Source organism: Urocitellus parryii, chromosome 6, assembly GCF_045843805.1.
Source record: "Urocitellus parryii isolate mUroPar1 chromosome 6, mUroPar1.hap1, whole genome shotgun sequence".
In the NCBI taxonomy this organism is placed as follows: Eukaryota; Metazoa; Chordata; class Mammalia; order Rodentia; family Sciuridae; genus Urocitellus; species Urocitellus parryii.
In genome coordinates, this window is record NC_135536.1 from 80,355,147 (window position 1) to 80,499,325 (window position 144,179).

The 144,179-nt window shown below is 34.5% G+C and overlaps 9 protein-coding genes across 9 annotated transcripts; 5 read left to right on the top strand and 4 right to left on the bottom strand.

Annotated features, from left to right (window-relative positions):
* The first annotated feature begins 4,578 nt into the window (after positions 1-4,578).
* LOC144255444 (olfactory receptor 11H6-like) lies at positions 4,579-9,045 on the top strand. The gene is made up of 2 exons (XM_077800137.1): positions 4,579-4,760; positions 8,106-9,045. The coding sequence occupies exons 1-2, from the start codon at positions 4,579-4,581 to the stop codon at positions 9,043-9,045; spliced, it is 1,122 nt and encodes a 373-aa protein (XP_077656263.1).
* A 10,987-nt stretch (positions 9,046-20,032) lies between these two features.
* On the top strand, positions 20,033-22,719 carry LOC144255445 (olfactory receptor 11G2-like). Its single transcript, XM_077800138.1, has 2 exons — positions 20,033-20,064; positions 21,783-22,719. Exons 1-2 carry the CDS (start codon positions 20,033-20,035, stop codon positions 22,717-22,719), a joined length of 969 nt encoding a protein of 322 aa, XP_077656264.1.
* Positions 22,720-38,690: 15,971 nt separating this feature from the next.
* Positions 38,691-39,629, top strand: LOC113177052 (olfactory receptor 4K3-like). The gene has a single exon (XM_026381586.2). The coding sequence runs from the start codon at positions 38,691-38,693 to the stop codon at positions 39,627-39,629; it is 939 nt and encodes a 312-aa protein (XP_026237371.1).
* A 6,854-nt stretch (positions 39,630-46,483) lies between these two features.
* Positions 46,484-47,419, top strand: LOC113177049 (olfactory receptor 4F4-like). The gene has a single exon (XM_026381583.2). It carries the CDS (start codon positions 46,487-46,489, stop codon positions 47,417-47,419), a length of 933 nt encoding a protein of 310 aa, XP_026237368.2. The 5' UTR covers positions 46,484-46,486.
* Positions 47,420-59,222: 11,803 nt separating this feature from the next.
* Positions 59,223-60,194, top strand: LOC113177048 (olfactory receptor 4F4-like). The gene has a single exon (XM_026381582.2). It carries the CDS (start codon positions 59,226-59,228, stop codon positions 60,192-60,194), a length of 969 nt encoding a protein of 322 aa, XP_026237367.2. The 5' UTR covers positions 59,223-59,225.
* Positions 60,195-64,960: 4,766 nt separating this feature from the next.
* LOC113177047 (olfactory receptor 4F15-like) lies at positions 64,961-75,099 on the bottom strand. The gene is made up of 2 exons (XM_026381581.2): positions 74,181-75,099; positions 64,961-65,028 (listed from the first exon to the last, which is right to left on the bottom strand). The coding sequence occupies exons 1-2, from the start codon at positions 75,097-75,099 to the stop codon at positions 64,961-64,963; spliced, it is 987 nt and encodes a 328-aa protein (XP_026237366.2).
* A 5,394-nt stretch (positions 75,100-80,493) lies between these two features.
* Positions 80,494-86,069, bottom strand: LOC113177055 (olfactory receptor 4F21-like). The gene is made up of 2 exons (XM_077800140.1): positions 85,154-86,069; positions 80,494-80,528 (listed from the first exon to the last, which is right to left on the bottom strand). Exons 1-2 carry the CDS (start codon positions 86,067-86,069, stop codon positions 80,494-80,496), a joined length of 951 nt encoding a protein of 316 aa, XP_077656266.1.
* Positions 86,070-102,912: 16,843 nt separating this feature from the next.
* On the bottom strand, positions 102,913-103,848 carry LOC113177046 (olfactory receptor 4F21-like). The gene has a single exon (XM_026381580.2). The coding sequence runs from the start codon at positions 103,846-103,848 to the stop codon at positions 102,913-102,915; it is 936 nt and encodes a 311-aa protein (XP_026237365.2).
* Positions 103,849-128,497: 24,649 nt separating this feature from the next.
* Positions 128,498-129,433, bottom strand: LOC113177044 (olfactory receptor 4F21-like). Its single transcript, XM_026381579.2, has one exon. It carries the CDS (start codon positions 129,431-129,433, stop codon positions 128,498-128,500), a length of 936 nt encoding a protein of 311 aa, XP_026237364.2.
* Between the last annotated feature and the right edge of the window lie 14,746 nt (positions 129,434-144,179).

The following is a 144,179-nucleotide window of genomic DNA, read 5'->3' on the forward strand; positions in this document are numbered from 1 at the left end:
ATCTACTTTCACAACTACTCCTGCAAATCTAAATCTAAATTAAATACAAAAAAGGGCTGGGGCTGTGGATCAGTGGTTAAGTGTCCCTGAGTTCAATTCCTGATACCAAAAGAAAAAAAAAACATTAAAAAATCTATATACTTTGCATCTACCATAGCTCAATAGGATAATGACCACTGGTTTCTCAGAAAAATTATTAGGAGATTTGTGGCCCATTGTCTACTCCAAATTGCTTCCTTTTTTTACTGATTATTTGGTCCAATGAGAATGTCTAAGACATCCAAAATACTTTCCTTTTTTTCTGATTATTGGATTCAGTGAGAATTACAACATTAAAGTAGTTGATCAATATGCTTTCAAAATATCAAAATGTTTCAATATTTCTGTAGAACATATCATGATTAATGTGAAATTTTTATGATATTTGAGCTATATCTAATATAATTATACATGTAATATAATTTTTAATATTATATTTTGTTAATGATTAGAATAAAAGATTTCTTAACTTGTACTTTCAAGTTTAGAAATACAAATGTATGGATGTCTCCATGAGAAAATCACAAGATATTTTACTACTCATTTTAATTTATCCTCACAAGAAAGCTCTCTTTGTATACCAAATAATAAATTAAAATACCAAAAAGAATTATTTGGAAAAGGAAAACACCAATGTTCCTAATACTTGGTTCCACATAAGTGATGCAGATGATGATTGTGATTATTTTCTAAATGATGAATGCCATGACTATTCAGATTAGAAAACAAAACTTCTAAGGTTTTGTTTTTTGTTTTTTGTTTTCTAGTTTTTTTTTTCAGTTTTTACCTCCTCACATCTTTTATGACTGTGTTATTCAGGTTATGTTCAAAGTAACACAGTGCATAGTATCTCAGTCTATTCAAAGGAGTAACAAAATTTAAAGTTAAAAACTTACTGGTAAAAGTAAGTAGATAGTCATATTGAGAACACTTAAATAATGTTATAGTATTTTAAAAGCACCATTACACTTTGTATCACTTTAATATGAAGGTAACACATTGCTAATCATCAGAAAGATGCAAATCTAAATGACAAAAAGATATCACCTCACTCCTGTTAAAATAACTATTATCAAAAAGAAAAGAAAGATAAACTGGTGGAGAAGATATGGAGAAATCATTGTAAACTGTTGGTGGAGATGTAAGTTAGTATAGCCATTATGAAAAACAGTATGATGGTGCCTCAAAAATTAAAAATGGAACTGTCACATCATTCAGTAAACCTAATAACTGGTATATATTTAAAAAAAAGGAAATGAGTATGTTAAGGGGTGTCTATACACACACACACACACACACACACACACACAAACGCTGCTTTCATACACACACACACACACATATTTATAGCAGCACTACTCACAATAGCCAAGAGATAAAATCAACTTGTGTCTATCAAACATAAATGTATAAAGAAAATGTGTTACATATACACAATGGAATATCTTCCAGTTATAAAAATAGAAAAGATATTTTGTTGTTCACAGCAACTTGGATAAACCTAGAGGATACTGTGTTTTGTCAAATAAGCCAGGTATAGAAAGATTAATACTGCATGATCTTACTCATATGCAGAATCTAAAAACATTGGTCTCATACAAATAGTAGAATTTTGGTTACCAGAGGCTGGGGAAGTTGGGTGAAAAAAAGGGGTTTAAAAGATACTGGTAAAAAGACACAAAATTATAGGAGGTTTCAATTTGAGATCAATTGGCCAATATTTCTGAAGAATATGTATGGAAATATCTTCAAAATATACTAGCAAATTGAGTTCAACTACACCTGGTTACCTAAAATCTATCCCTGAGATATAATGATGGCTCTGAATGTGCAAATTAACCAATGAACTACAACACATTAACAAAATAACAGATAAAAATCATATTGCCATCTCAATAGGAAAATGCAAATCAGAAACATATCAGATATTGTCTCAACTGAGATATTGTCTTACTCAAATTAGAATTTCTATAAGCACAAAGATAAAAAACAATGCTGGTGAGAATGCAGAGAAAGGGGAATTCTCATATGTTATTGCTGAGACTAAAAATAAGTATAGCTATTCTGGAGATCAGTACAGAAATTTCTCAAGAAACAAGATAGATAATTTGATACAGCAATTCCACTACTGGGTATATATCCAATAGAAAGAAAAACAGTAGGGGCTGGGGATGTGGCTCAAGTGGTAGCGCGCTCACCTGGCATGCATGCAGCCCGGGTTCCATCCTAAGCACCACATACAAACAAAAATGTTGTGTCCGCCAAAAACTAAAAAATAAATATTAAAAAATTCTCTCTCTCTCTCTCTCTCTCTCTCTCTCTCTCTCTCTCTCTCTCTCTCTCTCTCTAAAAAAAAAAAGAAAGAAAATCAGTATCTTGAAGACATGTCTCTATTTCCATGTTTATTGCAGTACTATTCACTTTATCCAATAAATGTTGTCAGTTAGGGATCCATCAATAGATGAATGGACTTCAAAATGTGGTATTTATACAAAATGAATTATTATTCAACTCTAAGAAAGAATAAAGACATTCTGTTATGTGAATTAAGTTATGCACAGAAAGACAGGCTCTGCATATTATCACTTATATGTAGAAACTTAAAAAAACATAATCCCCTAAATGCAGAGAGTAGAACAGTGATTACCTGAGACTGGGAAGAATATTGGGGAGAAGGGGATGGAGCTTGGATGATTAATGGGTACAGGAGTGTGATTAGATAGTAGAAATAACTTCTAATCTCCTATAGCAAGGTATGGTAAATGGTTGACAATAATTAGATTCATATTTCAAAATAACTGAGATTTTGAAAGAAATAATAAATGTTTAAGATGATGAGTGAGCTAGTAATTGTGATCCCATAATTACATATAGTAATCAATATCACACTACACTGTATAAATATGTAAAAGTCTTATGTATTATTGACATATAAAATACATTTTGAAAAAAAGTGGAATTTTTTTTTGAGGGAGAGAGAGAGAATATTTTTTAATATTTACTTTTTAGTTTTCGGTGGACACAACATCTTTATCTTATTTCTATGTGGTGCTGAGAATCGAACCCAGAGCCCTGCACATACCAGACAAACGCGCTACCCCTTGAGCCACATCCCCAGGCCCAAAAAAGTGGAATTTTAAAAATTGTCCTCCACTTGATTGACCAACAAGTTACATTCACTTTACAAAGTCTGCAGGTCATGGAAATATAATCTTTCTATTTTTTTGTACCTTTATTTTATTTGTTTATTTTTATGTGGTGCTGAGGATTGAACCCAGCTCTTTAAGGGTAGTGAATCACTTGGAATAGAAACACTGATTGTAATTGTGATCATTTTTATTTCTCTTTAATTTAATTAAAAGCATTTCTGTTGTATGTGTTTTACTACGGAAGTATGATTTTGCCAATTGTTTTTGAAAATGCAAGCATTTAACAAATTCAGAAATTGCCTTTTATTTCTGGTTCATTCTGAATTTTATCTGAATTAATTTTTATTTAATGCTACTTCTATATCTATTAAAATCTTCCTATATTTTTCTAGTAATAAATAACCAAAATTATAGTCATATATGCTATTGAAAATGGTAAAATGTTGGATAATGTAAAAAATAAAGAAATAAATCCTATTTGATCATATTCTACTATTTAGAGATATTCTACAAGAGATATGAGTTAATGTATTTAGAACCATTTTAACTCTGGTAATCATAGCTAATAAACAATTAAGGAATTATTAAATAAACTGCTATAAATCTGTAGGAGAGTAGTGCTATACTACAGAGCCATTAAAATGCAAATACTCCCTGACCCAACTTTGACATCATATGAAAGTACACATACTGTGACTCTGTTTATCTCTTGCAGTACTCAATTAATTACATTAAATATTCAACATTTTATAATAAAACAGGCTTTTGTTGGATAATTTTACCCAATTGTAGAGTTATATAAGAGCGCTGAGCAAATTTTGAAATAGGCTAGAGTAAGCTATGTTGAGTAGACTTGGCATATTGTGCTTTTTTTACTTTGTTTTCAACTTATAGTGGGCTTATCAGGGTATAACCTCATCATAAGTTGAAGAATTATCTGTATATTAACTATATATTTAGATGCTTGGGAAATTTTCACAAATGTATTTGTCATTAAAAAAACAGCTAATGAAAGCATGTCTCAAAGAGACAGTGCTTTGAGACATGTAGTGGTGTGTATACAAGGTAATTAACACCAAATGACATAGAAATGAGTCTTTAATAAGGTTGAGTAATACACTGGAATGTAACCTCTTTCTGATAACCTGCAACTTGCGGACATTTTTCCAAGCTGGGAAACAAATCTCACTGCTGGAGTCACAATTTTCCCTTTTTCACCAGAAAAAGAATGCTTTCCTTCTACTAAAACCAAACTTACACCCAGCTAAATAATTTATTTGATTCTATTTCTTTTCATAAGCTATGTGAAAAATTCTTGAAAAAGAATAAGAAGTTAGTAAAGATATTTGATATATTTCAGCATGGTGAGGAAAGTGCTGAACATAACACCATGCTCCATAAAAATACTGTTGTAAGTTCCCTCTCTACAGAGCCACTCCCCAGAGATGACCAGTTCATATTTTACTGGTTCATTTCATTCTGCCTAGACAATGGGAGATCATCATTCTTTTTTCAATTGTCAAGTTGCCTGTTGTCTTTTCAACTGACATTAGCAGACCCAAACACCTCATACTTAATTTATTAATCTCATAATGTTCTCCAAAAAGCCTCTACAGCAGTTCATGGGTTCTCACAGCAATGCTTGAAGCATGACTTTATTTCTCTGAGATCTGAGATAAGAATTTGAACTCTGAAGTGGAAGATGGCATTCAATCATACATGTGTCTATGATTCCCATCTTGTCTTTTCAGGTAAGGTATAATCCACTGGATTTCAGCCCTTCTTCCACTCTACTCTAGTTTTATATTCTACCACATAGTATGTGAATTATAAGATCATCACTTCTTCCACATAAAAGCCATGGTTTTATCTCAGAGTTAAATTTGCTGAAGCTCTTCTCACATCACCTTTTGTATTCTACTATATATGTCAGAGTTTGTACCCTAAATATGGAAAGGCTCCTAAAATGAGTGTGGACATATCTTCCTTTACTAAAATATAAAACAACATTGCATGAATCCCTTGACTTTCTGATAATTTTAGGGACTAATAGACAAGGACATTTTATTCACATTTTGATTGAAAATTTAGAGGAACAGCCTTTGTGAACATAATGAATTCTACATATATTTGTAAATCATACATATTTGATTTCAGTATCTATCTTACTTTTTATCTCAACTGTAAAATTAAGGAAGAACAACATCATATAGAATAGAGTTGAGATTTTATGAAGGACAATGTTATTACAGAACGTGGTTTGAGATTTTTTTTTTTTGGTGAATTCTTTCAGATGATCAGTAGCTTTTTCTGCATTGAGATACTGATTGATATTAGTCCAATCTTTTAACATATTCTTTGTCTTTTAATTATACTTTATAGAAACAGATTCCATGCAGATGCTGTTTGAAATCTGGAGACAACAGAGTCACAGTTGAACGAAATATAAAACAAAAAAAATATGGAATGGTACAAACAAAACTATACATGACCCTTAGAGAAAGACCAATAAAGCAAATAGAAATATGTGGGCACAAGGATAGAGACAGATCTTCAAACATATAAAAAGAAGTGGAGTTAATGAAAATTCAAAATCATCAGCAAATAGAATATTGAAATGTCGAGGGCTTGATTGACTGGTATTGAATTGCAGTCTGTTCTTCACTCATGGAGAGCATCAGTCTGCATTATAAATGGTTGCTTTGAAAACTGGATAAAATAATTAGTTCAGGAAAATTATTTCCACATACAAAAAGGGCTGGGGATGTGGCTTAGTGATTAAATGCTTGTGGGTTTGATTCCTGATATGAAAAAAAATTGCTTTTCAAATTACAGAACTATTAAAAAAAACTTTTAAAAAAATCTACATTTCTGAGTTCCAGGGTTGGAATTAATAGACACATGGTGAATATTTTAAGAATGAGTCAATTTATTTTCATTTAACTTCCATGTCTCTATGCTATGGTAAAACTAAAATGAAGCAATATGATACAACTAGAATAATATTATTATTTTATTGGTTGGTTAATTTTTTGTATGTTAAAGACTTAACATTCTGAAATATTGAATGGGGAATTTAAATTGGCATATGCTTATCTCCAAAAGATTACCTTTCTAAAATTGCTATTTGCATATGAAACCCATTCATAATACTGCTCAAATAGGGAATGTCAATAAAAAATAATAAAGGAGAAATGAAAACAAGCAAAGGACTACATGAGACTCTTATCCAAGATACTGCTTGCTATGATGACTAGGAAGAGCATTTAATTATTCTTTAGAGGGTAAGATTTTTCTAGGAATGTTGTTATCCAATATTTGATTTTAGGACATGCTTATAAGTTAAAAACTCTCAAGGACACCACAGAACTTGCATTTATGTGAGTTATTGCCAATAATATTTATTATTTGGAAATTAAACCTTGGGAATATTTGCTTATAAATTAATTTTAAAATAGCAGCAGTAATTAATTAGGCATATATATAGACAAATGATGACTATTTTATGTAAAAGTGACTTCATCCAAATTACTGAGAAGAGTTTCAATTTACAACTTTTTTGCCAATATCATTACTGTTTGTCTTAATACAGTAAAGATTTTTGTATCATATCTACTTCTCTGGTTGGTCTCTTGTGATATCATGTATCGTATAGCCTTGAAAACTCCAATTTAATAATAAAGAAAAAATGCAAAATGGAAAACCAAATATTATCTTAACATTATTATAAAAATAATTTTGATGTAAAATAATAATAATTTTGATCTATTTTCCCTGAAGACTCTCAAAGTCCACTAACCATTCCTGGACCACACTTTGAAAACTAATTTTCTCTACTATCAGCATTGATTATTTACATTTTGCTATACAAACCAGATGACAGTTGATCACTCACCCTCCATTCCAATTACAAAGTATTCAAGAGGCTGACAAAATATGATATATCTCATATATTCATATAAATTTTATTTAGAGGATTAAATTATGATGATGATGATATTATAAAGAATTCTAATTATTATTTGGAGAACAAATTAAGATAAATATTAGCAAATAATATTTATGATTAGACCTGAAATGACATTGTGGGATTTCCCACTCTTTGAACTACAAATAGCAGACATGCCCATTATTCTGGAAGAAATTTTTAGACTGAAATTTGTTTATCCATTCCTTCTTATTATCTTTGCAATGTATAAAGTTATGTGTTACCATAACCATATTTGTTAAAAATAATATTTTTACTTATTATATAAAATAGTTTAAGAAAATATATTTTTACCAATGAGATGAATGTCAAAATTCTATTAATCATTCAATATTTTTCACCTCAATTATTAATTAAATTGTGGTCTGAAATGTACAGAGAATGAAAATCTTTAACCTAACACAACAAAGCTAAAATGAATTATCCTATGCATACATTTTAATTCTATAGATACACTGAGATATTATCCTCAAATCAGTATGGGAACAAGTATTCCTCTCACAAATAGAGCAAAGAATATTGAACATCAATCAATGTAATATCTTTGTATGTGACAAAAACTGATTTATCTCTTTAGTATATTTATTTTCCCCTTTCATTCACCACTTGACCTAAAATTGTATCTACTGTTTTGTATTGTTTTGTTTTGGTCAAATCCAACATATGGGTGGTAAACTTCCTTTGACTTCAGACCCTCTCTTCCTCTTTTCAAATTGGGTTTGGTGTGTCTAGGGTAGGACTGTGAGTATCTGAAAATCATGTAAATATCTCTGCATGAATAACCTGTTATTTTTGAAAGGAATACCAATGTGACCCCACTCAAGGAATCTGTCTTAAAAAGTCACCTTATATAAGATCACTTCTCACATGAAATCTTTTATCTTTGCAGCTTTAGGAACAAATAAAAACTTGATTGTAAATAATTGCTCCAGCTCTGTGAGTAAATTCATCCTCTTGGGCTTCCCTTACACCTGGAAGATTCAGATCCTCCTTTTTTCAATCTTTTCTGGAACATACATCTCAACCCTAATTGGAAACCTGTGCATTATCTGTGCTGTATGGTGGGACTATCGACTACAAACGCCAATGTACATCCTGCTGGCCAACTTTTCCTTCCTGGAGATCTGCTTTATTAACTCTACTGTCCCCAATATGCTAGCCAATTTTCTCTCTGAGAGCCATGACATTTCTTTCTCTGGATGCTTCCTCCAGTTCTATTTCTTCTTCTCCATGGGCACCACTGAGACTTTCTTCTTGTCTGTCATGGCCTTTGACAGGTACCTTGCAATATGCAAACCCCTGCACTATTCCACCATCATAACTGTTCAAAACTGCTTCAGAATGGGAGCTGGCTGCTGGGTGTGTGGCTTCTTGTACTTCGTCTTGCCTGTTCACCTAGTTTCTCAGCTCCCATTTTGTTGTGCAAATAAAATTGATCACTTTCTATGTGACCCAGGACCACTTATAAAGCTGTCCTGTGAACCAGCTCCTGGAACTGAAATTATCTGTGCCATCTATAACTCAGTCCTCATTTTCTCCACCTTCCTCTTCATTACCAGTTCCTACACTTTGGTGATCAGAGCTGTACTCAGGGTCCCTTCAGCAGAAGGCCAGAAAAAGGCTTTCTCCACATGTGGCTCCCATCTGGCTGTAGTATCCCTCTTCTATGGCTCCCTCATGGTTGTTTATGTGAGCCCCACAGCAGGAAATCCAGCAGGGATGCAGAAAATTGTGACTTTGTTCTACTCCATGTTAACTCCACTCTTCAACCCCTTGATCTATAGTTTACGAAATAAAGAGATAAAAGAGGCTCTGAGAAAACTGTTCAGAATTGTGAAATTTCCACAGAGTCATGGCAAAGGTTGTTGAAGAAGCTATGTACCCAAATAAATAATTAGCACTTTGATTTTTTGTTTGTATTTACAGAACTAGAAAAATATCTTTATTGGGAGTGGGAACATAATCAAGTTCAAAAACCTGTTTATAAAGTTAACTATATTCATTTGTGCAATTTATTAGATAAAAAATTAATAATAAAGTTCTTCCAAGTAAAAGACTATAGTCAATGGAAAATGATAACTTATCTTGCTGGTTTTCAGAGTTAATACTAGTTAATATTTTTCTCTCAAAAATTTCAGTGTTCTCAGATACACACATGAACACATGTAGACAATCTTCCTACATTTACATTTCTTCCTAAAACTTTTTCCTGACGTGAAATTAATATATTATAAATTTGCATAGAAATTCTGGGGTAGTGTTTTTATTACAGAAGTTGTTGGATTTGCCTTCTTCCAATCTTCTGAAGAACACTAGTGACTCAAACTTTTAGCAGGAATTTTCCTCATGCTGCAAACCAACCCTTTTTGTAATTGAATAACATTCAATTCAAAGACAATGTAACCACTTTTCTTTTCCCCTCACCTTTGATGGACATTTAATGAGTCTGCTTCAGTGATGTCATAAATAATGCATGAACAAGTTTTGTTTGTGAATAGGAACATATGTTTTCACTTCCTTAGAACATGTATTTTGGAATGAAATAACTAGATTATATGTTAATTTTCTATGCAGCATTTTGAGGAATTGTCTGACCATTCTCAGAAAGACCATGACCAATTATTCTCAAAACTCAATGTTCACAATGTACAGGAATTTCTGTTTCCCTGTATTTTTGCCAACACTAGTTTTCTTCTGTCTTTTTAACTTTTGCCATCTCAGTCAGTGCAGAGTGACATTTTATTGCGATTTTCATGGACATTTCCCTAATGACTGATGTGCTGATCCCCATTTTACGTATTTCTTGCAAACTGAAGAGTCCTCTTTGAAGAAGTATTTTAAACTTCTGAGCCTCTTTCAATTTATTCATCTTCTCATCATTGCAATTGTGATATATCCACCTTCATAAGATGATGTATATCTTGTCATAATTTTAGTAATGCATAACTTGAAAATTTTTCTCCCAAACTGGGGGCTATCTTTATGTTCTAAATTATGTATTTTGAAGCTTTGTATTTTGTTGTAGTTCGAATAATCTGCTTAACTTTTATTTTTTCAGATGTAATTTTGGTGTTACATTTAATAAAACAAGGTCTAACACAAGGTAACAGTGCTTCAATGAACATCGGCATGCAGATATTTTTTTAACACACTGACTTTATTTCATTTGGACATATAACCAGGAATGCGATTACTGAACAATATGGTGCTTGTATTTTCAACTTTTTTTCAGGAATTTCCAACTCATTTTCTAAAGTAGTTGTAATAATTTGCATCTCCATCAAAAATTTACAATGGTTCTCTTTGACACATCCTCAACAGCACTAGATAACTTTAGTCTTCTTTTATTTACTGGAGCAAGAAAATATTTTATTGTGGTTTTATTTACATTTTCCTTATGATTAGTAATGTTGAACCTTTGTATGTCTTTTCTTTACTGAGAAATGTCTATTTAGATCAATTGCCTAGTTGTCTAAATTTTTTTTAATTGGTGATTCTAAGGATTAAATTCAGGAACATCAAACTACAGATACTACAGAGCTACAATATGTATCCCCATTTTGTGTGTGTGTGTGTGTGTAACACAGTCTCACTAAGTTGTCCAGGCTGTTCTTCAACTTCTGATTCTCATTATCCTGACTCTTCTTTCAAGTTGCTGAGATAACAGGCATGCCCCAAGGTTGCTGGCATATACTGCCCATTCAAAGTCAACTTATTTGTTTTGTTTCATTATTTTCTGTTGAGTTTTTGAGTTCTTATGTATTATGGATATGAATCCTCATAGTCAGATGCATAGTTTACAAATAATATTTCCCATTCTGTATGTTGTCTCTTTATTTTTCAACTATCTGTCATACAAACTCTGACAAAAAATTTCATCAAAATTTCAAATTGGCAAATAATTAATAAAATCTCCAAATGGGGCTAAAAGTGTAGATTCATAAAAGAGAACAATATAACCATTATCAAGAGCCCATTAAATTCAGGGCCTACTAAGAAACTCAGAGACTAAATGCAACCACCTTGCTTTACTGATTATGAAACAGATCAAGAGGGAAAAAGAAGCCACATTTTAAGCAAAGTTCATTCTCAGTCCTATTCTTCTCTTTACTTTAATCCATATAAAGTAGAGAATTCATGGCTTTCAATCTTATCTCTCTTTCCTGTGTGATTAGTCATTGTATTTACTGAATGTTCTGATGCAACACACACACACACACACACACACACACACACACACACACTGAGTCATCTTCTGCTGCACAGTAATAGTCTGCCCATGTTATCTGTATTAATTGATTACTGTGAGATCCAGAGCTGAGTTTCTGCACAGGGGCCATCCTCCACCATCACCAGGTAATTGTTGTTCTGCATGAGTATAAAGACAGCTGCAATGCAGACAACATCTAATTGCAGGGATTGTTCAAAAAGGCTTATTCACACAATGCATTTGTAGAAAGACAAGTGGGACATAACAGGGGAATTAAGGCAGAAGTCAAGACACTTAAATGTGGAAGAATTGTCACTTGTACTCATGCACCTTTCTTGCTCAATCTATGATAAGTGGTCCTTTTAGAATGTGTCAGGGCCACTAAGACCCAGAACATTCCTCCTTGCCTTTGCCACTCAAGGGACTTGCAAGCCTCCCCTGGGACAGTAAGTTCCAGTTGCAGCAGGCTATGGGCAGAGACAGTCATATCAGTAAACTTCATCTTTTTCAGAAAGGCTTTCCTGGAAAGTGAGGAGAATGGAAGTCTGCTCACAGGTGGGTGGATGTTCAAGAGGAAAAAGAGCAGCAGTAGGTGGACTCCAGCCTCACCTCACACTGGCCAGCTTGGGTCTGCTGTACCATGCTCCTTCTGCATCAGTGTGAAGAAGTTCACCTCTGTATCCTACAGCACCCTGAGCTCTGTGGAATCCAGTCATCTGTAATCCAAACAACAAAGAAGTGGAGACAACCATGAGGGCTCTCTGAAGAGATCTGGGGAATTCTTAGGGGGAAATGTAGGATCTCTTTTTAAGATGAACTTCCTGGATCCATAGAGAGTAAGGCAAGAAACACAAAGCCAGATTATAATAACCAAATATTCAATAATATTTTAACATAGTATCAGCAAAATAATTAGATGGGTTGAATTTTTCTATAAATGTTGATTAAACTCAATGACTCGCCTTCAAAAGGTATGTAGAAGTTCATTTTATCAAGAAGTTATCACATGGTTCCTAATAAACATGTATAATTTTCCATATCTTTTGAAAAAGGAGAAAAAGTTGCCTTTAAGTCCACAATACCACATCTTACTTGCATCTTTCTACCCTCAAATACCTGGATTTCAGAGAACTTTGTTATTCCAAAGCTGTTTACACATTCCAGAAACACAATGAATTGTTCCTTAAGGTAAATGGAGTATAACATGTCATCTATAATATTTGATGTTGCACATTATTGATTTCTGGAGAATTAATGTTAACAGCATTTGAATACTATTGCACTACTAATTCTACTTAATAAAACACAATTCTCTGAAGTTTCTCTTCTGTGAATATGCACAGACTTATTCCCAACTATGCATTTATTCCTCTGTCTATACCACATTTGTATATGAGAGAAAATATAGCAACTACAGAAAATTGTGTTTTATCTTTTTAACAAGTCTTATGATATCCATGGTTACCATGGTGAAAGCCAGTGACATTTTTTACAAATAGACAATTTACAATCCTAAAATTGAATGGAACCACTAAAAGAACACTGGAGTGAGGGAGTCAATATGTATTTTTTGGTAGATTATTTTCTTTTCTTATGCTTGTCTTTTGATCCTACTTGCAAGAATAGTGACTCAGGATACCTTAAAATTTCAAGAAAATGTCAGTTAGTGGCAGCAACTTTCGACTAGAGAGGACATATGAATATAATCCTATGTATCCAAAGAGGGAACAAAAATCGTCTGAATAACACAAAAAGTAAATGTTGTACTTTCACCTCAATGAATAGCAAATGTAAGAACTAAAATCTCTGGACAATTCCCTTAATGTTGATCTTGTTATCTTACAATGAATTTCTGATGAATTGTACATTCATTGGAGATTATTTTCTGATGATCCATTGAGGAAAAAGTAAAGGAATGGTCTGATTAAAACTGAAAACCGAAAAAGAAGTGTTTTTGTTTTTGTTTTTGTTTTTGTTTTTTTTTTTGTGGTGGTGGTCGAGGGAAATACTGGAGACTGATTTAGAGCAAATTAAATTCTGTGCTTCTATTTTTATGTCAAAATGAGTCCTCATGTATGCTTAAAAAGAACAATAAAAAAGAAAGAAAATAGTAAACAAATTTTTATGAGCAAAAGCAATAAATGAAATGAAAGAAGCATAAGAGAAAAACACATACTTTTTTATTCATAAATGAAAACACCTGAACACTTCTACCACCAACCCCCTCCCCAGACAAAAGACAATTGTCTTAAAAAATAGTTGTTATGACAATTTTTTTAATTCTCTGTAAATATCACACTATCAAAATATAGGTTAAAATATGGCACTTGGAGAAATTCCTAACCAAGGTCAGAGTTCTGTCTAATACTTCCAGAATAGAGACCTCTCCCCACTGTCAGAGGAGAGAGCACAATAACAGTTTGTACATTGAACACAGAAAATATACATGTGATGCTGAATTTGCACGGAAGAATCCAACTCAATGATGAAAATCTTCATTCAGTATTGTTTGATATATTGTCTAAATTTCCACTAGTTTGTTATTATTTTGTAAGAAAAACATTTTTTAAAAACACACATAAACTAAGTATATACAAAAATAGAAATGGTAACATATTTGTTTGTGTTCAGTCATGAGAGAAGGAAGTTAAAGATCAATACATGAAAAACTATAAAGCAGTGTATAAGGAAATGGAAAAAAAACACGAGTAATTTGAAGTTATCCTATATTCATAATTGGAAAAAATCATATTGTTAAAATATCACACTACCTCCCACCCAAATCTACAGATTCAATAAAATCCCATTCAGAGTTCCAGTGACATTTTTTACAGATAGACAACTTACAATCCTAAAATTAAATGGAACCACTAAAAGACTGAATAAATAAAGCAAACCTGAAAATGAGCAAAGGTGGAAGCATCGCATTTTGTGATTCCAAATTATATTCCAAAGCATTAGAAATCTAAACAGCACAGTACTGACATAAAAACAGGCCCATAAACAAATAAAATAAGAATGGAGAGCCCAGATATAAGCTCATGAGTGTACAGTCAACTCATCTTAGACAAGAGCACAAGAATACACGATGAAGAAAGTATTCTATTTCAATAAATGGTGTTGGGACATAGAAATTCACATGCAAAAAAGTTGAAAATGAAATTTTTTCTTACACTATACCCCAAAGTCAACCAAAATGCATTAAATACTAATAACAACAGAAATAAAAAATCACCTATGAGTAAATAAAGTTCCTTGACATTATTCTTGTCAATATATTTATGGCTATGAACCAAAACACAGACAAAAAAGCATTGAAATAAACTATTGAGACTATATATTATTAAGCAGCTTATTCACAATGAATCAAGAAACAATATGAAAAGATAAGCTATATAATTCAAGAAAATATTTTCAAACCTTGCATCTGATAAGTTGTTAATATCTAAAGTATGTACTGAACACAAGCAACTATATGTGAAAAACAGAAAACATGTAACCCAATTAAAAGCTATGAAAAGAATTGAATAGATATTTTTTGAAAAAATATAGACAAATGGCCAACAGGTATATGAAAAGATGCTTAACAATACTAACCATCAGGCAAAGACAAATCAAAACTACAGTGAAACTTCATTTTACATCTCTTAGAAGGATTTTTACAAAAATATTAAAAATAATAAAAAATTGTTGACCAGATTAAATAGAAAGGAGACTCTTTTTAACAAAATTGGTGGGAATGTAAATTGGTACATTTAGTGCATAAAACAGAACTTTAAATTGAATTGAACATTTAAATTGAATAACAATATTTCCAGCCATACCAGCCTATATACACAAAGCACATGACATTAGTATTCAAAGAGATAACTGCATTCCCATGTTCAGTGCAACACTGATCCCAATGGTTAATAGTAGTCAATTTATGGAAATAATCTAAGTGTCCTTGAAAAGATGAGTGAATAAAAGAATACTATACATATTAAACAGAGGCATTGTAAGATATATGTGTAATTATCTGTTATGGTTTGGACATAAGGTGTCTCCCTAAAGCTCCTTTGTGAGATAATGCAAGAAGATTCAGAAATGATTGGGTTGTGAGAGTCTTAACCCAATCAGTGAATTAATCCCCTGATAGAGTCTAACTGCATGGCAACTGAAGTGGTAGGGTATGGCTGGAGGAGGTGGGAATTAGGATGTGGCTTTGGGGTATTTATTTGTCTCACAAGTGGAGATCTCTCTCTTTCTCTCTCTGTTTCCTTATCACCATGTGAGCTGTTTCCCTCTGCCACACTCTTCCTCTATGATGTTCTGCCTCATCTCCAGCCTTGAAGAATGGAGCCGGCCTTCTATGGACTAAGATCTCTGAAATTGTGAGCCCTTAAATAAATTTTCTTCCCTTCAAATTGTTCTAGTCAGATGTTTTAGTCACAGCAGCAAAAAAAAAAAGCTGACTAAAACTTGGTTATATGTTAAAATTATTGCCAAAAAGCTTTGAAAACTGTACAACTTAAAGACGGGAATTAATTAATATTATTAACTTTTACTGTACCAAAAGTTTTGTAGTTATTTTGTAGTTCATTCTTACAGCATTCCTATAGATTGAGTATTCTTTTTTTTTTTTTGTCAGATGAGGAAATAGAAACAGAAATAGATTAAAATCAAAGTCACAGTTCAAAAAGTAGGAGCGATATTTCGGACCAGATCTTAACAATTAAAAAGCAAATGACTGTTTAATTAGGTATCCTAAATATAGCATTAAATAATATAATTTCCATAATTATTAAATAGTAATAGTTTTAAAAACTGATAAAAATCACGATGAGAGCAGGGGATGTAGGTCAGTTGGTATAGTGCTTGCTTGCATTTAGAAGGCCCTGAGTTCAATCCCTAGCACCAGACACACACACACACACACACACACACACACACACACACACAAACAAACAAAATATCAGGATGATTTCTTAATGCTAAATTGTTCCCTTGCAACTATATATTAATGTTGTAGCAATTGCCATTGAAATTCTGCTTTTGTTATTATCTATCTTCTATGTCACTTATTCCAAAACGTGAGGAAAGAGCTACTAAAAATTTATTCTGGAAAGGTTTGCAATGATAGAAAATTCAATTCAAAAACAAATATCAGATATTTCACATATCTCAGGGGCATAGGCAGATCTGGTATGGTATCAGGATATCATCTTTAAATCAGGTAATTCTCTTTATAGATTATATGCTTACTTGTAATTTGAGACTCATCATATACGTCCCCCTTTCCACAGCAAATGTATGCTTTGTCAAATTGCTTTAGGAATGATTCTTTCTTTCTGTGCTTAATATATACTTCTGAGTGTTCAGAGTAAGTTAAGGGGACAGTTTGAGAGGCAGTACTGTTTTTCATTCCTCACCTGCTTGCCTTTGTACACCCTGGGAAGTTCAGAGTATGAAAAGGAGATGAAAGCTGATTTAAAAATAATGAAGAATTGTCAAGGAAGAGATTTAACAAAGAGGGAAGGAGAGTGGGCAATAATCTCTTCAATCTCCAGATTTAGAATTCTCAGTTTACTAAAGGACCAATATCATTGTTACATTTGGAAGTGATTTCTCATCACTGAAGTTTTAACTTCTTATACACTCAGCATTAATACTCAAAGATAATACTTCCTACTTATTTCTGCAGGTTATAAAAACATAATCTTTCTCTATGAAGGACAGTGAATCACTTGGAACAGAAACACTGATTATCAAAGTGATCATTGTTATTTGTCTTTGTATAATTGAAATGGGATTTTTTGTGTATTTTACTATTAAAGTATGATTTTGCCAATTATTTTAGAAAATACAATCTTGTAACAAATTCAGGAATCACCTTTTATTTCTGTTTAATTCTGTGTTTTATCAAAATTAATTTTATCTAATGCTACTTCTATATCTATTAAAATCTCCCTATATTTTTCTAATAATAAGTGACCCCAAGTTATATTCATATATGCTAATGAAAAATGGTGTGATGCTGGATAATTTAAAATAAAGGAATAAATCTCACTTGATCATATTCTATCATTTAGTGATATTCTACTATAGATCTTAGTTAATGTATTTAGAACCATTTTAGCTAACAGCTAAACAATTAGGGAATTATTAAATAAATAATTATATATCTGTACAAAGATAGTGCTATACTAGAGAGCCATTAAAATACAGATAATCCCTTATGGATGGTTCAATTTAATGATGTTTCAACTTTTCCATGGTATGAAAATATATACATACAGCTACTCTGTTTATCTCTTGCAGTACTCAATGAATTACATTAAACATTCAACATTTTGTAACGATATGGGCATTTATTGAATGATTTTACCCAACTGTAGAATAAAAGTAGAGTAGTGTAAGCAATTTGGGTAGGTTAGGCATATTGTATATATTTTTTAACTTTGTTTTTATCATATAAGTTGGATTATCAGGGTATAACCTTAGCATAAGTTGAAGAGCTAACTGTATATTAACAACATATTTAGATTCTTGAAAAATTTTCATAAATGTCTTATTTTAAAAAACAACCAATGAAATTGTCTCTCAAAATGACAAGGTGTAATGGAGTGGTGATTTACACCAAATTACACAGAAATGCGTCTTTCATAAGGTGAGTATACTGCAACATGACTTCTGTGTTAACTTACACCCTGTAGACATTTTTCCAAGCTTTGACCAAATTCTCCCAGCTAGAGCCACAATTTTCCCTTTATCATCAGAAAGAAGAGTATTTTTTTCCTACTTAGAAACACCAAGTGAAAAATCCTTGAAAATGAATAAGAGGTAAGTAAAGATGTTCAATACATTTCAGCATAATTAATAAAGTGCTGAAAATGACACTATGCTCCTTAAAAATATTGTTATAAGTTCCTTCTCTACAGACCCCCTCCCTAGAGATGGCCAGCACAAAGGCTCCTTATTTCACTAGTTCATTTCTTTCTGCCTAGACAATGAGAAATCACGATTCTCTTTCCAAATGTCAAGTTGCCTGTTGTCTTTTCAACTTACATTAGTAGACACAAATGCCTCATACTTAATTTATTAATCTCATAATGTTCTTCCTCCAAAAAGATTCACGAGTTCCCACAGTAATGCCTGAAACATCACTTCATTTCTCTGAGATCTGAGACCGGAATTTGAATTCTGATGTGGAAGATGGCATTCAATCAAACAGGTGTCTATGATTCCCATCTTATTTCTTCAGGTAATGATCAATGATCCACCAGATTTCAGCCCTTCTTCCACTCTGCTCTAGTTTTATATTCTGTCACACAGTATGTGAATTAAAAAAGCACTGCTTCTTCAGAATCAAAGCCAAGGTTTTATCTGAGAGCTAAATTTGCTGGAGTTCTTGTCACATTACCTTTTGTGTTCTACTCCATATAGTAGAGTTTGTACCCTAACTATGAAGGATTCTTAAAACAAGTGTGGACATATATTCCTTTACTAAAATTTTAAGCAACATATTGCATGGACCCTGTGACTTTCTGATTATTTTAGAGACTACCAGGCAAGGAAATTTTATTCACATTTTGATTGCAAATTTAGAGGAATAGCCTTTGTGAACATAACAAAATTTTACGTATTTTTGTAAATGATATATATATATATTTGATTTAAATATCTATCTTACTATCTTATCTCAACTGTAAAATTAATGAAAAACAACATCATATAGAATAGAGGTGAGATTTTATGAAGAACAATGTTATTACAGAATTTGGTTTGAGTTTCTTAATAAAATCTATCAGATGATCAGTGGCTCTTTCTGCATGAGACATTCATTGATGTTAGTCCATTCTTCTATCATATTCTTTATCTTTTAATTATAGTTTGTAGAAACAGACACTAGGCAGATGCTGTTTGCAATCTGGAGACAATACAGTCACAGTTGAATAAAATATAAAACAAAAAATTATTGAAGGCTTCAAACACATATACACAAGACCCTTAGAGAAAGAAGACCAATGAAGCAAATGGAAATTTGTGGGCACAAGGATAGAGATAGATACAGAAACACAGAGAAAGAAGTAGAGTGAATGAAAATTCAAAATCATCAGCAAAGGTGGTATTGAAATGTTGAGGGCTTACTGGACTGGCATTGAATTGCAGTGTGTTCTTCACTCATCAAAAGCATCAGCTTGTATTATATAGGATTACTTTAAATTTGGATAAAATAACCAGTTTAGAAAAATTCTTTCCACATATAAAACAGGCTGTGCATGTAGCTCAGTGGTTAAATGTTCCTGACTTCAAGACCTGGTACCAAAAACAAAACAAAATATTGTTTTTCTAATTTTAGACCTATTTAAAAAAAACTTTAAAAAATATATATCTTTGAATTCCCAAGATTAGAATTCATAAACACATGGTGAATATTTTAAGAATGAGTCAATTTACTTTCAACTTAGCTTCCATGTCTGTATGATATGCTAAAACCCCCCAAAGGCAAAATGATACAAATAGAATAGCTTTATTATTTTGTTGCCTGGTTAGTGTTTTGAAAGTTAAGGTTTTAACATTCTAAAATATTGAATGGGGAATTTAAATTGGCATATGCTTTTTGCCCTAATGTTTACTTTTCCAAAATAAAATTATTATTTGCATATGAAACCCTTTAATAATACTATTCAAATAAAGTAATTTCAATAAAACATACCAGAAGAATAATGAATACATGCCAAGGACTACATGAGACTCTTATCCAACATATATTCTTTTGCTATGAATGACTAAGAAAGGCATTTAATTATTCTTTGAAGGATAGTTTTATTGAGAATAGTTATCAAATACTTGGTATCAGGACCTCTTTAAAATCTTCCATACTATAATGGACCCCACATAACTTTTATTTATGTAAATTATAGCCAATAATATTTATTATTTAGGAATTAAACCTGAAAAAATATTTGTTTATAAATTAATTTTAAATAGTAGCACTAAGTAATTAAACATATGTAAAGTAATTATGCATGTGAGGTCTATGTAAAAATAACTTCATCAAATTTACTAAGAAGAGTTGCAATTTACAACTTTTTGCCAATATCATTACTATTTGTCTTAATACAATAAAAATTATTGAATCCTACCTATTTCTCTGGTTGATATACTGTGATACTACATACCACAAAGCCTTGAAAACTCCAATGTAATAATAAATAAAAAAGAAAAATGAAAAACCAAATGTTGTCTTAACATTATTATGAAATTAGTTTTGAAATATTTTTCCCTCAAAGACCACCAATCATTCCTGGACCACCATGGCTCTCTAATATCAAGTAATAATGATTGATTATTTACCTCTTTCCATACCAAAGCCACAAGAGAGTTGATCACTCACCCTTCATTCCAATTACAAAGTATTGAAGAGGTTGACTACATATATCTCATATATTTATATTAATTTTATTTAAAGGGTTCGTTGATGATGATGGTATTACAAATCATCCCAATTATTACATTGGATAACAAATTGAGATAAAATATTAGCAAATAATATTTATGGTTAGATCTGAAATGAAAATTATGGGATATCATCCACCTTGAATGCTCATTTTTCAGAATAAATTTTCAGACTCAAATTCTTTTAACCAGATTGTTCTAATTATCCTGCCATATTTCAAGTAATATGCTATAATAACCATATTTCTTTAACAAATAGTATTTTTATTTATAATGCATAGTATTTCAAAAGAATACCTTTTTACTAATGAGATGAATTTATGTGTGGAAACTCCTATTAAGCATTCAAACTTTTTCATCTCAATATTTACTTAAATTGCAGTCTCAAATGTACGAAGAAAGAAATAACTTAACCTAACACAACAAAGCTAAAATGAATTATCCTACATGTATATTTTAATTCTATTACTCATCAAGATGCTCTCCTTAAATCAGTATGAAATCTTGTATTACTCTCACAAATAGAGCAAAGAATATTGAACACAATCAATGTAATATCTTTGTATGTCACAAATAATGACTTATCTCTTTATTTATTGTCTCCTTTCATTCACCACATGACTTAATATTGAATATGTTGTTTTGTTTCATTTCATTAGTTTTCTTTTGTTTTTGTCAAAACCAAAACATAGGTGGTAAACTTCCTTTGGCTCCAGACTCTCTCTTCCTCTTTTCAAATTGTGTTGGTGTGTCTAGGGTAGGACTATGAGTATCTGAAAATCATGTAAATATCTCTGCATGAATAATCTGTTATTTTTGAAAGAATACCAATGTGACCCCACTCAAGGAATCTGTCTTAAAAAGTCACCTTATATAAGATCACTTCTCACATGAAATCTTTTATCTTTGCAGCTTTAGGAACAAATAAAAATTTGAATGTAAATAATTGCTCCAGCTCTGTGAGTAAATTCATCCTCTTGGGCTTCCCTTACACCTGGAAGATTCAGATCCTCCTTTTTTCAATCTTTTCTGGAACATACATCTTAACCCTAATTGGAAACCTGAGCATTATCTGTGCTGTATGGTGGGACTATCGACTACAAACGCCAATGTACATCCTGCTGGCCAACTTTTCCTTCCTGGAGATCTGTTATATCAACTCTACTGTCCCCAATATGCTAGCCAATTTTCTCTCTGAGAGCCATGACATTTCTTTCTCTGGATGCTTCCTCCAGTTCTACTTCTTCTTTTCCATGGGCACCACTGAGACTTTCTTCTTGTCTGTCATGGCCTTTGACAGGTACCTTGCAATATGCAAACCCCTGCACTACCCTACAATCATGACTGTTCAAAACTCCTTCAGAATAGGAGCCGGCTGCTGGGTATGTGGCTTCTTGTGTTTCCTCTTGCCTGTTTACCTAGTTTCTCAGCTCCCGTTTTGTTGTGCAAATAAAATTGATCACTTTCTATGTGACCCAGGACCACTTATAAAGCTGTCCTGTGAACCAGCTCCTGGAACTGAAATTATCTGTGCCATCTATAACTCAGTCCTCATTTTCTCCACCTTCCTCTATATTGCCAGTTCCTACACCTTGGTGATCAGAGCTGTACTCAGGGTCCCTTCAGCAGAAGGTCAGAAAAAGGCTTTCTCCACATGTGGCTCCCATCTGGCTGTAGTATCCCTCTTCTATGGCTCCATCATGGTTGTGTATGTGAGCCCCACAGCAGGAAATCCAGCAGGGTTGCAGAAAATTGTGACTTTGTTCTATTCCATGTTAACTCCACTTTTCAACCCCTTGATCTACAGTTTACGGAATAAGGACATGAAGGAGGCCCTCAGAAAACTGTTCAGCACTGTGATGTTTCCTAACAGCCATGGCAAAGGTTACTGAAGAAGCTGTGTGCACAGATAAATAATTAACACTTTGATTTTTGTTGTATTTATGGAAGTAGAAAAATTTCTTATAGAGGATGAGAAATATTCAAGTTTAATATAATGTTTATAAAGTTACTTATATTCATTTGTGCAATTTATTAGATAAAAAATTAATAATAAAGTTCTTCCAAATAAAAGATTAATATTCAAAGCAAAATGATAGCTTATCTGGCTTGCTTTCAGAGTTATTTTCATAGTTCATATTTTTCTCTCAGAAATTTCATAGTTCTCAGATGCACATATACACATGTAGTAGAAAATCTATCCTACATTTACAGTTCTTCCTAAAACTTTATCTTGGGTGGAAATTAATATATGATAAATTTGCATAGCAATTCTAGGGTCATGTTTTTTTAGCAGAAGTTGGGTTTGCCTTTTGCCAACATTCTGAAGAACACTTGTGATTCAAACTTTAAGCAAGAACTTTCCTCATGCTGTAAACCAAGCCTTTCTGAAATTGAAAAACATTCAATTCAATAACTATGCAACCACTTTTCTTTTCCCTTCACCTTTTGTTAGACATTTAATGATTCTGCTTCATTAATATCATGAATAATGGATGAACAGGTTTTCTGAACATGAACATATGTGTTCACTTCCCTAGAATGTATATTTAGGAATAAAATAACTAGATTATATGTTAATTTTCTATGCAGCATTTTGAGGAATTTTCAAACTGTTCTCAGAAAAACTATGCCCTATTATTCTCAAAACGCAATGTTCACAATGTACAGGAATTTCTGTTTCCCTGTGTCTTTGACAACACTAGTTATCTTCTGTATTTTTAACTTTTGCCATCTCAGTCCCTGCCAAATGGACTTTCCTTGTGGTTTTTATTGGCTTTTCCCTAAGTCCTGATGTGCTGATCACCATTTTAAGTACTTCTTGCAAACTGAAAAGTAGAAATTTTCTGAGCCTGTTTCATTTAGTTATCATCTTCTCATCATTGCAATTATGATAAATCCACTTTCATAAATGATGTATGTTTTGTCACATTTTTTTACTAATGCACAATTTGAAAAATTTTCTCCCAAACTGGGAGCTATCTTTATATTCTAAATTATGTATTTTGAAGCTTTGAATTTTGTTGAAGTTCGTCTAATCTACTTACTTTTGTTTGTCAGATGTACTTTTGGTATTACATTTAATAAAACAAGGTCTAACACTAGGTAATAGTGCTTCCGTGAACATGGGTGTGCAGATGTTTCTTCGACAAACTTGGTTTTTTTTTCTTCGACACACTGATTTCATGTTATTTGAACATGTAACAAGGAGTGGGATTACTGAAAAATATGGTACTTGAATTTTTAAGTCTTTTTTTCAGAAATTTTTACCTTATTTTCTAAAATAGTTGTAGTAATTTGCATCTCCACCAAAAGTTTGCAGTGGTTCTCTTTGGCCCAATATTACAGCACTAGTTAATTTTAGTCTTTTTAATAATAGCTCTATTTACTGAAGCAAGATAATATTTTATTGTGGTTTGATTTGCATTTTCTTTGATTAGTGATATTGAATATTTTTTCATATACCTTTTGACTATTTGTATGTCTTTTCTTTTTCTTTTTTTTTTTTTTAGAAAATGTCTATTCAGATAAATTTCCTACTTGTCTAAAAACTAATTTGTGTGTGTGTGTGTGTGTGTGTGTGTGTGTGTGTGTGTGATGCTGGGGATTAAATTCAGTAACACTCTACTGCATACACTAGAGAGCTACAATACCTGTCCCATTTTTTTTTTATGTGTGTGTATGTAACAGAGTCTCACTAAGTTGTTCAGGTTGTTCTTCAACTTCTGATTCTCATTGTCCTGACTCTTCTTCTAAGTTGCTGAGATTACAGGCATGCCCCAAGGTTGCTGGCATACACTGCCTATTGCAAAGTCAACTTATTTGTTTTATTTTATTTCTTTTTCTGTTTAGTTTTTGAGTTCCTTATGTATTACAGATATGAATCCTCATTGTCAGATGCATAGTTTATAAATAATGTTTCCCATTCTGTATGTTTTCTCTTTACTTTTCAACTAGCTGTCATACAAACTCTGACATTTATGTTTGTCAAAATTACAATCAAATTGGCAAATAACTAATAAAATCTCCAAATGTGGGTAAAAGTGTAGATCCATAAATGAGAACAATAATCATTATCAAGAGGCCCATTTTGGGGTCTACTAAGGAACTCAGAGACCAAGTGAAACCACCTAGCTTTACTGCTTATTAACAGATCAAGAAGGAAATATGAGTCAACTTTTGTAAGCAAAATTGATTCTCAGTCCTAGTCCTGCTTATTCTTCTCTTAACCTTAATCCTTATACAGCGGATAGCTTTCAATCTTATTTCTCTTTCCTGTGTAATTAGTCATTGTACTTACTGAGTATGCTAATGCATCTCTCTCTCTCTCTCTCTCTCTCTCTCTCTCTCTCTCTCTCACACACACACACACACACACACACACACACAAAAACACACACACACTTAGTCATCCTCTGCTGCACAGTAGTAGTCTGCCCATGTTGTCTGTATTAATTGATTACAGTGAGATCCAGAGCTGAGTTTCGGCACAGGGGCCATCCTCCACCATCATCAGGTAATTGTTGTTCTGCATGAGTATGAAGACAGCTGCAATGCAGACAACATCTAATTGCAGGGATTGTTCAAAAAGGCTTATTCACACAATGCATTTGTAGAAAGACAAGTGGGATATAATAGGGGAATTAAGGAAGAACTCAAGACACTTAAGTGTGGGAAGAATTGTCACTTGTACTCATGCACCTTTCTTGCTCAATCTATGATAAGTGGACCCTTTAGAATGTGTCAGGGCCACTAAGACCCAGAACATTCCTCCTTGCCTTTGCCACTCAAGAGACTTGCAAGCCTCCCCTGGGACAGTAAATTCCAGCTGCAGCAGGCTATAGACAGAGACAGTCATATCAGCAAACTTCATCTTTTTCAGAAAGGCTTTCCTGAAAAGTGAGGAGAATGGAAGTCTGTTCACAGGTGGGTGGATGTTCAAGAGGAAAAAGAGCAGCAGTAGGTGGACTCCAGCCTCACCTCACACTGGCCAGCTTGGGTCTGCTGTACCATGCTCCTTCTGCATCAGTGTGAAGAAGTTCACCTCTGTATCCTACAGCACCCTGAGCTCTGTGGAATCCAGTCATCTGTAATCCAAACAACAAAGAAGTGGAGACAACCATGAGGGCTCTCTGAAGAGATCTGGGGAATTCTTAGGGGGAAATGTAGGATCTCTTTTTAAGATGAACTTCCTAGATCCATGTAGAGCATGTAGAGTAAGCAAGAAACACAAAGCCAGATTATAATAACCAAATATTCAATATTTTAACATAGTATCAGCAAAATAATTGGATGGGTTGAATTTTTCTATAAATGTTGATTAAACTCAATGACTCACCTTCAACAGGTATGTAGAAGTTCATTTTATCAAGAAGTTATCACATGGTTCCTAATAAACATGTATGATTTTTCATGTCACTTGAAAAGGAGAAAAAATGCCTTTAAGTCCATTAGTATCAACTCTTACTCCCATCTTTCTACCCTCAAATATTTTGATTTCAAAGAACTTTGTCCCTATTCCAAAGCTAAGATTGCACATTCCAGAAATACATTGAATTTTTGCTTAAGGTAATTGGACTATAATATGTTATCATCTATAATAAATTATATCACACAAGTTGTTGATTTCTAGGGAACTTATGTAACAACATTTGAATACCATTGCACTAGTAATTTTACTTAATAAATCACAATTCTCTGATGTTCCTCTTGTTGTAAAAATGCACAGACTTATTTTCAACTATGCATTTATTTCCTCTGTCTGTATCACATTTGTATATGAGAAAAATATAGAAACTACATCAAACTGTTTTGTATTTTTGGCAAGTCTTATTATAAGCATAGTAGAAATCTGGTGAGGAGAGGAAGGTAGATACATATTTAGGATACATTATTTTATCCTCTTCTGTGTGTCCTTTGATCTTAACCACATGAGTAGAATTTAATGGTCCAGGAGACATTGAAATATGAAGAAAAAAAATCAGTGGCAGCAACTTGTGGCTAGAAAGAACACGGGAATATAACCTTGTTCATCCAATCAGGTAAGACAAATTATCTCAATAACATAAAAATCAAATACTTTCACTTCAATGAATAGCCAATCTACAAACTAAAATCTTTGGACAGTCTCAATGTTGGTCATGTTATCTCAAAGTGCGCTTTTGAGAAATAGCAAATTCCTGAGAGACTACTTTCTGATGATTCACTGAGGGAAAATAAAGAAATTGTTGTGATCACCTTAAAGCTGATTTTTGTGCAGGCTGAGAGATAGGGGTTAACTTTCATTCTGTGACATATGGATTTCCTGTCTTCCCAGAACCATTTGATGGATGGTATGAGGTAACTGTTTTTATGTGGGTTTTTCTGTGTATTCTATTTTGTTCCATTGGTCTTCTTTCCTATTTTGTTGCCAATACCATGGTGGTTTGGTTACCGTAGCTCTGTTGTATAGTTTAAGGTCTGGTATTGTGATGCCTCCTTCTCAATTTTTCTCAGTAAAGATTTATTCAGCTATTCTAAGTCTCTTATTTTTTCCAAATGAACTTCATGACAGCTTTTTCTATTTCTATGAAGAACATCATTGGAATTGTTTATGGTAATATCAATGAATCTGTATAGTTTTATTCATAGTATGGCCATTTGACAATATTGATTCTGCTAATCCAAAAACATGGAAGGTCTTTCTATCTTCAAAGGTCTTCCTCAATTTTTTTCTTTTGTGTTCTTAGTTTATATTTTAGAGATTCTTCATCTCTTTCTTTTAATTGATTCCTAAGTATTTGACTTTTTTTTTGAGACTATTGTGAATGGATAGTTTTCCTAACATCTCTTTCAGCTGGTTCATCATTGTTATATAGAAATACAGTTGACTTATGAGTGTTAATTTTGCATACTGCTACCTTTCTGAATTCATTTATGAACTAACTGGTGTCTTTTTTGGTTCAAATACATAGGACTTAGACCATAAATCCTGCACATACTAGAAGAAAATATAGGCCTAACACTTTACTATATTGGCTCAGGAACAGACTTCCTTAACAAGCACAAGAAGTAAAATTTAAAAAATCAATAAATTGGATGACATCAAACCATAAAGATTCTTACAGCAAAGAAAACATTCAAGAGTGTGAAGAGAGAACCTTCAGAATGGGAGAAAATCTTTGCCACATGTAATTCAGATAGGACATTAATTTTCAATATATAAAAATAACTCAAAAAGCTTAACACCAAAAACACAAATAACCCAATCAATAAATGGGCAAAAATAACTGAACAGATACTTTTCAAATGAAGAAATATGAATTGTCAACAAACATATGAAAAATGCTCTATATCTCTAGCAATTAAAGAAATGCAAATTAAAACTACATTGAGATTTCATCTCACTCTAGCCAGAATGACAAGTATCAAGATTATAAGTAACAACACATGTTAAGAAGGATGTGGGGAAAAGGGATCACTCATATGTTTTGATGGGATTGCAAATTGGTGTAACATATGTGGAAAACAGCATAGAGACTCCTCAAAAAACTAGTAATGGAAGCCCCATTTCACCCAGTTTTCGTACTCCTTGATATATATCCAAAGGCTTTATATCATCACTATTGTGATGCAGCCATATCAATATATATAGCAGCATAATTCATAATAGCTAAACTAAGGAACCAACCTAGATGCCCATCAACAAATGAAGGGATAAAGGGAATATGGTACATATACAGCCATAAAGAAGAAGACCTTTATAACATTTGTCAGTAAATGGATGGAACTGGAGACCAAAATGTTAAATGAAATAAGCCAATCCATAAAAATCAAAAGTTTTTGCTGATATGTGGGAGCTAAACCACAATAAAGGGAGAAAGGGAAAAAGGGAAATTCAGTAGATTAGACAAAGAGGCAAAAAGAAGGAATAAGAAAGGCTTTAGAATAATTTTCTTACATACACATAGGAAAACACCTAAGTGAATCCCACATTTTGCCCACCTAAAAGAATGGGGTCTGAGTTAGAATAAGATATATTCTATGCTTGTATAATTTTATCCAAATGGATTCTACTGTCATACATATCTAAAAGAACCAATAAAAAAAGAAGGAGTTCTGAATTTAAAAAGAAAATAAAGTTTTCCCCTTTTTATGGGGAAGAATACGGGGGACTAAATTATATTGTATGTTTTTATGGTTATATCAAAGTGAATCCTAATACTATGTATAACTAAAAAGAATCAATAAAGATTTTAAAAAGAAAGAAAAAGCAAACATAATTTTATGAGCAAGATCAGTAACTGAAGGGAAAGCAGTATAAGAGGAAAGCACATACTTTTTTTTTTTTAATCCATACATGCAAATACCTCAGCACCACCACCAGTACCCTCCCAGACAAAAGACAAATGTCTTTATAACCTGTGATAGCAGACTTTCTGGATTCTCCACAACTATCACAGAATAACAAGATAGAAGCCATGGCACTTGGAGAACTCCCTTGTGCACAACCAAGAGCAGAGTTCTGTTTAACACTCCCAGAATGGAGACGTCTCCCCACTGCCAGAGGAGAAGACACAATGACAGTTTGTACATAGACTGCACAAAATATACACCTGTGTGATAATGCTGAATTTGCACAGAAGTATCCCACTTAATGATCAAAATCTTCCAGCAATATTGTTTGCTACATGACCTGAAGTTCTACTGTTTGTTATTCCATTGTAATAAAAACAGATCTTTTTAGAGCATACTATTAGTTAAGGATATAAACATAGAAATGGTAACATATTTGTTTTCAGTCATGAGGGATTTTATCAACTCTTTTCTTCTTTGAAAATCAGCTGAGATCAAAGCCCTAGGGAAATGGCATCCCAGTAGATATGGAGAAGAGGAATAGATACAGAAAAGGACAAGGAAAATAGGTGGGAGACACATACATTATAAACATTCATATTTTTCCCAGACATTTTTTTTCATTTTTGTCATATTTATTTGATCATTTGTTATACATCACAACAGAGTATATTTCAATGTATTATGCATACATGGAACATAACTCATTCTAATTAAGATCCCATTCATTTTTTTAAAAACATTTAAATTTGTTCTAATTAGTTGTACATTACAGTAGAATATATTTATGCACTTTGATACATATTATACATAAATAGATTATAATTTCCCATTTTTCTGATTGTACATGTTGCAGAATCACATTGGTCAGGCAGTCATATATGTATATAAGGTAATAATGTCTATTTCATTCTACTATCCTTCCTACCCTCATAGCCCCTCCCCTCCCTTCAATCCGTTGTCCATAATCTAAAGTAACTCTATTCTTCCCTACTCCCCACCCCTCACCCCACATTGTGAATTAACATCCACATACAGAATCCCATTCTGGTGATTGTACATGATGTGGTGTTACACTGGTCATCTATTCATACAGAAACATATGAATGTTATGAAAAAACATAGGAAAGTTACCTCCAATTCATTCTACTGTCTTTCCTATTCCCATCACCCCTACCTTCCCTTTATTCCCCTTTGTCTAATCCAATGAATTTCTGATCTCCTCCATCCCTTATTATGTATTAGAATCTGCATATCAGAAAAACATTGGGCCTTTGGTTTTGCAATTGGCTTATTTCACTTACCATGATATTTTCCAGATCCATCGATTTAATGACAAATGGTATCATTTCATTCTTCTCTAAGACTGAGTAATATTCCTTTGTGTATATATACCCCATTTTCTTTATCCATTCATCTGTTGAAGGACATCTAGGTTAGATCCATACCTTAGCTATTATAACTTGGGCTGCTATAAACATTGATGTGGTTGCATCAGTGCATGCTGCTTTTAAGTCCTTTGAGTATATGCTGGGTTGTGGCATAGCTGGGTCAACTGATGGTTCCATTCCAATTTTTTCAAGGAGTCGCCATTCTGCTTTCCATAGTAGTTGTACCAATTTGCAGTCTCACCAGTAATGTACCTTTCCCCACATATCCTTGCCAACATTTATTTTTATTTGTATTCTTGATAATTGCCATTCTGACTGAAGTGAGATGAAATCTCAATGTAGTTTTTTAAAATTTAGTTTGTTATATATGACAGGAGAATGCATTTGAATTCACAGTATACATATAGAGCACATTTTTTCCTGTCTCTGGTTGTACACAAAGTAGAGTCACACCATTCATGTTTCCCAGACATATCTTCATTGTACTGTAATGAAATAAGAATAACAGTTGCAACAGGGGAGAGAATGACTTTGAAGAAAGCTTCATTAGCGTAACTAGACAGTAAGTTTTAACTATATGACATTCAACCTGGAAAAAAATGGGGGATCATATCAGTCCAGAATCACAGGCACAGATACCCAATGCTGCCATGTTCTAAAAGAAACCAATTATTTGATTTAATGATTCACATCAAAGCCTTGTAAGTGTTCACAATACAACATTTATAGTGGAAAACACTTGAAAAATTAAAATGGCCACACAAACTGTGATTTATCAACATCTAGATTACTCTGAGGAACAAAAAGCAATCATCTAGATGTAGGGCATTCAGAATGACTGAGTGAAAAGCTTGGAAAAATACTTCCCCAGAAAAACAGCAATAAAACTGGACACAATTTTTAGATATGCACACAGAAAACAACATTTAATGCCCCTGGAAATGACAAGACATAGAACAAATTAAGAAACAATTGTTAAGGAAAATAGACAAGATCTAAGTAAAAATAGGAATATATATATATATATATATATATATATATATATATATATATATGTGTGTGTGTGTGTGTGTGTGTGTGTGTGTGTGTGTGTGTGTTTTAATAGAGGCTAGTATTTCTCCAGCTGTGTGTTATTCAATTTCTTTCCACCACAGGAAGGTTGGCCTTGGAAATGGATGTCTCCCCTTCTCCCTCTCAGCTCCAACATTTCAACCCATACTCTTTTCTAGGTGGGGCCAAGGCAGGGTGTGATAAATGGTGGCTTCCTTCTCCCCTCATTGCTTTGGTGCCATATTGTGGAGATCCACCCAAGTGAGCATGGCAGAGAGGAAATTCCAGAAGCTCCCTGGTTCTGTGAGCTGCCTTTATATGGAGAAAGACATGGAAAACCCAAGTCCAGGTATTATGAAAAGATTGAGATCACAACAGAAACATTATTAACAGTTTTCTTAAAAAAGAAAGAAAGAAATCCAGCCATCTGGTGTAGTACTATATACTAATAATTTATAAAATGTTGGTGGAATATAAAATATCTAGAAAGACAGAGAGAATATAAAAATAAAGGGACAAAACCAGTAAAGATGGGCTGAGGATGTGGCTCAAGTGGTAGCGTGCTCGCATAGCATGCTTGAGGCCCTGGGTTCGATTCTCAGCACCATGTAAAAACTAAAATAAAGATATTGTGTCCACCTAAAACTAATAAATAAATAAATAAATATTTAAAAACCCACTAAAGATACTGTATTAGAATATTTAAAACTACCTACAAGAAAAATTTCAGGACCTGAGAGCTTCACTAGAGATTCCTATCACACATTACAAGAAGAACAATACTAATTTTTCACAAACTCTTCCAAGATAACTCATTCGATGATATCAAATTTACTCTGATAACAAAGTAGGAAAAGACAACAAAACGTTAGAAAACTATAACCTAATAAACATCATGGATGTAGGCCCAACTGTAAACTATCTAACAGAAGCATAGGTTAAGTATAAAGACACAAATAAGCTTAAAAAAAACAAGTCAAAGGACTGACACTACCTGATTTCAAGACTTAACTGGAATGGTGCTGTAATCAAGATGAGGCTTTGGAAAAAGAACAGACATATAGGTTAATGGAGCAGAACAGAGACCATAAACAGATCCACAAATATAATTGATCTTTTATAAAAGAGCAAAGACAATGCAAAGGAGAAAATTCAATCTTTCCTATAAATGGGGCTGGAACAACTAGACCATGCACAAAATAGACACAACATGCATGCACACAGACAATACACCTTAACTCAAAATTAACTCAGAAAACTTAAAGAGACATAAGGTAAATGACAACTTGAAATTCTTTATGATGACACAGGAGTAAATCTAGATGACATTAGGTATGGAAATGTCTTGTTAGAGTCAGTCACAATTTGTGAAATATAAAATTTGCAAACTGAATTCTATTAAAATTAATATACTCTTCTTTTTGAGGCAATGTGAAAAGAATGAGAAGACAGGTCAAACTGGCAGAGAGTATTTGCAAAAGAAACATCTAATAAAGGATTGTCATCCATAATGCACCAAGAACATTTAAAAGTCAACAAAAAGAGAAATAATTTAAGTATTGCCCAAAATATAAACAGAAATGTCATATGACAACATGCAAAAAGTGTAAATAGGTGTACAGAAGAGGTTCAACTTCAGATCAATAGAGAACTGGGAAATAAAACAACAAAAAGATACTACTATGTAACTATTAGCAGAGTCAAAATCAAAGCACTGAAACATGGATATTTACAAGAGCTTTCTTCACGTTTTCTGTAAAATGGAGGAACTACAATGGACTTCAGTTTATGAATGGATAATAAACTATTACAGAAAATTAAATATTAGTCAGTCAAAAATACAAAAAACACCACTAGAAGGCACAGAGGAACCAAAAATGCACATTAATAAGCAAAAACCCTAATCTGAAAAGCTTATGTAGAGTTTGAGTTTCTGAAATTCTGAAAAAGACAAACATTGAGACAGTTTAAAGTGTCTTCCAGGAGGTTTTAGGAAAGGAGGAAAGAAGGAATGAGCAGAACACAGACAATTTCTAATGCAGTAGAACTACTTGGTAGTGTACTATAATGGTGTGGATAGATGTGATTATTTGTCCAAACCCATGGAGTGCACAACACCCAAAGTGAACTGTAATCTAAACTATAGACTTGAAGTGATGATGTGTTAAGGTGTGTTCATCTATGTTCAAACTTCACCTGGAGGTTTGGATGTTGAAAGTGGAGAAACTGAATAATTGTGTGTGTGTTATGCATGACAATTTGAAATTTCTAGTCATTTTCTGAGAACCTGAAATTGCTCTAAAAATAGTCCTAAAATTTTTGAATGAAAGGATAGAAATATATACACAATGCTGATACAAACCAAAAGAAAACATTAGTAACTCTTTTTTTTAAATACATGACAACAGTGGAATGAATTACAATTCTTATTATTCATTAGTAACTCTTTTAATAAAAAGCAAAATATGATTCAAAATACTACCAGAGATAAAGAAGAGCATTTTGTAATGAGGAAGGGGTTAATTGATCAGGAAGATATAATGATTTTATTGATGTATATCCTCAATAAGAGAATTTTAAAAATAAAGACTGAGAGAATTGCAACAAGAATTACACAAAAATTATAAGCAGACTTTATATCTCTTTCTCAGTTATTGATAGTAGACAAAAATTCAGACATAAGCAAGACCTGAATAACAATATCAAACAATGTGATGTAATTAATACCTATAGAGTGCTTAGACACAAAATATCAGCATGCTACTTTTTTTAAAATACACACAAAATATTTGCCAAGTTGACTCATATTCAGGATCATAAGCTAAATCATAATGAATTTAAAAGTATTTAAGTCATACAAATTTTCTATAAATGCACATTCTAGATTTATCTAGCAAAATTTCCTGCAACAAATGAACTGGCCACTCAATGTGGCATTGAGATAGGATGCAATACTGCTCAGCAATGAAAAAGAATACAGAATTGGTTCAACAAAGTCATGCATTTGAAACTAAAAACATGAAAAGAAATCAGACCAAAAAGAGATTAAATAAACTGGAGTCTATTCAATTAAAACTCTGGAAAATACAAATAGCAAATACATACAGATTTGTGGTTGTAAATAGAGAAGGGAAGGAGTGATTATCAAGGTACAAGGAAACTTTGAGGATGAGCATACGTTACTTATCCTATGATGATCTATTCATGTCTGTGTTCAGGTGTCAAAACTTATCAAGTCAAACACTTAAATATGGGTAGTTTGTGATGTGCCAATGTACCCAATGATCTCATCTAAGATGTCAAAACAGTAAATGGATTTTAAACTAACATCAATATATTTACAAAAAAATCAAAAGATATCTTAATAATTTAATAGCCAGTGAATAAATGTTCAGGATCTCAATCAATCACAGATATCATGGAAGATAATCAATCAGTTGAAAAAGATTACTTCCTTACTTGGATGACTGTGATGTGTATAAGGACACTCCATCTATATCAGGGATGTGATTTCTCTATAAATCAAGACTACATTAACTGATTACATAGACCAAGCAAGACATGAAAATTGCAGAATACGAATTCTTAGTATTTGTTATCTAATATAATTTTTTAACTAGACTAGGTTTTTATTTGAGGTTTTCTGGACTCCCTGTTTTGATTTCCAAACTATTTAATAGTGGAATCACTCTTAGCCAAGAAGTCCCCAAGAGATGTCCAAAGTAAATTAGTTTTATGATCCTCATTGTGTTCAGATGTAGAATGGGAATTTATACTCAGGGGATCACTTTAGATGGAAAATACATGTCATAGCTTCAGGAGAGCAGGTCCACAGACACAGCCTCATACATCCTGGGCTATCATCTCCTGCACATATCAGAAAAGAATAAGAGGGGATCCAGTCCAAGAAAAAAAAAACTGTGTTTAGTAAGTCAACTAATGTTCTTGATTCTCTTCATGATTTTTATTAAAATATTTCTATATATCTGTTTCACATGTGCCCACTATGCTTTGAGATTAGAAGCTTGTCTAGCTTCTGTTATTTTCAGATCTCAATTCATAATTCTGTATAAATTGAAGGGTTTTTCCTCATCTCCCTTTGTTTCTGGAATTCCTACAGTATCTTAACAACCATGGACCCAATACCATAAGGCACCTCCTCAAAAACCACCTCAGCTCTCTGTTGGGTCTCATAGTTCTCCAATGGTTAAATCATCTGAGAGGTTTCCAGAAATATTTGTATAAATGGTCCTTCCCATTTAAGAGAATAATGTTTTTCATATAATGGTGAGTACTGCAACATTACTCATATAGATAGAAGTAAAAGGAGTTACATATTGAGTGAGAAGTGACATTATTAAATAAATAGATTAAAACTCATCAGTGAGAGTAAAGGAAGACATCATGAGCTGGTGGGAGGAACGTGCACCTTCTCACTGTGCACTCCACCCGGGGTATGTTTCAGTGATATATTAAGTTCTGGAGAAAAGATTCTTCTTAAAGTGTAAGTATGAAAAACTTCAGTTTTCATATAGTAAAAATATTCATGGAAAGACATTGTCTATACAAGTTGATATTTTGTTTATTTTCATACTCCTGAGATACCAGTGCAATCAGTTTATATAAAATGTCAGTAGCTGATGTTTTAAAGAAAGCATATTACATGCATTTAACTTACAGAAAATACTCAGCTGTACAATAAATATTTTGTGGATAAACTCTGGAATTTTTAAATTCATCTTGAAAAATAGAAGAATAATTAATATTTATTACTATTCACGGAAGACAACAAGTATAGCTGTGTTGTATATGTTCTAGTTCATCTTGTGGTTCATCTTCATTTCTATTTCTTACAGATATAGAAATGAAAGTAATAAAACCTTCCTTTTGAATTTACCATAGATAGTAGACTAAGATTTCAGGCCACACAGGACTAAATAAAGATTCTATAGTTACTCTAATTGTTCTAAATATTTTATTTAATATTAAGGGTAATATCATTTGTCCACCAATATATGATATTTACAGTTACAGAACTGATTGTTTTTAAAAAAGCTGTGTAAATTCTTACTGATGAATTCTTCTCTGAAAATGTAAATATTCATCTTTTCACAAATCTCTCTATCAAACAGATGGACACTGGTTTTGCTATTAGCTATCTTCTCTGTCACGTATTCAACAGGTACAGAACTAGTTACTGAAAATTTCTCCTGAAAGGATTTTCTCTTGAGACCAAAAGAGACTTTTAAGAAAAGAAACTCAGGTTACAGAGAGAATTTCCCCAATAGTTATGAATCTCTTGGAAGTCATTCTAGAATTTTTTTTATTTTAGAAATTAGGTAATCTTTTCTATTATGGAGGATGTGTTTATTTGTAAGTTTTAAGGCCATTAACACTAGTCCCCTAATCTATTGTAAATGTATGTCCTAGGTCATTTTTTTAGGAGAAATTTTGTTCTTATTGGTCTTAACTACTGCTTCTGAGGTCTTACTGTAAGGGTAGGGTAAGGTAATACACCTGATGAGTACAGATATCATAATTTCCCTGCTCTCCATGGAAACACCTGGACATTTCATAGTACAAAGGAGGGTATGTCAGGCAAAAACTGAAACTGCCAGGAGAAGGTAATCATGAATGAGATCTCTCTATGGTCCATTTTTGGAAGAATATTGAATTCAAGCAAAACTGAACATAAGCAAAATCAGTGTTAAGTTGAAAGATGAACAAAGAACCCTGAAATTTACCTATTGCCAACCCAGACTCTCAGTGATGTACTTTGTTTACACATGTGTGTAATTTATACTCAGAAAACACAGATAATGGCAGATCTATGAAAATTGATCTATATAGAGATAGACAAACAGATGGTGTTTCAACTTTTGTTGGTCAAGAGATGGAAATAGTTCATAATCTAGGCATTTCACTGCCTCCATGCATTGTAACAGAATATAAGTATTGTCTATTGATTGGCCTGACTTATAAGGAGCTTCTTTTTCAGAGTTCTAGAAGTAAAAATCTTCAAGTTGCTTTTAAATTTGATTAATGTCTTTCCATGTGGTGCTCCACTGATTGTTTTCCTTGTCAATTCACTTTTCTAAACCAGTTGATTGTGTGGTAGATTTTAACTAATGACAAATTATGTGCCTGGTATTGCATCCCATTCATTATGCCCAAATATGTATTATATCCACTTCTATATACTTTCTCTCATGCCCCACCATATATTTGATAAAAATAAGATTTAGATTTATGGTGTCTTACAGAATAGGTTCCACTGAATATTGAAAAGATTGATATACATGGTAGAGAGAATTGTCATGTTATCTCTATTCATTTGTACTGGATAACAACATCTATTCATTTCCTAAGAACAATAGTCAATTCTTATCTCTAGGGGACATATCTCAAAATATTCTGTAGATGACAGTTCTGCAAATAGTATATTTTACATAGTATATTTTCCCTAAAAATGCATACCTATCATGATGTTTAATATACAAACTAGAATAAGAAAGAGCTCAACAATAACAAATAATAAAATAGAATAACCATCACATATTACAAAAAAAAAAAACCCTTGTGTGAATGTGATTACTTTTTCAGTGATTCAAAACAAATACTAACGCTTTCATACTGAAGTTGGTTTAAGGCAGCTGAAATAATGAAAACCCACTACTGCATATGACCTAATCATAGTTAATTAAAACAATGGTTGCCATTGATCTGCACAGATTAATTTACAGGAATGGTAGAAAGAAGCTAGTTTCCAGGTTACACCAAAGTCTTTTATTAGCCATATGTGTGTTTTCTTACTCTCTTCTTGTGAGAAAATCTATTTAATGATAAATAATTTGTGCAACAATCCCATCTTGGTCTCTGCATCCTGGAAAGTCATTCTTGGGCATTAACCTTTTCAAAGGGGTTATTATACAATATAATTTGCACAACGTGTTTCTTTGTACTTATACCTTTAACTCTCTGATAAAGATGCTAACTATTGTGTGTACAATAAATATTAAAAATCATCCTTTCTCATCTCACTAACTGAGACTCTACCATACCCAGGTTCTTTCAGATAACACAATAGAATGGGTGGAGAAAATCAGTCTGCAGTGTCAGAATTTGTGCTCCTGGGACTCTGTCACTCATGGAATGTTCAGATCTTACTCTTTGTCATATTTTTGGTACTTTATCTCATCATTGTTCCTGGAAATATTGTCATTGTGACCTCAATCATCACTGACCCTCATCTCCATTCCCCCATGTATTTTTTGTTAGCTAACTTGTCCTTTGTTGACATGTGGCTTTCCTCAATCACCACTCCTAAGATGATCATAGACTTTCTCAGAGAGGACAAGACCATTTCCTTTGGTGGCTGCATGTCCCAGGTCTTCCTTGCCCAATTAATTGCAGCACTTGAGATGGTGCTCCTGGTGGTCATGGCCTATGACCGCTACGTGGCCATCTGCAAACCACTTCACTACTTCACCATTATGAGCCTACAAAAGTGCATTGGGCTGGTGGTGACTGCCTGGACCATTGGCTTTGTGCATGCCTTGAGCCAAGTGGTTGTCATTGTGCACTTGCCTTTCTGTGGCCCCAGGGAAGTGGACAGTTTCTTCTGTGATAGACCACTGGTAGTCAAGCTCGCCTGCATGGATCGCCATAATATAGAAATTTTCATGAATATTAACTGTGGGTTTGTGGCTATAACTTCCTTTGTTATGCTACTGATATCCTACACACATATTCTTATCACCGTAAGCAAAAGCTCTAAAACTGGTGCATCTAAGGCCCTGTCCACATGCAGTGCCCACATCACAGTGGTGGTTCTTTTCTTTGGGCCTTGCATCTTCCTCTATGTGTGGCCACTCAGCATCACCTGGATGGACAAATTTCTTGCTGTGTTTTATTCTGTATTTACTCCTCTCCTCAATCCAGTCATTTACACACTGAGAAACAAAGAGATGAAAAATGCTATGAAGAGATTCAGAAGCTACTACATAGATTGCAAGAGAAACACTTAATGCCTAAATATCTAGTGATCCTTCGTTGTCATGGAATTATCTACTCAATCTTCTTAAGTGTTTGACTTTGTTAAATGAGATCTAAATTTATTTTAACAAAGGGGTATATACATCCTATTGGGCAGCATCTTGATAGACTCTGGGTTTTTAAAAATTTTCTTCTAATTTCATTTAGAAAATAAAATGTTTCTGTAGCATGGAGTCTTCACATCAATGTTTGTACTTACATTTTGTCCAAAACAGTATGTGGTAATAATTTTTATCTTAACCCCATTTTCTATTCAAATTCTTATCGAAGCCAAAAGTGAAAAAATAAAAAGGATTAAATAGAAACAATAAACTACATAGAGCATAACAATGGAAATTATTTTTCTTGGATTCCTTAATTCAATACAAAATAAACTTTTATTGAAAATATATTTTTACAAAACAATGGAAAATACATATGAGGTTAACTGAATTGAAAGAAGTTTCATTGAATGTTTTAATAACAAAGCATCTTTCATTGTAAATAATATTTCCAAAATTAAATAAAGTTAATTTTATTTTTAGTAAGTTATTTTCAGTAAGTAAAGTTATTTTTAGTAAGTCAATTCATTTCTCTGATTCTCCAAGATATTATTAAAATATCACTTAATCAGGGAGACTTAACAATTGAAATTATGTAAATGCCTTAAAGAGGAATTTTACAATATGGAAACAAAATCAGGTCAAAATACATAGAGAAATAGACAAAAATTCTAAATAAGTATTCGAATATACCTTTCAATAATTAATAGAGAACATGGTCAAAAATTCATGGAGATGTGGTTGATCTGAAAATCACCATGTAGCAATTTTTCAGCAAGTGATACATAGAATATTTTGACCAAAAACATCAGAATAGTTCTTATTTTCAATGGCAAACAAAACATACAATGAGTTGGACCATATTCTAGGCTATAAAATAAGTCTAAACAAACTTTAATATATTTGGGTCACAAAGAAATTTGTACTGAAATTTAATAGACAACTTTTTTTTTAAAAAACAGGGAGAGAGAGAGAGAATTTTAATATTTATTATTTAATATTTATTTATTTATTTATTTTTAGTTTTTGGCAGACACAATTATGCAATTATGATTCACAGGTCAAGATGAATGAAGAGAGTATATCCTTACTACTTGTAGATCAAATGACAAATACTATTTTTTTGCCTTCATTTTTACTTTTTTTCATTATTATTTTTATTTGTCCTTTTTAGGTATACATTAGAGTACAGTGTATTTTGACACATTATAATACATGGAATATAACTTATTCTAATTGGGATCCCATTCTTCGTGGTTGTAAATAAGGTGAAATTTCACTGGTAATGTGGTAGAAGTGCAAACTGGTGCAACCACTTTGGAAAACAGAATGGAAGTTCCTCAGAAAACTTGGAATCAAACCACAATTTAACCCAGTTTTCCCACTCCTTGGCACACACTGAAAGGATTAAAATCAGCATACTACAGTGATACAGCCACATAAATGTTTACAGAAAGTCATTTCACAACAGCAAAGCTTTGGAACCAACCTAGGTGCCCTTCAAAAGATGAATGGATAAAGAAAATGTGCTATATATACACAATGGAATATTACTCAGCCATGAAGTAGAGTGAAATTATGGCCTTTACTGGTAAATTGATGGAACTGGAGACTATCATGCTAAGTACAATAAGCTACCCCAAAAAATCAAATGCCAAATGTTCTCTGATATATTGACACTACCATACAATAAGGTGGTAGGAGGGCAGATAGAAGTTCAATGGATTAGACAAAGGGGAATGATGGAAAGGGAGTGGAGATGGCAGTAGGAAATACAAGAGAATTAATCAGATATAAATTTCCTGTGTCCATATAAGAGTAATATTCAAAACCACCAATTTTTAATCATGGGTTGATTTATTTGAGGTATCTCTGGTTTCCATGATCTGATTTCCAAAATATGCAACACTTGGTATTTTTCAATATAGAAGTCCCCAAGAGATTCCCATGGTAAATTATTTTTATGATTCTTGTTCTGTCCAGGATACACAATAGGTAATTTCACCCAAGGGATCACTTCAGATGGAGAATATGTATCATGCTGAGGGAAAGCACTTCCACAGACACTACCATTACCCAACAATGATATTATCTCAATAACATTTAGAATAAAAGACTAAAAGAAATCTGATCTTAGAGACAAGTTATTTTTAGTAAGTCAACTCATTTCTCTGATTCTCCAAGATATTATTAAAATATTTCTATGTTTCACATGTTCTCACTATGCTTGGAGCGAAGAATGACTTGTTTAGTCTCTGAAAATCAGACACTAGTCCATGGGTTTTCTCCTCATACCCTACTCTTACTGGAATTTCCATGGTTTTATTAGCACACACCACCAAAATGCCTCAGAGACAGTCCTTGGATGGCCACTCCATCTGAGCACCTCATAAAAATAAAATAAAGATGTTGATGTTACTCCATCATAAATAATAGTATTTTATGTAAAAAGACTATTAGTAAATACAGAGAAGCAAAAAGGATTACCTATCACATGTGAAGTGATATAAAACTCAGTTGGTACATGACTCTACATGACCAAAACTCATAACCTAAGAGCAAAGGAGGACATCGTGAGCTAGTGGGAGAATCATAGACTTTCCTTTTGTACCTCATCCAATGCAGAATATTTCAGACAATCTTTAGAATTTTCTAAATTTAAGTTTCTCTTTGTAAGACATAAATATTAAGGATCTACCATAATTTTACAACTATTATTAGTTTAAAAATTTACTTCTAGGTAAGAAAATTGTACCTAGAATAAGATAATTTTTTTGCTATAGATTAAACCCCAAGTCAGTTTGTGTCTTTTCCCTTACTTTTCAATGTAATTATTTTAAGAGATAAAACTACCCCCCTACACACATATTGTGGAAGTCACTCTGAGTTCAAGATACAAATTCCCAAGGTGATTTAATGGCACCTTTTATCTTATTGCCCTTTTTAGATCCTCTTAAAATATCAATGGCTCCTGGGAATAGCAGTGTGAAAGTAAAGAAATTGGCATATTTCTAGAAAGCAAGCAGCTTGTAGGACATGTCCTTTGATGTGTATACCAGATAGCCTTGCTGAGTATGTGTGTGTTATTTTAGAGAGAAGGTAATGAGCATGTTTCTGAAAGTTGCCTTATATTTTTGTTTTACAGAAAGTTCTTGTCTGTGTAATAAAAATTTTGTCAAAAAACAATTGGAAACTACTTCTGTAAGATTGAACTGAAAGAACAGAGAGGGAAAATGATTAATATTTATTAAAGATCGACTGAAAATCATAAAAACTTCTCTATAGTTCTGACTTATCTATTCAATACATTTTAGATTGAGTGGCCTCAAGGTTGCCCTTTTGATCAAGGTCACAAGGTTAGTAAGTAAGAGTGAGATTTCAGACCAATATGACAAATTAAAAGGAAATAGCTAGTCTACTAATATTCCTAACTATGCAATTAATATTAATGATATAAACTTAACTATTATAAAATTGAAAACAGCTAATAATAAAAAATATGATTTCTTCCTGGTAAATTGTTTCCTAAGAAAGTAAATATTCATATTTCAGCAAATTGCTCTCTCAAACACAGTTGAAGTCTTTTTTTTCTTTTTCTTTTTAATACATTTAATTAATTAATTAATTAATTAATTTTTCATGTGGTGATGAGAATTGAACATAGGGCCTTGCACGTGCTAGGCAAGCTCTCTACTGCTAAAGCATAACCCCAGCCCCTGAAATCCTTTTTTCTATTAGTCGTTTTCTCTCCCTTATTCCAACAGAACAGATCTAGAACTAGCTATTGAAAACTCATCCTGGACTCTTTATATTGATAAGAAATTAAGTTTATGGAAAAAGGGCTTATCCAGAGAGGAAGAACATTGGGGGTTGAAGCACATGTTCACCAGGTTGACTGTGTTTATCTTTTCGGGCTCTATGTATATTTCAAAATGTATAAAACTGGGCTGGAGTTGTGTCTCAGTGGTAGAGCACTCCCCTAGCAGGTGCAAGGCATAGGGTTTGATCCTCAGCAACACATATAAACAAATAAATAAAATAAATATATATAAAAACGCATAAAACTGCACACTATGAATATAGGCAAGTTATTACATGACCAATTGCACAAAAATAAAGGCTTTGTTAAAAAGATCTCAGATGGGGCTGAGGTTGTGGCTCAGTGGTAGAGCACTTGCCTAGCACGTGTGGGACCTTTGGTTCTATCCTCAGCACTACATTTAAATAAATAAATAAATAAAGGTATTGTGTCCAACTATAACTAAAATATTAATTAAATAAATAAATAAAGATCTCAGATGTCACAATGCCTGTATTGTAAATTTTCTTGTTTTTTGTTTTGTTATTGTTGTTGTTTTGGCACTAGGGATTGAACCCAGAGTTACTTTACCACTGATCTAAATCCCCAGTCCTTTTATTTATTTATTTATTTGATTTCTTTTCTTTTCTTTTTCCTCTCTAGCTTTCACATGAAAGAGAAAACATATGACCCTTAACTTTCTGAGTTTGGCTCTTTTCAGTTAGAACAATGTTCTCAAGTTCCATCCATTTTCATGCAAAAACATAATTTCATTTTTCTTTATGGCTGAATGAAACTCCATTGTGTATATATGCCATATTTTCTTTATCCATTCATCTGTTGATGAACACCTAGGCTGGTGCCAAAGCTGATCTCTATGTGGTTTCTCTTGTCTCCTTGTTATGTTTTATGTATGAACAGATTGATGTAACTCCTAACAAAGATGTACTCAAGGGATGTTTAAAGTAAAAAACCAAAAACAAATTCATGAAAACACAAATCCACAAAACACAGAACAGGAATATTTCACTCCAGGGATCTCTTTCAGTATTGAATATATTTCAGGCTAAGAGAAATCACTTCCACAGATACTCTCTTCCCAGAACAATGGTTGTCACCTCAAGTGTGTTTCCGAAGAAGATACTGAAAGAGAATGTGAGCTGATAGAACACTCATGCTGAGTAAGTCATTTCATGTTCTCTGTGATGCTCAAAGGTTATTTTAAAAGGATTTCTATGTAACCGTTTCACACAGTTGAAAATGACTGGTTTAGCTTCAGGTATTTCCATAAAATATTGCACAGGGTTTTTCTTTGTCCCCTATTCTTATTGGAATTTCTGAGTTTTATTTAACAACAATGCACACACTACCATAATGCTTTGCCTCAGAGATTCTCTCTGGTGTGAGTAGAAGGATTGTAGTTCTTTGACAAGAAGTTTCCAATGATACTTGCTTAAATGGTCCATTGAATATGAATGAATAAAATCTTATATTAGAGAAATCATTGTATTCTAAGGTAACTTTAGTATAGAGATAGAAGTAAAATCCAATGCAAAGTGATATTCATACTGAAATAGTATTAAACGTTATAACCTGAGGAAAAAGGAAAATGGAACGAGGCACTAAGAGGATCGTGAAATTTCTTCCTGTGGATCTCATCCAATCTATTAAGTTCTTTGAGGAGAGATTCTCCTTGTGAAAAATAAATATCAAGAATCTCAATTTTATGATTATTATAGAAAATGATTTTTATAGAAAGATATCACACCTAGAAGGAGAACCAAAATTTGTTACTATATTTTATTTATTTTAATCAATTGATAAATCTGTACTTTTAAATGTGGTCAACTTGATCTTGATATATCTGTACAATGTGGAATGACTAAACCAAGGTAATTGGTATATACATTGTCTCACTTAATTGTTATTCATGTTGCGACATTTGAAATTTGTATTATAGTAGTTTTAAAACATATAGTACACCTCAGTACATGGTGATAGACACCTGTAATATTCTCAGAAATTCAGGAGACTGAAGCAATAGGATCCTAAGTTAAAGGCCAGCTCAGTAACTTTTTCAGGCACTAAACAATTTAGTGAGATCCTATCTCAAAACAAAATTTAAAAGGGCAGGGGATATGGCTCAGTGGGTTAGAGTGCCCTGGGATGAATTCCCAGGACCCACTCACTCCAATAATATATATATATATATATATATATATATATATATATATATATATGTTTAAGTCTGAGTTGGCTCCATTTTAGTCTCAGTGTTTAATAATTCTCCACAGATTTTACCTAATTCATTTAGCTGATTAAATAATATTCATTTAATTTATAGATTTTAAAATTAACGATGAGGTATGTATGTGAGTTTGTATCCAAATATTCATATCAGATATTTATTATATGATCTTTCTTGCAGTTTTTATCTATAAGAAATTGAATAACTATACACTTTAGTGATAAGTTTATAATTAGTTTTATGATAAATAGAACAGCTACAAAAAAACTGTAATATTATGTCAAATCTTTTTACCATATTTCAATATGCCATGTCTTCCCAAGGACATCATCTAAATTTTTGCTATTTAGTATAAAGATTGCTGTTGTTTACCAATCCAGATCACTTTTACTGATCTGATCCTTTTTAACAGTGAACTGGAGCTAATTATCAGGTAACACCTCAAACATCTGTTAGATTTTCCCCTTTCTCTCCTCATTCCCTGCTGGTGAAATAACACTCATAATGAATTATTTACATGCTAATCACCTTATTCTCTTGAAAAGCCAATCACAGTTATCTTTCTTTTTGAGCATAATACCAGATATGTTTAGCCCTGATTTTCCTCTATTTATACTTTTCAATTTCAGACATAGATGCTAAATGTAAACATCAAATTCTAAAAGTCAAGTTCCTTTTTTATCCCCATAACTGACAATCTGTTCTTCTCTCAAGGTTATTTCAGAAGACACATTGAATAAAATGGATGGAGGAAATCAGTCCATAGTGTCAGAATTTTTGCTTCTGGGACTTTGCCATTCATGGGATATTCAGGTTTTGCTCTTTATGATATTATTTATGATTTACCTGATGACTGTATTTGGAAATATTTTTATCATACTACTAATCATGAAGGATACCCATCTTCATACCCCCATGTACTTCTTGTTAGCCAACCTATCCTTTATTGACATGTGGCTTTCCTCAATCACCACTCCTAAGATGATCATAGGATTTCTCAGGGAGAACCAAAGCATTTCCTTTGGAGGCTGCATGTGCCAGGTTCTCTTTGTCCATTTTATTGGATCAAGTGAGATGATAATACTGGTGGCCATGGCCTATGACCGCTACGTGGCCATCTGCAAACCCCTCCACTATACTACCACTATGAGTCTGCAAAAGTGCATGAGGCTGGTAGTGATTGCCTGGATTGCTGGCTTTGTGCATGGCATGAGTCAATTGGTTGTAATTGCACAGCTGCCTTTCTGTGGCCCCAGAGAAATAGACAGCTTCTTCTGTGACATACCACTGGTAATCAAGCTGGCCTGCATGGATTCCTCTAATGTAGACACTTTAATAAACATTGACTGTGGGTTTGTGGCTGTAACCTCCTTTATTCTATTGCTGATATCCTACACACATATTCTTGTCACAGTTCGCCATAGCTCTAAGTCTGGTGCATCCAAGGCTCTTTCTACATGCACTGCCCACATCATAGTGGTGGTGCTCTTCTTTGGGCCGTGCATCTTCATCTATGTGTGGCCAATCGGCGTTCCGTGGTTGGACAAATTTTTTGCCGTGTTTTACACTGCTATAACACCTCTTCTAAATCCTACAATTTACTCTTTGAGAAATAAAGATATTAAAGAAGCTATGAAGAGATTCAAAAGCTGTTGCTATGGATTCCAAGGCTAATATTTAATGCCCTGAAGCAAGTGAGTGTTTCAAATTGGCAATATGTTAATCTTATACAATAGCTTGAAAATTATAACATGTTCAATTTGTGTCCACATGTTATTACTGTCTTCAGATATAAGAAAAAGGGTATTATAAATCAGGACATTTCAACATTTCCAAAGAAAGCAATGTAATACCTTGAATTATTTTCCTAGAAGCCAAACATATTAATTCTTCTTTATGGGGAAATTATTTAATTAGTCTCTCTATGCTTTCAACTACATTAAAGAAACTCATGTAATGCATTCAACACTACCGTAGATCCAATCTGGTGGACTGCATCTTCATGAAACTTTTTAAATTTCCTTTTAATTCCATTAGACAAAAGAGGCTGATGAAACATTTGAGGCTTCTCCATATTTCACTTATCTTTTTACAAAAGGCAAAACATTATTATTTCCTTAACAGGGATTCTTACCCAAATATGAAGGGGAGAAATTGAAAGAGAATGAAATAAAAGTGATAAAACACTTGAGGAAAATGGTAGAGATTATGTTCTATTTGGTTTTCATTAATTCAATAAAAATTAAATCAATAAATAATTAATGATATTTGCTATAGTTATTAACCTGAAAGAATGATATTTTTGCTGTCAATTATTAATCAGTTTTGTAAACATCCTGAAATGTAATCTACCTGAAGCAGGGACGTGGCTTACCTAGTTATTTCTTAAAACTGTAGTACATAATACACTGGAATAGACACTTAGCAAAGTACTTTAATAAATCAAATAGAAACCAATATTTTTATTTATATGCCTATAAAATTTATTTCTCAAGGTGTACTTAAATAAGCTCTTTTGACATTTCAAAAATTTTCCCAACAAGTTTAGGTTAAAAATGATATTTCTTTTCTTTTTTCCAGAATGATAGATTAAGTGGCTTGAAACGGATTTGTAGGCATTTAAAAATGTTAAAATGAAAAGATGGCATACGAGCAATTTTTATTTCTTTTATATTGAAGCTGTTTACAACAAATGACAGAATAAAAATAATATTGCAGATATCATTCTTGACTGCCTGATGTATGTCATTATATATCATTATTTTTTATGTATTCTCTTCAGTGCTTCAGTATTAGGCCCAAGTTGTTAATGAAAAAACAAGACCCAAATATAGGAACCAAATTTCTTGAAGGTAACCCAGTTTTATTTTGCTTTACTTAAAGAACTCAGAGATGAATTATACTTCCAAGAGTGTTTATTTATTATTTGCTACTCAACAGCACTATAGAAAATTTACTTTTCACCAGTTATGTTAAAGGATAACTCATGCCAAGAATGAAGTAAGAAAACATCTCTATTAAGCTAACAAATAAAACACTAATTACTGTAAATGGTATAATTTTCAATGTAGTTTTCTCTATCAATATATATTGTGAAGAAAGTGAATACCTCTCCAGCACATGCCTGTACACCTATGGTCACAAAGAACGGGCAGTCCATCATTTGGTTGTCTCTATCTTAGAAATAGTCTCAATTCACCTTCAATGGTACTCTTTCAACCACTGTGTTTTCAGAGTATGTACTAAGTTAATTTTTTCCTACCCAGAATGCTTACTCTGTTCATAACTCTGTAAGTCCTTAGAAGGTAAACTTGAGATTTAAGCACTATTTTAAGAATTTCATGAAATGGGTATAAAAATTAAAAACACTGATTTCACAATCTGTAACATAACCTGGCATGACAAATTCATACTAGTAAATGCCCTCCCCTCAGACATCTTTATACTTTTTAGCATAAAATTTAAATTTTAGCATAAAATGTAATCCAAGTATATACACTTTAATCTGGCAGACCCGTCTAATTAATTCCTTCTGTTTTCTGTTAGAATCATCTATACAAATACTAATCTAGGGGTCTTGAAGATATGAATGTTCTTAGATAAAGCACAAATAACCATAGCTAGTTTTCATTTTCAAATTATTGAAAATATTGTGTTCAACTCTGGTGAAAATATACCTTTCTTGGGATGAGAGACCCCCAATGCGCACAGCATGAAGTTAGAGGAAAGAGGGAAAATGTTGTGAGTGGATAGTAAGTATAATAATGAGAGTAGCTTCTCCCACTTTCTCACCTTCATTTTCAAATCTTAAAAATGAAGATCTTTTCTCCCATGAGAGCCATACAGGGCTCATCACTATGACATTCAACATTCTGATAGTCCACTTGTTTATGGGTGATCATGTATGTGGTCAAATTAGTAAATTCATTGGTCATGGACCCATTGCTTCATTTGAGTGGCTGTCAAATAAAGTTTGCAGAAGTTCCATGATGGTTAATAAGAAACTCCTTAAAACCACAGATGGTGGTACCAGGTGAGATATTACCATAAGAAAAATATGCATACCTATAATAGATATGCATTCGAATGAGACAAAATCCTACTTCCTCCATGGTATAAATATTCTAACACCATCAACCTACCATTAGGGTCTCCACAGAATACTGTGCCACATTAGCAGCTGGGTACTAAATTGCTGATAGCCAGAGAATATATACGAGGTGTTATGTTTTACTCTCTAGGGTTGCTGGGCTCATTTTCTCTTTTCAGCAAAAAATTAAAGAAGAGAACACAGAGATAGCAAGCAAAAAGTATGTTTATTGCAAGAGCAACAGAGATAGAAAGATAGACCTTTCTGAAGAGAAGGGGACCCAGAGCTGGAAATCCAGGTGGGGAGTTTGGGCCTGTTGTCTTTTAGGGTATCTGGCATTTCCTCCTTTCCTTTTGTCCTCCCTGTCCATGCATTCCTCACCATTATTGACTGTTGGCCCCTTGGTCCATGCATCTATTTTTAGTTTTTCTATTGGGTCCCCTTCTTAGGAGCGTGAGTATAGATGTGTCTGTCAGATTTTGTCCTCCACTTGGGTGCTCTGCCTTAGTTAATGAGGAAGTTGATCTCATCAGAGATCTTTGCTCCTTTGTTCTGGCCCTGCTCCACCCCCTCACATACCACCTTTCGCTGGCCACCTAAGCCCTTCTATATCTCCCTCATATACAGGACCTCAAAATATTGTCATTTTAAATGTGGACTCACTGAGCAAGCACCTGGACAACTTTATTAAAAAGAGGCTAACAGACAAAAAACCTGTGCTTTTTTTACCTAAAATATCTTCTTCTGCAATGAATGTCCTCTAGGACATTCAAATGGGCATCTATATTTTGATAATCTGTGCCCATTCTGAAAGATCTATTACCAGAATTTATCCTTAACTTTCTTTGTCATCAATATTTCTAGTCTCTTAATTCTAAGTCCAGATCATCTAAGAAACCTTTATCAATTAATCATGAATCAATATAGTCCCATGCTTTTTACAAGTCACAGGGAATAAACAAATGTACTGTCACAATTTCTTCCCATGTACATCATTTCTCCTCATCATTATCTTATATGGCCACAACCATATTAAAAAATGCTTGAGCATGTTACCAAAAGTTTGGTTCCTGTCCCTATGCCAATTTAATAATGAGGACATGGTTTTGAGAAAAAGGGGGAAAAGAGGTTTATTGCTTTGCTAACAGCGGAAAAACACAGAGGACTCCAGTCCCAGAGGTTGTGGTTCTTCCCATCAGGGAAAACAGAGGGCTTTTAAAGAAGATATGTAAAGGCTCCATTCTAGGTATGCCCTGAGAGTGGATCCCAGGTGTTTCCTGGATGGTGTGTTGAAATTCACTTGTTAATTTGGGAGATAGTCACTTTGTAGTTTTTCTGGTGACATCTTCTTCCTGCAAAGAACAGACAACTCCAAGCAATCTGGTTTCCTGCCCCCAGGTTAGGAAAGGGGAGAGGAAGAATAGAAAAGAAAAACATATTCTTTTAAAATAAGCACCAAAGGCTATATTCAAAAGTGAAAGTGCACCGTTGCTACAAGCATAATGTATTTCATGACTGGGGCTATAAGATTACAGACCATTACTTCTAATTATTGCCAAAATATCATTGTAACAGGGGTCCACTTCACATTTTAAATATAGCCCTTGTTGTTCTGAGGCTTATTTTGAAAAGGATATTTTTTTCTCTCTCTCTTCTCCCCTTTCTCCCTCCCTAGTTCCCCCAGTTAATTGTCCTTGAACAAACACACCACAGGAAGAAGATGACTTTCAGAGAGTCTAAGAAGTGAATATCTAAAACATTATGCTTCAGAGATGCTCTCAAGTCTGCTGTGTGGAGATATCACAGTTCTTAGATGGCCACTCCATCTGAGCAGTACCCAGTTATCCTCGTCCAAGTGGTCCTCCCATTAAATAATATTTTCTACATCATAAAAAGTGTTTATGTAAGAGAACTTTTAATACATACAGAAAAGCAAAAAGGGTTATCTATCACGTGTGAAGTACCTCACCCAGTGTAGAATATCTCAGGCGATCTATTGAATTTTCTAAATTTAAGTTTCTCTTTGTAAATCATAAATGTTAATCTAGCAAGGTTTTAGGACTATTAGTCCAAACATTTACAGAAGAATATTGTACCTAGAAGAAGATTTTTTAAAAATTGCTATATTTCAAACCCCATAAAGAAGCAACTCAGTTTGTCTCCTTTCACTTACTATGCAATGTAAATATTTCAAGACATAAAATTAGCCCCCACACACATATTTTAGAATTCACTCTGAGTTCCAGTTAAGAATCCCTTAGGTCCTTTAATAGCACCTTTTATCCTATTGCCTCTTTTAGTTCCTCTTTAAATATCATTGGCTCCTAGAAATGGCAGGGTGAAAGCTGAAGATGATATGATATTTCCAAAAGGCAACAGTATGTAGGACATGTCTTTTGATGTATATACCAGGTAGCTTTGCTGAGTATGTATGTGATAATTTAAAGAGAATATAATAAGGATGTTTCTGAAAGTTTATCCTGTAATTTTTTTTTTTTTTACAGAAAGTCCTTTTGTGTGAAATAAAATTTTTGCCAAAAAATATTTGGAAACTGTACTACTGCAAGATTAAACTGAATGAACAGAAAGAGAAAATAATTAATGTTTATTCAACATTTATGAAAAAGTCATAAAAATTTAATTGCCTTCTGTATAATTCTGACATCTTTACAATACATTTTAGATTGAGTGACTTCTTTGCACAGATGAAGAAATGGAAATGTAAAGTAGGTTTAGATCAAGATAACCAAAAAGAGAGAGATTTAAGACCAGATATGACAAATTAAAAGTCTATGGCTAGTCTGCTAATATTCCTATGAAATAAATATTAATATAATATTAAACATTATAAAACTACTAAAAACAAAAGCTGATAAGAAAAAATATAATTTCTAACTGGTAAAGTTCCCTATGAAAGCATATATTCATCTTTTAGCAAATTTCTCTCTCAAATACAACTGAAGAACTTTTTTCTGTTAACTATCTTCTCTCACTTATTCTAACATAACAGATCTAGAACTAGCTATTGAAAAATCATCCTAGAATGTTTGAATTGATAAGAAATTAAGTTTAGTGATAGAGTTCAAATTTTTCAAGTTCCTCAGAGGGCATAAATCTATCAGGTGTTATACCTGAACATTTTCTTGAGAAATTAAATGTATACAATGGAGTATTATACATTTTGTAAGATGTATGTGCTTGTCTGTTTGTGTGTGTATAGCACATATATACACACACACATATGTTATTATTACTCCTTTAAGTTAAATCTTTGTAAATTCCACATATAAGATTATGTGGTAATTTAACCAGGCATGTTGGCACAAGTCCGTAAACCCAATGGCTCAGGAGACTGAGGCAGGAGGATCCCAAGTTCAAAGCCAACCTCACAAGGGCAAGGTGCTAAGCAAATCACTGAAACACTCTCTCTAAATAAAAATAAAAAATAGGGCTAGGGACATGATTCAGTGGTCAAGTCCCCCTGAGCTCAATCCCCAGTACATTCCCCACCCTACCACCCAAAAAGATTATGTGGTAATCTCAATTTTTAAAAAATATTAAAACAAAATAATATTATTGACTCCTCCAAATGAACTTATAATCATATTTCATAAAAAACAAATAGAAATGCTTTAGGATTAATTAATCTAAAGAAGAAAGGGAATGTAGAATACATTGATGAAGTTGAGAGAGCTATAATTAATAACTTCTACCACAACTCATATACAGTGTTACAGAGGATTTGATCAGGAAGAGAGTCTTTAAATATAAAAATCTCTGGGGCTCTGCCTGAGATGGAACACCACATGGAGGGTTCCATGTCCCAGGACTCTATGGAAACTAAGGTTACCTTGGCAAAGAACAATCAAGAGGGTGGTGGAAGTGCCACAAACTGGTAGCAACAGTAAAAATAGCTGAGCAAATGGGAATATAATGGTGAGTACCACCCAAGAGGAGATTATAGTCAACCCAGACTCTGGAAACCTGTTTACAAATGTCAGTTTACACCTTCTCAAGAGTAATCAGAGAAGAACACGGTGTAGATGGTATGGATGAAGGGGAAAGAGACGTTATCAGGAAGGAAGAACTTTGGAGGCTGAAGCACATTCATCAGATTGGCTATGTTGACCTCTTCAGGCTGCATATATTTCAAGATGTATAAAACAGCACTGTGAAAATACGCAAGTTATTATATGCTTAATTGCACAAAAACAAAGGCTTTGTTTAAAAGATCTCAGATGTATTTCAATTTTTATTTATTTATTTATTATTTACTTTTTTTAAAAAAATTTTAAGGCATGGTCTCACTAAATTGTTGAGGCTGGCCTCAAAATTACAATCCTGGGATTATAGGCATGTGCCTTCCTGCCTGGAAAATTTCCTATTTTTTGAAAAAATTCTAGAAATAATCTTGATAATTAGATATCCAGTGCATAACTGTCAGGATGTCAACTAATCACAGATAATATTAAAACAACAGTCAACCAACCAAGATTATCTACCTATTTAAACAATGTAGTCATATATCACATAGGTTTATGATTTGTCTTTTAACTGAAATTAAAACTTTAGTTGAATCTAATTATATCAAGTTACAGATCAAGTTTTCAGATATTACCTCTTTATTATTTATAGGCATAATGTTTAAATTTTACTAAGTTTTAACTCATGGATGATTTTTTTCTACATTTTTTATTAAGTATTATAATAGTGGAATTCATTGTCAAATGTTCATATATGCACAAATATAACAATGTAATTTGGTCAATATCACTTCCCAGCACTTCTCAGTCTCTCCCCTCCTTCCTCCTCCTGGTATCTTTCCTGAACTGATCTCCCTGTGATTTTCATGAGATCTACCAACATGTTTCTTTTCCTTTTTCCTCTCTAGCTTCCACATGTGAGAAAAAAATATATGACCCTGGATCTGAGTTTGGCTTATTTAGCTTAATATAATGTTCTCAAATTCCAACCATTTTACTGCGAATGACATAATTTGATTTTTCTTAATGGTTGAATGAAACTCCATTGTGTGTATAAATGCTACATTTTCTTTAACCATTCATCTGTTGATGGACATCTAGGCTGGTTCCAAAGCTGATCTCTGTGATGTTTATCTTGTCTCCTTGTTATGTTTTCCAATGTATGAAAAGGTTGTTGTTACTCCTAACAAAGATGTACTCAAGGGATGTTTAAAAAAAAATCCATGATTCTTTTTCTGCCTGAAACACAGAACAGGAAAATTTCTCTCAAGGGACCTCTTTTGTGTTTTAAATACGTCAGGCTGAGGGAAATCACTTCCACAGATACTGTCTCCACACAACAATGGGTGTCAACTCCAGTGTGTTGCGGAAGAGCACACTGAAAGAAAATGTGACCTTACAGAACACCCATGGTGAGTAAGTCATTTAATATTCTCTGTGATGTTCAAAGATTTAGAAGTAAAATCCAATGCATAATGATGTTCATATTGAAATAGTATTAAAACTTCTAACCTGAGGAAGAAGGAAAACAGAACAAGGCACTAGAAGGAACGTAACATTTCTTCCAGTGGACCTCACCCAGTACATACCTAACACAATCTATTAATTTCTTTAAGGGTAAGAATGTCCTTATGTAAATATTGATATTCTCACAGAGTTTTAGGGTTATGATAGAAAATATTTTTCATAGAAAGATAGCATATCTATAAGGAGAACCAAAGTTTGTGGCTATATTTTATTTATTTTAATAAACAAATAATTCTGTACATTTATGTGGTTCAATCTGTTGTCTTGATATATGTGCACAACATGGAATGGCTAAATCAAGGTAATTGACATATCCATCTTCTCATTATTCATGTTACAACTTTTTAAATTTGTATTTTAGCAGGTTTAAAACATAAAACACCACAGGATGTGGTAGTGCACACCTGCAATACTCTCAGCAATTCAGGAAGCTGAGGCAAGAAGATCCACGAGTTAGAGGCCAGCCTCAGCAACTTAGCAAAGTACTAAGCAACTTAGTGAGTCACTAAGCAATTTAGTGAGATCCTGTCTCAAAACAAAATTTTAAAAGGCTGGGGATATGGCTCAGTGATTTAAGTGCCCTGGGATGAATTCCCAATACCCAGCCACCACAATAAAATATATAATGCATTTTATTTATATTTTTATAATATCATAATAAGCTGTGGCATAGATCAATATACCAAATTCCTCTTGACCAACTGAAGCTATATCCTTTGGCCAGTATCACCTCCTGCCTTTGGTAACCACCATTCTACTCTTTGTGTGCATTTAACATTTTAGATTCCACATTTAAGTGAGATCATATAGCATTTATCTTTCTGTGCCTGACTTACAAACCTAGAAGCCATTATGCTGCTATATTCTCTACCTCCAAGAAGAGCAATTTGTCTGTTTTCCTTAAATTTACAATTTTAACAGTTTAAGAATTATCATTAACCCTGTTTGTAAAAATTCCGAGTTAAAGAAATCTAAATCCACTCTAACACAATGTTCTACTGTCTCCTATAGATCCTCTTAAATTATTAATAACTCCTCCTGGGCCAAAGCAAAATTAAAAAATGAAAAGGGCATAGCAGAAAGGATATGTCCGATATGTGCTATGTGCCTGTCCATCCCATAGTTTTGCTAAGCATGTGTGTGTTAATTTAGAGAAAATTGAAATAGTAGCATTTTTAAAAGGCAATTGTAATAAATGCTCTAACAGAGGTATGCTCACCAGTACTCTGACAGGACAAAGAGGGAACAATCTTCTTGTGGCACATTTGGGCTGGGATTATTCAACAGCATCACCAAGCCTTCAGAGTAAATTCAAAGTCCTCTATACCCATGGGCCTTTCAGCTGGCCACCGCCAACCTTCCCACTGGCCTCCCACACACTTCACTCGGGCCATTTGTCGTTTCCCTGTAGGTCATGTGGCTTCACCTCTGACCTGAGTGTTCTGTTCCTCTCCCTGAGATGTTCTCTCTGCAGGACTTGGCGAAAGGTTCCTCCCTGACCCCCACTCATAAAGAAAGGCAATTGGGTATGTTTCAGTGAGAGAAAGTAATTGGCTGTACTTTACAGTTGTTTTTTTTTTTCCAAAAAGCCTTGAAAACTTGTACTCTTAAAGATGAGGAATAACTAATAGTTATTAAACTTCACAGTACCAAAAAATATATGTGATTTTTTATTTTTTGTTGTTCATTTTCACATCATGCCTATTAGATTGAATAATCTTTTTTTTTAAATGAGAAAATAGAAAAAGTAATAGTTTAGTATCAAAGTCACAGTTCACAAGAGTGATATCTCAGACCAGATCTTACAAATTAAAAAACAGATGACTGTTAAACTTTCTTAAATAATGATTGTTTAATTTACCTATTAATATTAGATAATATAGTTATACTATAATAATTCTTACGTTAGTAGTTTATAAAACTAATAAAAATCAGCTGGATTTCTTACTGCTAAAAATGTTCCCTGTGAAACTATGTGTTCATTTTGTAGTGATTGCCACCAAAATTCTGCTTTTGTTATTAACACTCTTCTATGTCATTTATTCCAACAAGTAGAGAAATTGCTACTAAATTTTTTTTTCCTAGAAAGTTTTGCCATGATAGAAAATTCAATTTAAAAAAATATATATTTCAAGTTTCTCAGGGGCACACACATATCTGGTATGCTACCAGGGTATTATCCTTAAGTCAGGTAATTCTCATTACAGATTATATGTTTACTTGTACTTTGAGGCTATTATCATATTCATCTCTCTTTCAACAGAAAATGTATGCTTTGTCAAATTGCTTTAGGAATGATTCTTTCTTTCTGTCCTTATTTTGTACTTCTGAGATCTCAGAGTAAGATAAGGGAACTGTTTGGGAAGCTGTAGTGGTTTCCATTCCTCACCTGTTCTCCTTTGTATCACCTTGGAAAGTTCAGAGTATAAAAGGAGATGAAAGCTGATAAAAAAAATGGAGCAATGTCAAGAAAGAGAATTAATAAAGAGGTGAGGAGAATGGGCAGTAATCTTTCTAATCTCCAGTTTCAGATACCTCAGTGTATTTATAGACGAACATAAGCAATATCATTGTTATATTTGGATTTAATTTCTCATCACTGAAGTTTTAACTTCTTATCTACTAAGCATTAATAGTCAAATATAATAACTTCCTACATATCTCTATAATATATTCTTAGACAAATTAGATTAAGTAGATAATAGGTAGATATATAGATCATAAAATAGACAAATTTTATGACTTTGACAGAGATGATACTATATCAAGGCTGGTTGATTTCCCAACATTCATTCATATAACTGAAGAAAAATACTTTCTGCTAATAATCTTGAGTAAAACTAAGCTTCAATTTAGATCCATGAATTCTGATTTTTTGGTCTCAGTGGCCTCTACTTTAATTTCTGACTTACATAATTCTCCATAGATTTTTTTGTATTCATTTAGCTGATTAAATAATATCCACTTAATTATATATTTTTAAAATTAATAGTAAGGTAGTATTTGAGTTTGTATCCAAATCTTCATATCAGTTATTTATTTATTTATTTATTTGTCTATTTATTTATTTATTGGTACCGGGAATTGAACTCAAGGGCATTCAACAACAGAGCCACATCCCAGCCCTATTTTGTATTTTATTTAGAGAAGTGGTCTCACTGAGTTGCTTAGCACCTCACTTTTCCTGAGGCTGGCTTTGAACTCCTGATCCTCCTGGCTCAGCCTCCCAAGCAACAGGAATTACAGGTGTGTGCCACCATGCATGGCATCATATCAGTTATGTATTATATGACCTTTCCTATAGTTTATCTCTAAAACACTGATCTAACATACATTTTAGAGTGAAAAATTTATAGTTATTTTTATTATATAGGACAACTACAGAGAAACCATAATGTTATATCAAATCTTTTTACCAAATTGCAATATTACTTTGCCATCATTTTTCCAAGGACATCATCTAAATTTTTGCTATTTAATATAAAGATTACTGTTGTTGACCTGCCCAGATCACTTTTACTGGACTGATCCTTTTTACCAGAAAACTGGAGCTATTTCCAGGCAACATCTCAAGCATGTGTTAGCTTTTCCTCTTGCTGTCCTACTTTCCTCACACCCTGTTGAAAGAACACTCATAATGAATTATTCATCTAACAATTCCATGTTATTCTCTTAAAATCCCATCATGGCTATATTTCCATTTGAACATAATACTAGATATATTGAACTCTGAGTTTTCTTCCAATTATGCTTTTAATTTCAGATATAGATGCTAATATCAATGTAAACATCAAATTCTAAAAGTCAAGTTCCTTTTTTATCCCCATAACTGATAATCTATGTTTCTCTCAAGGATATTTCAGAAGACACATTGCATAAAATGGATGGAGGAAATCAATCCATAGTGTCAGAATTTTTGCTTCTGGGACTTTGCCATTCATGGGATATTCAGGTCTTGCTCTTCATAATATTTTTTATGATTTACCTGATGACTGTATTTGGAAATATTTTTATCATGCTACTAATCATCAAGGATACCCATCTCCATTCCCCCATGTACTTCTTGTTAGCCAACCTATCCTTTGTTGACATGTGGCTTTCCTCCATCACCACTCCTAAGATGATCATAGGATTTCTCAGGGAGAACCAGAGCATTTCCTTTGGAGGCTGCATGTGCCAGGTTCTCTTTGTACATTTTGTTGGAGGGACTGAGATGGTAATACTGGTGGCCATGGCTTATGACCGTTATGTAGCCATCTGCAAACCCCTCCACTATACCACCATTATGAGTCTGCAAAGGTGCATTGGGTTAGTAGCCATTGCCTGGATTGCTGGCTTTGTGCATGGCATGAGTCACCTGGGTGTGATTGTGCAGTTGCCTTTCTGTGGCCCCAGAGAAATAGACAGCTTCTTCTGTGATATGCCTCTGGTGATCAAGCTGGCCTGCATGGATTCAAAAAATCTGGACACTTTAATGAACATTGACTGTGGGTTTGTGGCTGTAACCTCCTTTATTCTATTGCTGATATCCTACACACATATTCTTGTCACAGTTCGCCAAAGCTCTAAGTCTGGTGCATCCAAGGCTCTTTCTACATGCACTGCCCACATCACAGTGGTGGTGCTCTTCTTTGGGCCCTGCATCTTCATCTATGTGTGGCCAGTCAGCGCTACATGGTTGGACAAATTTCTTGCTGTGTTTTACACTGCTATAACACCTCTTTTAAATCCTGCCATTTACTCATTGAGAAATAAAGAAATTAAAGATGCTATGAAGAGATTCAAAAGCTATTGCTTGATTCCAAGGCTAATATTTAATGCCCAGAAGCAAGTGAGTGCTTCAAATTGACAATATATTGATCTTATAAAATAGGTTGAAAATTATGACATGTTCAATCTTGTCTACAGGTTATTACTGTCTTCAGGTATAAGAAAAAGGATTTTATAAATAAGGACATATCAACATTTCCCAGGAAAGCAATGTGATTTTTTTTCTAAAACTCAAACACTGTTCGTCCTTCTTTGTGGGGGAATTACTTGATTAGTTTTCCTATGCTTTCCACTACATTAAAGAAACTGATGCAATACAGTCAACACCACCATAGATCCAATCTGATGGACTGCATCTTCATGAATTTTTTTTGAATTATTTTTAACCCCCTAGAAAAAAAAACATGCTCATGAATCACTTATTCTTCCTCTGCAAATTTCACTTATCTTTTCACAAAAGGCAAAAAAAATTATTATTTTTTCCTTAACAGAGATTCTTATCCAAATATAAAGGGGGGAAATTGAAAGAGAATGAAATAAAAGTGGTAAAACACTTAGGGAAAATGGCAGAGGTAATGACTCATTTGGTTTTAATTAATTCAATAAAAATAATTCAATCAGTAATAATGATATTTGCTATAGTTATTAACCTAAAAGAATAATATTTTTGCTTTCAAGTATTAATCAGTTTTGTAAACATCCCAAAATGTAATCTACCTGAAGCAGGGACATGGCTTACCTAGTTATTCTTAAAACTATAGTACATAGTGCACTGCAATGGCACTTAGCAACCAAAATACATTAATAAATCAAATAGATACCAATATTTTCATTCATATGCTTATAAAATGTCTTTCTCAATGTGTATAGCAATAAGCTCTTTTGACATTTCAAAGAATTTCCTAACGATTGCAGGTTATAAATAATATTTCTGTTCTTTTTTCCAGAATGATGAATTAAGTGGATTAAAACTGAATTGTTGAAATCAATAAAAAAATGATAAAATGAAAGGATGCCATATGAGAAATTTTTATTTATTTTATTTGGAGCTGTTTACAACAAATGACAGAAAAAAAATAATGTAGGTATCATCCTTGACTGCCTGATCTATGTCATTATGTCATTATTTTTTATGTATTCTCTTCAGTGCTTTAGTATTACTCCCAAGTCAATAATGAAAAAACAAGATCCAAATATAGGAACCAAATTTCTTGAAGTTAACACAGCTTTATTTGCTTTACTTAAAGAACTGAGGGGTGAATCATACTTCCAAGAGTGTTTATTTATTATTTGACACTCAACATCACAGTAGAAAATTTACTTTTCACCAAATATGTTAAAGCATAACTCATGTCAAATATAAAGTACCAAATTGTCTCTATTAAGCTAACAAATAAAACACTAATTATTGTAAATGGTATAATTTTCAATTAAGTTTTCTATTTTATTATATATTGTGAAGAAAGTGAATACTTCTCCAGCACATGCCTGTTCACCCATGGTCACAAAGAACTGGCAGTCCATCATTTGGTTGTCTCTATCTTAGAAATTGCCTCAATTCACCTTTAAGGGATACTCTTTCAACCACTGTGTTTTCATCACTGTATGTTCTAAGTTACCATTTTTTCCTACCCAGAATGCTTATTCTGTTTATAGCTCTTTGCAAGTCGTTAGAAGTAAACTTGAAATTTAAGCACTATTTTAAACGTTTCATGAAATGAGTATAAAAATTAAAAACACAGATTTGACTATTCTGTAGTATAACACAGCATGACAAATTCCAAGAGTAAATGCCCTCAACTCAGACATTTTCATCATTTTTTACTGTGCAATTCAAGCCTAGTATATACACTTTAATCTAATTTGCAGACCTAATTTCTTTTTTTTGTTAGAATCATCTATAAAATACTAATCTAGAGAACTTATAGATATGAATGTTCCCTAGACAAAGCACAAATTACCATAGCCAGTTTTTATTTTCAAATTAATGAAAATATTGTTTTAAACTCTGATGGAAGTATAACTTTCTCAGGAAGAGAGTCTTCCAATCCAACAGAACCCAACGATAGCAGAAGGGAAGTAAAAGATTTGTGAGTGAGTAGTAAGTATAACAATCAGAGGATCTTCTCCCACTTTCTCATCTACATTCCCAAATCTTAGAAATAATGATTGTTTTTCTCCCATGAGAGCCATACAGCCTCATCACTATGCCATTCAACATTCTTATAGACCAGTTGTTTATGAGTGATCATGTATGTGGTCAGACTTGTAAATTCATTGGTCATGAACCCATTGCTTCATTTGTGTGGCTGTCAAATAAAGTTTGCACAAATATCATGATGGTGAATATGAAAATACTTAAACCCATGGATGGTCGTGTAAGCTGAGTATTGTCATAGGAAGAATACTCATATCTACAATAAATGTGCATTCTCATATCTATAATAAATGTGAATTCTCTACTTCCTCCATGGTGTAAATATTCTAACATCATCCATATTCTAACATACCACTAGGATCTCCACAGAATACTGTGCCATATTAGTGGATGGGTTCTAAAGTGCTGATAGCCATATAATGCATATGATTCATTGCATACAGGACTTCAAACTCTGGTCACTTTATATGAGGACCCATTGATGAAATACTGGGACACCTTAAAAAAAAAAACTTATGCTTTGTCCACCTAGAAAATCTTCCTCTACAATGGATGCCCTCTAGCATTCAAATAGACACCTATATTTTGATAATCTGTGCCCATTCTGAAAGTATCTAATTCTAGGATTTTTTCCTTTGTTTGTCATCAATATTTCTAGTGTCTTCATTCTATGTTCTAGTCATCTAAACAAACTGTTATCATTATTTATGAATCAATATAGACTCATGCTTTTTACAAGCCAAAAGGGAATAATCCAATGTACTGTCACAATTTCTTCCCATGTTTATCATTTCTCCTAATCATTGTTTTATATGACCACAACCATATTAAAAATGCTTAAGCGTAATGCATTTTTTGACTGAGGCTATAAGACCACAGACCTTCACTTCTGGTTACTGCCCATATTTCATGTAAACATGAAGCAAAATTTTTATTTTCAGTCCACTGTTTATAAGGAGTTTCCCACATAGTCATAGCTGTGTAACAAGGGAAACAACCTGGCAGAAGTGGGTATTGTAGTTGTGGCACCAGAAACTCATGCAATCCCTTTACGCCCCAGACTTGCTAAGCTTGATCATGTTCCATTTCTACTCTATGACAGCATGAAATTTTGCATTTCAATTTATGAATTACATTGTAAGATACTGTCCAGGTCTAATAGATGGTGACAGTTAGACCTCAAGACACTTTATTGATATCTCTGACACCATCTGATTAGATACGTCTAAGGCCCTCAAAATAGTACCTCCTTTTTCCTGATCACTCATTCTACCAGAATTTTATGGTCCAGACATGAGGTGTTCCCCAGAAAGTTGATGTGGGAGACACTGCAAGAAGGTTCAGGGATGAAATAGTCTGAAACCTCTTCCAGAAAAACTTTGTTGCAAGCAATCATCTTTTCTTCTGAAGCTGGTTACCTGAAAGACTTCATGCACACAACAAATTCTCCCATTTGCCATGCATTTATTTCGTTTAATTCCTGTTATCTACCATAAACAACCATCACTACCCCCCATGCCCCACCCCTGAATCCCAAGGCCTTATTTTCTCCTGTAGCCAGAAATGTTTTTTACACTTCAAACATCTGGACGTTCTTTGAGTCTCCTATTGAAACAGAACCCCTCTGAAGTTAAAATCTCCAAATTGTTTTAGCTCCTGAACTTCCTCATACTGAATATGGAGGCTGAGGGGCAACCCTCTGACCTTGGTGGGTGCCTGGGAAACAGAATGTAACCTGTTTCTCAGCCTAGCTGAATCTACATATGTACATTTCCTAACTTTAGTCCCACTGTGCCTCTTTTCTTCTGTTTCCTTTTTTATTGGTTCTTTTTGGTTATACATGACAGTAGATTCCATTGTGATATATCTACACAGACATGGAATATATCTCTTTCTAATTTGGACCCCATTCTTGTGGATATATATGAAGGTGCAGTTCACTGTTATATATTTATATGTGTACACAGGACTAAGTTATATCAGATTCATTCCACTGTCTTTCCTCTTCTTACTCCCTCCCTTCTCTTCATTCCCCTTTGTTTAATCCACTCAACTTCTATTCTTTCACTCCTCCCTACCTCCCTTATTGTGGGTTAGCTTTCACATATCAGAGAAAACAAACCTTTGGTTTGGGGGAATTGGCTTTTTTCACTTAGCATGATAGTCTCCAGATCCACCCATTTACTGGCAAATGTCATAAAGTCATTCTTTTGTATGGCTGAGGAATACTCCATTGTGTATATATACCACATTTTCTTTATCCATTCATCTGTTGAGGGACACCTACATTGGCTTCATAGCTTAGCTATTGTGAAATGTACTGCTATTAACTTTTTATGTGGCTTCATTACTGTAGTATGCTGATTTCAACAGCTTTGGATATATATTGAATATTAGGAATATTGAGTCAAATGGTGGTCCCATTCCTAGTTTTTTGAGGAATCTCCATAATGCTTTCCAGAGTGGTTGCACCAATTTACAGTCCCACCAACAATTATGAGTGTGCCTTCTTCCCCACATCCTCATCAACATTTATTATTATCTGTACTCTTAATAATTGCTACTCTGACTGGAGTGAGATGAAATCTCAGTGTAGTTTTAATTTGCATTCCTCTAATTGCTAGAAATGTTGAATTTTTTTGTATATTTGTTGACTATTAATATTTCTTCTTTTGAGAAATATCTGTTTAATTCCTTTGCCTATTTATTGTTTGGGTGTTTTGGGTGTTAAGGTTTTTTAAGTTCTTTGTATATCCTGGAAATTAATGTCCCATCTGAGGTTCAGGTGGCAAAGATTTTGTCCCATTCTGAGGCTCTCTCTTCATGCTCTGGATTGTTTCCTTTGCTATGAAGAAACTTTTTAGTTTAATGCCATACCATTTATTGTTTTTTTTTTTTATTTTACTTCTTATGCTTTAGGAGTCTTTTTGAAGAAGTCATTTTCTAAAATGACATGATGGAATGTTAGGCCTACATTTTCTTCTAGTAGGTACAGTGTTTCTGATCTAATGCCAAGGTTTTTTATCCTCCTTGAGTTGAGTTTTGTGCAGGGTGAGAGAGAGAGGTCTAATTTCATTCTACTGCATATGGATTTCCAGTTTTCCCTAAACCATTTATGGAGGAGGCTATTTTTTCTCCAATGTATTTTTTTTGACATCTTTGTCTAGTATGAGATAATTGTATTTATGTGGGTTCATCTCTATGTCTTCTATTCCATTGGTCTTCATGCCTGTTTTGGTGCTGGTTTTCTTACTCTAGCTCTGTAGTATAATTTAAGTTCTGTATTGTGATGCCTCCTGTTTTGCTTTTCTCACTAAGGATTGCTATGTATTCTGGGCCTCTTATTTTTTCTCATGAATTTCATGACTGCTTTTTCTATTTCTATAAAGAATGCCACTAGAATTTGAATGGAAATTTCATTGAATTGTTGTAGTTATTTTAGTAGTATGGCCATTTTGGCAATATTAATTCTTCAGTCCTAATCTGACCAACAGAGATAAACTGTGTATGTGCCAAAAGGTACTCAATTTAGGGGGACTTTTCTCACCATGTGAAAAAAATAGAGAAGAGGACAATTAATTTAATGAACAGAACCAGGTAGAAGAATGCTCCTGAGATTGGAAAGAACACAGAGGTTCAGGACATTTAAATCCATTGTCCTTGCATGATATTTTAAAATATATATTTGTAATTATGGTCCACTTCATGCTTTGAATATAATTTTTGCTGTTCTGCCACTGAGGATCATTTTGAAACAGACATATATCTTTTCTCTTCTCCATCTCCCCATGCCTAACCTGGGGGGAGACAACAGAAGTATATTTCTTCCCATCCTAGGTGAAGTTACCTGTCCTTGAGCACATGCCCACAACAGAAAGGAAGGAATTCAGACTTAAGGGATGGAGAATTAGCTACCTTCTAAATTACCAAGTGAATTTAAAAAAAAAAAAAAAAAAAAAAAAAAAAAAAAAAAAGAAAAAGAACAAGGTACACTGGAATACTGGAATGTAGCCTTTGAATTACCTCTTTGAAAATCCTCTCTTCCCCATGATGGCCAGAATCACAGTCTCTGCAACAGGAATCCCCCATTTTTCTTCTTTGCTAGCAAAGTGATAAAAGTTTTTCCTTTTTCTCAAACTCTTGTCTTCATCTTTGAATTGTTATTGGAAACAAGGACCAAGCTCAGTAATACATTCCATATTTGATCCATCTCCTAACATAAAGCTATTAAATCCCTTGGGCTCTTTGGATGGACAAAAGAGTCTTGTTTTTCTAATGAAATGACTGGGGGTTGTGCTGGGGTGTAGATAGTTTCAGGATGGGGCTGAAACTATCACCAGAAAAATATTTACAGAAAAAATCAAGATAAGGTTGGAAGGTTGAGTCTTTCAGACCAACACCACAAATTCAGGGAGAGAGAGGAGAGGCTGACAGTAGATGATAAAGGTCCAGTGTTTGAATCAATTAGACCGACATAATAATGTTTCCATAAAATCTCAAAAAACAGTGTTTGAGAGTTTCAAGATAGGGGAACACATGGAGGTGCTGTGGTAGCAAACAAGACCTAGTTGTTCAAAGAACTTATAAAAATATGGTAAGAAACCTATGCCTGGGGAAGAGGTAGGTTCCCCTCCCTTCTCTCAGCCTTTCTCCAGGAAGCTTGATTGGCCATGGATCCCTACTTTTTGGACTGCAGATAACTTCCCCTGACTACTCGCCTTTGAAATGTAAACGCACCTATAGAGGTTCTAAGCCCAAGGCTAGACATTTATCTTTATTGAAGTCTTGGTAAGAGGAACCAGTTCTTCCTCTTATCACACTGTTTCACATTATAAACCCTCATGCACAATCGTTTATCTGTGGACTAGAAAATATATGACATTAGATAGGCCAAATATATTGTGAAATAGGGGCTCAAAAATTTGGAGTTTTGTTTTTTCTCTGGGCCCTTTGGCATAAATAAAGCCAAGTACTGCTTGAGTCTCCTCAGTCAGTCTGTTTCTGGCAACAGTTCCTGAAGGATGGGCACATCTCAGGAGGATATGAAAGTTTTGCACACTTTCCCAAGGACTTTGACCTGTGCACCTCTTCTAATTGGCTGTTTTTCTGAATGATCTTGAATATCTTTTATAGTAAATGGATGAATGAAAGTAAAGTGCTTCTCCAGGTCAGGTTCTGAGACATCCTAGAAAACTGCAAGGATTTCGGCCAGGAGACCTTCAATTTGAGGGCCTTTACTACATTGTTATTGTTAGACCAGGATGCAAGAAAAGACCACTGACTCCAATTAAAATCAAATTAAAGCAAGCTTATTATTTCTACCAGCCGGACTGCCTCTCCCTCCCAAAACGGCGGGAACAAGACAGCCTGAGGCTTTTTTGTGGCCCAGTTTTATAGCCCAAAAAGTTACACAAAAGGGGGGGGGGGTTACAGATAACAACACTCTAAGGAGCATAACACAAGTTTACATTTTTTTGCTGGCCCTGCATCAGAATTTATGGAGATCTTAGAGACTCAAAGAGGGTCGTTATCCGGTCAGGGAAGGCCAGAATTTATGAGGTGTCACTAAGGTTTAGGAAAGGGTTGTTATCTGGTCAGGGAAAACCGGACATGGGTGAGTTCAGGGCACGGGCAGACATTCCAATCAGCTTTACAACATCAACTAATGGCCAGGCCATACAGACATCCTGATATTTTTACAGAAAACAGAAATGAATCCTTCATAACTTGTGACAAGCTGGCTTCTGATCTAATGAGATAACTAGGCTAGGTATGTCAGTTATGAGACATTAGTTGAAGCTGCCCATCTGACTGAAGCATATAAAATGATCAGGGAGCCAGAAATACCACTAATATTTAAGAGGACGTCAAAGAAATATCCTAATGATAATGGCCATGCCCATAATAGTACCATAATATATAGAAATGGTTTGTACAGATCAAGATATGTGAAGAATGCAAGGAGGGCATAGATGCTCACAGGCAGGAAGCCCCGTTTCTCTGAGGAATAACCTAAATTGCTTGAGGTACTGTAGTACTCGATCACCACATGGACAGTGTTCTGTAAGTAGTTTTGCATTAACCAACAAACAGCTACTTGTTTGTGTCTGGCAGTTCAAAAACAAATGGACAACATCCTATCTGGAATGATGTCACTGAAATAGAAAAAGATAGGCAGTTGGGAGTAGGCAAGAGAGAGAAAATGTCAACAAGAGGGCAAACAAGAGAACAGCCATCTTAACATTTCTCACCATGTTATGAATCAGTTTTAATTTCTTAGAAGGGCGTTAAGTTTCCATTTTGTAGAAAGTGACTGTGTAATCCAGCCAGAGCCCAAGTGCGAGACAATTGATATACCAGGAACCAATCAACAAAGGGCACATCCCTAGTAACAATGTGGAAAATGTCAAGAAGATCTTGTCAACTTTTCCTTATGTGCCTTTAAAAGAGGAAATGTTGAAATACTTAATATATATATATATATATATATATATATATATATATATATGAACTAATGAGCCCAGTAGAATGAATTGCATGTTATTTTCTAGCTGTGATGGAAAAAAATGAATAGTTGTAAAAGACCTTATATTTCAGTTTTCACTGGCTCATGAACAGTGGTGACTGGCCTCACCATACATGCAGGCAGAAAGTCCATGGAAACAGGGATTAAGAAAGGGATTCTGCATGAGACGCAGACAAATAAAAATTCAAGGGATCATTAAAGAGATAAAAGTTGATGCCTAGTAGAAAACTCCTGGGTTCAGAAGATGGTTGGAATTGACAAGCAGATAATCCCAATTGAGGTGATCACCTGTTCCACTAAGGGAGTGGGTATGGGAGAGCTGCAGCATTGCAGAGATGGGCCTAACATAGACATATTTCTTTGTACCCCTGAGGAACAAAAACTAACAAGAATTGTTCTGTCTACCAGCAAAAGAAACAGAGACTATAGATGGAAATGGCAAGATATGGTCCTAAACACAGTTGACAAGTCAGACTGATGCTGCTAGTCCTTGGGGTGGCAGATTGGTTTTACAGACTCTGGACTGAGCTTCCTTTCCTGGTGGAAGCTGCAAATGCTCAGAGAGCTATAGAAAAAGTATAACAGAAGATATTGCACCAAGTTGGTAGACCAAGGAACCCTCTGAGTAGCCCATAATGTCAAACAAACAATGGTCAAGAAATATCCTCCACAGAATAGTAGTTTCATAACAAAATGGAATGGGCAACTGAAACATAGATTATCTAAAATGGGTGAGGATACAATTTTAAGGGTTGACACTTGAGTGTGTGCTCAAACTTGACATGAGTAGGACTAAAGTATCCCCACTAAATTAATCCCCTGTTTTTCTGTGGATCTGGGAAGAGAGAGTGGTGGAGGATTCTGATAGGACTGCAATTCCTGCCAAGGAAGGCTGGTATTATGACTATTAATGGCTATACTTTTTTTCCTTTATTCCCCATAATACCTGTTTTGTTTTTTAAGACTTTGTGTTTAATTTGTAGATGGGCACAATACCTTTATTTTATTTATGTATGTGGTGTTGAGGATCGAACCCATTGCCTCACGCATGTGAGTCAAGTGCTTTACCACTGAACCACAACCCCTGCCCATCTTGGGTTGTTTTTATTTTTACTTTTTTTCCCACCTAATGCAATGGTCACAGGGTGAGGGCTGCAAGTACAAGTGCTAAAAGCAGGGATGAGTCACAGAAGCAAGAAACTGTAGCTATATTTTAAAATCATATATTAGTATTTCTAAAGTACTGATGTGGGTAGATTTTATCTCTATCCTATTTGGCAAAATTGAGCTTAACAGTAAGTGAAGCTGTATTTCCTAATGGCAGAAGTATTTCACTAATTCTAGTTCTACATATACTCTGAATGGGAGTGGACTGAGGGAGAGGTACTTGCTAGACTTGCTGCTCACAATTTAGAACAGCACAGTGACTGACTGTGTAATGTTGGAAAAATTGTGGATATTCATAAGTAGAAATATGAACAATGGGTGAGGTTTAAAAAATTAATAAATGAGCTATTAACTGAAGAAACTCCAATATCACACTAACACCTTGAAAGATACTTATAGCAAGAGATGACTTTATCTCTTGTTACGGTTTAGTTATGAGGCATGACTAGAGCATGTGGCTCACCAGGAACCCTCTCTATAAGGGTGCATCTTCCCTACAGTTCTTTTCCCAACTTGTTCTCACTGTCTGGGCTTCCTGAGCCCACCATGATCTGATCAGCTTTCCTCTGCTGGGCACCCACCCTCCATATGTGCTGCCTTACCTTGAGCCCAGAGCAATGGAGCTGGCTCCATTCAGTCAAAGGACTGAAACCTCTGAAACCATGAGCCCCAAATAAAGTTTATCTCCCCTTTATTGTTCTTCTCAGGTATTTTGGTCATTGCAGTGAAAAGCTAACTAAAACATCTCTCTCATCTCAATTATACGCAATGCCATATAATTGTGAAGACCACTCCTGCTTAGGAAACCTGACAAAACTGAAAGAAGCCTGAAAGTTTGAGTGGCCTCCACCCTGGGAGACATATTCATACTCTTTCATGATGGCCTGAACTACATATTGATGGTTGAATGTGATTCCAGTAAATTCCCAGTACTTTTGACTTATAGGATCCTTTTGTGCTAAGATCTCTGTGGTCAGAAACCAAGGAGTAGACTGTGAAATAACAAGAAATTACATCTTGGTCTATTTCTCCAGTCTCTGGCACAAAATGCCTGATTTCCTGAGCACTAAGGGTCTAGGAGAATATTTTTTTAATGTTTCATCTCAGGCCCTTGATCTTGAGACAAATCTCCTAATACCTTCCTAAGTACGGCTACAGGAGACTCTTCTGTTCTAATATTTGATTTTGACTCTGGTTCTTGACACAAAACACTTAAATACCTTAGAATTTCTGGGAACATGTAAGTGTCTTCTGTACTAATGAAGTAACAATTAATGGCCTCATGAATAGCTGCAGGATGGGGGCTAAAAGAAAGGAAAATCTACTATGTGATTAGATTATTAAAATTTTGGCCCACCCTGAACTCTAGGTAGGTGAAAATGGATGAAAGCAGAGTTAATCCCAAGGAGCCAATAATTTAATCAACCCTGCCTACGGGTCCTAGAGGATGGTACATCTAAAGAGGGCAAGGAAACTACATGCCCCTTCCTACATGCCTTGCCCTTTGTATCTTTTCCATGTGGCTATTCATCTGTACCCATTGGCATATCCTTACAATAAATGGACATATGTAAGCAAAAAATGTTTCCTTGAGTTTTGTGAACATAGAATATTGTGGGGTGACCAGCACCCCACTAAAGTAGGTTCCTGCTCAGGAGGTGTGAGCTGCCTAGGAAATAAAAAGTCTGAAGCAATTGGTAAGAACAGAGACAGAACCAGAATTTAGATATAAAAAGAGGAGCATCTGATAGGTTTTCCAATCCTAATAGGAATTGGAAAACCTAACAACTGAAAAGGACCCTGATTCTTTATTTAAGGGGGAATACTTTAAAGGCAGGGATAAAGGCTCAGCAGGAGGAGTCTTGCTTCTTGTGGTGGCATGGTCCTTGCAGTAAACAGGTTGATTGACATTTTAGAAAGCCATACCCATCTCTGAGAGGCTGTGTAGCTCCAGCAGGTCACTCCATCACTGGTGCTATGCTAACTTGAGCTGGAACTAGGTAGGATGCCACATGAACCAGGCATTCTCAAACCAGTGGGCTTGCTGCTGGGAGTCCCTGATACCAGGTTTTCTTCCTAATAGCTTCAACATCAATTTAGTTCACACATAGTTCACAGATGGCTCTCCGCAATAGAGAAGAAAAAGTTTATTTTGGCTCATAGTTTCAGAGGTTCAGTCCATGAACAGCCAACTTCATAGCTATGGGCCTGAGGTAATGCAGAACAGCAAGATGGAAGGGCAAGTATCTCAGAATGTGGCAACCAGGAAAGACAGAGAGAGAGAGAGAGAGAGAGAGAGAGAGAGAGAGAGAGAGAGAGCATGCTTTGATCACCAGAGGACAAAATATAAATCCTAACGGGATACCCCTAGTGACATACTTCCTCATGCCACAACCTACCTCTCTACACTTAGTACCCAGTTCATTCATGTTACTGTGTTAATTCACTGATTAGGTCACATATCTCATAATCTAATCATTTTACCTCTGAAACTCCTTGCATTGTCACACTGATAAATTTTGGGTGGATATCTCAAATTAAACCACAATACTATATTATTACTTTTTGATTCCTTCCTCTTCCCTCAAAGTTTTTCAAAGTGGCATATGTACTGTCAAAATACATGGATATAGAGAGTTAACTATGCTAGTGATTTCTTCATTTTTTATCTACAGATGATAAAATTTATTGAATTTTTATTACATTCAATAAAATATGTGTCCCTGAAGAAAATGGGAGAAGTAAACAGTAGTAAATTAATTCATTCTCAATACTAATATAAAATTAGAAGGGGACTTCATGAGATACACAGCTTACATACAGACTATTGTGAAAGATAGATTAAACTAAAGAAGTTCATTTAACAATGAACTCACATTTTTCTGATTTTATAAACTTTTTTCCTATAAATAATTGAAAAGGGTGATATCAATACTCTTAAAAAGACAATTAGCTAGTATTTTTACGTTTTTATTTGTTCTTTTTAGTTATACAATACAGTAAAGTTTGTTTTCACATATTTATAAAAAGGAGTATATCTTACTCTAATTAGGATTCCAGTTTTGAGGATGTACATGATGTAGGGATTCACTGTGGTGTATTTCTGTATATACATAGGAAAGTTAGTTAGATACATTCCACTGTCTTTATTACTTCTATTCCCCATCTGTTTCACACTCATCTGGGAACATACACTATATGATTTAATATTTTGATAAGAATATAATGATGTCTATTTTGGTTAATGTTCTAGGGGCCCTTGCAACACTATGCACATTTTAGAGTTACTGCTCAACAGTGGTTTTGCTTTGAATATATATTATTTGGAAGGTAGGTAACCAAACCACAGTCCCTAAAGAACTATGGAGCATAGCCTTTGTTCTGCCCAATCAGGAAGCCCAAAAGTTCTTGGCCAAACATGAGGTCAAGTCTATGACCACACTTAGGCAGAAAACATCCATTAGCCATGTCAAAATGGAGCAAAACCTTCTTCATAATTTAAACATTATACAATGTAATCACATATCAAACATTACACAATGTATACACATATCAAACATTACTTGGGATACAGTTAATATGCACAAAGTGGAAATTAAAATACTTTATTCTTAGTCAATGTTATTAAATATTATGCATATGTGAATATTAAACAATGTTTACTTTATTAAACAAAATAAATTTCTTACAAAATTATATTATTGTAACTGAGAATATTTATTAGCATAAGTTTTAAAGCAAAAAAAGAAATCAAACCCAATCAATGTAGAATATGTACCACTTTGCTTTACCAAAAGAAAAATAACAGTTATAAGAACCAATTTTCCTTTTAAGATGAGAATATTTTTTAATCCAATGATAGAAGAAAATATTAACTTATATCATTAACTCTACATATACACACAGTAGATTGAAATTCATGAAAGTTTTCGTTTTTCACTGAATTAATTAAGAGCTGGCCAACACAAAAAGGGTGAGATATCTAAAATAAATTATAAATAAATTATATAATTATATAAATAAATTAAATATATAACCACTATATTGGTTATTAACTTAAATAAACTAAGATTTTTTTCAGGCTGCTGGAGAAGGGATTTAAAAAAAATGTCTCAAGAAAACTCAGCCCTTTAAAGACCTATGTTTACAGAAGACCCTATTTAAATAAGGTACTATAAGAGCTCTTGTAAGTTAGTTGGAGATTTTCCTAAGACCCAAGAGCTGACTAATCAGTTTCCTCATTGCCATCTTCATGTCTTTGTTCCTCATTGTGTAAATGGCAGGATTCAGGATGGGTGTGATCAGAAAGTCCAAAATGGCAAGAAACTTATCCACTGGCACCGTGGGAAATGGCCACATATAAACAAAGATGCATGGTCCAAAAAACAAAACCACCACAGAGATGTGAGCTGAAAGGGTGGAGAGAGCCTTGGACAAACCACCTGAACTGTGTTTCCATACAGTGAAGAGGATGAGGATATAGGAGATAATCAATAAGAAGAAGGTGCCTGTGGAAATGAACCCACTGTTGGCAGTCACCAAGAACTCCATTCTATAGGTATCTATGCAGACCAGTTTGATAAACCAGGGAAGATCACAGTAAAAGCTATCTATCTCATGAGAACCACAGAAAGGCAAATGGACAACAAAAGCTACCCGAATCACTGAGTGAATGATACCAATAAGCCAAGCACCAGACAGAAGCAAACTGCACATCCGTGGGCTCATGATGGTCAGGTAGTGGAGGGGCTTGCAGATGGCCACATATCTGTCCAAGGCCATGGCTACCAGGAGTACCATCTCAGATCCACCCAGGACATGAAGGACAAAAATCTGGGTGACACACCCTTGGAATGATATGGTTTTATCCCCAGAATATAGGTCATGAATCATTTTAGGAACTGCTAAGGTGGAAAAACATAAATCAGTAAATGAAAGGTTAGCTAAAAGAAAGTACATAGGAGAATGTAAATGAGGGTCAAAGGTCACAGTAAACACAACAAGGGTGTTTCCCAGAATAATCATGAGATAAAACACTGTAGAGAAGGCAAGGAGGAAATGCTGCAATGGTCTGTAGTTAGAAAGTCCCAGCAATATAAATTCAGAAACTTCAGAGAAATTGGATTCATACATTCGTTTTTTTTTTTTTATTCCTTGTTCTGCCTAAAAGCCAAAAACAAATCAATAAGAAATATTCATCAATAAATATTGAAACAGATTTAAATTATTTTATAAGGTAAAATAATTTTAAAAAGAAATTTTTACCAACATTTATAACATATTTTGAAAAATTAGTGTATTTATTTACTCATTCAAGTATTAGTCACCATGAGTGTATACAAGTTCTGTATATACTTCACATATAAGTATATATGTCAAGTTCTGAACTAGAAGTAGAACACTGGCTTCAGTGGATCTACAGACTAAAGGTGTATCTAGATATTAGATATCTTTAAAGGTAGGACAGACACTGATGACTGACTAAAGAGAAGAACTGAATACTATGAGAACAACTTATCTCAATCGTGCCTGCTTTGACTTAACTAAATAGGAAGTCACTGTTTAAGAGTAATGGAGGGCTGGGATTGTTGCTCAGTGGTGGAGCACTTTCCTAGCACCTGTGAGGCACTGGGTTCTATCCTCTCAGCACCACATAAAAATAAGTAAATAAAATAAAGGTATTATGTCCATATATAACTAAAAATATATTTAAAAAAAAATTAAAAACAATAAGTGCAGTAGTCCAAACTTTGAAATGTTCTGGGCAAAGACCCTGAAACCTATAGGAAGGCACTGAAATCCATAAGGATTTGATTTTTATTCTAAGAGCAATAGAAACCTACCAAGGGTTTTAAACAATAGCTTGTCCATATTTCTATTTTCAAATGTTCATAAAAGCTTCAATATAAAAAAAAAATAGAAAGAAAGGGCTACAGTGACCCTATTGTTACGTACTGAAGCTACATAACATAGTTATACTTGTTTTATCAATTGACTAGGAGTGTCAGTCAACCAATGATGGTCACAGAAAAGATAAAACAGGGAAAACTATAGATATTTGCCTATCAACATAGACTCAATGAAGGTTAACTGGATACTTAAATGTCAAAAGGAGAAATGAATCCAAAAGAAGGTATGGGAATATTTAGAATAAACACTCAGTTCATGCTTTCCCACCTGGAGTGGCCTGGGTTCACAACTAGCTTTACCACCACCAAGCTTTCCTCTGGCTCACCTCACTGACAACCTTTCTTTCTCATGTCACCATTGTCCCTGCTGTCACTCCACAACAAGCCCTGGCTCCATGTGGAAACCACTGCACACTGCATATGAAGGAAAGCAAATCAACCAGTGGAGCTTCCTGGACCCATCAGAGTCAAAAACAGACCAGGAAGGGAGTGGCATTACTCATATGATATAGAGCAGGCACTGGAGCCAGGCTGGAAAAGAGCAGAGGTGATGTGATGAGGCTCCACTATAAGGGCACTAAGTCAGGACTTTTATCGACAGTAAATGGGAAGGAATAAAAAAGAATTAGGGACATAGTACATTATTGCCACTGTATTCTGTATTCAAAAATATGGATGAAAAGATTTCTGATTGCTGTCACCCAAAGCAATGATCCATGTTTGAGAACATAATTATATTTACCCCTATTTAAACATTATACAATGTGTATATGTATCAAAACATCATTTGGTGCCCATAAATATGTACAATTTTTATAATGTATAATTTTTAAATATCTACAAATTCTAAACAGCCTGTTACATTTTTAAAATTTAGATAAAAGAAAATCAAGTGTACAGAAAAGGGACAGTAACTAAAACGAATGACAATGTATGCGATATTTCATAGCAGGTATAATCAGGTCTATATAAAAGTTTTGATCATCTATTATGAAAATTTTAATATACACATGTTCAGGAATACAGTTAACCTCCATTCTCTGTTTCCAAGTGAAAAAAAAAGAAAGAAAAAAGATGACCAAAACAAAAATAAGTATAAAACATCACTAATAGATTGATTTTTTTTTCTGAATCATGGGAAAACTGATTTATTTTCCTTCTAAATGTTAAAATTTTCCTTATTAATACACAATGTATTCATTGAATATAGTTCAATAGGAACAAAAAAATAATACCAGAATATTATGAATGATAGAAGGGTTAACATATCAACAGCACAAGAGGAGAGGGTCATTTTTAAAAAGAGACAAGGAAGCACAAGTGACTCAGGAGTAGCCACACCCCTGGATGGACAATGAGCAGACTGATTGACATTCAGCCTCTTTGGTCATTAGGAGGTTCATTGTTTTTGTTTTAACATTCAAGCAGGAAAGAAAAATAATGGGGATGGGGCAGCATGGATAAAAGAAAAAAAAAATCCCAGGATTTTCAATGTTCAAAATAAAAACTACCCTTATACACAGTTGAATTCTATCTTGCCAATATTTATGAAAATTTAAGATGTAAAAACCTATTTCTAGGCCCACTAGCAAAGAGCAAATACACACACACACACACACACACACACATACACACACAGTAAATCAATAGTGTTAATCAGTAGTGGGGGTATTACTCACATTAGAGAACCTGTATGCAAGGAAATACATGAAACTATTTTTCATAAATAAATCTAGAAATATTTTATATTTAAGTGAAAAAAAGAAAATTCATAATGAATTTAATACCATGGAAATGAGTATATATATGTGAATAAAACAATCTCCAAAAATGCACACCAAATGCCACCAGTAGCAAGTCCTGAAAAGTAAGATCAAGCGGCTTTCACTTCCAATGCTGTATTTCTGAGTTATTTAATACAACTCTAAAAATCAACAGCATATTGCTTTAAACTTAAAAGTTGATTTTTTAAAATACAAAGTAAGAGGTCAAAGACAAACAACCTACAAATTCAATTTAGGGATGCCAGAATTATTCAAAGTAGCATTTATAAATTATAACAAAGTTTTTAAATGTTTAAAATACAACTGTGTTCTGATTTAAAAAGAAAAGAAAAAAGAAAATCCTCAGAGTGGCTACCCAGACAGAGCCTTTTCTAAGCATGGGATTCTTTAATAAATAAAACCACACCTTCCTGATCAGTCTGTTGCTGGCTTCTTGTAAATGTGCCTGTCATTCCAAGGAGGAGATGAAAGGCAAATTGAGAAAAGAGTAGAGAGAGGGAACTGGACAAGGACAGAGAACAGAGGCAGAAGGAACAGCACAAAGGTGAAAAGGGAGGCTGTTGAGCCAGCTTACCAAGGCAGCATTTCCTGCGTCTTCCCTGCCTACTTACGGCTTAAAATCCCTACTGATCTCTGTCTTGGAAACATTCTAGTGTGGTGATAAAACTCCTGGAATTTGTCTACTGCCCAGAATCGATCAGAAATATATTTCTGATCATATATATATATATATATACATTTAAGGGACCTCTTACCTTTTTAATTTAGCTGATTAATTCTCATGTAAAAATTCTTTCCTATGTGTTAATTCATCAAGAATAACCTCCTCTCTATTGGCCAATTTATATTTTTATAACATCTGCATGTATAAATATGTAACAATGAATTTCATTGATAATACATTAATAAAATATGGATAAAATTTTTAAATAACTACAAGGGGAAAAAAAGATCATCTCACTCTCTACCCAGTCTGGATTAAATATTTCTCCTCTTTGCTCTCACATCTTATAGGCAAACTTCCTATATTGCCTGTCCCATAGTATACAATGTGTATTCTCCTTGTCTCCTTTTCTAAATCCATGAGCTTCTTGAGAGCAGGGACTGTACTTATTCACAAATACTGGCCCATAATAAGTGCTGTGAGTTTGAGAGACAGATCCATAGTTAGATGGGTACAGGCATGCATTTGTATATAAATGCATGAATGATAGATGATGATAATTTCTTGGTAAAGAATGTTTGTACTATATTTTGATCCTATTTAAAAGTGATGCCAGTGAGATTATTAAACAATTATTAAACTCTAGAAATTATCATAAACCCATGAAAGGTATGAGAAATATAACTGTAAAACCAAGTTCCAGGCTTTTTGCTAGTTCCTATAGAAATACAGTATGGTCTAAATTGAGAAATTGCTCTGCAAATCAAGACAGAATCTAGGCGTATAAAACAATGAAAACTCTAATTTCTCCTTTGTTAACACAGCATAAGTTTGTGCTCAATGAGTGCTTTTGAAAAGAATGAAGAATAGAAATGGGGATGAGAAAAAGTTTTAATGTCTTGGCATAGGGACCAGACATCTATATAAGAAAAATAACTGATCATTTTAGTAAGCTATTAACTTCAATTGCATCATCCCCACTCACCTGGCTATGGGCAAAAGAATGATGCCAGAAATCAATATTTCTGCCCTAATATAATCTTTTAAGAAATGTTTTCTTCTCATGCTGGGTGTTTAGTGCCTCTTACAACTGCTCCAGCTCTAATAAGAACTAGCAGCAGCATTTGGTGACCACCTGATGGCTGGTGATCTGAGTCCTCAAGCCATCTATCATGGGAATTTTACTTTTGAATACTCATTGTCTAAAAAGAAAAATACTGAAATTTTCATTAACAATGTAAATAGAGGGGCTTGATTCAGTGGTAGAGCACTTGCCTAGCACGTGTGAAGCACTGGGATCCATCCTCAGCCCACATAAAAATAAATAAATAAAATAAAGCTATTGTTTCCATCAAGAACTAAACATTTTTTTAAAAAAGGATGTCAATACAAGGCAAAGAAATTATTTGTAACAAAATATGATAGAAAAACATCTTCAAAGAAAATTAACAATTTACATTTGATTTTAAATAAATTAACTCTGGTTTAGACCAATGTATGTGAAAAAGGGAAGAGATATGAATGAATTCATTAAACAGACATCATTTAAAATTATGTTGCTTACATATTCATGAAATTTTTTGGCATGTGGATATATTCAGTTGTTTCAGCACTGTTAGTTGGAGACACAATCTTTTCTTCCCTGAACACTCATGGCACTCTCTTCAAGAATCAACATACTCATATAGATTAATTTCTGGAATCTCATTCTATTCCACTGGCCTATATGTCTATTTGTTCCCACTGTTACATTGTGTATACCATTGTAGCTATGTAATAAAATTTGAAATTAAGAAGTGTGGCTTCCCCAACATTGTTATTTGTTTTGTTTTATTCAAAGTAAACTTTCTTGATGATGAAATACTTTCAAGGATATAAGAAAAATGAAAATAAAAACTCTCCTCCTATCAGTCATCTCCAACCCCTGTTAAGTATTTTTTTTATTTTGTACATTTTTATTTATTTTTTATTATTAGACTATTTTTAGATATTTTAGATTTCAGGTAGACCATATTACAATAATTCGGAGTGATTTCAACACTCTTCCCTCAACAATACATAAATTATCTAGACATAAACTCAGTAAAGACCTTTCAGACATAACAATTATTATAAATCAAATGGACCTAACAGATACCTAGAGAATATTTTCAACAACAGCTGAATTCATTTACATCTTGGCTTCTGAAATTTGGCCATATTTTAGTACCCAAACCACCTCTATTTTTTATTGGTTTTATTTTTTAAATATATAACAGTGGAATGCATCACAATTCTTATTCACATATCAAACAATTTTTCATTCCTCTGTTTGTATATAAAGTATGTTCACACCAATTCATGTCTTCATGTACTTTGGATAATGATGTGTATTACATTCCACTATTCTTGCTAATCCCCTGCCCTCTCCCTTTATATATCCCTTGCATCTTATCTGATTATAATACAATAAAATTAGAAATCAGCACAAAAAAAGTAAAGAAAGTATATATACACATGGAGACTGAACAATTTATTTTTGAATGATGAATAAGTGTGAGATGAAATCAGGGAGAAATTTAAAAATTTTTATAACTGAACAAGGATTGTGATACAAAATAGTAGAAATTCTGGAAAATATGGAGAGAGGTCTTATCTTTGTTTTTGAATGTACAGATAACAGGATTCAAAGCAGGAATGATAGCAAAATAAACAATAGATATTGCTTTTCAGAATTTTAGGCTCAGATTTTTATTTCATTTCACCTTATTTCAGAATGTGTATAAGTTTTGTTCTTTGCATACTACCATGGAGATCAGGGGCTCCAATGGAGACTATTCACCATGTGCAGCTCATGAAACTTTTAATCATAGTCTATGCATGGACATCAACATTCAATTAACTTATAGTTACAAATGTAAAGATATTTGGGTAGAAAGTTTGGGGGAAGGATGTTGGGTTGAAGGGGAATTGGAGGGAATATACAATTCTTGTGAATTTTCAAAATGCTTCTTGTGTAACAACCTGTATTAATAAAGGAATTCCTTTTATTATATAAATGATTTGGAATTCATAACTTAATATTTTTAAAATTTTTGTTATGATATAATTTATACTTAATAAAATTTAAACTATGAAACCTATATTTGCTGTTACACACATACATTTTGGAGACCATCACACTGTCAAGAATACAGCAGTAGCTGTATCCTGAACTCTTCTTTGTTAGGAGCAACAACTGTCCATATCTCTGATTCAGGCAAACAAGGATCTGATCTTTGTTCCCACAGATGTGCTTTTCTTTATTTTTTTAATTGTTTTTATGGTTTTTACTTAGATGCATAACCTGATGTGGTTATGTCAATACACATTTTGAAATGATTTCTATAGTCAAATAAATTCACAATCACTTCACATAGAAATTGTGTGTGTGTGTGTGTGTGTGTGTGTGTGTGTGTTTGTATTAGTTGAGAACACCTAAAATCTCCTTTTAGAACTTAGGTCTTTATGTAATTCATTTCTTCTCTACATTTATTCATCACCTTTTTAAACTCTGACCTCCACCCTATTTCCTATAACATGATGGTCCTGGTAACCAGTGTTCTCACTGCCTATGAAGTACTTAAAGTGGAAAAGGTAAATATTCATATTTCCACTGTTAATTTTTATCATCAAATTTTTCAAATTAGAAAATAAATATTTATTTTTTAAAATAAATAAATATTTTAAAACAGGGGTTATTATGAACTCCCAAAGAGGGAGTTCAAATTTTTCCTGAAGTTTCTGCATTTAAGTGAGATTGTATATTATTTCTCTTTTTTGCCTTATTTCATTTTAGCAAAATGTTCATCTGTATTTATCCCAAATGGTATTATTATGTACCCTCTTTGATTTTGGTACTGGCTATTGAACCCAGGGGTACTGCACTATTGTGCTATATTCCTCAGCTATCCACACATTCTAACCTTTTTAAAATTTTGAGAAAAAGCACCACTAAATTGCCCAGTCTATCCTCAAATATGCAAACTTCTGGCCTCAGTCCCATTTACAGTGATTAAAAGTAAAATTATGTGGGCATTCATGTGTATTGCAGTTTTCCTTTACTAAGGTAAATAGCCAAGAGTGGATTTGCTGAGTCAGAATGTTTATTGTATATTTAGTGACACTAGTGTTTATAAGAATTAGACTCAAAACGTTGAAATGAATGGCCAATGTATGTATGAAATGATGTCTGTAGGGGATTTTTTATAGCATTGATGCGTGATCTTTGGAAGACAAAATTTTCACTAAAGGAAACAAAGGAATTTATTGAACTTGTACTTGGAGCAAAGCCTTTTCCCAACTGGGCACATCAGGTGATAGACTGAGACTCTGAACTCTATGAATTATCCATTAGTGCAGAAATTTCTCACCTTCACCAGTTTCTGGAGAGCTGACACTCATATTTTGTGTTGATTTACAGTTGGCTGAGTGTTAACAATGCTATAAAGTTTAATTCACATTAATAACTAGGGAAAGAATTTTATGCAATTTCTTTACTAAAAAGAGTTGCTGAAGATAGAAAAGGTAAATCTTCAAGTTCCCATTGTTAATTTTTGTCCTCAAGTATTGCAAGGCAGAACTCTCCCTAAGAGTAGAATATAAATATTTGGGAGATGAATAGGTCATCTATTACAGAGTTTTAGATATATGTCAGTTTTAGATGTAGCTCACATACCAGAAGCTTCCACACATATTTTCTGACCTAATTTTCACAATAACCCCATAGAATGGACCTCACTGTGGGGAGGTTGCACCTCTGGGAGTGAAACTTGTTGGAAGTCACAGAGCAGGAAGGCAGCATGACTGATATACACATCTAAGGGGCTCTGACTCCAACTGCTAAGGTACCATCATGATTCTGTACTCCCCATGACTTTTCTCCTTTCCATGGCCAATAACTTATTTTCATATCATTCTAGAGACTTCCCTCCTTGTAGTTTATTCAAGATCTTCTTGATATAAACTATTTGCAAACAATATCAACCATTTACTCTTTAGAGTAAATGGCTTAAATTATCATTATATATATATATATATATATATATATATATATATATATATATATATATCTTTATTGGGCCTCCTCTTAATTCAGGAGAAATCTGGATCATGATATCAGTATAGGCTGTTGTGAATCTTGATACCCACTGAGCTCTGGGACTGTATAAAAGAAAGTTGGGGGATTTGGTTCTGTAAAGTGCTTTGCTATAAAAGTCCAGGAAGCCCAAAAATTATTTGAGAGGAAACTTTGAATGGTTCTTGAAACTTTATAGAACTTCCATATCCTCCAAATGGATATATCAAGAAACATGACATAAAAATGTGAAATTTGCTTTAAATGTGAGGAATATAGGAAAATTAATAGTTTATCTATGACAGAGTTTTAGATGTATGTAGTAATATCATTATTTGTGACCATACTCTCTTCCATGGGTAATACTGATTCTAAATTCTCAGTAATTCCATAAATATATTTGTCACTCAGTGAAATAAGCAACATGATTTTGTTTTGAATGGAGAATGTATTGTCAGTGTGGAACATATGTACTGCAGAGAATAACGTCTGGGATGGTAAACTTTAGAGGACTGTGTGGTGGGTAAGCTGGACATATGGGCATCTGCTTGGGACTTCTTAGCTTCTGTTTCCTAAATTGAGAGCATCATCTGATAGTGTGACTTTTCTCAAATGCAAAAGCAAGGCACAAAGGGAATCAGCTACAATGAATCTACACAATCAGATGACTTGTGTTGATGTGAGATGAAGGTCAGACATCACCATGCTAAGCTAAAACCATAGGTGGCCATGGACTTGCTGAACCATGTTCATGGCGGAAGAGACACCTTAAACTGCTGGTTTATGTGGGACTTGTACAAAGCAGAGAATCACAGAAGTTCTTCGAAGGATAGAAGTTTTCAGATTAACTCTTTTGTTAGTGTTACATAAAGAGAACAGTAAGGTTTAATTTACATTTTGTAAGAAAAAACAATCCTAAGAGTAAGTGGTTTAATTTTATTAGTAATGTTTCTATACTTTAAACAAGAGAAAGTCTGTCTGACAGCATGTCCTGGCTTTTGAAAATGCACTGAACATTTTGTATGAGAAAGATAGGACATGCTCAAGAAATAATACATCCTAAAAAGTAAAGAAATACTCCAAATACCTTGTTCTTTATTTGGAAAAATATTAAACTACAGGGTCTATGTAGTCTCCTAAAGGGCCAATTGAGGATTGTAACCCAGTATGCTTTTCCACATGTGCATGCCTCCCTTCTCAATACCACTTCCCAATGATGTGTCCAAAATTTAGTCTCCAAATAAACTACACTCATTTAAAATTTGTCTAAGGTTTTATTAGGAGGGAATTGATCTAAGTAACTTAATAGACCTACTAGTCCCACATATATAACCATTCATTGTAAGGTGACCTGATATTCAACAGTTTAAGTTAGAAGTTATTTGAAAACTCAATGGGAAACAGAGGGAATATCATTATATTCAGACTTATGATGAAGTGATGAACAAATGATGACAAGTTAAATCATACAACATTGTTTATACACATTATTTCTGCCTCCTAAAGAAACTCATGATACATTGGATTTATTTCTGATGTCAGCAGAAAGCAGGGAGTAAATTCTGTAGAGAAGTAGATATAGTCCTAGTATAGATAGGAGAAGATCGCAAAGGTACAGACCTCTGTCAAGTAAGCACATTAAATACCAGATACCTATGGGGAGGGTTCCATCATGTAGGTGAAAACAGTTCCTGAGTTCTCAACAACAGACTTGGTCAGCATAATCTGTCATAATGATGCTGCTTTTTCAGTCTTTTTATTGCTGTTTTTACATCTTTGTTTCTTAATGTATATATGATAGGATTTAAGGCAGGGGTGACAGTAAAGTCAAATATAAACATGTATTTATCAACTGATGATTCTGGGAAAGGCCACATGTAGATAAATATGCATGGAGTGAAATATAGCACCACCACAGTGATGTGAGCTGACAACGTGCCAAGAGCCTTGGACAAGTCCCCAGAGGAACTTTTCCAGACAGTGACCAAAATGAAGACATAGGAAAGGAGGAGCAGCAAGAAGGTGATCAGGCTCATGAATCCACTGTTGGCAGTTCCAAGAAACTCAAACATGGCTGAATCTGAGCATGCAAGTTGTATGACCCTGGGAAAGTCACAGTAAAAGCTGTCTATGGTATTAGGACCACAAAAAGGCAAGTTTACAATCAGAGAAAATTGAGAAATAGAATGGATCGTTCCAGTTACCCAGCTAATGACTACAAATAAAATGCATTTCTTCGGGCTCATAATGCTCAAGTAGTGGAGGGGCTTACAGATGGCTGCATACCTATCAAATGCCATGGCTATGAGCAGCACCATTTCTGTTCCTCCCATGATGTGGACGAAGCATACCTGTGCCATACAGCTTTGGAAAGAAATTACTTTCTTCTCCTTTAACAGGTCTGTGACCATCTTGGGAACTGTTATGGAGGACAGTCCCACATCACTGAGGGACAGGTTGGCCAGCAGGAAGTACATAGGAGAATGCAAGTGAGAATCAGTGATTACCAAAAAGACGATGAAGAGATTTCCCAGTATGATCCCTAAGTATATGAATGAGAATGTCAGCTTGAGAAAAACTTTAATTTCCCATGAACCAGAGAGTCCCAGCAACACAAACTCAGAGACCACAGAATCATTCAGTCCTTCCATTGACTTGGGCAGTAAAGTTGTTTCCAAATATCTGTGGATAAAAATGAGGAAGAGTCAGATCCAGTGGTATAAAATGTACTCCTCATTAGTCCTGCTAATCTATGCTATGGGTTAAAGATATGAGAGTTAGAAATCACTGAACAGCGGGGACAAGTGCATGGAATAAGTACATGGTAAAAGTCAAGGGCATCTGAGTGGCAAAACACTCCCATGTACTAGGCATGTGAGTGTCAAACCACTTACCCAGTAGGCACAGCCCTGGGTATGAGGCCTCATGTTGCAGTTCCTGCACTTGCTTCATGACCTGCTCCTAGATTGGTCGCTGCAAAAACAGTTGGCCAGAAATTGTATCGGTGGCTCCCTGAAACATGCTTAGCTACTGTCTGAGTATGTATACATGGTAAATGTGCAATAAAATCAGACATCTTCCTGCTTGGTCTCTGGAGGTCTTAATTAGCAACTCAACAGCCACACCCTCCTCTACCCTGTTCCGTGGACCTCCTCGATGGACGAGAGAGAGCCCACACATTTAACCTGATAGAAAACAAAATGAAATAGAAAAATTATAGGAATATGCCATATAACAAGTGAAAGGCATCATGTATATCAGATGAACGCAGATGGGTTACTCTCGTTTTTGTTTCATGAGCAAGCTTTTTGTTTTGATTTGTTTCCCTCTGAAGGATTTCTATGGGTTTTCTGCCACTACTTTATAAGTGTTATCTCATGATCTCAAGTGCCAATAATTTCAGCTATTTTCACATTAATGCTTTTGTGCTAATTCAAAAAATTATATTTAGCTGAATTTCTTACTCCACTATTCAATATTTTTAAACCACAATTGTTTAATACATTTTCCTTTTGTGTATGTTTTGTTTTTATTTGAACAACTTACCATGGAGGCCAGTAGCACAGATTAGATGATTCATAATATGTAACCCATGACTCATCAAAATGAATACAAGGACTTACACAAAACATTATTTCCTACAAAGACAGAATATCTAGTAGGATGGAAAATAATGTAATTAAACTGTGTTAATTTTAATGGACAGAATTTATTAAATGGTCTTCTATGCAAAACACTATACTTGGCCCATTATCAGATTTAAACTTCACAAAATTTCCTCTACTTTGTTAGACCTGTTTAATAAGTTAAAAAACTGAGTTTCAGAGAGATGAAGTGTCATAACCAGGACTTGAATCAAGAACTCAGCAGATGGTGACCGTGCACCTAACCATGGTAATCTGTTTTCAAGGCCAGCACCTTCAAGTATATATTACATATCTTTTCCAAACATCTATTAATTAAATTTCATTTAAATTTACTTTCCTTAAACTATTAATGTAATTTCTTTGACAAAATCCATTCTATAATTTCGAATCCCTTTCTATTGTGTCCTTTTCACTCCAATGTTTACATTCAAATTAATCTTCATTTTTCCTTCATTTAATTGAAATATTCTGATTCTACAGATTTCTATTTTAAAGAAAGAAATTCAAATACTTAATATCCTATGCAACATGATTTTTCCATCTTATTTTTCTTGATATCCCTGAAGGATTTGAAATATTCTGTCATGGCCTATTTGCTACAATTTTCCCTAGCTTTGGCCTCTTGACTTCTAAAAGGTCATTCCCCTCCAACTTCTTGCTGATAGAAATTCTATTTTTTTTTTTCAGGAACAGGGCAAAACATTTTACTACAGATCAAGATCACAAAGTATTATTTTTTCTAAATCTATTGTACTAATTCCATTCTCCTCAAACTTGGGTTTGTCTAATATGGGGCCTATGACCCAGGATTATTAGATGAAATAAAAAACAATATGTCCTCTTGAAGGCTTTCCTGAAATGAAAGAGTACACATTCGTGTAGAGAAGAGATATTTTCCTGTATTTCTTGTTAATGTCGGGTGAAAGAACCATTAAATTCTAAAACACATAAATTATATTAATAGTAAAGAGTTAGAAAGACCCCTGGGACCAAAAGAGTCATATAGTATCACTTGTCCAAAGCCCAAAACAGTGTCTCCAGATCCTGTAATGTAAAAAAAAAAAAATCTAATTTGTTTGTTCCACTATGAATCTAGTTTTCTGATAATTGCAGGTAAATGTAACGCTAATATTTCTATGATGGTTCTCTCCTAATTATTCTTTACATTTCCACTTCTCTATAACATGTCTATATGAGACACTGATTATTTGTCCCCTGCTATCTTTTTTTAGCTTTTTATTTTTTTAATTCGTTCTAATTAGTTATGCATAATTAATTGTATATAAATGAAGTATAACTTCTCATTCTTCTGGTTGTACATGATGTAGAGTTACATGGTCATGAAATGTTATATGCACATGGGGTAATAATGTCTAATTTATTTTACTATTTTTTCCTACACTCTACTACCTTCCCTCCCTTCATTCCTCTCTGCCTAAGTCAAACTAGTCTATTTTTCTCTAGCTCTTAACTCCTTCATTTTGATTTAGGATCTGTATATCAGAGAAAACATTTGGCCTTTGCTTCTTTGGGATGGACTTATTTCCTTTAGCATGATAATCTCCACCTCCATCCATTTACATGCAATGTCATAATTTCGTATTTTGTTAAGGCTAAATAATATGTCATGTAAATATATACTACATTTTCCTTATCCATTCATCTATTGAAGGGCACATAATTTGGTTCATATTTTAACTGTGAATTGAACTGCTATAAACATTAATGTGGTTGTGTTGCTATATTATGCTGATTTTAAGTCCTTTAGGTACAATCTGAGGAATGGCATAGCTGGGTTGAATGGAAGTTCCATTCCAAGTTTTTTAGGTATCTCCATACTGCTATCCATAGTAGTTGCACAAATTTACAACCCCACCAGCTATGTATGAGTGTTGTTCTTCCCCACATCCTCACCAACATATACTGTTGCTTATATTCTTGATGACTGCCATTCTTATGGAGTGACATGAAATCTTACTTTTAAATTCCCTGCTCATCTTTAATATTTGACATGAATCAGAGTTTTTGATGCAACTGTCTCTTTCAAAATTCAATGCTGGGTTACTCCTTTAAATGAGTACCTACATATTGACTTCTAAGTCTCACTTTATTCTTGAACTCCAGAATCATCAGTCCAATACTGTTTGTGGTAAAAATAAATGGGAGATCCACCTCCACCTTCAAGTTAACTGGCTAAAACTGAACTCCTGGTCTTATCTACCCCATATCCAGCTCCAGTCTTCATGTCATCTCTAATCAAATCTAATTTACTCCAATGCCTTAATAAATGTCATTAGCATTCTTCCAGAAATCCAACACAGGCATATGTGTGGAACTGTCATCCTTCCTTCACTTTTCACCTCTGGTTGCACACTTTTTATCTTCAAAGAGTTCTTAAATACACTTCAGCATCTCAATACCCATTGTTATTTTTTCTACTTTAATTTTTCATATTTTCTCATCATAAAAACTAAAAGGTAATTTATTGCATGATATCTTTGCTTTCCTTTTTCCCCAAGTACACACTATTGTGTGCTATTCTTCCAGAGAAATCCGTGTAAAGATCAAATACACTCCTGTGACTTTGTAATTTATATCCTTTGTTGGTTCCATCAAGGGAAGAATCATTTGATGGGTCTATCAAGGAGAAATTCCACATATTACCACACAAAAGTGTTGAGTGAAGAAAGCATCCTTGGATTCAGGGCGTATTTCCTTAATGATGTTAGGAGATGAATGTACAATGGAGTTACAGAGTCAACTTAAAATTGATTTCTACTTTAAAACTTACGAAAATAGGAACTGTAAAAATAGTTCATTCAAGAGGTTTCTAATGGATTTTAAACTATCAGCTTCTGATTAAAGATAAAACATCAAAATTAAATCAAGGAAGGAAGCCTGCTAGCACTATGGTTCAATAATATATTGCAAATTATAACAGAAGTTTAAATAAAGTAATACCATTGTAAGAAGGTAGTAGAATTCTAATTATTGCTTGTCAAATCACATAACTCCCTGCTTCAAAACCTTAAGAAAATTATATAAGAAATATTAAATTTAATAACACTATTTAAACATAAAAACTCAGTAAAAACTGGCTAAAATATGATGAAAAGTGTTTTTCATAAAGGAAATATGGAAAAATATGCATTGTATTGAAATATTTTTTCTGATACATTTGAAACATTAAATAAGTTTGGAATTCAAACCATGTTAATAAAAGTAAGAAGACTCTAAGTTATATAACTACCAGTCCTCATTGAAATAATCCAGTGGATATATAAGGAACAATGCAATAAGAACCCAATTCTACTTCAGAACAGGGGAAGTTATGAAAAGGAGAGTTGGAGGAGGAGGAACTGAATGCTTTCTATAAGGTAAATCAGAATATATCATAAACTACAATAATTAAATCATGATAAAATTATTCTGAGTGGAACAGAATATATTTTTTAAAAATCTAGAATTAGATGCACATTAGGCAATTTAGTACATGGAAAAGAAGGCATTATGATTACAAAGCAAAATAAGGTATATTTAAAAGCCATAGTATTCCATATTTAATCATTTATATCAATATTAGACACACAGAAATATATAGGCATTATCCCACGTCCTATGTTAAAATAAGATCAGGATGTATAGAAGGCTTTAAGGTAAAACATAGATATGAAATTTTTATAAAATGTGTGTAGATTTTTTTTAACACTTGAGGTTAAGAAGCCTTTTGTAAGTTAACTCCAAATTAAGAAGCTGGATTCCAGTTTTAAATTGTTTCCTGAACAGATGAGCACACCTGTGGCTGCTGAGGACTGGGAGGCAGAGCTGCTCAGTCCACCTGAGGGCAAGGTGAAGTGTGGGCTCATTGCAGAGGGTGACGTGGTAATAGCCATCACTCTTAGCTGTGTCCTTTGTCATAGAATAAACTTTAAGGAAATAAACAGACAAATGTATGGACAGTCTTGAAAATTGCTTTGCTTAATCATGAGTACTCTTCTAATACTGGGTGGAAGCTAGTCTTAAAAAGAGATCAACTTGATAAGTAAATGGATGGATTCTCCTTATAAACAGTAAAATTACTTTCAAGACCTTAATGAGCATGGAAAGAATACCAGTAAATCAAGGAAATATTATAATTTTAATGGGAGTGAAGTGGATAGTGATTTCTATGAGTAAATATTCAAGAGTTATTAAATTTTCTAAGGGTTGTAGGATTTAAATAACTTTATGCCTGTTTCTTTGTCCATGACTTCATTTGCTCCTTTTTAAAAGACATATTTACTTATTTAAAATGAGATGTATTACAATTAATGAAGGGAAAAGGGAAAGTTACATGGAGCAATTTCCACATTAAAAGTCATGGAATATTTTGGCACATAGAAATTTCTAAATGAGTGTTCTCTATCATGATGAATTTGATAACGTTTAGGAATATCTACGTGAAATATTTATATTAACATAATATATTGACTTGTATTAAATATAAATATTAATGTTTAACCTAGAAGTCTTCAGAGTAGGAAAAATGATTGAATTGCTGTGGTAAAAATAAAATGGGCATGTCTTTTCATGTTGTATCAGTAAGAAGGCGCTGTCCAAGATACATTTATTGCTTTTAATTTTTATGATTCTTGTCTTCAGAGAGAGAAGGAATGGAAGAGTCAAAGTAGTCCACCTACAATTTAAGCTATTGATATAGCTTATACTTAAAGTATTTCACATACCATTTTAAATATTATAGCTTTGAAGAATATTTTGAATCTATCTTATTACATAATTCAACCTAAAGACCAGATGATACAAAATAACTTGAGTAAAAATAATTCATGAAGTGAGCTAATAAAGAAAAGCAGGGACAGGCAGAAAAATGAATGATAGGGAACAAAAACGTGAAAGTGGGGAATAATAATGCAAGCTGATGCTGTGGGATTAAAGGATGGGCATCCTACCTACCTGTGCCAGCAGAGAGTTCCCCTAGCAACTTCAATTATGAGAAACATAGAGAGGTTTGTTCCTTTTTAAAGTCATCATTACATCACAAGACACACAGCTATTAATAGCTCTTATTTTTAGGAGTGAAGCCAATTATCAGGACTGGAATAATAACAAGTATCTGCCTTGATGCTGGCTTTCTGGAGAAAACAGTTCTTCCCTGTACATTATTTCCCCCAGGGGTCAAATGTCATTAGCTGCAGAATAGAGGAAAATGGAAACTGACCAATTCCCAGGGATAAGTAGTAATTAAATGGCTCTGAAAGCACCTTTTTTAAAAATCTGGACATTAAATGTTTACTGAATTTTAAAAAATTATCAAAATCCCTAATTATATCTGTTTGGCATTAATATCAGGCTAATGCTACTATGTTCCCTTACCTATTCATTCCTCTTAGGGTTTTGAGAAATAACGAAGTAGGATTTGAGGATAATGGGAGTGTTTACAATAAAGAGAATATTAAAAATTTTCATGTGTAGTTTAATAACTAAAATTATTCTATGTCGAAGGCTTTTTAAGAAAAAGTGTTGGGGACGAAAAGCAATGTATGTTCCTGGGTTAATTATACTTAAAGGGGGTCTTCCAAAACCACTTATTGAAGCATTACACAGATGCCAAGGAATTATATCTGGCCCACAGACTAACAAACCTAGTTAATCTACACATGTGTGCAACCTGGTTTTCTTTTCTATAAATGGCACCTGCTTTTGTGAGACCTGGAGACAAAAAATCTAGCTGCTTCTCCACAGTTTGATAAAATGGCACAAGCACCATTTTCCAATGTGCCATTGTTTTCCCACTTCTTATGCAAATGTGGCCACCTGGGATCTAAGCAAGGTCCCAGGGCAGGGTCTCTGATAAGAACTTGATCAAAGTCAGAAGAGGTAATCTTGTTTTCTTTTACCAATAGTTAAGAAATATGAATATTTGTATTCCCATATTAATGTTAAATAAAATTCATTAATTATTTGTAAATGACGGAAGACATTTTATCATATTCCCACAGCCTTTATTACAAGCTTAGAGAATATCATCTTCTTCATAGAAGTATTGTCATATCAGTTCTCCCCAACCCTCCAAGAACCATTAAGTATAACTTATATCCCATCCTTCTCTGTCACTTGGTGGTGCAGTTCCCGCTTCTCCAGGACTTAATTGATGCATATCATCAATCTTCTGAGTCATCATCATAATGAGGTAGGAAAGGTGGTTTTGTGTCTGAACCTTGAATACTCGAGTTTTTAATACAACTCTTCATAAATTTAAACATCCGGTACTCCTGTTACTGCTTAGTCACAAACCATGTATCAGTGTCACTTCAGGTACACTGTGAAGCAGCAGTCTTGACAGAATTAGATTTTCTTTAGAAATACCTGTAAAGACATATTCAAACTAAAAAGTTTTTTCTCAGCAAGAGAAGCAATAAGAGAGGTAAATACGGAGCCTACATCCTGGGAACAAATTTTTACTCCTCACACTTTCAGATAGAGCCCTAATATCCAGAATACACAAAGAACTCAAAAAATTAAACAATAAGAAAATAAATAACCCAATCAACAAATGGGCCAAGGATCTGAACAGACACTTCTCAGAGGAGGATATACAATCAATCAACAAATACTCGAAAAAATGCTCACCATCTCTAGCAGTCAGAGAAATGCAAATTAAAACCACTCTAAGATACCATCTCCTTCCAGTAAGATTGGCAGCCATTATGAAGTCAAACAATAACAAGTGCTGGCGAGGATGTGGGGAAAAGGGTACACTTGTACATTGCTGGTGGGACTGCAAATTGGTGTGGCCAATTTGGAAAGCAGTATGGAGATTTCTTGGAAAGCTGGGAATGGAACCACCATTAGACCCAGCTATTCCTCTTCTCGAACTATACCCAAAAGACCTTAAAAGAGCATACTACAGGGACACAGCTACATCAATGTTCATAGCAGCACAATTCACAATAGCTAGACTGTGGAACCAACCCAGATGCCCTTCAATAGATGAATGGATAAAAAATGTGGCATTTATACACGATGGAATATTACTCAGCACTAAGAAATAACAAAATCATGGCATTTGCAGGGAAATGGATGGCATTAGAGCAGATTATGCTGAGTGAAGCTAGCCAATCCCTAAGGAGCAAATGCTGAATGTCTTCTTTAATATAAGGGAGATGACTCAAAACAGAGCAGGGAGGAAGAGCATGAGAAGAAGATTACCATTAAATAGGGACAAGAGGTGGGAGGGAATGGGAGAGAGAAGGGGAATTGCAGGAAAGATGAAAGGAGACCCTCATTGTTATGCAAAATTACATATAAGATGGTGTAAGGGGAAAGAAAAAAGAGAGAGAAATGTGTCACAGTAGATGGGGTAGAGGGAGGTGATGGGAGGGGAGGGGGGAGGGGAGGATAGGAAGGGAATAGGAAGGGCAGCAGAATACAACAGACACTAGTATGGCAGTATGTATAAACGTGGCTGTATAACAAATGTGATCCTGCAATCTGTACACGTGGAAAAATAAGAATTCATACCCCATTTGAATCAAATGTATGATATGTCAAGATCATTGTAATGTTTTGAGCAACTAATAAAAAAAATTTAAAAAAATACCTGTAAAGAGAGAAAGACTACAGACAAAAGCACATGAATGGGAACAGGAGCAGGCAGAGAAGGCCTCCATGACAAAAATGCCAGCATCTCTCTAGTGACAATGCCTTTTATCAAAGAGACAAAGTGTAAGTGATGGCAAGAAAGTGCAGAAGAGGGAAATTTTGGTACAGTGTTGGTGGAAATGCACATTAGTACAGCCATTGTGGGAAATGGTGTGGAGGTTCCTCAGAAAATTAAAAATACAACTACCATATGATACAACAATTCCACTATTGGGTATTGATAAAAAAATGAAATCAACACATGGAAGAAATGTTTGTTGTAGCACTATTTACAATAGTGAAGATGTGGAAACCACCAGAGTGTCCACCAGCTGATGAATGGATAAAGAAGACTGGTACACATTCACAATGGAATATTATTTAGCCATAAAAAGATAGAAATCCTGTCATTTGAAATAACATGGATGAGCTAAGTCCTCATTATGCTAAATTAATTAAGCCAGGCACATAAGACAAGGACAACTCACCTGTAGAATCTGAAAACGTTGAACCATGGAAGTTGTAACCAACATGGTGGCTCCCAGAGGCTGGAAGAGTAGACGAAGAAAGACTGAGAAGACGTTGATCAGTGGGTACCAAGTTATACAGTAGGGCGATTAGAAAATGATAATAATGTATTTCATATATATTTTTATTTTATTTGTTCTTTTTATATATACATTACAGTTACTGTATATTTTAAAATGAAGAAAAGATCTTGAGTTCTCATCACACAAAAATGTTTGAGGAGATGGTTGTGTATACCCTGTTTTCAGTATTGCACCATGTATTACATGTATTGAAACATCATGTTTCCCCATTAATGTGTGCATTTTTATATTACACATTTAATTTTTAAATAAATATATAAAAAAATTAACACTGAAAAAAATATATGAAGTACTTCTTTACAAGAACAGGGGAAAGGAAGGTGAATTGCATGGAGTAGCCTCAGACTGCAGGGCAGCTCTGGGGAGGTCTTAACCAGGTTGATGGGAGCTTTGGGGAAAAGACTGGAACTTAGAGAAATTTTGAATTGGGTGGAAATGCCCCGGCTCTGCCACACTCACTGTTGTCAGTCACTGGATTGGACCAACCAGGACAGTGATGTCCTTGGGAGTGCAACTGTAGAAACTGCAATGGCAACAACTAGATGCTGTCTGCAGCTGCATTCCTTGAAGCAAGGGGTATCTTGAGGTGGGGGTCAAAGGATATTAACTTCCTGGGGGGAAGCACAGTGCTAGCTCTTCCCTTCCTGCTGTATTATGGGTTAATGCCAGTTGAAGACTTTACTGAGTTTTTCTTGGAGCTCCTACTCTTGGTTTTGTTTAAACAAAGCCCCAACTCTACTTGCTAATATCCCTTTGCCTCTAAAATACCATTTGGTCTATTTCCCCTCTGTTTTCACTCTGATTCCTCGCATCATTATGGTTGCCATCTTTTGGGGAAATATACATAATATTATTTGTAAGAGCTTTCTAATATTTATAGTGAGGTTTTAATAAATCTTTCATTGTTATTTTATTGATTTTTTAAATAAATGTCAGCAGAATGCATTACAATTCTTATTACACATATATAGCACAGTTTTTCATATTGCTGGTTGTATATAAAGTATGTTCACACCAATTCATGTCTTCATACATATATTTGGATAATGATGTCCATCATATTGCACCATCCTTGCTAACACTCTGCTCCCTGCTTTCTCTCCCACCATTCCACCCTATATAGAATCTATTGCCCCCATGCTCTCCCTCCCTACCCCACAATGAATCAGTCACCTTATATCAGAGAAAACATCTGGCATTTATTTGGGGGGGATTGGTTAACTTAGCATTATCTTCTCCAACTCCATCTATTTACCTGCAAATGTAGTGATTTTATTCTCTTTTTTTTTTTTTTTGCTGAGTAATATCCCATTGTGTGTATATGCCACATATTTTTTTCCATTCATCTACTGAAGGGCATCTAGATTGGTTACACACTTTTAGGTATTGTGAATTGTGAATTATGTTGCTATAATTGATGTGCCTGCATCTCTGTAGTTTTTAATTACTTTGGGTATACACCAAGGAGAGAGATAGTTGGGTCAAATGGTGATCCCATTAACAGTATTCCAAGTAATCTGCATATTGCTTTCTTTTGTATTTGTTTTCATTTAGTTACACATGACAGTACAATGATCTTGACATTGTACAATTGAATCAGATGGGATATAATTTCTCATTTTTCTGAGTGTACAGTTTTCAGAATCACATTGGCCATGCAGTCATGTATATACCCACAGCAATAATAATGTCTATTTTATTCTGCTGTCCTTCCATTCCCCACTTTCCCTTCCCTCTCCTCCCATCACTTCTCTCTACCCAATCTAATGTGACACAATTCTTTTTTTCCCTCTCACATCATCATACATGTATTCTTCCCTCTTCCATGCAATTCATCTTCTCCCTCTCTTTCCCTCCCACTTCTCTTCACTATTTTGAGGTAATTTTATTCTCATGCTCTTCCTCCCTACTCCATTTTGAGTCACTTCCCTCATATCAGAGAAAACATTCAGCATTTGTTTTTTGGGGGGATTGGCTAACTTCACTTAGCATTGTCTGATCTAATGCCATCCATTTCCCTGCAAATGCCATGATCTTGTTATTTTTTAGTGCTGAGTAATATTCCATCATGTATAAATGCCACATTTTTTTTTATCCATTCATCCATTGAAGGATATCTAGGTTGGCTCCATAGTTTAGCTATTGTGAATTGTGCTGCTATAAACATTGATGTGGCTGTGTCCCTGTAGTATGCTGTTTTTAGGTCTTTTGAATATAGTTCGAGAAGAGGAATAGCTGGGTCAAATGGTGGTTCCATTCCCAGTTTTCCAAGGAATCTCCATACTGCTTTCCAAATTGGCTGCACCAATTTGCAGTCCCACCAGCAGTTTATGCATGTACCTTTTTCCCACATCCTAACTAGCATTTATTGTTATTTGTCTTCATAATAGCTGCCATTCTGACTGGAGTGAGATGAAATCTTAGAGTACTTTAGATTTGCATTTCTCTAATTTCTAGAGATCATGAAGATTTTTTTATATATTTTAATAGCACAAGAATTAAAACCAAGAATCAATAAATGGGATGGATTCCAACTAAAAACATTCTTCTCAGCAAAAGAAATAATCTGTGAGGTGAATAGAGAGCCTACATCTTGGGAGCAAATTTTTACCCTTAACACATCAGATAGAGCATTAATCTCTAGGGAATATAAAAAACTCAAAAAGCTAAATACACAAACAAAAACAAATAATCCAAACAATAAATGGGCCAAGGACCTGAACTGATACTTCTCAGAAGAGGGTATCCAATCAATCAACAAATATATGAAAAAATGATCATTATCTCTAGCAATTAGAGAAATGCAAATTAATCAGTTTTTAATGTAACCCTTTCCACTCTCTTTAAAGACCTTTGGAAGGCATAATTTATAAATAATAAACCAGAGATATTTGAAGTGAAATGTAAATAAAGAAAAAAAGAAAGAAAAGAAGGTCAAAACCGTTACCCATGAAAAGGAATATACATACAGTTATCAAAAATGAATATTTTGAAAATGTGCATTAAAAAATCTTCACCCTAAACAGGTTTTCCAATTCTTGAATGAATCTTTCCCTTCTGCCAGAAAGACTTGTTTTTAAATGCCCAGTTCTAAAATATATCTTAGGCTTTATATTTTTTTTCAGAGTGAATCCAAAGCAACATTTTTTTATATATTTCAAATACAAATATACATTTCTTACACATAAATATATTACTAAATGGACATGTAGATAAATAATTATTTCATCCAAAGTCTACTGCAAGTAGGGGAAAAAACTGTTCATCAAGTCATTTGAGAGAGGGGGTTTAACTACCAAAAGTGACCCCATACACTGAATGCACGTTTATATTATTATATACTGTATATAAAATATAAACATGCATTCTAATTTCCACATGAGAGTGTATTTCTTCAAAAACATATATTGTCAACAGACATAAAGAAAAAGAATTATGATTACCCCAAAAGGTGCAGAAAAAGTATTTGACAAAATACAGCACCTCTTCATGTTCAAAATACTAGACAAACTAGGCAAAGTAGGATCATACCTCAGCATTGCAAAAGCTATATATGCTAAAACCAAGACCAAAATAATTCTAAATGGAGAAAAATTGAAGCCATTCCCTCAAAAAAAAAAAAAAAACAGAACAAGACAAGGATACCCTCTTTCACTACTTCTATTCAACACCATTCTTGAAACTCTAACCAAAGCAATTAGACAAAAGAAAAAAAAATAAAGGGATATGAATAGGCAACAAAAACTATCACTATTTGCTGACGACATGATTGTAAAATGTACAAGATCCAAACAAGTCCACCAAAAAATTCTGGAACTAATAAATGAATTCAGCAAATTAGTAAGACATAAAATCAATACCATCAGTCAAACACATTTCTATACATCAGTAATGAATCCACTGAAAGAGAAATGAGAAAAACCACCTCATTCACAATAGCCTCAAAATAAATAAATAAATAAATAAATAGATAGATAGCTTTGAATTGATCTAAGAAAACAGGTGAAAGACCTATACAGTGAAAATTACTGAACACTACAACAAGAAATTGAACAAGATCTTAGAAGATAAAATGATCTTCCATGCTCTTAAATAGGCAGACTTAATACCATCAAAATGGCCATACTAACAAAAGTGCTATACAGACTCAATGTGATTCCAATTAAAATACCAGTGATATTCTTCATAGAGCTAGAAAAGGTAGTCATCAAATTCATTTGGAAAAACGAGACCCAAAAGAGCCAATGCAATCCTTAGCAAGAAGAGTGAAGCAGTTAGCATCACAATACCAGACATTAAACTGTACTACAGCTGGTAGTGGTGGTACATGCCTGTAATACCAGTGGCTCTGGAAGCTGAGGCAGGAGGCTCATGAGATCAAAGCCAGCCATCCTCAGTGAAAGTGAGGTGCAAACCAACTCAATGAGACCCTGTCTCTAAATAAAACACAAAATAGGACTGGGGATTTGGCTCAGTGCCCCTAAGTGCCCCTGAGTTCAATTTCTGGTACACAATTCCTCTGGTACACCCCCACAAGAAAAAAACTAAACTGATCTACAGAGCCTGTGTTCAGTGTTCACTGTGATGCAGTGAACACAGAGCCAGAGAAATGAAAATAGCATAGTATTGGCACCAAAACAGACATGTAGATCCCTGGTACAGAATATAATACAAGAGACAAACCCACATAAATACAGTTATTTCATATTAGACAAAGGTGCCAAAAACATTCAGAGGAGAAAAGAGCCTCTTCAACAAATGGTGCTGTGAAAACTGAAAATCCATATGCAGCAAAATGAAATTAAGCCTCTATCCCTCACCCTACACAAAATTCAACTCAATGTGGATCAAAGACTTAGGCACTAGAACAGAGACACTGTGCCTAATAGAAGAAGGAAAAGCAGGCCCAAATCTTCATCATGTTGGCTTAGGGTCTGACTTTCCTAACAAGACTCCTAAAGCACAAGAAACAAAATCAAGAATCAATAAATGGGATGTATTCAAATTAAACAGCTTCTTCTCAGCAAAGGAACCATTCAATAATGTGAAGAGAGAGCTTTCAGGATGAGAGAAAATATTTACCACAGGCACCTCAGATACAGCATTAATCTCCAGGACAGATAAAGAACTCAAAAAATCTTAACACCAAAAAATCAAATAACCCCATCAATAAATGGGCTAAAAAACTGAACAGACACTACACAGAAGAAGAAATGCAATGGATCAAGAAATATATGAAAGTGAAAGTGAGGTTCTAAGCAACTCAGTGAGACCCTGTCTCTAAATAAAATAAAAAAATATGAAAAATGTACAATATCTTTAGAAATTAGAGAAACGAAAAACATCTCTAAGATTCTTCTCTTTCCAGTAAAATGGCAATTATCAAGAATACAAGCAACAATAAGTGTTGGCAAGAATGTGGAGGAAAACGTACACTCATACACGGTTGGTGGGCCTGCAAATTGGTGCAACCACTGTGGAAAGAAGTGTGGAGATGCCTCCGGCAAGATCAGGCGTGTTCAGGGTGCTATGGCCATAGAGATGGAGATAGCTCAGAAAACTTGGAATAGAACCACCATTTGATCCAGCTATCACACTCCTTAATTTATACCCAAAGGACTTAAAATCAGCATACTATAGTGACACAGCCACATCAATGTTTATAGCAGTTCAATTCACACAGTTTAACAATGGACCCAACACAGATGAACTTCAACAGATGAATGGATAAAGAAAATGTGGTATATATACACATGGAATGTCACTCAGCCTTTAACAAGAATAAATTTATGGCATTTTCAGGTAAATGGATGGAGGTAGAGAATATCACGCTAAGCAAAATAAGCCAATCCCAAAGAACCAAAAGCTGAATGTTTTGTCTGATATGTGCATGCTAATTCACAATGGGAAGAGGGGTTGCTATGGAAGAATAGATGTACTTTGGATCAGGCAGAAGAGAGTGAAGGGAAGGGAGGGTATGGGGGTACAAAGTATAGTAAAATGAATCAGACATTACTACCATATGTACAAATATTATAACATGATAAGTATGATTCTACATCATGTACAACCAGAAGAATGAGAAGTTATATTCCATTCTTGTATGACATGTCAAAAAGATTTCTACTGCCATGTATAACTAATTAGAACAAATTTTTAAATACATTTTAAAAATACAAATATACAATAGTCCCATTAAATCTCAGATATTCCTGAGGTACGTCCTTGTTAACCAAGCCCCACATCCCAACTCAGACAACCAGAACTCTGATCTTCTTTTCCTATTATTTTTGCCATTTTTTTAGTTTTTAAATTCACTCTGATTGTATCTACATAAGGTTCTCAGCATGATATTTTGATATCCATATGGGAAGCAAAATGTTTTCTGTGTTCAAACTACTTATCATTATCCATCATTGCACATAAAAAAATTTGTGGGTGTTTATGTGTGTTTGCATATTGAGAGCATTTAAATATCCCCAGCAAATTTTCAGCATACAATACCAAATTGTAAACTATGTTCTTCATGGCTTTTGTTGATTTATTAATTCTAGCATTACCTTTAAAAATTTGACTTAATTGTACCTCTTTCCTTTTCAACTCTATTTTGGCAATCTCATTTCTCCTCTGTTCTAATATGTTGAACTTTTTTGTGTGGGAGGGTGCTGGGGACTGAACAAAGGGCCTTGTGCATGCATGGCGAAAACTCTACAAACTGAGCTATATCCCTAGCCTTATGTTGAACCTTTTTGACAAGTTTCTCACATAAAGAAGATCATACATTAGTTTTCTTTCTAATTCTGGTTTATTTCCTATAGCATAATGACCTCCAGTGTCATCAGTGTTGTCACAATTATGACCTTTTTACATGGTGAATTTTTAATTTCCTTTATTTGCATATTTATACATTATACATTCATTTAACTTTTGTAATAATTCATGGGTATAGTTTGAAATAGGGTCTCCCTAATTTGCCCAGGTTGGCTTGGTCCTTGGGCTCCTCATACCTCAATAACCCAAGTACCTGGGATTGCAATGTGCACCACTGTGCCCAGCAATCATGCTATGATTTTAAAACAGAAATGATAAACTATTCAAAGAAAATTGGTAATTACTATATGACCTAGGTCAAATATATACACTGTATGGCTCAGGAAATATAAGTCAGAACCATAATAAAAAATAAAAACACTTTACAATTGTTAAGATGGCTACATTATTTTTTTAAAGGAGAGAATGAGATAAAGAGAGAGAGAGATACAACAATTTAAGTTTGCAGTTACTTAGAAAATATGGGACATAGAGGAGATGGCATTATAACTTTCTTATGGTAAAGTGATCACAAGGTAAATCATACAACCTTGTTTATACACATTGCTTCTGCCTCCTAAAGAAACCCATATTACATTGGACTCATTTCTGATGTTAGCAGAAAGCAGGGAGTAAATTCTGTAGAGGAGGAGTAGGCATAATCCTACTATAGATAGGAGCAGGTCAGCAAGGTAGATGCCACTATGATTTGAGCACATTAAGTACCAGATGCCTAAGGAGAGGGGTCCATCTCAGGAGTTCCTGAGCTCTCAACAAGGGACTAGTCAGGAGAATCTGTCAGATTGATGATGTTTAATAAATCTTTCTGTTGCTAATTTTATATCTTTGTTTCTTAATGTATATATGATAGGATTCAAGGCAGGGGTGATAGCAAAGTCAACTATAAACATGTATTTATCAACTGATGATGTGGGGAAAGGCCACATATAGATAAATATACATGGAGTGAAAAATAGAACCACCACAGTGATGTGAGCTGACAACGTGCCAAGAGCCTTGGACAAGTCCCCAGAGGAACTTTTCCAGACAGTGACCAAAATGAAGACATAGGAAAGGAGGAGCAGCAAGAAGGTGATCAGGCTCATGAATCCACTGTTGGCAGTTCCAAGAAACTCAAACATGGCTGAATCTGAGCATGCAAGTTGTATGACCCTGGGAAAGTCACAGTAAAAGCTGTCTATGGTATTAGGACCACAGAAAGGCAAGTTTACAATCAGAGAAAACTGGGACATAGAATGGATCGTTCCAGTTACCCAGCTAATGACTACAAATAAAATGCATTTCTTCGGGCTCATAATGCTCAAGTAGTGGAGGGGCTTACAGATGGCTGCATACCTGTCAAATGCCATGGCTATGAGCAGCACCATTTCTGTTCCTCCCATGATGTGGACGAAGCATACCTGTGCCATACAGCTTTGGAAAGAAATTACTTTCTTCTCCTTTAACAGGTCTGTGACCATCCTGGGAACTGTAGTAGAAGAAAGTCCCACATCAATGAGGGACAGATTGGCCAGCAGGAAGTACATAGGAGAATGTAAGTGAGAATCAGTGATTACCAAAAGGACGATGAAGAGATTGCCCAGGATGATGCCTAAGTACAGCAATGAGAATGTCAGCCTGAGAAAAACTTTAATTTCCCAAGATCCAGAGAGTCCCAGCAACACAAACTCAGAGACCACAGAATCATTCAGTCCTTCCATTGACTTGGGCAGGAAAGTTGTTTCCAAACATCTGTGGATAAAAATGAGGAAGAGTCAGATCCAGTGGTATAAAGTGTGCTCCTCATAAGTCCAGCTAGTCTATTCTATGGGATACAGAAATGAGAGTTAGAAATGATTGAACCTGATAGAAAACAAATGAAATAGAAAATTTATAGGAATATGCTATATAACAAGTAAAAGGCATCATGTATATCAGATGAACACAGGTGGGTTACTCTACTTTTTGTTTCATGAGCAAGCTTTCTGTTTTGATTTGTTTTCCTCTAAAGGATTACTATGGGTTTTCTGCCACTACTTTGAAAGTGTTCTCTCATGATCTCAAGTGCCAATATTTTCAGCTACTATCACATTAATTCTTTTGTGCTAGTTCAAAAAAATATATTTAGCTGAATTTCTTACTTCACTATTCAATGTTTTTAGGCCACAACTATTTAGTTCATTTTGCTTTTGTATATGTGATGTTTTTATTTGAACAACTCACCATGGAGGCCAGGTGCACAGATTAGATGATTCAGAATATGTAACCCATGACTAATCAAAATGAATACAGGACTTACACAAAACATTACTTTCTACCTCTTAGAATGCAAATATGATGATTAAAGTGTGCTAATTTCAATAGACAGCATTTATTAAATGGTCTTTCATGTAAACACTAGATTTGCAAATTATCAGATTTAAACTTCACAAAATTTCCTCTAGTCCTTGGTTAGATCCGTTTAAAAAATGAAAAACTGAGTTTCAGAGAGATCAATTGTCAGAATCAGGACTTGCATCAAGACTTCAGCAGATGGTAATCGTGCACCTAACCATGGAAGTCTGTTTTCAAGGCCAGTGCCTTCAAGTATGTATTACATATCTTTTCATAATATCTATTAATTAAATGTCATTTCACTTTACTTTCCTTAAACTATTAATGTAGTAACTTTTTTAACAAAATCCACCCTATAATTTTATATCCCCTTCTAATGTGTCCTTTTCACTCCAATGTTAGGGCTAATCTTCACTTTCCTTCACTCAATTGAAATATTCTGGATCTATAGATTTCTATTTCAGGGAAAGAATTTCTAATTTTTAATATTCTATGCAATATGATTTTTAAATCTTATTTTGTATGATATCCTGTAAAGATTTCACATATTCTGTCATGAGAGAAATTTCAATTTTTCAGTAGAGGGCCAAAATCTATCAATTTTAGACAAAATACTTCTGCAGATCAAAATAACAATGCATTAGTTTTCAAAATCTATTGTTCTAATTCCATCTTCCTCAACCTTGTGTTTGTCTAATATGGGGTCTGGGATCCAGGACTGTTGGATGAGATAAAAACAGTATGTTCTCTGGAGGGCTTTCCTGAAGTGAAAGAATACACATTATTGTACAGAAGGGGTATTTTTCCTGTATTTATTGTTAATGTAAGATGAAGGAACCAATAAACTCTAAAATACAAAAATTAAATTAATAGTAAGACTTAAAAAGGCCCTGGGACCAAAAAGGCATATTGTATAATGTGTCAAAAGAAAAAAAACAGTGTCTCCAGATTATGTAATGTAAAAAAATATATAATTTGTTTGTTCCACTATGAATCTAGTTTTCTGTTAATTGCAGGTGAATGCAATCCTAATATATCTATGATGTTTCTCTCCTAATTGTTCTTTACAATTCCAATTGTCTATAACATGTCTATATGAGGCACCAATTATTTGTTCCCTGCTTATCCTGTTTTTAGCTTTTTAATTTTTTTTATTTGTTGTAATTACTTATACATCATTAATTATGTGTAAATGAAGTATAACTTCTCATTCTTCTGGTTGTACATGATGTAGAGTTACACCGTCATGAAATGCTATATACACATGGGATAATAATGTCCAATTTATTTTACTATTTTTTCCTACCCTCCACTACATTCTGTTTCTTCGCTCCCCTCTGCATAAACCAAAGTACTCTACTTTTTTTTAGCCCCTTTCCCCTTCATTAGGATTTAGGATCTGTATATCAGAGAAAACATTTGGCCTCCACTTCTTTGGTATTGACTTATTTACTTTAGCATGATATTCTCCACCTTTATCCATTTTCTTGCAAATGTTGGCATTTCATAATATGCCATGTGTATATATATCACATTTTCCATATCCATTCATCTATTGAAGGGCACTTAATTAGTTCCACATTTTAACCTTGTGAATTGAGCTGGTATAAACATTGATGTGGCTGTGTCACTGTAAGATGCTGATTTAAAGTCCTTTGTGTATAAACTGAGGAAAGGCATAGCTGGGTCAAATGGAATTTCCATTCCAAGATTTCTGAGGTATCTCCAATACTGCTTTTCATAGCAGTTGCACAAATTTGCAACCACACCAGCTATGTATGAGTGTTCTTTTTCCACACATTCTTACCAACATATATTGTTGCTTCTATTCTTGATGACTGCCATTCTTATGGAGTGACATGAAATCTTACTTTTAATTTCCCTGCTCATATTTTTAATAATTGACATAACTACTTGAGTTTTGACTCAAGTGTCTCTTACAAAATTCAATGTTGGATTACTCTTTAGTTAGTACCTACCTACACTTTAGTTAGAACCTACATATTGACTTTATACTTGAACCCCAGAATCATCAGTCCAATACTGTTTGTGGTATAAATAAATGGGATATTCACCTCCACCTTCAAGTTAACTGGCTAAAACTGAACTCCTGGTCTTATCTACCCCATATCCAGCTCCAGTCTTCATGTCATCTCTAATCAAATCTAACTTACTTCAATGCCTTAATAAATGTCATTAGCATTCTTCCAGAAATCCAACACAGGCATATGTGTGGAACTGTCATCCTTCCTTCACTTTTCACCTCAGGTGGCACACTTTTTATCCTTAAAGAGTTCTTAAATAAACTTCAGTATCTCAATATACATTGTTATTTTGTTCTACTTTAATTGTTCATATTTTCTCATCATAAAGACTAAAAGGTAATTTATTGCAAGATACCTTTGCTTTCCTTTTTCCCCAAGTACACACTATTGTGTGCTATTCTTCCAGAGGAATCCATCTAAAGATCAAATACACTCCTGTGATTTATAATTTATATTCTTTGATGGTTCCACCAAGGGAAGAATCCTTTGATGGGTCTATCAAGGAGAAATTCCATACATTACTACAAAAAACTCTTGAGTGAAGAAAGCATCCTTGGATTCAGAGGGTATTGTTAGGAAATGAATGTACAATGGAGTTACAGAGTCAACTTCATAACTGATTTCTATTTAAAAATTTAGGAAAAATAAGAACTAAAAAAGTAGTTCATTCAAGATATTTCTAATGGATTTAAAACTATCACCTTCTGATTAAAGATAAAACATTAAAATTAAATCAAGGAATGAAGCCTGCTAGCACTATGGTTCAATAATATATTGCAAATTATAAAAGAAGTTTAAATAAAGCCATAACATTGAAAAAAGGGTAGTAAAATTGTAGTCATTGCTTGTCAAATCACATAACTCTCTGCCTCAAAATCTTAAGACAATTACATGTGAAATATTAAATTTAATAACATTATTTAAACTTAAAAACTCAGTAACTACCTCTTAAAATATGATAAAATGTGTTTTTCATAAATAAAAATGAAAAATATACATTGTATTGAAATATATTTTTGATACATTTGAAACATTGAATAAGATTGGAATTCAAATCATGCTAATAAAAATAAGAAGACTCTAAGTTAGGGGCTGGGGTTGTGGCTCAGAGGAAAAGCGCTCGCCTAGCATGTGTGAGGCACTGAGTTCAATCCCCAGCACCATACAAAATTAAATAAAGGTATTATGTCCACCTACAACTAAAGAATAAATATTCAAAAAAAGAAGACTCTAAGTTATATATCTACCAGTCTTCATTGAAGTACTCCAGTGGATATCTAATGGAACAATGCAAAGTAAAAAAAAAGTTCACTTAAAAACAAGGGAAATTATGAACAGGGGAATTGGAGGAAGAAGAATTGAATGCTTTCTATAAGATAAATCCAAATATATCATAAACTACACTATTAAGTCATTATAATTTTAGTGGAATAGATTATATTTTTAAAAAATCTAGAACTAGATGCACATTAGGAAATTTAGTACATGGCAAAGATGACATTATGATTACATAGAAAAATAAGGTATATTTAAAAGTCACAGTATTCCATATTTAATCATTCATATCAATACTAGACACACAGAATTACACAGGCAATATCCCATGTCTTAAGGTATAATAAGATCGGGATTTATAGAAGGCTTTACGGTAAAACATAAGTGTAAATTTTTTATAAAATGTGTGTAGATTTTTCTTTAACACTTGAGGTTAAGAAGCCTTTGTAAGTTAACTCCAAATTCAGAAGCTGGATTCCAGTTTTAAATTCTTTCTTGAACAAACAAGCACACCTGTGGCTGCTGAGGACTGGGAGGCAGAGCTGCTCAGTCCACCTGAGGGGAAGGTGAAGTGTGGGCTCACTGTAGAGGGGGATGTGGTAATAGCCATCACCCTTAGCTGTGTCCTTTGTGATAGAATAATCTTTTAGGAAATAAACAGAAAAATGTATGGACAGTCTTGAAATTTTCATTACTTAATCATGAGTATTCTTCTAATACTGGGTGAAGCTAGTCACTTAAAAAGAGATCAACTTGATCAGTAAATGGATGGATTCTCCTTAAAAACATTGGCTTTACAAATTACTCTCAAGACCTTCTTAATGAGCATGGAAAGAATACCAGTAAATCAAGGAAATATTATAATTTTAATGGGAGTGAAGTGGATAGTGATTTCTATGAGTAAATATTCAAGAGTTATTAAAAATTTCCAAGGGTTGTAGGATTTACATAACTTTATGCCTGTTTCTTTGTCCATGAATTGGTTTACTCCCTTTTAAAATACATCTATATTTATTTAAAAATGAGATGTATCAAAATTAATGAAGGGAAAAGAGAAAAGCTATATGGAGCAATTTCCGCATTAAAAGTCATGGGACACTTTGGCACAGAGTAAGTTCAAAATTAACTATCATGATAAGTCTGATAACATTTAGGAATATCTATGTTAAATGTTGATATTAACATAAATATAATGTTTTGTATTAAATATAAACATTAATATTTAACCTAGAAGTTTTCACAGTGGGAACAATGATTGAATCGCTGCGGCAGAAAAAAAACTAGTATGTCTTTTCACGTTGTATCAGTAAGAAGGCGCTGTCCAAGATACATGTATTGCTTTTACTTTTTATGATTCTAGCCTTCAGAGAGAGACGGAATGGAAGAGTCAAAGTAGTCCACCTACAATTTAAGCTATTGATATAGCTTATACTTAAAGTATTTCACATAACATTTAAAATATTATAGCTTTGAAGAATATTTTGAATCTATCTTAAAAGACCAGAGGATAAAATATAACTTGAGTAAGAACCATTCAATGAAGTGAACTAATAAAGAAAAGCAGAGACAGGCAGAAAAATGAATGATAGGGAGCAAAAAGGAAATGTGGGGAATAATAATGCAAGCTGATGCTGTGGAATTTTAGGATGAGCATCCCACCTACCTGTGCCAGAAGAGAGGTGCCCTCAGAAGTTTCAAGGTATGAGAAATACAGAGAGATTTTCTCTTTTTTAAAGTCATCATTACCTCTCAAGACATACAGCTATAAATAGCTCTTATCTTTAGAAATGAAGCCAATTATCAGGACTGGAATAATATCCAGGATCTTCCTTGGTATTGGCTTTCTGGAGAAAACAGTTCTTCCCTGCACATTGTTTTCCTTAGGGTTCAAGTGTCATTAGCTGCAGAGTAGAGTAAAATGGAAACTGACCAATTCCCAGTGATTAGTAGTAATTACATGGCTCTGAAAATATTTTTTTAATTTGGATATTAAAGGTTTACTGGATTTTAAAATTTATCAAAATCGCTAATTATATCTGTTTGGCATTAATATCAGGTTAATGCTACTATGTTCTCTTACCTGTTCATTCCACTTATCGTTTTTAGAAATAATCAGTAGGATTTGAGAAAAATGGCCATTTAGAATAAAGAGAATATTAAAAATTTGCATGTGTAGTTTAACAACTAAAATCATTCTATGTCAAAGGCTTTCCAAGAAAAAATGTTGGGGATGAAAAGCAATGTATATTCCTGGGTTAATTATACTTAAAGGGGGTATACCATGTCTTCCAAAACCACTTATTGAAGCATTACAATGGGATTCCTTTCAGGCTTTCTATGACTTGTTTTTGTACAGGTCTTGCTTGGGATCCCTTGAACTATGATATTCTATTCCTGTTTATATAAAGTGAGTTTTTTATTTTATTTTTTTTCTGAAGGCATTATGTTCCAGGGTTTCATTTATTTTGGGGCCAAGAGAGCAGAACTTTTATGATAAACTTACTTGTCATCTCCCAACACATGTGCTAGAAAAATACTTGATTGCAAAACAACAAGAGTTGAAGAGTCTGAGAATTAATGAACATGTTGTGCAGAACAAGAAGTCTGAATTTCTCTTACTTAGGACAGATGCCAAGAAAATATGATCAACAGACTAACAAGCCTAGGTAATCTACAAAGGTTTGCAACCTGGTTTTCATTTTTATAAGTGTCACCTGCTAGTTTACAATCTAGCTGCTTCTCCCCAGTTTGATCAAATGGCACAAACACCATTTTTTGTTTTTCCATCATTTTCCCAATTCTTATGCAAATGTGGCCACCTGGGATCCAAGCAAGGTCCCTGGTCAGGGCTTCTGATAAGAACTTGATCAAAATCAGAAGAGGGAATCAGTGTGGGGTTTTTTGTTTGTTTTTTTACCAATAGTTAAGAAACATGAATACTTGTACTCCTATATTAATATTAAATAAAATTCATTAAGTATTTTTCAAAGAATGAAGACATTTTATTATATTCCCACAGCTTTTATTACAAGCTTAGAGAATATCATCTTCTTCATAGAAATATTGTCATGTAAGTTCTCCCCATCCCTCCAAGAACCATTACATCCCATAGTTCTCTGTGCACTTGGTGGTGCAGTTCCCACTTCTCCAGGACTTAATTGATGCATATCATCATCATAATGGGGTTGGAAAGGTGACTTTGTGTCTGAGGCTTGAATACTCAATTTTTTATACAACTCTTCATAAATTTAAACATCTGGTATGCCTGTTACTATTTTGTCACAAACCATGCATTAGTGTCACTTCAGGAACATTGTGAAGCAGCAGTCTTGACAGAATTAGATTTCCTTTAGAAATACCTATAAAGAGAGAAAGACTACAGGCAAAAGCACACAAAACAGGAACAGGAACAGGCAGAGAAGGCCTCCATAACAAAATGCCAGCATCTCTCTAGTGACAATGCCCTTCATCAAAGAGGCAAAATATAAGTGATGGCAAGAAAGTGCAGAAGAGGGAAAAATTTGGTACACTGTTGGTGGAAATGTACATCAGTACAGCCATTGTGGGAAATGGTGTGGAGGTTCCTCAGAAAATTAAAAATAGAACTACCATATGATACAACAATTCCACTATTGGATATTGATAAAAAAAAAATGAAGTCAGCATGTGGAAGAAACATCTTCACTCCCATGTTTATTGTAGCACTATTTACAATAGCAAAGATGTGGAAACCACCAAAGTGTCCACCAGCTGATGAATGGATAAAGAAGACTGGTATATATGCACAATTGTGTTTGCTCTCTCTCATCCAGCCAGCAGGAGCACGGAACAGGGTAGAGAATAGTGTGGCTGTGGAGTCGCTTATCAAGAACTTCCAGAGACCAAGTAGGAGAGAGTCTGATTTTATTGTAAAGTTACCACGTATATATATTCAGGCAGTAGCTAAGCAGATTACAGGCAGCCACCAATACAATTTCTGGCCAACTATCCTGTAGCAACCAATTGAGAAGCACGCCCTGGAGCAAGTGCAGAAACTGCAACAAGCTGCCTCCTGCCATGGGCTGTGCCTAGGGGGTAAGTGGTTTGAGGCTCACATGCCTAACACAAAGGAGTGGTTTGCCACTCAGAAGCCCTTAATATGTCATGTATGCAGTACTCCATGCACTTATCCCTACCTCTCCCTTCCTTGACTGTGCTGCAAGGACTTCAGCCAGCATTGTAGTTTTTTTTTTTTTTTCAGTGTCTTTTACATGGTTACATAAGTGCCTCACAACACAAGAGAAAATTATCACTATTATAAACAGTAGGGCCATGGTAATAACATTATGAGGATTAGTTAATTTGGCTATCAGGTTTTTCCAATTCAGTTAATCCCTGAGTGAAAGAGGAAATTGTCAAAATAGACACCTTAGTTTCATTGATTTTGACAATTGCCTTAGTAAGGTTATACATGGTCATAACATAGTTAGCAACCAAAGTGCTATTAATATATTGAGAAAAATTGGAGAATTATAAGGTTACATCTTCAGATATAGCATATTGGGTGACACAAATACTATGAAATTCAGGGTCACAAGTGAACCTTTGAAACATAAACAGAATATCTAGTTGGTCCTGGTGGAGTTCCAGTTCTTGCTGAAAGACTAAAACAGCTGCTTGGGACAGTTTATTTAAGTAATTTTGAATGGCAAAAGCTTCTGCAATGGCAGTAGACAAATTTTTTTATAGTCTGAGCAGTCTGGATACTCTGAGTGAGTGAAGCAGCTGCAGTGGCTGTGGTGGTAATGGCGGCTACCAATGCAATAATTCCAGTGATGATGATGCTAATTGCACACCTTCTCAGGTGCAGAATCTCATTCAGAATATTCTTCATCTCCAAGTCCCATGGACTCCTTCATTGTCTGGACAGGTTCACTGGAAACCAGATTGCTGGGAGCACTCTGAGGATAAATATTTTTAGCTTTCATAGCTGGAGTTAGACAATTTGTGAGCCAGAAGGATGTATTGCCTGTACAAGGGATCTCTATATGAGTGATATTTATGCCATCAATATCATTGATTATTAGTGTGGCAAAGGGTGGTGTAACACAAGCTTGTGCATAGTGGGTATGGGTATAATTTGGCACAAAAGCAAATCCATGGTTAGGGTCTGGACTCAATATCGACCCATTCATCCAACCAGCTGCTATCCATTTGATGGGGCTAGCAGCTAGCAATACTGGCATGCTATCCATCATGCCATATTGATTTTCTGCATAATGGCTGGTAGCGGTTTGTCCCATGTAGCAGATACTGCAGTAGCCCATGTGGTTTGGGGGCACATCAGTTACATTCCAGGGAGCTATTCTCGCCCAGGAGCATAGATGTTCTTTTCCCCTGGGAAATTCTGCTGATCAAAGAGATAAAGTATGGCAGTAAAACATTGATTCCATGGGATGCTATCACTATCTGAGAGGGGGCTTTCCAAAAAGCATTATTGGGCATGGTGGCAGCAAGGGTTTCCTGCATTTGCCATGGGAGAGTCTGTAGCTATAGATAGTATTAACTATAACTCTAAGATCAGCCTAACATATGACTTATTATAGTTATCTACAATAGTTTCATTGGCAAGAGCAAAACAGAGGAGACTGTCTGGATTGTAGGTTTCACTATCCACTACAGAGAGAAAAAAAAAAAAAAGGCAGAGTGGGTATGGAAATGCTGGTATTCCAGGGTTTGGTTAATGGATAGCTCAGGGTCAATAACGTTGGAATAGTTAGAGAACAGCTTGGATAAAGCCCCTTCCCAATTGACCACTGCTAAAGGTGGTGGCCTAGTGAGCAAAGCCCAATTTACCTGATAGGAGGCTTCACTGTTAACAATGAACATTGCACACACTAGGACCATCATCCTAGGCCCAGGGATGGGGTTGCCACCAGGCAAAGGGACCAATCTGATGGCTCGTTTAACAAGACCTTTAATATCACCCCAGGTTACATTATGTGAGGTCCGTTTACATTGTTGAGTCCTTTGCTTGTGGGGTTTTCCCCCCAGATTTAGTTTCTTTATCTTCTTGGTTGGTGGCTCTGGGGGTCCAAGGCTTGACTTACTGGCAGACACCCAAATAGGGTGAGGCTCCTGTTAACATATGCAAACACTTGACCCATGGTTGTGAGGGGCCCCAGACCATCCTATGCATTTGTTATGGGATGCTTCCATGAGACCATAGGTAGATGGGTGGGTCCCATAAGGTGGGGGTCCATGGTTATGGACTGCTGTTTCTGTAGGAAATTTTGACACTGAAAGGAAATTTAAAGCAAATAAAGTTTTGTTCAAGGCATTGCAAGGGGAAATGTTATAGCCCCCCCCCCATTTTGTAGCATGGTTTTTAATTCCTCGTGTGTTCTTTCCATCATGCCTTGAGCCTCAGGGTTACAGTTAAGTGCCGTATATGCCAATCATTGCAAATTGATTGAAATGTCTTGCTAGTATAGGCTGGCCCATTGTCAGTTTTCATAGAAATGGGAACATTCATAATTCCAAAACATTTAAGTAGATGGGAGATGACCTTTTTTGTGGTTTCTCCTATGGAGGCTGTGGCCATGACACAGCCTGAATAGATATCAATAATTACATGAATATACGTTAAACTTCCAAAAAGAAGCATAATGAGTGGCATCCATTTGCCATAAATTAGCATTAGATTTTAATTCTTAGGGATTCACTCCAGGAGATTGTAAAGGGCCAATGGGGAGAAAAGGTGCACATTTTTGGCAGTCCCTCACTAGCTGTCTGCAAGCCTCCTTAGTTCTGCTTTTATGCAATTACCACAATTGAAGCCAACAGAGATGCTTGAGCTGCTGGTGTTCCTATATCCTATGGTGTGCCCCCAAATCCAATAATCCAGTGTACCATTTTTTACTGGTGCCATTGCTGCTCTATGTTCCTTATTTAGTCCATCCCAGAACAATTCCTTGGCTAAGACCACCCTAGCTCCTTCATGAGACACCTTCCCTTCTACCGCCTTGTTTACTCTGTCAATAAACTGTGGCAAGTCCTCAGTGGCTTTCTGCCTTAAGCCCTGTATAGAAACTCTACCTCCCCCAGCTGGCAACTTCCTCCAGGCTCTTGGAGCACAGAGCCACACCTGATCAAAATAATTGGTAGGGCCTGTACCTGTACTGCAGGAGAACTGCAGATACCTTCTCCCCTCAATCATTCAGCTGGGAGGTTAATATTTGTGGTGTGGTTACCATCCCCCTGCTGTTCACATTCATCATAGAAAAATGCCTTCCTCTTCAAAAACATTGTGGGCTCAAGAGCAACTCTGGCTAGGTCTTTCCAGTCTTGAGTGCAATTAAGTTCAAGACTCAGTGATTTGAGCATTTGCTCTGCAAACAACCCCTGCGGCCCATCCTCTTTTACTGCCTTCTTTCACTCATTCAGGGTATTCAGAACATGTGGATACCAAGTGGCAGGGTGCTGTTGTGTGGGGGCCGTGTAGACTGAGAAGGCTTGTATTCCCTAACCCCATTTTCATCTCTATCGTACAGAGATCTTCAAAAGGATCTCTGGCCTCCTGGAATGGGTTTCTGGGAGACCATTGCCTGGGCCTGTCCAACAGCCTGGACATCTCTAAGCTGCCATAGTCCTTTGCTGGCTTTGGCTTTGCCTCATAAGGAGGAAGTCACCATTGACTTGGGGAAGGATATAATCTTTGCCTGTTAGTAGAAGGCACACTTGCACCATTGGTGGTCACATCTCCCTGCACTATGAAAGCTAGTGGTACTGTTTCCTACCTCTCTCCCTCCTGCACCTGGGTTGTGGTTGCTTGCTTTGAAGTAAATTCTTGTCCCACTTTCCTGTTCCAGCTGTGGTTACTTGGTTTGTGATAGAGTGTGGGCCTCTCCCAATTTTTTTCCTCTTGCCTTTCATAGCCTTATCTTCCCTCAGGGATATCATTATATGGCAAGGGTCTCTTGCAGTGCCCCTTAAACCTTGCTGAATGACTGTCACAATAGGAAAAAAGATGTAGTGGTCAAGTATACCCCTGTCTCACTTCAGCTTACCACACATTTGCCATTGTCTTGTCCCTTATTATAGGGTCAGAAACATTGGGCTTCTCTCTTATTGGGGTTAAACTCTAAAAAGAGTGTGCAGCACTTGCAGCTGGGAGTCTTTGCTAGAACTCAATAGATTCCCTATTTCCCCTTTCTCACTGCTTTCTGAGTAGCCACACACTGTTTTATAGGCTTACCTCAGATCCCTGTTCAGATGCTAGCTGTGTGGGCACTCTCTCCTCCAGCAAGGAGGTCCATGGAACAGGATAGAGGAGAGTGTGGCTGCAAAGTTGCTAATCACGACCTCTGCAGACAAAGCAGGAAACAAGTCTGATTTTATTGTGTATATATTTATATTGTGTATATATTTGTGGATACATACACAGGTAGTATATATACACAAATGCAATTTCTGCTAACTGTCTTTGAAGCAACCAATCAAAATGCAGACTGTGGAGCAAGCCCAGGGACTGCAACACTCTGCCTCATTCCCAGGGCTGTACCTACCGGGTAAGCAGTTTGTAGCTCACAAGCCTAGGACATGGGAGTGGTTTACTACTCACAAGCCCTTAACATATGCCATGTATGCAGTACTCCATGCACTTGTCCTGACACACAATGGAATATCATTCAGCCATAAAAATATAGAAATCCTGTCATTTGAAATAACATGGATGAGCTAACTCCTCATTATGCTAAAGAAATTAAGCCAGGCACAGAAGACAAGTAGAACTCACATGTGGAATCTATAATCCTTGACATCATGGAACTTGTGACAGGCATGTTGACTCCTAGAGGCTAGAAGAATAGAGGAAAAAGGACTGTGAAGCCGTTGATCAGTGGGCATCAAGTTGTAAAGTAAAGTGACTAGAAAATGACAATAATGTATTCCATATTTTTTATTTTACTTGTTCTTTTTAGATATACATTAGAGTTACTGTATATTTTAAAATGAAGAAAAGATCTTGAGTTCTCATCACACAAAAATGTTTGAGGAGATGTTTGTGTATACCCTGTTTTCAGTATTACACAATGTATTACATGTATGGAAACATCATGTTTTCCCATTATTGTGTGCATTTTTATATTACACATTTAATTTTTAAATAAATATATAAACAAAAATTAACACTGAAAACATATACAAAGTAGTCATTTACAAGAACAGGGGAAAGGAAGGTGAATTGCATGGAATAGCCTCAAACTATTCTGAGGAGGTCTTAACCATGTTGATGGGAGCTCCAGGGCAAAGACTGGAACTTAGAGAAATTGTGCATTGAGTGGAAATGCCCAGGCTCTGCCACACTCACTGTTGTCAGTCACTGGATTGGACCAACCAGGACAGTGATGTCCATGGGAGTGCAGCTGTAGAAACTGCAATGGCAACAACTGGATGCTGTCTGCAGCTGCATTCCTTGAAGCAAGGGGTATCTTGAGGTGGGGGTCAAAGGATATTAATTTCCTGAGGGGAAGCACAATGCTAGCTCTTCCCTTTCTGCTGTATTATGGGTTAATGCCATTTGATGACTTTATTTTTTATTGGGGCTCCTACTCTTGGTTTTGTTTAAACAGAGCCCCAACTCTATTTGCTATTATCCCTTTGCTTCTAAAATACTATTTGATCTATTTTCCATCTGTTTTCACTCTTATTTCTGCACATTATTACAGTTGCCATCTTTTGAGGAAAACACATAAAACAGGAAATATTATGTGCTAAAAGTTATTAGGAATAGGGAGACTCTCTTACACTTGAGCAGTCTATAGAGGCATATATAAGATTTTAAGAAAATTACCATCTATGAAGAATAGTGGTTAATTTCTATTCTTTTGTAGAGTTTATGTACTTCTCTCACCCTATTTAACTGTCCAGGCCTTGCAGTAAATTAAAAATGCATCGGTGAAAACAAACATGTCTTCTCATTCCTTTCTAACAGGGAGAAACCTTTCAATATTTTATAATTTAATATAACTTGTGCTAGAGATATTTTATAAATATCCTTTATCACTTTGGAGAATTTTCATTCTATGCCTTCATTTCTAAGAATTTTACCATAAACCTGTATTAGATTTTATTCATTTCATTTTTCTGCATTTATTGAGATGCACATGATTCTTTTATTTTAAACCTGTGTTTTATTCTAATTTCTAAATTAACCTTTCACTTCAAATATAAATTTATTTTTATATAACATATAATTCTTAAAAAATTTTTCATCCAGTTTCTGGGGTCTTTTGTTGGTTGTTTTATTTTCATTTTCATGAATAGTCTATTTTTTTGGGGGGGGTTAAATTTATGATTGTACCAAATACAATTTTGTCTCTTTATGATGCTAGAGTAACGGAGTCCTGTGCAGAATTCTACAGAATGGTCAGAGGCATTGCCACAACAAGTGTCATTTCACTCCCTGCAAAGAAATGCACACAGAGAAAGGATCTGGCTCATGTAGCCCCCAAAAGAAATGGCCCTCTTGTCCTTTAGGAGGTCTGTGGTCAGTTTGGAGGTGGTGACTGAGGAAAGGCAGAGGACAAAGGAGAGATTAGCTAACAGGAAGTACATGGGGGAATGTAGATGGGGGAATGTAGAGGGGGGTCTGAGAGGATTAATAGCACAGCAAAAAGGTTGCCCAACACAATCATTAGGTAGAGCGTGTAGAATGAGAGGAAGAGGAAGATCTGCAGCTCCTTTGAGTTACAAAGGCCCTCCAAAATGAACTCATGCACCACAGATTGGTTTGCTTCTTCCATTTAGTATTTTCTCTTCTAATGGGATCCAAAGAGAAACAGATGAACTGAGCACTTCTAGAAGAGAAAAAAGAATTTAATGTTCAGCTTGAAGTGATCAGAAAACTACATCTCTTGCAAAAATAAGAATTTCAGCATTGTACTGAACTTGAAGTTTAAAATAAATACTTTTTGAATTTAGATGTGTACACAGCCTTGTGTCTAAGCAGGGGGCAACCAACCAGTCAATTTGGTGGAGGAAAGAGAAAGGCAGTAGACTGATTATTAAGAAAGTAGATTCAATTAGGTATTTGTGATAAAGGAGGAAGGGAAGAGCAGAAATCTTGAGCAATTGTGAGACAGTTGAGATAATCATTCATTTTGCTCTCTTGTTCTCTTACACCTGAATATTTTATTTATTGGACAAAGGAAAAATATTTTCTAGACTCTCAGAAAAAATGCTGCTGCAATGTGCCTCATTGGAAACCTAATTCCATTTATACATCAAAGGAAGTGGGGTGGTGCACATCCTTCAGTGGGTTAATGAAAATATCTGTATGCTGGATTCTGAGAAACTGGGAATTAATTGTAATTTTTGCTCAATGCATTCCTATGGGTCATTTCTAAGTATGATTACAAAGTATCATAGAACAAAATTTATATTTTGCTCATGTTTTTCATGTACATAATAATTATTTCTAAGACCTTTCTACTATTTATAATGAAGTTTTAATAAATCTTTTTATTGGTATTTTTGATTTTTTAAATAAATGACAGCAGAATGCATTACTATTCTTATTACACATTTAGAGCACAATTTTCTATATCACTGGTTGTACATAAAGTATGTTCACAACAATTCATGTTTTCATACATGTATTTGGATAATGATTTCCATCATACTTCACCATCTTTGCTAACACTCTGCCCCTTCCTTTCCCTCCCATCACTCTGCCCTAAATAGAATCTATTCCTCCCATGCTCCTCCTCCAGACCCCACAATAAATCAGTCACCTTATATCAGAGAAAATATCCAGCATTTGTATTTTGGGGGGATTTTTTTTTTTTGAGATTGGCTAAATTCACTTAGCATCATCTTCTCCAACTCCATCCATTTACCTGCAAATGCCATGATTTTATTCTCTTTTATTGCAGAGTAATTTTCCATTGTGCATATATGCCACAATTTTTTTTCATTCATCTACTGAAGGGCATCTAGGTTGGTTCCACAGTTTAGCTACTGTGAATTGTGCTGCTATAAACATTGATGTATGCTGATTTTAAGTCCTTTGGGTATAGACTGAGGAGAGAAATAGCTGGATCAAATGTTGGTTTCATTCCCAGTTTTCCAAGGAATCTCCATACTGCTTTCCATATTGGCTGCACCAATTTGCAGTCCCACCAGCAATGTATGAGTGTCCTTTTTTCCTATATCCTCACCAACACTTATTGTTGTTTATCTTCATAATACCTGCCATTCTGACTGGAGATTCTATCTTTGAGTAGCTTTGATTTGCATTTCTCTAATTGCTAGAGATGATGAACATTTTTTTATATATTTGTTATAGTGCAAGAATTAAAACCAATAATCAATAAATGGGATCCTTCCAATCCTTGAAACTAAAAAGTTTCTTCTCAACAAAAGAAATAATCTGTGAGGTGAATAGAGAGCCCACATCATGAGAGCAAATTTTTACCCCTAACACATCAGATAGAGCACTTATCTTTAGGAAATATAAAGAACTCAAAAAGCTAAACATACAAAACAAATAACCCAATAAATAAATGGGTCAAGGACCTGAACAGATACTTCACAGAAGAAGATATACAATCAATCCACAAATGAAAAAAAGTTCATCATCTCTAGCAATCAGAGAAATGCAAATTAATAAACCTTTAATGTAACCCTTTCCACTCTCTTTTTAAAGAGCAGCATAATTTACAAATAATAAACTATAGACCTTTGAAGTGAAACATAAATAAAGAAAAAATTAGAGGAAGGAAGGTCAAAAATGTTACCCATCAGAAGCAGAATACATACAGTTATCAAAAATGAATATTCTGATAAAATGTCCATAAATAATCTTCCCCATAAACAGTTTTTTCAATCCTTAAATGATTCTGTCCCTTCTGCCAGAAAGACTTGTTTTTAATGCCCAGCTCTAAAATATATTTTAGACTTTATATTTAAGTGAATCCAGAGCAACAATTTTTATACATATTTCAAATATAAATATACACTTTTTGGACATAAACATATTACTAAATGGATAGATAGGTAAAGAATTATTTGATCCAAAGTCTACTGAAAAGTATGGAAAAAAAATTGTTCATCAAATCATTTGAGAGAGGGGGTTTAAGTACCAAAAGTGACCCCATACACGGAATGCACGTTTATATCATTACACAGTGTATTTCCTCACACCTTTAATTTCCCCATGAGAGTGTACTTCTTCAAAAACACATATTCCTTGGCCTGCGTAATCCCACCCATTGTCATACATTGACTGGTTCTGGGCTCTTAGTGGAAAGAAAGATATCATTTAGAGAATAGTTTAAATAATAGTTTTGTGATATATAATAAAATTGCAAGCTCATTTGTCTTTGAATGATTCACATTTATAATTTCACTTGTGCTCATTGAAATATTTATAGTTATAAGTCAGAGAGCCCTAAGTGCATTTTTCAAATTCCTTTCCTTTTTTCTTCCCTGCCTGCTTCCCCTCCTGTTTTTTTTTCTTCCTTTCATGTCTCCTTTCCTCCCTCACATTTTTATTCTTTTATTCTCTTATCCCTTTCTCTTTGACTTCGTTGGTCTAAATTTTAATGTTTTTTCTCTTACTAGTTTTAGGCAAGAAATTGGAAAATTCAAAATTAACAATTTGAAGATATTATATGCCAGCTCTCTATTAGGCACATTTAAAGAAAAATGTTCTAATAATAACAACATTTATTGCCATTTTGCAGATGTGAAAATTTGCTTTTTCCTATCATACACTTAGAAAGGGGCAAAGGTATAATACAAATTGAAGTCTGTCTAATGCCAAAGCCTCCAATATAAACTCCATGCTAGGACTTCAGATAGGAATCTTGATTTTTAGAAAACTAAGAATTAATAAATTAGTAAAATAAGACATACTGTTCTATCATACTTAATGAAATACAAATAATTTTAAATTGCCAGTAACTGGGGATGAGAATTGTTTATGTTAAAATAATTTCAATTTCATCACTTGTCCTCAGCTTAACTATTCTTTATCCTCCTAATTATAATGTCTGAGTATTTTTGCAGTGTTTTGCACTTTGAGAAAAGATAGAAAAGACACAATCCAAAAATAATTAGAAAATATTAGGGCAAATTAAATCTCTTGTAAAATCCACCTTACCAATCCTGGGTGTCTGGGAGTTTGTAAGAGTGCAGAATGACTTTGTATTTCGTGACTTTGTGAAATTTCTGTAAACAGTCCCAAAGCCTCAGGGATCAGTAGGAAGAAGAAAACCTGTCATAGTTTTAGGTGGCACATCATCTAAAAAGCAGATTCAACTATATAAAACACTCAACAAAACCCAAAAGTCATTCTAAAATTAGTGGATGGGATGCAGTGGAACTTTAAAATAGATAGTTTGTGATTTACTTTACAGGTTTCACCTCTGACACCAGAACCTCTCTGGATGACAAGGCTTACCCTACATTCTACCTTAAATCTCAAGCCAACTCCAGTTTCCTTCCTGAAGTGACCCATGTTGGTGACAGAGTGTGCACCTCACCATGGTGTATACACAACGTGAAGAGTAGACTCCAGCTAGTGATCTTCCAGCACTGCATTTAAATCAAGCCAGATGTGTGAAGAGACTTTTGCTTTCATGCTCCTTGGGGATCCTTAACTTCCAGCCTCCCTTGATTTAAAGACACCATGTGATAATGCACCCTTTCCATTGCCGGGTGCCAGTTAGTCCAAGTTATAGTGTAAGAAAAGAAAGTTTAAATAAAAAGTAAACTATTCTGTCCAGGATATGGAGAAATTGTACATTGTTGGTTGCCCCAAGAAATGGTACAACAGCTATGAAAACCAGTACAGAAATTCCCCAAAACATTAAAAGTACAATTCTCCTAAGACCCAGAAAGCTGTTTTCCTCACTTATCTACAATTTCACTTCCCATGATTCAGTTAACCACTATAAACTGTGGCCTAAAAGAAAGGTGAGTATAGCACAGTGGATAACTTACAGGGGAGAGCAGAGAATCCAAACTCAATTCTACAGGGCATTGTGACAGTTGTCCTTTTCATTAGTTATTCTTACTACTCTCATTGTGTAAATTCAACTTTTCATAAGTGAATATGTATAGGAAAAAGCATTCATGTGAGGGCTTGTTGGTTTCAGTCACTTTCTGTGGATCGTGGAATGCATCCTTCCTGGAAAGAGGGACTACTGAACACATGTTCATCAGTGGAGATTTCTTCCCTGTTTTTCTCATTGGCAATCTTTATTTCCAGTTAATTTCGTGTGAAATGTGTGATTATTACCTCCCATTTGCATTTTTTTCTGTCCTAGCAACCTCCTCACTCTTATATTCTTCTCTATATTGTTTCTTTACTCCTTTTATTTCTTTTCTCAAATCTTTACATGAACATGTAAATAGTGGATGGATGAAAATAATGGATGCTCTACCATCCATTATTATAACTTGAAGCCTAGGGTCCAAAGTCAACTCAGTGAGAGAACTAAAGACCCAAGCCTTTCGCCCAGGCTGGCATGTTTCAGACCATTCCTGGTACTTCCTCCTTCAATCACTAGACCCTTGGACTCATTCACAGATGCGAAAAAGCATAATCAAGGCTACATGCCTGTGCATGTCCCATGGCTATGAATTGACAGGGCTCTGAGAGGCAGCATCTGGGCAAGGACATTGGTTCTGTGAACCTTGAAGTAGTAAGGTTTTTGTGATGCAATAAAGCAATCCCTTAAGGTGTGTATATATTTTGTGTGATGATGTAATACTTTTATTTTAGTAGTGGTATAATTCACATGTAATCACATGAAAAGTTTTAAGTTTACAGCTATTCATTTACAAATACACATGTGGAAACCCACCGCACCATTCATATATACAACAGTCGCATGTATAGCAGAAGAAATCAGGGATGAAATAAATACTGAGAGGTAAATGAGAATACAAATACAATATATCAAAATCTCTGAGACACCATAAAGGCAATACTAAGAGTAGAGTTCACTGTATTGATCTCACTTCATTAGAAAAATAGAAAGTAAATGAATAAATGACCTAATATTACATCTCAAAGCTTTAGAAAAAGATGAACAAATCAAAACCAAAAGCAGTAGAAGACAGGAAATAATTAAAATCACAGCTGAAATCAATGAAATTGAAATAAAAGAAACAAAACAGTGGCAAAACAAAAAGTTGTTTCTCTTAAAAAAATAAATAACATTAATAAAGCCTTGGCCATGCTAACAAAGAGAAAGAGAAAGAAAACTCAAATTACTGAAATTTATGATAAAAAATAAATATCAAATGAACACTACTGAAATACAAAATAAAATAAAATATTATTGTAGAAATTTATATTCCAATAAAACAGAAAATCTTGAAGACATCAGCAAATATCTACAGAAATATGACCTACCCAAACTGAATCAGAAGGACATACAAAATTTAAATATATCAGTTAAAAAATAATGGAACAGAAGATGCCCGCAAAAGCCTACCAACCAAGACAGCCAAGACCACTCAAAGTATTCCATGATGAAGAAGAAGAAGAAGGAGGAGGAGGAGGAGGAGGAGGAGGAGGAGGAGGAGGAGGAGGAAGAGGAGGAGGTGGGAACCCTTCCAAACTCCTTCTATAAGGCTATTTATCACCCTGACACCAAACCAGACAAAGACAGATCAAGGAAAGAAAATTTCTGGCCTATATCTGTGATGAACACACATGCAAAATATCTCAATGCAATTATGGCAAATCACATACAAAAACATATTAAACAGATAGTGCACCTCGATCAACTGGGTTCATTCTAGGAATGCAAGGTTATTTCTAAAATACATAATCAAAAACATAATCCATCATGACAATAGACTTAAAGGGAAAGAATCATATGATTACCTCAAGAGGTGCAGAAAAAGTATTTGACAAAATACATCACCCCTTCATGTTCAAAATACTAGAAAAACTAGGCCAAAGTAGGATCATATCTCAACATTGTAAAAGCTATATATGCTAAAACCAAGACCAGAATAATTCTAAGTGGAGAAAAAAATTGAAGCCACTCCCTTGAAAAACCAGAACAATACAAGGATACCCTCATTCACCACTTCTATTCAACATCATCCTTGAAACTCTAGCCAAAGAAATTAGACAGAAGAAAAAAATTAAAGGCAACTCATTTGCTGATGACATTATTCTAAATTTAGAAGATCCAAAAAACTTCTAAGACAAATAAGTGAATTCAGCAAAGTAGTAGGACATATAATCAATACCAACAGTAAAAACACATTCCTATACATCAGTGATGAATCCACTGAAAGAGAAATTAGGAAACCTTCCTCATTCACAATAGCCTCAAAAAAAAACCTGGGAATTAATCTAAGAAATGAGGTGAAAAATCTATAAGTGAAAATTACTGAACAATACATTACAGCAAGAAATTGAAAAAGACCTGAGAAGATGGTATGATCTCCTATACTCTTGAATAAGCAGAATTAATACTATCAAAGTGCTATATAGATTCAATGTGATTCCAATTAAAACCCCAGTGACATTCTTTATAGAGCTAGAAAAGGCATGAAATTCATTTGGAAAAATGAGACCCAAAAGAGCAAAAGGAATACTAAGCAAGAAGAATGAAGCAGGAGGTATCACAATACCAGACATTAAACTGTACTACAGATGGCCATGGTGGTGCATGCCTGTAATACCAGTGGCTCTGGAGGGTGAGGCAGGAGGATCATGAGTTCAAAGCCAGCCAGCCTCAGTGAAATTGAGGTGCTAAGCAACTCAGTGAGACCCCATCTCTAAATAAAATACAAAATAGGACTGGGGATTTGGCTCAGTGCCCCTGAGTTCAATTTCTGGTATACCCTCCCACCCACCACAAGAAAAAAAAAATAGTATTGTCACCAAAACAGACTTGTAGACCAGAGGTATAGAATAGAATATACAGAGACAAACCCTCATAAATACAGTTATCTCATATTAGACAAAGGTGCCAAAAACATTCAGAGGAGAAAACAGCCTCTTCAACAAATGGTGCTGTGAAAACTGAAAATCCATATGCAGCAAAATGAAATTAAGCCTCTATCTCTCACCCTACACAAAATTCAACTCAATGTGGATCAAAGACTTAGGCACCAGAACAGAGACACTGTGCCTAATAGAAGAAAAAGCAGGTCCAAATTTTCATCATGTTGGCTTAGGATCTGACTTTCTTAAAAATACTCCTAAAGCACAAGAAACAAAATCAAGAATTAATAAATGGGATGTACCCAAACAGCTTCTTCTCAGCAAAGGAAACAATCAATAATATGAAGAGAGAGCCTACAGGATGAGAGAAAATATTTACCACAGGCACCTCAGATAGAGCATTAACCTACAGGACATATAGAGATCTCAAAAAATCTTAACACCAACAAATCAAATAACACAATCAATAAATGGGCTAAGGAAACTAACAGACACTTCACAGAGGAGGAAATACAATTTATCAACAAATATATGAAAAATGCTCAACATCTTTAGCAAATTAGAGAAATGGAAATCAAAACTACTGTAAGATTCTTCTCACTCCAGTCAGAATGGCAATTATCAAGAATACAAAACAATGTGTTGGCAAGAATGTGGGAAAAACGTACACTCATACACTGCTGGTGGGCCTGAAAATTGGTGCAATCTCTGTGGAAAGAAGTGTGGAGATACCTCAGAAAACTTGAAATGGAACCACCATTTGACCCAGCTATCCATCCCTTGGTTTATATCCAAAGGACTTAAAATCAGCATACTACAGTGACACATCACATCAATGTTTATAGCAGCTCAATTCACAAAAGTTAAACTATGAAAACAACACAGAATCCCTTCAACAAATGAATGGATAAAGAAAATGTGGTATATATACACATAGAATATCACTCAGCATTAAACAAGAATAAAATTATGGCATTTGCAGGTAATTGGATGAAGGTAGAGAATATCATGCTAAGCAAAATAAGCCAATCCCAAAGAAACAAAAGCTGAATGTTTTGTCTGATATGTGCATGCTAATTCACAATGGGAAGAGGAGTTGCTATGGAAGAATAGATGTACTTTGGATCAGGTAGAAGAGAGTGAAGGGAAGGGAGTGGTATGGGGGTACAAAGTATAGTAAAATGAATCAGACATTACTACCATATGTACATATATTATAACATGATAAGTATGATTCTACATCATGTACAACCAGAAGAATGAGAAGTTATATTCCATTCATGTATGACATGTCAAAAAGATTCCTACTGCCATGTATAATTAATCAGAACAAATTTTTAAATACATTTAAAAAAAACAAATATAAAATAGTCCCATTAAATCTCAGATATACCTGAGGTAAGTCGTTGTTAACCATGCCCCACATCCAAACTCAGACAACCAGAACTGTGATCTTTTTTCCTATTATTTTTGCCTTTATTTTTTAGTTTTGAAATTCACTCTGATGGTATCCACGTAAGGTTATCAGCATGATATTTTGATATCCATATGGGAAGCAAAATGTTTTCTGTGTTCAAACTACTTATCATTATCCATCATTGCACATAAAAACTTTGTGGGTGTTTATGTGTGTGTTTGCATGTTGAGAGCATTTAAATATCCCCAGCAAATTTTCAGCATACAATACCAAATTTAAACTATGTTCTTCGTGGCTTTTGTTGATTTATTAATTCTAGCATTACCTTTAAAAATTTGACCTAATTGTACCTATTTCCTTTTTAACTCTATTTTGGCAATCTCATTTCTCCTCTGTTCCAATATGTTGAACTTTTTTCTGGGGGAGGGTGCTGGGGACTGAACAAAGGGCCTTGTGCATGCATGGTGAAAACTCTACAAACTGAGCTATATCCCTAGCGTTATGTTGAACCTTTTTGGCAAGTTTCTGCATATAAAGAAGATCATACATTAGTTTTCTTTCTAATTCTGGTTTATTTCCTATAGCATAATGACCTCCAGTGTTATCAATGTTGTCACAATTATGTCCTTTTTACATGCTGAATTTTTAATTTCCTTTATTTGCATATTTATATATTATACATTCATTTAACTTTTGATAATAATTCATGGGTATAGTTTGAAATAGGGTCTCCCTAAATTGTCCAGGCTGGCTTGGTCCTTGAGATCCTCATATCTCAATAACCCAAGTACCTGGGATTACAATGTGTACCACTATGCCCAGCAATCATGCTACAATTTTAAAACAGAAATGATAAACTATTCAAAAAAAACTTGGTAATTACTATATGATCTAGGTCAAATATATACACTGTATGGCTCAGAAAATGCAACTGAGAACCATAATAAAAAAATCAAAACACTTCACAATTGTTAGGATGGCTACATTATTTTTTTAAAAAAAGGAGAGAAAAAGAGAGAGAGATACAACAATTTAAGTTTGCAGTTACTTAGAAAATATGGGACATAGAGGAGATGACATTTTAAATTTCTTATGGTAAAGTGATCACAAGGTAAATCATACAACCTTGTTTATACACATTGCTTCTGCCTCCTAAATAAACCCATATTACATTGGACACATTTCTGATGTTAGCAGAAAGCAGGGAGTAAATTCTGTAGAGGAGGAGTAGGCATAATCCTACTATAGATAGGAGCAGGTCAGCAAGGTAGATGCCACTATAATTTGAGCACATTAAGAACCAGATGCCTAAGGAGAGGGGTCCAACAATGGACTAGTCAGGAGAATCTGTCAGAATGATAATGTTTAATAAGTCTTTCTGTTGCTAATTTTATATCTTTGTTTCTTAATGTATATATGATAGGATTCAAGGCAGGGGTGATAGCAAAGTCAACTATAAACATGTATTTATCAACTGATGATGTGGGGAAAGGCCACATATAGATAAATATACAAGGAGTGAAATAGAGAACCACCACAGTGATGTGAGCTGACAATGTGTCAAGAGCCTTGGACAAGTCCCCAGAGGAACTTTTCCAGACAGTCACCAAAATGAAGACATAGGAAAGGAGGAGCAGCAAGAAGGTGATCAGGTTCATGAATCCACTGTTGGCAGTTCCAAGAAACTCAAACATGGCTGAATCTGAGCATGCAAGTTGTATGACCCTGGGAAAGTCACAGTAAAAGCTGTCTATGGTATTAGGACCACAGAAAGGCAAGTTTACAATCAGAGAAAACTGGGACATAGAATGGATCGTTCCAGTTACCCAGCTAATGACTACAAATAAAATGCATTTCTTCGGGCTCATAATGCTCAAGTAGTGGAGGGGCTTACAGATGGCTGCATACCTGTCAAATGCCATGGCTATGAGCAGCACCATTTCTGTTCCTCCCATGATGTGGAGGAAGCATATCTGTGTCATACAGCTTTGGAAAGAAATTACTTTCTTCTCCTTTAACAGGTCTGTGACCATCCTGGGAACTGTAGTAGAAGAAAGTCCCACATCAATGAGGGACAGGTTGGCCAGCAGGAAGTACATAGGAGAATGTAAGTGAGAATCAGTGATTACCAAAAAGATGATGAAAAGATTGCCCAGGATAATACCTAAGTACAGCAATGAGAATGTCAGCTTGAGAAAAACTTTAATTTCCCAAGATCCCAAGAATCCCAGAAATACAAATTCAGAAACCACAGAATCATTCAGTACTTCCATTGACTTGGGCAGGAAAGTTGTTTCCAAACATCTGTGGATAAAAAGTGAGGCAGAGTCAGATCCCAGGGTATAAAGTGTGCTCCTCATAAGTCTGGCTAGTCTATTCTATGGGATACAGAAATGAGAGTTAGAAATGATTGAACCTGATAGAAAACAAATGAAATAGAAAATTTATAGGAATATGCCATATAACAAGTAAAAGGCATCATGTATATCAGATGAACACAGATGGGTTACTCTTCTTTTTGTTTCATGAGCAAGCTTTTTGTTTTGTTTTGTTTGCCTCTTAAGGATTTGTATGATTTTTCTGCCACTACTCTGTAAATGTTCTCTCATAATCTCAAGTGACAATCATTTCAGCTATTCCTAAGTTAATGCTTTTGTGCTAATTCAAAAAAATATTTTTAGCTGAATTTCTTACTTTACTTTCAGAGTTTTCAGGCCAAACTCTTTAGTACATTTCACCATATTTCATTTTTTGTGTTTTATTTTTTTTATTTGAACAATTTACCATGGAGCCCAGGGGCACAAATTGAGATTCATAATATTTAACTGATGCTCATCATAAAGTATACAAGTGAAGCAAGGGGACAAAAAGACAGTCAATATAGATAATAAATAATTGCGTCCAATCAGGAAGGTGGGTATTGGTTGGAAAGGGAAGAAAGTCAAATACTACCCTTTTTCCCTCCTCATTTCAAAGCCCTTTCCCTTCCTGCTCCAACATTTTGCTAAGGCCACCTGCCTCAGGAATTATTCCTCCTTGCAGGGAGTTGTAGGAGTTGTTAATTAATGCCTCCTGAGCTGAGGCTACCTTCCTTGATCACTCCACCATTTGGCCCATCATTTGGATAAGTAAGTAGGATGAGGAGAGAAAAGGGGAAAGATAAAGGGAGAAGAGGGCAGGAGAACAAAGGAAATCTAAAAGGTATAAAAGCGTCAGGTCAGTCCCACTTCTTTGGACACCCTTCTCTGGGCCCCCTTCTTTCTCCCAGAAGTCTGTTTCTATACTTTCAATAAAACTTGCTTTCTACACTTGTCTCAGCATTTCTCAGGTGTTAAATCTTCACATCTCGGAAAACTTAACTCAGCCCTGATTGGTTCTCATCACTGGCAGCAACACAAGGACTTACATACTCAACACAAAATTGCCTACAATGACAGAATACCTTTACAGTGTAAAATATGATGATTAAACCTTGATAAATTTAATAGATAACATTTATGAAATGGTTTTTCATGCAAAGAACTAAACTTGGCACATTATTGGATTTAAACTACACAAAATTCCATTTAATAAAAAATTATTTAATAAATAAAGAAACTGAATTTCAGAGGGATGAAGTATTATAACCAACACTTGAATCCAGACCTCACCCAATGGTAATCACACACCTAACCATGGTACTCTGCTCTTCAAGGCCAGTGTCCTCAAGTATGTAGTACACATCTGTCGCGACCCCTTGCCCGCAAGGAAGACGCAACTCAGGAATCTTCTTTCAGCAGTTTATTCAGGTCCTTGATACTTTTCTTCTTAACCCCTGGATGCCCCTCCCAGCCTTAATAAAGCACCTCAAGCCCCAATGCGAAGCTGCCACGTGGACTTTTCTCACAGGGTGCCAAGTCACAGCATGCCAACTCATTCTGATAAGGAGTTGTTTGTCACAGACTACAGGGGAAACCAGCGCCATCTTGTAATGGCGACCACAGCTCACAGAAACGGCTCACCACACACATCTATTCCAAACATCCATCAATTAAACTGAATTTGACTTTTAGTATCTGTAAATTATTAATGTAATAACTTATAAAAATCCTTTAATTCCATGTCCCCTTTTAATTCTTCCTTTTCTCTCTAATTTTTCAGGGATAAGTTTGTCTTTACTTTTCCTTCATTCAACTGAAACATTCTAGATCTATAGATTTATTTTGCAGAGAAAGAAATTTTAATGCTTAGTATCCTAAGAAATATGATATTTTAATATTAATTTGCTTGATATCACTGAAGGATTTGTTACTTTTTGTCATGACCTTATTGCTATAAATTTTCCTACCCTTGGCTTTGTGACTTCTATAACCTTGTTCCCCTTCCACTTCTTGCTAACAGAAAGTCTAGTTTTTCAGGTAGAGGGATGAATTTTATCTATCTAAAATCTGTCAATTTTAGACAAAATAACTCTACTCCAGATCAAGATCACAATGCATTATTTTTCTAAATCTATTATTCTAATTCCACTTCCTCCACGATGAATTTGTCTAAGATGGGGCCTATGATCCAGGACTGTAGGATGAGATGTAATCCAACATTTCCTCTAGAGGACTTTTCTTAAACAAAAGGATAAATCTTTATATAGAGAGGGATTTATTTATTTATTTATTTATTTATTTATTTATTTATTTATTTTAAGTTGTAGATGGACACAATCCCTTTATTTTATTAATTTATTTTTATGTGGTGCTGAGGATTGAACCCAGTGCCTCATACTTGCTAGGCAAGCACTCCACCATTGAGCAACACCCCTAGCCCGAGAGAGGGATATTTTTTTCTGTATTTATTGTTAATGCTAAGCTTAAAGGTGAAACATCTCAGAAATTATAAAATATAAAATAAAATAACAGTGAAGAGATAGAAAGACCCTCCCTAGGACCTAAAGGGCATATTGCACAAATTATACAAAGCCGACAGTGGTCACTACAGATTCTGTAATGTGTAAAAATAATAATAATATTTTGTTCCACTAAAATCTAGTTTTCTGTTAATTACACATGAATGCAATCCTAATATTTCTACAAAAGTTCTCTCCTAATTGTTCTTTATACTTCCCACTTCTCTGTAACTTTTCTATATGAGACACTGATTATTTATCACCTGCTAATATTCAATAATTGACATGACTCAGAGTTTTGAACCAACTGTCTCTTTTAAGATCCAATACTGACTTACTCTTTTAAGTTAGTACTTACATATTTACTTCTAAGTCAACTTTATTCTTGAACCCCAGAATCATAAGTCCAATACTGTTTGTGGTATAACAAATGGGAGATCCACCTCCACCTTCAAGTTAAAACTAAACTAACCTAAAACTGAACTCGTCATCTTATCTACCATCTTATCTATCATATCCAGCTCCAAACTTCACATTAACTAATAAAATTTAACTTACTCCAATGTCTTAATAAATGTCATTAGCATTCTTCCAGAAATCCAACACAGGCATTTGTGTGGAACTCTTCTCCTTCCTTCACTTTTAATATCTGGTCGCACACTTTTTATTCACAAATAGTTCTTAAATAAACTCCAGTCTCTCAATTTCCATTGTCATTTTGTTCTACTTTAATTTTTATATTTTGTCATCCTGAAAACCAAAAGGTAATTTATTGCATAATATCTTTGCTTTCCTTTTTCCCCAAGTCCACACTATTGTGTACTATTATTCCAGAGGAATCCAGGTAAAGATCAAATACACCTCTGTGACTTTGTAATTTATATCCTTTGATGGCTCTATCTAGGGGAAATTCCACACATTACAACACAAAATTCATGTGTGAGAAAGCATCATTTGATTCAGAGGGTATTTCCTTAATGATGTTAGGAAATGAACATACAATGCAGTCATGGAGTGAACTTCAAAACTGATTTCTATTTAACTTAGGAAAATAAGATATTGTAAAACCTATCTATGCTAAACTTCAGGCTAGCATCATTCTGAACGGAGAAAAATTGAAGGCATTCCCTCTAAAATCTGGAACAAGACAGGGATGCCCTCTCTCACCACTTCTGTTCAAAATAGTTCTCAAAACACTGGCCAGAGCAATTAGACAGACAAAAGAAATTAAAGGCATAAAAATAGAAAAAGAAGAACTTAAATTATCACTATTTGCGGATGACATGATCCTATACCTAGAAGACCCAAAAGGGTCTACAAAGAAACTACTAGAGCTAATAAATGAATTCAGCAAAGTGGTAGGATATAAAATCAACACGCATAAATCAAAGGGATTCCTGTATATCATCGACAAATGTTCTGAAATGGAAATGAGGACAACCACCCCATTCACAATATCCTCAAAAAAATAAAATAAAATACTTGGGAATCAACCTAACAAAAGGGGTGAAAGATTTATACAATGAAAACTACAGAACCCTAAAGAGAGAAATAGAAGAAGATCTTAGAAGATGGAAAAATATACCCTATTCATGGATAGGCAGAAATAACATCATCAAAATGGCAATATTACCAAAGCTCTCTATAGGTTTAATGCAATGCCAATCAAAATCCTAACAGCATTTCTTGTAGAAATAGATAAAGCAATCATGAAACTCATATGGAAAAATAAAAGACCCAGAATACCAAAAGCAATTCTAAGCAGGAAGTGTGAATCAGGCGGTATAGCGATACCAGACTTCAAGCTATACTACAGAGCAATAGTAATAAAAACAGCATGGTACTGGTACCAAAACAGGCGGGTGGACCAATGGTACAGAATAGAGGACACAGAGACCAATCCACAAAATTACAACTATCTTATATTTGATAAAGGGGCTAAAAGCATGCAATGGAGGAAGGATAGCATCTTCAACAAATAGTGCTGGGAAAACTGGAAATCCATATGCAACAAAATGAAATTGAATCCCTTTCTCTCGCCATGCACAAAAGTTAACTCAAAATGCATCAAAGAGCTTGATATCAAATCAGAAACTCTGCATCTGATAGAAGAAAAAGTTGGCTCCGATCTACATATTGTGGGGTCGGGCTCCAAATTCCTTAATAGAACACCAATAGCACAAGAGTTAATAACGAGAATCAACAAATGGGACTTACTCAAACTAAAAAGTTTTTTCTCAGCAAGAGAAACAATAAGAGAGGTAAACAGGGAGCCTACATCATGGGAACAAATTTTTACTCCTCACACTTCAGATAGAGCCCTAATATCCAGAGTATACAAAGAACTCAAAAAATTAAACAATAAGAAAACAAATAACCCAATCAACAAATGGGCCAAAGACCTGAACAGACACTTCTCAGAGGAGGACATACAATCAATCAACAAGTACATGAAAAAATGCTCACCATCTCTAGCAGTTAGAGAAATGCAAATCAAAACCACCCTAAGATACCATCTCACTCCAGTAAGATTGGCAGCCATCATGAAGTCAAACAACAACATGTGCTGGTGAGTATGTGGGAAAAAGGGTACATTTGTACATTGCTGGTGGGACTGCAAATTGGTGCAGCCAATTTGGAAAGCAGTATGGAGATTCCTTGGAAATCTGGGAATGGAACTACCATTTGACCCAGCTATTCCCCTTCTCGGACTATTCCCTAAAGACATTAAAAGAGAGTACTATAGGGATACTGCTACATTGATGTTCATAGCAGCACAATTCATAATAGCTAGACTGTGGAACCAACCTAGATGCCCTTCAATAGATGAATGGATTTTTAAAAATGTGGCATTTATACACCATGTAGTATTACTCTGCACTAAAAAATGACAAAATCATGGAATTTGCAGGGAAATGGACGGCATTAGAGCAGATTATGCTAAGTGAAGCTACCAATCCCTAAAAAACAAATGCCAAATGTCTTCTTTGATATAAGGAGAACAACTAAGAACAGAGCAGGGAGGAAGAGCATGAGAAGAAGATTAACATTAAACAGGGACGAGAGGTGGGAGGGAATGGGAGAGAGAAGGGAAATTGCATGAAAATGGAAGGAGACCCTCATTGTTATACAAAATTACATATAAGAGGAAGTGAGGGGAAAGGGAAAAAAAACAAGGGGGAAAAATGAATTATAGTAGATGGGGTAGAGAGAGAAGATGGGAGGGGAGGGAAGGAGAGGGGGATAGTAGAGGATAGGAAAGGCAACAGAACACAACAGACACTAGTATGGCAGTATGTAAAAATGTGGATGTGTAACCGATGTGATTCTGCAATCTGTATATGGGGTAAAAATGGGAGTTCATAACCCACTTGAATCAAATGTATGAAATATGATATGTCAAGAACTATGTAATGTTTTGAACAACTAATAATAAAATTTTTTAAAAAAGAAAATAAGAACTGTTAAAAATAGTCCATTCAGGATGTTTCTAATGGACTTGAAGCTGCAAGCTAATGATTACAGGTAAATCATTAAACTTAAGTCAAGGAAAGAATCCTGCTGCATTATGGTTCAATAATATATGACAAGTTAGAGAGAAAAATGAATTCAAGTAATACCATTGAAAAGAAGGTAGTGAAATTGTAATTGTTGCTTGTCAAATCACATAATTCCCTGTCTCAAAATGTTACATAGAAAATATTAAATTTAATAAGATTATTTAAATATAAAAATGCAGTAACAGCCTATTAAAATATGATAAAATGTGTTGTTTATAAAGGAAATATGAAATATATGCATTGTATTGAGATTTGCATATGTATTTTTTCTGATACATTTGAAACCCTGAATAAGATGGGAATTCAAACTATCTAATAGAAAAAGGAAGACTCAAAATTATATAACTACCAGTCCTTACTGAACTATTCCAAGAATTAACTGCAGTGCAGATCAACAGTTCAGTGGATATCTAATGGAACAATGCAAAATAAACCAAAGACCACTTCAAAATCAGGGAAATTATGAAAAGTAAACATAAAGGGAGTTAGAGGAGGAACTGAATGCTTTCTGTAAAGCAAATTAGAATATATCACAAACTACAATAATTAAGGCATAATTATTTGACTAAATTTAACAGAATATGTTTAAGAAAGTATAGAAATAGATGCATATAAGAAAATTTAGTACATGACAAAGAAGACATCATGATTATGTAGGGAAATATGAAATTTTTATAAAATGTGTTTGAATTAATTTTTTAAAACTTGAGGTTAAGAGGCCTAAGTTAACTCCAAATTCAGAAGATGGTTTCCACTTTTAAAGTGTTTCTTGAACAGAACACACCTGTGGCTGCGGAGGACCGGGAGGCAGAGTTGCTCAGCACAGCTGAGGGGAAGGTGAAGTGTGGGTTCACTGCAGAGGGTGACATGGTGATAGCCATCACTCTTAGCTGTGACTCAACTGTCCTCTGTCATGGAATAAACTTTAAGGAAATAAACAGACAAACAGAAAAATGTATTAAAAGTTGCTTTGCTTCATTATGAGTACTCTTCTAATACTGAGCAGAAATCAATTGCTTAAAAGGGGACCAATTAGGTAAGTAAATGGATGAATTCTTATACAGGCTTTATGAATGATTCTTCAGTCCATCTTAATAAGCATGGAAAGAATATTAATAACTCAAAGAAATAGTATAATTTTTATGGGGATGGACTTGATAGCATTTTCTATGAGTAAATATTCAAGTTATTAAAAATTTCTAAGGGTTGTATGATTTAAATAACTTTATGGCTGTTTCTTTGTCTACAACTTGATTTTCTCTATTTTAAAAGACATTAATTCTTTTTAATTTAAAACCAGATCTATCAAAATAAATATAGTAAAAAGGAAAAGTTATATGGAGCCATTTCTATGAATACTTTATCACTCGGTAAGTTCTAAAGGAGTATTATCTATCATAATAATTTTGATAACATTTAGGAATATCTATATTATATATCAATATTAACATAAATATATTAATTTGTATTAAATATAAATATAATTATTAATATTTAAACTAGAATTTTTCAGAGTGGGAACAGTGATTGAATGGTTGTGGTAAAAATAAAAGCACCATGTTTTCACGTTGTATCAGTAAGGAGGTGATAGCCAAGTTACAGATATTGCTTTTAATTTTTTTTATCCTAGTCTTCAGAGAGAAAGAAGAGATAGAAGAATCAAAGTATTTCATGTACTGCTTAAAAGAATTACAGCTTTGATGAATATTTTCAGTTTATCTCATTATGTAATTTCAACTATGAGGAAAGACCAGAGGACACAAAACAAATTGAGTGAAATCAGTCAATGAAGTCAGCTAATAAAGAAAAGTGGAGACAGGAAAAAAAAATAGATGATGGGGAGCAAAACAAGGGATATAGAGGATAATAATGCAACCTGATGTTGAAGAATTGAAGGATGGGCATCCCACCTACCTGTGCCAGTAGAGAGCTTACCTCAGCAGCTTCAAGGTATGAGAAATGCAGAGAAATTTGCTCTTTTTTTAGAGGCATCTTTACCTTTCAAGGCACATGGCTATAAATAGCTCTTATCTTTAGGAATGAAGCCAATTATCAGGACTGGAATAATGACCAGCACCTGCCTTGGTATTGGCTTTTTGGAGACACTAGGTGTTCCCTGCACATTGTTTTCCCTAAGGGTCAAGTGTCATTATCTATAGAATAGAGAAAAATAGAAACTGACCAATTCCCTGTGATGAGCAGTAATTATGTGGCTCTGAAAATATTTTCTTACTTTAAACATTAAATGTTTATTGGATTTCTTTAAAGTTACCAAAACACTAATTATATCTGTTTGGCATTCATAACAGTTCAAGGACCAAATCCTACAATGTCCCCTCAAATTATGGTTTTGTTGAATTCATTCAACTTATGGTTTTGAGGAATAATGAATTAGAATTTGAGAAATATGGGAGTATTGGAAAGAGAATATTAAAAATATTCACTTGGAGTTTTAATCAATTACTTTTTCTTTATCATGTTAGCAATAGCAACCATAATCAAAGGAGAGGCAATGTTTATATATAATTACAATATTTGTTATCTATACAAACTTTGAAACAACACCCTTTGAAATTAAAAGCATCCTTTCTGCTTTTACCATTTAACTTCCTCACACTGAGAATGAGGACTTTCTCCTTCTGAGGACAGATGCCAAGGAAATTATGACTGACATAGATTAACATACCCTAGCTAACCTACTCAGGTAGGTTAGCTTCTGTGTCTATAAAAAGCATCTGCTTTTGTGAGATCTAGAGAGAAACAATCTTAATGCTTCTCCAAAGTTTATCAAATTGCATAAAATCCATTTTCCATTTTTCTATCTTTTGCCCATTTTTATGCAAATGTGGCAACTCAGTATCCAAGCAGGGTATGTGGGTTAGGCTGCTGGTAAGACCTTGATCCAAGTCAGAAAAAAAAAATCTGTTTCTTGGTCAATATTTTAGAAATATGAATACATATATTCATATATTAATATTAAATAAAATCCATTAACTGTTTTTCAAAGAAAGAAGAATTTTTTATATCCGCACAACCTTTTTACAAGCTCTGTAAATATTTTCTTCTTCATAGAAATATAATTTCAGTTCTCTCCATTCCTCCAAGAACCATTAAGTATAAATTTTATCCTCATTGTTCTCTGTGCACATGATATACTTTGCAATGACGTTTTGTTTATAGTGGTGCAGTTTCTACTTCTCCAGGACTAAACTGATGCTTATTATCACACATTCTTCCAAGTTATCATCATGAAGTTGATATCACATCTGAGGCAAACTTGTTGATTGCTTTAAGTCAATTTTTGAATGCATTCTTCATAAGCTTAAATGTCCAGTATTCTAAGGTGAACTTAGATGATGATGATGATGATGATGATAATAATAATAATATACTCTATATTTTAAAAGAAAAATGATTTTTGAGTTTTCATCATATGTATATGAGAATCATTTGAGGAGATACGCATGTTTAAACTGAGTTAAACATTATACAATGCATATATACAGTGATATATCATGTTACACCATTAATACCTGCAATTTTATATTACATATCAATTAATAAATTTAATTTTTTAAATTGCTTTTATTTTTTAAATACATGAGAGCAGAATGCATCACAATTCTTATTACACATATAGAACACAATTTTTCAGATCTCTGTATATAAAGTAGGTTCACACCAATTTATGTCTTCATACATGTACTCTGAATAATGATGTCCACCGTATTCCACCATCATTGCTAGCCCCCTGCCCTCTTCTTTTCCCTCCCACCTCTCTGCTGCTTTTGGTGTTGATTTGTTCTACTTTTTCTAGGACTTTGAGATGTAGTGTTAAGTCATTTATTTGTTGACTTTTTCTTCTTTTTAGGAATGAACTTCATGCAATGAACTTTCTTCTCAGAACTGCTTTCATAGTGTCCCAGAGATTTTGGTATGTTGTATCTATGTTCTTACTCACCTCTAAAAACTTTTTAATCTCCTTCTTGATGTCTTTTATAACCCATTGTTCATTCAGTAGTATATTATTTAGTCTCCAGGTGTTGGAGGGGGTTTTATTTCTTATTTCATCATTAATTTCTAATTTCATTCCATTATGGTCTGTTAGAATACAGGCTAATATCTCTACTTTTTTATATTTGTTAAGAATTGCTTTGTGGCATAGTATATGGTCTATTTTAAAGAAGGATCCATGTGCTGCTGAGAAGAAAGTATGTTCTCTCATTGAAGCTTAGAACATTCTATATATATCAGTTAAGTCTTAAGTTATTGATTGTATTACTGAGTTCTATAGTTTCTTTGTTCAGCTTTTGTTTGGAAGATCTATCTAGTGATGAAAGAGGTGTGTTAAAGTCACCCAGAATTATTGTGTTGTGTTGAGCGCCACAGCTGAAGGGGCCCCAGCAAATTTCCAGCTGCCAGCAAATTTCCAGCTGCCAGCAAACTTCTAGCTGCCAACTGATTGGCTCCTCTGCGGTGATGCTCATTGGGCTGTTTCCCCGCCCTTTCAGACCCCGGAGCTGCTCATTGGGGGACTTTTTTTGGCTCTGCCCACGTGACCCAGCCAATCAGCCTCAAGAGCAGGAGGAGTGGGGGAGGTGGAGAGGCTTGTGGGAAGCTGGTGGTGACAGTTGGGCTCTGAAGGTTTTTTCTGAGGAGCTGTTTTGTTTGGCATGTGTGCTTCTAAAAATAAAGTTTGTTTCTTTTGACAAGTGGCTCCTGAATTGTGCCCAGCCAGACTGTGGCATTTGGTGGGCCTCACTGGAATGACTGAGGGTAAGTGATAAGGTAAACTGCTTGCCCCTGAGGGCAGGGCGAGAGGATGGGTAGCCATTTTAAGATTATTCTTTTGTTTTGCTTCACTTTTGTTTTAAGTTGCCTGTCCCTGGAGATGTGTAAGATGGAAGAAAAACTGCTCACATCTGAGGAACAGATGGGGAGAAAGGACAGATGGACATTTCAGGAGGCTATTATAATGATTTTGTGTTTTTCCAATTTTGTTTCACTCTGTTTCAGTTTTGTTTGGCGTCATCTTGTTGGGTTGTATTATAGTAGAAATATGGGATCAGAAATTAGTAAAAAATAAACTGAAAGAGTGTTAAGTAAATTGTTAGAGGAAGGAGGCATCCCAGTAAAATCAAGAGCAGTCAGGGCATACGTTGATACAATACAAAAATGTAGCCCATGGCTTTTTAAGGAGGAGTTGTTAAATATATCACAATGGAACCATCATGGTGAAGATTTAAAAAGAATAGAAAAGAAAAGCCAAGGAACTCTGCCAGTTGGCACATTGACCTTGTGGGCATTGGTATCTTGTTTGCTTAGACCAAAGCCTTCAGTTCAGACAAAGGTAGAGGAAGGAGAAGACATATTGATTCAAGTAAAAGAGAAGGTCTCTCAAGTTAGTCAGAAAGAGAAAAAGATTCAAGTAAAAGAGAAGGTCTTTCAAGCTAGTCAGATAGAGGAAGAAAGCTTAGAGCAGAAAAAGCCATCAAGGAAAAAATTACAACAGGAGACTGCTACTAACACCTTTCTATTACAAGAGGGTGTAAGTGTCCAACCAACAGCGCCACCTCTACAGGAGACTGCTACTAACACCTTTCTATCACCAGAGGGCAAACAACAGCCCACCTCCATATGCTGGGAGGCCCCCAACCCCTGCAGTTGATAGTTGGGATCCTGAGACAGGATCTCAAATATTAATATGCCCTGTATTTGAGGCAGGAGGACAGCGAATTCACCATGCTTTAAATTTCAAAACAGTGAAGCAGCTAAAAGAGACTGTAACAACCTATGGTCCTCAAGCACCCTTCACTGTAAGCATGGTCAAGTCCATTAACAACTTGAACATGACGCCAGCAGATTGGGCTAATATGTGTAAAGCTGTGCTAAATGGAGGTCAATACCTGTTATGGAAGGTTGCCAATGAGGAATTTTGCAAGGAGACTGCTAGGCGAAATGCAGAAGCTGGTTGTCTTCAGAGAAATCTAGATGTGTTGTTAGGAAAGGAACCTTATGAGGATCAGCAGCAACAAATTGCATATGATCCTGGTGTATATGCACAAATTGCTGAAGGTGCAGTTAAGGCATGGAAGACTTTACAAGGACATGGAGGTTTACAAGGTCAGTTATCTAAGGTAATACAAGGAGCTAATGAACCTTATGCTGAATTTATAGATAGGCTTATTCAAACAGCTACCAGAGTTCTTGGGAATACAGAACAAGCAATGCCATTAGTAAAACAACTGTCTTATGAGCAAGCGAATCGTTGGTGCAGAGAAGTCATTAGACCATGGAAACATGATTTAAAAACATATATTAAATTATGTAGAGACATTAATGAACAAGAGCAACTCGTGGTAGCTACAGTAAAACAGACTTTAGAACAAGGGCAAGTCGTGGCAGTTGCAATAAAACAGGCTTTAGATGCCAGGCCAAGAACATGCTACAATTGTGAACAAACAGGACATTTTAAAAGGAATTGCCCCATAGGAGGAGGGTTTAACAAAACTAGGTATCAAAGGAGTAGAATACCGGGGATTTGCCCACAATGTCATAGAGGGAGACATTGGGCTAATGAATGCCGTTCTCAAACCACCATAGAGAGTACTCCATTATCAAAAAATGAACAAGTACCAGGTGTTTATCCACGATATCATGGAGAAAGGCATCAGGCTCCATTGCCAAAAAATGGACAGGGGGGCCCAATGCTCCGGGGCCCAAAACCACAAATATACGGAGCACTGGAGGAACCCAGCAACCCCATCAGGGTAGTGCCCAGGACACATTGTCCATCAGATCCCTCATCAGACAAACCAGAGGAAGCACAGGGTTGGACATCGGTGCCTCTGCCAGAGCAGTACTAACTCCAGATATGGGAGTTCAAATCATTCCCACAGGGGTAAAAGGACCTCTTCCCAAAGGAACAGTAGGCTTATTATTGGGACACAGCTCTTCTACTCTAAAAGGACTTATGATAAGTCCTGGGGTAATTGATCCTGATTATGAAGGTGAAATAAAAATTATAGCCAGTTCTCCAAAGGGTATATCAGTAATTTCACCAGGAGATATAATAGCACAGTTACTAATAATACCAAGCCTACATGATAAATTTTCCAGCCGTACTGTAGAAAGAGGTTACAAGGGATTAGGTTCCACAGGTGTAGATTGAGCTATGCTTTCTTTAACTTTAGATTCTCACCTCATGCTAAAACTAAATATTCAAGGACATGAATTTAATGGGCTACTGAAAACAGGTGCAGACCTTAGCATCATCTCTCATCAAGAATGGCCAAAACATTGGCCATTACAACAAGCCACTCAAACACTTTGAGGCCTAGGAGTGGCGACAAATCCCCATAGAAGTGCAATGGTATTAGATTGGAAGGATCCTGAAGGATGTGAAGGAACTATACAGCCATATGTATTAGATCATCTTCCCGTAAATTTATGGGGACGAGATGTCCTAGATCAATTAGGTTTGACATTAACAAATAACATCAACCAAAATGCACCCACTATTATGACTAGACAAGTTTTTAGGAAAGGAAAAAGATTAGGAAAACAAGAACAAGGTATAACAGCACCAATACAAATAGATCAAGGAACAGACAGACATGGGTTGCATTTTCAGAAAGAGCCACTGAGACAATAAAAATTACTTGGAAATCAGAAAGACCAGTATGGGTTCCTCAGTGGCCCCTGACTAAAGAAAAGATACAAGCAGCCCATGACCTGGTCAAACAACAATTAGTGGAAGGACATATACAACCTTCTGTATCTCCCCATAATACTCGCATTTTTGTCATCAAAAAGAAATCTGGTAAATGGAGATTATTGCAAGATTTAAGAGCCATTAATAATGAGATGGTTATTATGGGACCTGCTCAATTGGGGATTCCTCAATTGTCTGCTTTGCCAAAAACTTGATATGTTTTAGTTATAGATATTAAAGATTGTTTTTTTTCAATTCCAATTCATCCTGAGGATAGTCCACATTTTGCATTTACTAACCCTGCACTGAATCATGAAGGTCCTGATTAGAGATATGAATGGAAAGTACACCCTCAAGGGATGGCTAACAGCCCAACTAGGTGTCAAATTTATGTTAACAAAGTAATCCAGCCACTTAGAAATCAAAATCCTGAACTACAAATATTTCACTATATGGATGATGTATTATTAGCACACATTGCTAGAATGTTATGCCACACTTACAAACTTATTAAAAAATTATAATCTAGAGATAGCAATAGATAAAGTACAATTAAATTTTCCAATTAATTATTTAGGAGTTCTATTATCCTCAACCATGGTCCGTCCACCAAAAATTCAAATACAAGTAGATAAACTCAAATCACTTAATGACTTTCAAAAGTTATTGGGAGACATAAATTGGATAAGGCCTTATCTAGGTATACCAACAGGAGAGTTGGCACCTTTATTTGATATCCTAAAAGGTCCATCAGATCCAAATTCACCCTGAATGTTAATGCCTGAAGCAAGAAAGGCATTAAAAATCATTGAAACATATATGGAAAATATGCATTTGGATAGAATTGATATAAGTTTGCTTTTATT

Excerpts from the sequence above, each read along its gene's own strand:
- LOC144255445 (XM_077800138.1), top strand. The coding sequence starts at position 20,033 with ATGAAACCCTTTAATAATACTATTCAAATAAA. Across the intron at positions 20,065-21,782 it reads AATAATACTATTCAAATAAA|CTCTGTGAGTAAATTCATCC; the intron begins GTAATTTCAATA and ends TAATTGCTCCAG.
- LOC144255444 (XM_077800137.1), top strand. The coding sequence starts at position 4,579 with ATGCTCCATAAAAATACTGTTGTAAGTTCCCTCTCTACAGAGCCACTC. Across the intron at positions 4,761-8,105 it reads GCAGACCCAAACACCTCATA|CAGCTCTGTGAGTAAATTCA; the intron begins CTTAATTTATTA and ends AAATAATTGCTC.
- LOC113177044 (XM_026381579.2), bottom strand. The coding sequence starts at position 129,433 with ATGGAAGTACTGAATGATTCTGTGGTTTCTGAATTTGTATTTCTGGGA.
- LOC113177048 (XM_026381582.2), top strand. The coding sequence starts at position 59,226 with ATGGATGGAGGAAATCAATCCATAGTGTCAGAATTTTTGCTTCTGGGA.
- LOC113177047 (XM_026381581.2), bottom strand. The coding sequence starts at position 75,099 with ATGTATGAATCCAATTTCTCTGAAGTTTCTGAATTTATATTGCTGGGA. Across the intron at positions 65,029-74,180 it reads ACTGATTAGTCAGCTCTTGG|GATATACAAAGAACTTAAAA; the intron begins GTCTTAGGAAAA and ends ATTAATTTCCAG.
- LOC113177052 (XM_026381586.2), top strand. The coding sequence starts at position 38,691 with ATGGGTGGAGAAAATCAGTCTGCAGTGTCAGAATTTGTGCTCCTGGGA.
- LOC113177055 (XM_077800140.1), bottom strand. The coding sequence starts at position 86,069 with ATGGAAGGACTGAATGATTCTGTGGTCTCTGAGTTTGTGTTGCTGGGA. Across the intron at positions 80,529-85,153 it reads AAGACTGAAAAAGCAGCATC|TAAAATATGGCCAAATTTCA; the intron begins ATTATGACAGAT and ends TGGTTTGGGTAC.
- LOC113177046 (XM_026381580.2), bottom strand. The coding sequence starts at position 103,848 with ATGGAAGGACTGAATGATTCTGTGGTCTCTGAGTTTGTGTTGCTGGGA.
- LOC113177049 (XM_026381583.2), top strand. The coding sequence starts at position 46,487 with ATGGATGGAGGAAATCAGTCCATAGTGTCAGAATTTTTGCTTCTGGGA.